Below are 144,179 nucleotides of genomic sequence, written 5' to 3' on the forward strand. Positions count from 1 at the left end.
CTGCCCCCAGTTTCATGTCCCCTCCATCTCTGTCCCCAGATTCATGACCCCTCATCTCTGCCCCCAGATTCATGTCCCCTCCATCTCTGTCCCCAGATTCATGTCCCCTCCATCTCTGTCCCCAGATTCATGTCCCCACATCTCTGCCCCCAGATTCATGTCCTCTCCATCTCTGCCCCCAGATTCATGTCTCCACATCTCTGCCCCCAGATTCATGTCCTCTCCATCTCTGCCCCAGATTCATGTCTCCACATCTCTGCCCCCAGATTCATGTCCCCTCCATCTCTGCCCCCAGATTCATGTCTCCACATGTCTGCCCCCAGATTCATGTCCTCTCCATCTCTGCCCCCAGATTCATGTCTCCACATCTCTGCCCCCAGATTCATGTCCTCTCCATCTCTGCCCCAGATTCATGTCTCCACATCTCTGCCTCCAGATTCATGTCTCCACATCTCTGCCCCCAGATTCATGTCCTCTCCATCTCTGCCCCCAGATTCATGTCCTCTCCATCTCTGCCCCCAGATTCATGTCCTCTCCATCTCTGCCCCCAGATTCATGTCTCCACATCTCTGCCCCCAGATTCATGTCTTCTCCATCTCTGCCCCCAGATTCATGACTCCACATCTCTGCCCCTAGATTCATGTCCCCACATCTCTGCCCCCAGATTCATGTCCTCTCCATCTCTGCCCCCAGATTCATGTCTCCACATCTCTGCTCCCAGATTCATGTCCTCTCCATCTCTGCCCCCAGATTCATGTCTCCACATCTCTGCCCCCAGATTCATGTCCCCCCATCTCTGCCCCCAGATTCATGTCTCCACATCTCTGCCCCCAGATTTGTGTCTCCACATCTCTGCTCCCAGATTCATGTCCTCTCCATCTCTGCCCCCAGATTCATGTCTCCACATCTCTGCCCCCAGATTCATGTCCTCTCCATCTCTGCCCCCAGATTCATGTCTCCACATCTCTGCCCCCAGATTTGTGTCTCCACATCTCTGCCCCCAGATTCATGTCTCCACATCTCTGCCCCCAGATTCATGTCCTTCCATCTCTGACCACAGATTCATGTCCCCACATCTCTGCCCCCAGATTCATGTCCCCACATCTCTGCCCCCAGATTCATGTCCTCTCCATCTCTGCCCCCAGATTCATGTCCTCTCCATCTCTGCCCCCAGATTCATGTCCCCACATCTCTGCCCCCAGTGTCATGCCGTCCTCTCCTTCATCTGCCCCCAGTTTCACTTTCCACCTCCACATTACACTTACCTTCTCCTAGTTCCCGTGCCGCTCTCTGCGCGTCTCTCTCTCTCTCGCTGACACAGTTGTAGACGCGATGTGACGTCATCACATCGCATCTACAAGCCAGTAGGCGGCGTTCAGCGGCGAAGCAAGGAGCTGACCTGTGTCAGCTCCTTGCTTCAGCCACGTATGTGTTCAACTCAGATCTGCGTCCTCTGGAAATCGGGACATACCTCCCTCCAACCGGGACCGCGGGACGTGTCACCGGAATCATGAATGTCCCGCGGAAATCGGGACGGTTGGGAGGTATGCTAATTCTGACCACTGGTCAATGACTACAGGAGGAGGCGGTAGTATTATGGACCCTAAACTCCAGTCACATTACCGCCATCTAAATGAGGTGCAAAGAGATGACCTCAATAGCACATTATATGGATGTAAAGACCCAAATAGTGACCAGAGGGTAACAAAGATGTCTAGTGATGTCATCAGGCGCACTCCGAGTCACCGTGCTCAGGTGTGAAAGTCATTTAATTGAAAACATGCAGAAAGTTTCCAGGATGTAGCGAGGTCCAAGATGTCATGTATGCGGTGAGTGCGGCCATATACGGTATATTATATAGATTATACTCAGCTATGGCCTATAGGTCAGTGATGGTGAAGCTTTTAGAAGCTGAGTGCCCAAACTGCAACGCAAAACCCACTAAATTATTACCAAGTGCCAACATGGCAATTTAACCTCAATACTCTGTGGATCCACAATTGTGGACAGTTACGGACCCGAAAAATACAGTCGTGTGAACAGGGCTTTCCAAAGCTCTCAATAATTCAAACAACCTTGTATTGAAAAGTAAAGGTTTCTGCATTTGGTACTTATATACAATTATCTGTTATATAGTGACCGTGCAATGTTATTACAGCCCGTACTAATATCACCTCTGCTATAGAACAGATACTGTGTGATGTAAATAGTGAAGGAACCTCACACAGTACAGTGCGCTCCACAGTGGCCCTCCACACGGTATTATACACTTTACAGTGGCTTCACACACAGTATTATATGCCACACACACAGTATTATATGCTCCACAGCAGCCACACACAGTATTATATGCTCCACAGCGGCCCCACACACAGTATTATATGCTCCATAGCAGCCCCACACACAGTATTATTTGCTCCACAGTGGCCCCACACACAGTATTATATGCTCCACAGTGGCTCCACACACAGTATTATATGCTCCACAGCGGCCCCACACACAGTATTATATGCTCCACAGCGGTTCCACACACAGTATTATATGCTCCACAGCGGTTCCACACACAGTATTATATGCTCCACAGCGGCCCCACACACAGTATTATATGCTCCACAGCAGCCCCACACACAGTATTATTTGCTCCACACACAGTATTATATGCTCCACAGCGGCCCCACACGCAGTATTATATGCTCCACAGCAGCCCCACACACAGTATTATATGCTCCACAGCGACCCCCACACACAGTATTATATGCTCCACAGCGGCCCCACACAGTATTATATGCTCCACAGCAGCCCCACACACAATATTATATGCTCCACAGTAGGCCTCCCAAACAATATAATTTGATACTTAAGAGCAGCTAAGTGACCTCATTCTTCTGAATGTAGGCACTGATGACTTACGTCATCACGCCTACATCGGGGAAGAGGTCACACTCTGCAGTCAGTGTAGGCCGTGGATCCGTGGCCTATACTGACAGTTTTCACCTGTATGTGCATTTGCACATACAATTGAAAGAAGTGATCACTCACTAACGGGGAATCCTGTTCCGGATTCCTCATTAGTGAGAAATCAGGGCGACGCGTGCCATGGGTTCACCAACATGGGCCTATATCTAAGTTGCAGTTAGGACTACACACCAGCTACATCAAAAACTGTATCATAGTAGCATACGGCCCAACCGTCCCGATTTCCGTGGAACACTCACGCTTTCCTACCCCTGTCCCGCGCAGCTCCCTACATGTCCCGCTATGTCCCTTTAATGATTTATTGATCAATCATTCCTCCGATCACCGCCTGCTCTTATAACAGATAAGAGGCTGCAGTGAGCGGAGGAACGCTTTACTATGATTCAAGGACCATGTGTGACATCACACGGTCACGTGACTAAGTGGGTATGTCAGTGTCCCGTGCAGTGAAGAGAGAAGAGATCCGTGTAAGGTACTGAGAAGGGAGGGGGAAGGGGGGATGTGAAATGCAGAATGGAGAGAGAGTGTGTCTGTCTGTCTGTGTGTCTTTATGTGTCTGTCTGTCTCTATGTTTTTGTCATTATACTGGGGACAGAGATGGAGGGGGGACATGAAACTGTGGGCAGATGAAAAGGGATATGAAACTGAGATAAAAATGGAGGGGGGGGGATGAAACCGGGGGCAGAGATGGAGGAGGGGACATGAAATGGAGAAGATAAAGGGGGCACTTAAACTGGGGGACAACTGGAGAGGGCATTAAACTGTGAGAGGAGCTGGAGGGGGACCTGTCTGCCTCTAGTTGCCCCCAGTTTAATGTCACCCTCCAGCTACCCCGATGGTTTAATGTCTGCTTCTAGTTGCCCACCGTTTAATGTCCCACTTCATCTGCCATTTATTTATTTACCCTTCCAACTACCCCCATTGCTAATGTCCCCCTCCAGCTGATCCAGTTTCATGTTTAAACTGGGGCACCAGGAGAGGGACTTAATACTGTGGGGCAGTTGGAAGGGAACATTATAATGTTGGGACATATAATGTACAGGTGAATGTAGGAGGATTATACTGTGTCGGGGGACACAGTATAAGAGAAAAATGAAAAATGAAAGAGAATGGGCGGAGTCAACATAAAAGTGGACGGGGCTAAATTTGCTTTTGTCCCTCTTTCTGTTGTTCAAAAGCTGGGAGGTATGTAGTAGTTATATTTTTGTACATAGGGGCAGTATTATAGTAGTTATATTCTTGTACATAAGAGGTAGTATTATAGTAGTTATATTCCTGTACATAGGAGCAGTATTATAGTAGTTATATTCTTGTACATAGGAGTAGTATTATAGTAGTTATATTCCTGTACATAGGAGTAGTATTATAGTAGTTATATTCCTGTACATAGGAGTAGTATTATAGTAGTTATATTCATGTACATAGGAGCAGTATTATAGTAGTTATATTCTTGTACATAGGAGTAGTATTATAGTAGTTATATTCATGTACATAGGAGCAGTATTATAGTAGTTATATTCCTGTACATAGGAGTAGTATTATAGTAGTTATATTCTTGTACATAGGAGGTAGTATTATAGTAGTTATATTCCTGTACATAGGAGTAGTATTATAGTAGTTATATTCCTGTACATAGGAGCAGTATTATAGTAGTTATATTCTTGTACATAGGAGCAGTATTATAGTAGTTATATTCCTGTACATAGGAGTAGTATTATAGTAGTTATATTCTTGTACATAGGAGGTAGTATTATAGTAGTTATATTCTTGTACATAGGAGTAGTATTATGGTAGTTATATTCTTGTACATAGGAGGTAGTATTATAGTAGTTATATTCTTGTACATAGGAGTAGTATTATAGTAGTTATATTCCTGTACATAGGAGTAGTATTATGGTAGTTATATTCTTGTACATAGGAGTAGTATTATAGTAGTTATATTCCTGTACATAGGAGTAGTATTATAGTAGTTATATTCCTGTACATAGGAGCAGTATTATAGTAGTTATATTCCTGTACATAGGAGTAGTATTATAGTAGTTATATTCTTGTACATAGGAGTAGTATTATAGTAGTTATATTCTTGTACATAGGAGGTAGTATTATAGTAGTTATATTCTTGTACATAGGGCAGTATTATAGTAGTTATATTCTTGTACATAGGAGTAGTATTATAGTAGTTATATTCTTGTACATAGGAGTAGTATTATAGTAGTTATATTCTTGTACATAGGAGCAGTATTATAGTAGTTATATTCTTGTACATAGGGCAGTATTATAGTAGTTATATTCTTGTACATAGGAGCAGTATTATAGTAGTTATATTCTTGTACATAGGGGTAGTATTATAGTAGTTATATTCTTGTACATAGGAGGTAGTATTATAGTAGTTATATTCTTGTACATAGGGGTAGTATTATAGTAGTTATATTCTTGTACATAGGAGTAGTATTATAGTAGTTATATTCTTGTACATAGGAGGTAGTATTATAGTAATTATGCTTTTCTCTTCAGTTAGATAGATAGTATATATTGATATCTTGAGGAAACTGATTTCTCCCTGTTCATACTGTACTGTTCTGGTCCTAGTAGATTTTGGCACTGCTCTATAGGTATATAAACCTCACCTTTGCAGTTCTGTGTCCTCAGTGATATCTTTAGTGCACTTATAAGTTTTTGTAGACTTTGTGTTATATTCCGGGCAGATGTATGATCAGTGAATAGATGGCGGTAATAAGGATGATACAATGGAGCAGATGTCACATGATACCGCCACACTGTTCTCCCTCCAACTAGTTTCACTACACATCTGACACCTGGAATGAACATTGTTAACCCTTAAACTTCAAGGTGTATTGTGTAAGATTAATGATCATCTAGATATTGTGGCCGCAGCTTTTCTCCACTATCTTTTAGGTTGCTGATATTTACCTACGGCCTTCAATGATAATGTTAAAAAGCACCAGGGGCAATATTATTAACCCACTAGACACCAGGGATATTATTATTAGTCCACTAGGCACCAGGGACATCATTATTAGTCCACTAGATATTAGGGATATTATTAGTGAATATGATTAGTACAACTTTAGACACCTTGTATATTGTTATAATTAACACTGGATTTATAATGAAAATGATATTGCAGGTATATAGATGTATACACAGTATATAGAATATACTAGTATGCTATGATATTAGCATTGGTTTTACTGCCTACTGTGCAGTGTAATATGTCATACCATATGTGTAGCACAGACTCAAATGTTGGATAGAGCTTCTTGGAGTATGAATATAATGTTAGTACTACAGTAACCACTGACACAGATATAGAATAGTCAGAGAAATGGGGCAGGGATAATGTAACTGTGAATTATGATGCAGATGCATTTGCCATTCTGGTGCTGTGGACATCTGGGTGATTTTCCCCTTGGATAGTTGTTCATGTGTTTCCAGCACTCTGTGGTTTCCAATATTACTATGTGGCTCCGGGCCCTGCAGCCTCCACTCCTCTGCAGCTTTGTATTGTCACATAGTGACCTCAGAAACAAGGGATTACAATAACGTTCTGAGCGGCGTCCCCAGGGATCGGGTCATGCGAACAAACGGCACATTCACATTTTCTGTTTTCATGACTTTCTACATCTTGAGGACATTTTCCAGCCTGTAGAGAAATAATAAGAGAAGATGCTGGAAAGCGAGTAATGCCGCCAGATGTCTGAGCAGTAAGGGTTATCATCACCCAGCTCTCCACACACCCTGCATGGCATATACATCCCATTAGACTGTCTGCTCCTGTGATGAAGCTACTCCAATCCTAATCTTGAGTGTTGTAGTAATGGTAGCTGTGATATCTATAGATATAGAATGTATAATGTGCCTTATCTATAGTCTATATTTATTTTGCATTATCCTGGTGCGTTTATTGGGTCGCTGCACCCTCTGTATTCCCCTTACTCTCGGCACCCTATGTGTCCCTGAGTCTCTCTGCGCCCTGTGTGTCCCCGGTGCTCTCTGCACCCTCTGTATTCCCCTGCAGTCTCTGCACCCTCTTTATTCCCCTGCAGTCTCTGCAACCTCTGTGTCCCCCATAGTTTCTGCACCCTCTGTATTCCCCTGCAGTCTCTGCACCCTCTTTATTCCCCTGCAGTCTCTGCAACCTCTGTGTCCCACGTAATTTCGGCACACTCTGTGTCCTCTGTACCCTCTGTGTCCCACGCTCTCTCTGCACCCTCTGTATTCCCCTGCAATCTCTGCATCTTCTGTATTTCCCTGTAATCTCTGCATCCTCTGTATTCCTCTGCAGTCTCTGCACCCTCTCAGTACCCCGTAGTTTCTGCACCCTCTGTGTCCACTGTACCCTCTGTGTCCCTCGTTCTCTCTGCACCCTCTGGGTCCCCCGTAGTTTCTGCACCGTCTGTGTCTCATGCACCCTCTGTGTCCCTCGTTCTCTCTGCACCCTCTGTATTCCCCTGCAATCTCTGCATCCTCTGTATTCCCCTGCACCCTCTGTGTCCTCTCATCCCTCTGTATCCCCCTGCACTCTCTGCACCCTCCTCTGTATTCCCCTGCACCCTCTGTGTCCTCTGCTTTCTTTTTTCCCGTGCACTTTTTGCTCCCTTTGTATTTCCTTGCACTCTCTGCACCCTCCCCCACACTCTCTTCACCCTCTGTGTCCCCTGTGCTCTCTCTGCTCCCTCTGTGTCCCCTGTGCTCTCTCTGCTTCCTCTGTGTCCCCTGTGCTCTCTCTGCTTCCTCTGTGTCCCCTGTGCTCTCTCTGCTTCCTCTGTGTCCCCTGTGCTCTCTCTGCTTCCTCTGTGTCCCCTGTGCTCTCTCTGCTTCCTCTGTGTCCCCTGTGCTCTCTCTGCTCCCTCTGTGCCCCCCACGCTCTCAGCACACCCTGTATCCTCTGTGTCCCCTGTGCTCTCTCTGCTTCCTCTGTGTCCCCTGTGCTCTTTCTGCTCCCTCTGTGTCCCCTGTGCTCTCTCTGCTCCCTCTGTGTCCCCTGTGCTCTCTCTGCTTCCTCTGTGTCCCCTGTGCTCTCTCTGCTTCCTCTGTGTCCCCTGTGCTCTCTCTGCTTCCTCTGTGTCCCCTGTGCTCTCTCTGCTTCCTCTGTGTCCCCTGTGCTCTCTCTGCTTCCTCTGTGTCCCCTGTGCTCTCTCTGCTTCCTCTGTGTCCCCTGTGCTCTCTCTGCTTCCTCTGTGTCCCCTGTGCTCTCTCTGCTCCCTCTGTGTCCCCTGTGCTCTCTCTGCTCCCTCTGTGTCCCCTGTGCTCTCTCTGCTCCCTCTGTGCCCCCCGCGCTCTCAGCACACCCTGTATCCTCTGTGTCCCCTGTGCTCTCTCTGCTTCCTCTGTGTCCCCTGTGCTCTCTCTGCTCCCTCTGTGTCCCCCACACCCTCAGCACACACTGTATCCTCTGTGCCCCCCACACCCTCTATGTCCCCCGTGCTTTTGGCACACCCTGTATCCTCTGTGTCCCCCGCACTCTCTGTTTTTTCTGCACTCATCGTATCCTCTACACACAATATGACTGTCTTCTGCTTAGCTCCACCTTGGGGACTCAGGGTTAGGTAAGTACAAGTGTTATTATTTCCTGAGGACAGTCTTACCTCTAGGGGGCAGAGTGGTGAATATTTGCATTATGGGGCATTGAATGAGATAGTTATTACTGCTTTGGTGCTGAAAGAGGGCAAAGTTGACAGTTTTACTTTGTGGTGAGCACAAATGGGGTCCTTATTACTCTATTGGGTTATTGTTCCTGTGTAGGGGGTACAAAGGGGGCATTATTACTTTGTAGAGCATACAGAATATATACGTATTACTATGGGGGGCAGAATTATTGTGGGCAGGACAGTTATTGTTTATGGGCACACGCAAGATCACTATTACTGTATAAGGGCACCATCTCTGTGTGTGATACAATAGGCGGCACTATTAGTTTGGAGGGGGGGCACTGTTTGTCACTATTACCTTCAGCAATCCCATTGTATCTCGGTTATTGGAGCCATTGTGCAACATGGCAGGTGCAGTAATTGGGCAAATGGGGCAGCAACAGGCACAGAATTTGTGGGAAGGAGCAGGAAGGAGAGGTTCAGTAGGTTGGAAAAAGGTGGGTAGAGAGCTGGAAAGGCAACGAGCCATGGTCCCCTGGGTAGTGGTTATATTACCACAGTATGGTGGTATTATTTATTCACTATGGGTGTGTCGGTATCATCTAGGCCTAGTATATTGGTAATATCAGTCTTTGAGTATGATTGAATTATTCAATCACTATATAGCAATAGAGGTCAGGATGTGACGGTATTATTTAGGACTTGTCATTGTATAGTGTATTCTGTTCCATAATAGTGTAGAGGTAATATTTAACCAGTTTATATGGTAGTAACATTTGGTTCCGGTGTATAGTGGTAATTTTGTTTTACGCAGAGGACATATATGTCTTGGGGCTTGTGCTCCTGATCCTTTAAGACCCTAGCAAATACTTTCTTTAAAAAACAATCACATGAAGGTTCTGCAGAAAGAAAACAGCAGCACCATTATTGATATGTTCACTCTATGGTGGTTTTATTTATATAGATTGTATAGCACCATTATTTATATGTTCACTCTATGGTGGTTTTATTTGTATACATTTTATGGCACCATTATTTGTATGTACCCTACATAGTGAGATTATTAATGTACATTATACAGCACCATTATTTATATGTTGAGTATGTGGAGGGATTATCTTGTGTCACCCCCTCAACTTCATAGATTGTAAGCTCTTGTGAGCAGGGCCCTCAGTCCCATTGTGTGAAGTGACTATCTCTTTGTAATGTATCTTTTTTGTCTGTACTCGAACCTTACAAATTGTACAGCGCTGCGGAATATGTTGGCGCTATATAAATAATGTTATGTTGTACATTATATAGCACCATTGTTAATATGTTAATTTATTGGTGGGATTAGTGGCATACATTATATAGCACCATTGTATTTATATGTTCTCTATAGGGTGGTATTATTTGAGAACTCTGAACAGAGCCATTATTTATATGTTCAGTATGTGGTGGGATTATTTATATACATTATATAGCACCATTATGTATATGTTCACTATATTGTGGTATTATTTGTATACATTACATAGCACCATTATTTATATGTTCACTATATGGTGGTATTACTTGAGTAATCTGTATAGTGCCATTATTTATATGTACAGATTTGTATATATTATATAGCACCATTATTTATATGTTCACTATATTGTGGTATTATTTGTATACATTACATAGCATCATTATTTAAATGTTCACTATATGGTGGTATTACTTGAGTACTCTGTATAGTGCCATTATTTATATGTTCACTATATGGTGGTATCAAATCAAATCTTGAGTACTCTGTATAGCACCATTATTTATATGTACGGATTTGTATACATTATATAGCACCATTATTTAAATGTTCACTATATGGTGGTATTATTTGTATACATTACATAGCACCATTATTTATATGTTCACTATATGGTGGTATTACTTGAGTACTCTGTATAGTGCCATTATTTATATGTTCACTATATGGTGGTATTACTTGAGTACTCTGTATAGCACCATTATTTATATGTACGGATTTGTATACATTACATAGCACCATTATTTATATGTTCACTATATGGTGGTATTACTTGAGTACTCTGTATAGCACCATTATTTATATGTACAGATTTGTATACATTATATAGCACCACTGTTTGTACGTTCACTATATGGTGGTATTATTTGAGTACTCTGTATAGGGCCATTATTTATACGCTGGTATTATTTGTGTACATGGGTGCGTTATTATGTATATTACGCCTATGAGTCCTTGTGCGATGTATACACAGTTGTATACAGGAAGACATTTTGGTTTTGTCACTTTTGCAGCAGGACCCAGTGCGAGGCCTCAGCACGTGTAACCATGAATAAGGTGCCCAGCAGTGAATCGCTCCTGATCTCCCTCCTGACATTGTGCAGCTTTTACTCCCCTGTCCCCTGAGCTTTACAGGAAGAAGGAAAGAAACAGCCGCTCATCTCTCTGCAGGATCCCAGGCCCGGCCTGCTATCACTTTCCCTTTAAATAAAGGGCCGGCCTCCTGAAATTGACACAGTTTCCCTTTGCCAACCAATCGTGGCCTGCGCTGAGCTCTGTGTTTGTTGCAAGTTTCACATTGCTAGAAGGCAGAGTCACAGACAGAGAGGCAGTGTGTGAGTGTGCATGAGTGTGAATGTTTGTGTGAGTGTGATCCAGAAGCATGACTGGGAGCCAGGGCTATGGAGAGCTGGACACCACTGCCAGGGAAGCCTAGACCAGAAAGGGGGCCCGGCTCCTCCAGACCTTCCTCCCACAGCTTACCAAAAGAAAATCCAAAAACTTCAGCTCCAAAAACTTTTTTTTCTCTTTAGAAAAGTAAAAAAAATTTGAATATTTTTTTTTTTTTTTGCATCTAAATCTTATGTGCCTAAAACAAAAACAAAAAAATAAGTTTTTGCAAAATTCTTATTTTTTTTTCGTTAGCAGATTTGGAGAGTGTGTGTGACCGAGCGAACGTGAGCGTGTTCAATGAGCCTTTAACCCCTTCCTCACCCTTCGGATTTGTACAATGCTGAAGGTTTTAACCAAGAAGCTGAGGAACCAGAGTTTGAGCGAGATCCAGCCCTATCAACTCAAGGTACAGAAACTTTTTTTTGTTTGCTGTTTTTGCTTCTTGCAGCGTCTCGGACGGATGGGCTTGGGTTTTACCAGTTCTGGGGCTATTATTAGCTGTTTGTTTGGATCAGGGGACATTGCATTAGAATGTAGGTAAGGGCTGGGAGACGGCCTCAGGGGCCTGTATAGAGGTCTCAGGCCTTCCTAGAGCTCTCCAGCCTCCTCAAAGCTGCAGGCTGCTCTATAGAGCCCCAGTATACAATGCAGTGCTGGCCTATTGTGCAGGGGGAGCTGTATACATGCCAGGGGGGCTGGTAAGGCCTGTTTAGGCTCCTTCAAGGCTTTCATGCTTCTTTCAGTCCTCGACACACTGTAACGCTCTGCAGCTGCTGCACAGGACAGATCCAGTCACATTGTAACCACAGTCATACCTGTTCTGCTGGTCTAAGGTGTCCTGAGTATCAGGACGGCTCCTTCTGTTACTTTGTGCTAGGCGGTGTAGACAATGTAGCAGGTCCCTGGTAAGATCAGACTGAACCAGAAGAGTGGACAGGATGGAAAATTATATTAAACAGAATAGGAAGTTTTAAAGCTAAATCTGGTATTCAACACCAGGGGGCGCTGGATTCATAGGAAGTATAGAAGTTGGGGGGGGGGGGGGTCGTCTTTTGTTATTGGAAATGGGATCATGGTAAGGAAAAGTTATCAGTGAAATGGAAAGGAAATCAAAGAGCTGAATGTGTCGGACCGCCAGACGTGCCGGACTGCCAGATATGCCGGATGGAGATGGTGTAGATGTGATATGTAAGAGTAGAAGACCGCCAGAGTAGTCTCTGTGTCCGAGTTATATGGCAACATAATAAGGAATATCTATATAGTATATGGTCTATAGGATGTGTGGTATTTATACTTACTGTATATGGTACTGTATATACATACGGAGTGTGTAAGCACAGTATATATTCTCTTAGTGCGTGCATGAGTATGCATAGAATATATACATGTGGTGCATGTGTACACACGGTAGGTAGATATATATATATTGCAGTATGTACACCTAGTGTATGCATGGTATAGCTACACTTGGTACAGTATATGGCACATATATGGCACATGCACCTAGTGCATGAGTATACATGATATATATATATATATATATATATATATATATATATATATAAAATATACATACACTTAGTACAATAAGTGCGGTATATACATGTCTGCAGGTCACAATATCTCCAGATTATAGCTACACCCATGTAATTCCACCCCCATCTATGTGTATACGCCCCACCCATCGCCTGTGTCTATATTGGCTATACCTGCCCGCTCCTGTACGCAGTAACTAATCCTCCTTGAGGTATATGAGCGACAATCTGATACATTTTACTGCGCTGACACATTGTAGCAAACCTTCAGGACAGAGACTTGTGCTACTGCATGTAGATTAGAAAAGACTGAAGTGAAGCAAACCCTCCGCTGTGCAGTGTTATGTCTGTGTAGTTGTGGCTACTGGGCCCCAGTATAATACCAGGGCCCCGCTTGCCATGTTGCATCTTGTATCTTGTGACCTGACTGGGTTGGTGCCATAAATGATTCACATGCACTGGGGAGTTATTTTTAGGTTACACATTAAACTTCCTGTCTGTAAATAAGGCCTCAGAAGTTCCTTAGTAGCCCTCAAAGTGTTCCTACCCTGCTGACGTGCTTGGTGTTTTATGGAGGGTGTGTGGCCCTTTAAATGACTTTCCTTCCTCTTGTAAGTCTCTTATATAATGATAGCGGCTGCAGGAGGCTTTTGTGTCGCTGCCCCTTTAAAGCTGCCTGGACACAGCGGTGACCTCTGCTCCAAGGATTTCCTGAACATATGGCCACTGTTTGCTTATACAAAACTACCCTGAATGCTGCTGTGTAATAAATAATACCGCCAGCTATGAAGTGGACATATAGACCCGTATGGGGAGGGGTGAACATCATAGACCAACCGTGAACATGTCCAGACACCAAACCAGAACTTAATGTAATCCTCAGACAAGACCCTCTGAACTCATTCAGACCCCAGACCAGACCCTTAACCTATTCAGAGCCAAGACTCCTAAACTAACACAGACCCCTAAACTAACGCAGACCCCTAAACTTGACTCCTAAACTAATACAGACCCCAAACCAGACCCCTAAACTAATACAGACCCCAAACCAGACCCCTAAACTAATACAGACCCCAGACCAGACTCCTAAACTAATACAGACCCCAAACCAGACCCCTAAACTAATGCAGACCCCTAAACTAATGCAGACTCCAAACCAGACCCCTAAACTAATGCAGACCCCAAACCAGATCCCTAAATTAATACAGACCTCCAAACCACCTAAACTAATACAGACCCCAGACTGGACCTCTTAAACTATTGCAGACCCCAGACCCTCAAACTAATACAGAACGCAAACCAGACCCCTAAATTAATACAGACCCCCAGACCTCCTGAGCTAATACAGACCCCAAACTGGACCGCCTAAACTAATAGAGATCACAAACCTGATCTCTTAAACTAATACAGACCCCAAATCAGACCCCTAAGTTAATATAGTCTCCAGACCAGACCTCCTAAACTAATAGACCCCAGACCAGACCCTCTGAACTAATACAGACCCCAGACCAGATGTGAAAATGAATTTTGGCCACAGATCAAACACATAACGCCTCACTTTCTAGCTGCAGCTTCCAGGTGGTTGTCACTGGCAGGGCCTTGTGTACCAGTAGTCGCTGACCGGCCACCTCCATCTTATCTGTGCTAGCAAGCCTGTGGGGTCCAGACAGCTGGTGCCCCTAGGTCAAATTCACACCATGGTCCACCACCTATGGGGCCCAGCATATACTGTTTCCCTAAAGTGGAATTGTACAGGCCTCTTCTCTTCAGGTAGGGTGTAAAGTTACAAGAGACCGGACTAAGGACCTGTTCACACTGGTAACCAGTAACTGTGGCTTGTGTAGACTATTGCTGACTCACAAGTTAAGGGGCTGAGGGTGGGGTTGGCTTCTTTGAGATAAAAATGCTAGTAGCATATATTACATCATTAGTGCTTGACATTTAGGCCTTGTCCCTGCAGCCCTAAGATAACACTTCCTGTCCTGTGCTCTGCTGGCATGTTACATCACACCTCACACCCCTCAGGGTCTGTATGTGACTTTTTTTTTTTGAAGAACTGCCATGTTACATGATCCCCTTTTAGTGCACAATAATAGAAGCAGTTCTATCATTGTGTGCTAACTAGACTCCCTAATGACCAGTGGGTGGTGTCAAGCAGGAAAGGGGGACATTGCTCTGTGCACCAATCAGAGGCAGACAATGTCAGAGCTCTGAGTCACGCCCCTGACACCACCCACTGATCATGAGGGAATCTAATTAACACATCAGACACCAAAACTAAAAGCACTGATAGCTCAGGAATGGTGGGGGCTAGAAAAAAGAAATCCAACTGTGCCAGAATCTGTGGAGAAGAGACTAATAGAGGATGAAAAGAGGTGGAGGTTGTGAAATGTCTTTCATCCTAGTCTTAGTCCAAATCCCCCACACACTGAACACCCCTGTATGAGCTTGTATTGGAGGTAAGCATTACCGCAGATGGTTATTTAGTTCTATATATTATCATCTTGAAAGTACAGAACAGGAAGTGTTGTCTTAGGGATAGTGGTGAAGAGGAACTGCAGGCACTGGGCCTTAAATGTGCAGCTCTGCTCTGCTGAAATGAATAGTCCTTAGCTCTTTAGATGGAAATGGTACTGAGCTGCAATACCACATACAACCTGTGGACAGGCGTGGCACTGTTTTTTGAAGAAAGCAGCCATTGCTAAACCAGTAAAAGTCCTTTAATTAAAGATAACGACACCAGACCCCAGCATTTTACCCCAGCCCTGCAGATAGATAGGTTACTGTCACCAGAACCAGCATATCACCCCAGTCCTGCAGATAGATAGGTTAGTGTCACCAGAACCAGCATATCACCTCAGCACTGCAGATAGATAGGTTAGTGTCACCAGAACCAGCATATCACCTCAGCACTGCAGATAGATAGGTTAGTGTCACCAGACCCAGCATATCACCCCAGCCCTGCAGATAGATAGGTTAGTGTCACCAGAACCAGCATATCACCTCAGCCCTGCAGATAGATAGGTTAGTGTCACCAGAACCAGCACATCTATCTGCAGGGCTGGTGAGATCTGGTGACGCTCCCTGCAGAGCAGGTCATGTGATTTTCATGTAGTCAATCTAGAAGAGCAAGAATGGGATGAGATCTGAAAGGAAATGAATGACATCTGAACGCTACAAAGGTGCTGCCCCCTAGCTGTAGGAAATCAATTGAATTCTGTTTCCAGCTTTTGATGTGAGTGGAGGAGAAAACCGCAACAGTTGTCATATATGGAGGTGTACTTCTCCTTTAAGAATATTAATTGATCTTTTGATCCTTTGTCATTGGTGTTAAAGTCATGACGAGTCTTATTTTCGGACTTGGCTAGTGAATGACCCCCACAGACGTCTCCTGGCCTGGCGGTATATATATGCTGAGCTATTATTGGCTGTGACAGGTGACTTTACGTAAGTCGGCACAATGTATACCAGGAGGCAGCGAGAGATAAATACGGTTTATCCAAGGTCGTGGGATTAGAGCTGAAACTAGATCGCGGCTGCCAGGTGATGTCCGCGAGGAGATGAGGGGCCCCGGATTTACATCATGAATATCCGCAGGTAGTAGCATACATGTTAATTTGTACCAGGAACTACCGAAGGTGATTGTAAAGCTAACCTCAGTCAAAAGAGTCATGTCTAACGCCTGCGCCCCTATGACAAAACTTCCTGTCCTTTGCTCTGGCAGTCTCATAGGGACTTTACGTCCTCCACCGCCTATGAGACTGGTCTTCAGATACCATTGGGTCGGGCAGTGCCCTCTGACCCGTCTTCGCTCACAGATCCCTTGGCCACAACCCCTTGGCAGCACTATGACATCATCACGCCAAGTCCAAGAACAATGCCTACAATGCAACGAATTTGTCCAAATAACTGGCACCTTTTACTATATCCCTATGACAACACTAAAGGGACAAAGTATGGGAACGGTCTAAAGGAGGCGCAAATGCTGAAGTTACTTCTAAGAAATTGCACATGGTATTGGGGAGGGGTCCTTTGGCATATGGTGCGCTTCGTTACATCTCTGACAGGAAGTGTTATCATCTGGAATGAGGACCTATAACCTGGATAAGACCTCCCATTAAATACTGCACAAGTTTCCGAGCTCATGAGCAGAATTCCATAACTGCAGTGAAGACTGACACACAGTCACTCAGAGCATTGTCTAGACTGGAGACAAATGTAATATGGTTGCAGGTAAGACTGGACTGGCCCTTTAAGGAGCTGCCATATGATCCTAGCAAATGACCTTTGCGTCACTGCGACCTAACACCTTAGCTCTGCCAATGATAATCTACCCACAGGGAAACCAGCAACATTTGAATGTAGCTTTGGATGTGAGTAGAGCACAAGGCATGTGATGTCACTCCAATTCCTATTGCAATATTGTGTAATATTAAGTCATAATATGAAGCCTTGGATATTTGTGTCACGTTCCCCGCCAAGTCTGGCGCATGAGGTGTTAAAGGGACAGTCATGAACTTCTCTGTAATTTCCCATGATCCTCCTGACCTCAGGATGTGACCCGATTCATTCTGATGGGCTGTTTATGGAGTGCAGTCTCTCAGGAAATAAGGGATTGGGGGGTGCGGGATGGCGGTTTATAAGCGTTGTCTGCACTATTATCAGATCTGTCACAAAAAGCCCTGTGTGCGCCGCAACGGATAAAGACGAACCTGAGAACGATTGGGTCGGAGACACCAGAGAGCGGACATGGAAGGGTTAACCACGAGCCACCCCCTCCACAACAAATCCCATCTACATTGTCCTAGTGCCTCCATTGTCTGCTCTGTTAAAGGGGTTTTCAGGCTTAGGATTTCATGGCTGACATCTAACAATAGCGCCATACCTGTCAGCAGGTTGTGTCAGGGATTGCAACTCAGCCCAATTCACTTCAAAGCAGCCAAGCTACAGCAATACTAGACACAGCCTGTGGACAGATGGGGTGCTGTTGTGCAGTTATAGTTGCTTTCTTCCACACTAAGACTGTGCCCTTGCGGCCTCTGCTCATTTTGGTACCCTCTGCCTGCTTTTTGTATACCCTGGGCTTTCTACTTGCTTCAGAGTCCCCTGTAATCCTTCTACTCACTTTAGGCTTCCTTTTGGACCTTCTGCTGATTATTAGGTCCCTCTAGGCCTTTTGGGAGCCCCCTGGGCCTTCTACTCACTTCAAAGTTTCCCCTGGACCTTCTGGCCGCAGTAGGGTGTCCTCTTGGCCTTCTGCTCATTTTTAGAATACTTTTGGGGCCTTTTACCTGTTTCAGAGTTGTCAGGTTCTTCTGACAGTTTTGGGGTGCCCTCTAGGCCTCCCACTCTCTCCACCTTGCCCACCAGGGTTACTCATTGCCCTCCGGGACTCTGTGCGGCCTGCGCTGAATATACCATTCAGTTGCCAATCCAGACCCGACCAGAATACTGGAGGAAAAGTGAGGAGTTCCAGGTACAGTGTGACCGAGTATTTAACTAGACAAAAGTACAATAAACTTTATGTGTTTATATCTGCAAAACTAAAAAGACTGAAAATGTCATCACAAAACATCACGACGGAGATTTTATGATTATATTATGTAATACTGTCATATCTCTCTGATCACATCTAGGGCCTGTAAGAAATGTAATATTATGGGGACTTACCTGATAGAAGACAACGCCACATAAAAATATCTACAAGGATATAACTGCTATAATACTGCTCCTATGTACAAGAATATAACTATTATAATACTACTCCTATGTACAAGAATATAACTACTATAATACTGCTTCTATGTACAAGAATATAACTGCTATAATACTGCTCCTATGTACAAGATTATAACTACTATAATACTGCTCCTATGTACAAGAATATAGCTACTATAATACTACTCCTATGTACAAGAATATAACTACTATAATACTGCTCCTATGTACAAAAATATAACTACTATAATACTACCTCCTATGTACAAGAATATAACTACTATAATACTGCTCCTATGTACAAAAATATAACTACTATAATACTACCTCCTATGTACAAGAATATAACTACTATAATACTACTCCTATGTACAAGAATATAACTACTATAATACTACTCCTATGTACAAGAATATAACTACTATAATACTACCATATCACTACTATAATACTGCCCCCTAGTTACCAGTACGCTGCATTTCCATACATCTTTTGCTCTCCTATAATACTGCCTTAGTTCTGCTCATTTTACGTTTCCGTCAGAGGAAACCTTTGATGCTGTGCTCTACCCACAACCCTCTTCCTGCGCTGTGTGCCAGTACTAATCCCTTACGCCCGCTCTTCTCCTACAACGTGGAGCTGAACTTTCCATCCCTCTTGCAGATCTAATTATTCAGTTTTTAGGCCAGAGCCTTCTCACCGCAGTAGACACTTTGTTAGTCTGCGGACATCCGTGTAAGACGACTCACAGGATTTGGTCTGATATTCCGTCCGGCCCTTGTCATGTTAGCAGACATTTGACCCTAGGTGAATGGGAGACCTTCTGTATGAGCGTTATTTAAGGATTTACCCCCGTTGCTGTGTACACAGGAGGGGCAGTTTGGGTAGTGTCGTCAATGAACCATTAATGACCGGTTACATGGAGTATATTTCCAGAGTTTCTCTCCAGTCTTGGCCGCGAGCTGCGTGTCGTGACTGGCGGACACTTCAGTGCCACTTGGCATCCTTGGATGTGTTGTATTCCAGCTGCTGGAGGAAACGCTTATAGTATCATCACGTTTCAGAGCGCTCTCTATAGCACCTCATTAAAAAAAAACAAAAAAACATCATCATCTATGGTAAAATGGAATATGGAGTCTCATGGTGTCCATACATCTTCAGTAGGTTCCTTAAAGAAAGTTATTCCTCTTTGACCCCACCGTGCACATCTGGTCATTTTGGAGAGGGTTTTCTGCTGTCACCTGGTGACTTATCACTTGGGTGTTGAAATTCCAATCCCTTCTTTCCCCAACATCATTCTTCAGAGGAGATGGGCGGCCATCATTCCCATAGTTGTCCACCCTGTCGACATTAATAGGGTCACCACCGGAATGTGTCTTTTGGCCATATCATGACATGAAGATACTGGTTGGAGGGGAAAGATGGTCAATAAGTTTCGAAGACCTTGGATTTCCTGAATTAATGTTCTTGGTGGAGTCCATGGATGGTCTCGATTCTTATTCTATAAGGGTGGCCGTACACATTAGATAGACATGGGGTGATGGTCGGTGGTTTATCTCCTCTCGGAACCAAAGGCTTGGCGAGATAAAATTTGTCACATCTGACTAAATATCAGTTGTCGCAAAGATTTGGAGACCTCCATATACCACCACCATTGTTGGTTTGGACAACTTTGCCGTCATGTGTATGGTGTAAATTATTAGTTTTGGCTGAAGGTGGTCATAGCTCTTGAAAGTCCATTGGTTCCCATACTTTTTGGTAGAGTCCCTGAAAGTTCTTGGTGCTGCTTCTACAAAGGTGGCCACACACATTTCGTAGACACAAGTTGGTGGTTGGCTTCTTATGTCCCCTGAGAAATAAAGGGTTGGGTTTTCAAAATCATCACAGATAACCCTTAATTTCCTTCAATGTCTCATAGTGGCGACTCGTTGGGTGGTCATATTCCCATTGTCATCTGCTGTCTGGAATGAGGGGAGCATTGATGATCTTTGCATTTATGGGACCGTATGAAATGTGTATGTCAACTGACTTGTGGTTGCATCTTTGGGTAAGACATTATTGTCCATACCTCCGCCCTTGTTTTTGTTAGCTGCAGTGCCATCTCCAGTTCTATATTCTGGCACATTCTTAATCCACCATGATCAGTGTTGTCAAGCCCATGCCCTGAGACCAGACCCTCACTGAAGCCAGATATCGTGAAGGCCTAGTCAGATCCCTCAAGGAATTTGTAACTCATTTAGCTTAAATACTCAGCTGATCCTTTAAGTGGACCTTTTACCACCTCCACCATTTTGCATCGTCTAATAGGCGACACCTCACTGATTCTGGCACAGTTGGAATTTTTCCTCTAGCCCCCACCGTTCCTGAGAAACCATTGCTGTTTATTCCAGCTTGCAATATACTATTTGTGCCCTCTGTCGGGTGGGCGTGTCCCAGACTCTGCTGCAGCCTAGTACCGCCCACTACAGTAAAGCCTAATTAGTATATTGGGTGCTCCAGCTAACTGCACTGATTGTTCAGGAACCGTAAGGGCTAGAGAAAAAATTTAAACTGTGCTGGAATCACTGAAGCGGCGCCTATTGAACAGATTGATTTGGCAAAGGGAGTGAAAGGTCCCTTTTAATGAGGAGCGCAGAGTCTGATACATTGAGATAATTGGTGTATTTGAGGGAATCTAAAAATCCTGCTGTCTGTTTTACCACACGCTCATGGATACTTCCAAGGATCCTCAAATAAAGTGTATCTGGAAAAGCTGGGTGACAGATACTAGGGCTAAAGATTTCATGGGATGCCACCCAACTTTCCCGCACTTCTGGAAAAGCAATCTATGTTGTCACTTCTTCCATATTACTATATAAATGGCCAGATTGTAGTCTCTAGAGCCTGGGAAAGCTGGGTACTCCTCCCTCTTCTCCAATCCTTCCTAAATCTGCATCCAGGAGGCCCCGGTCACAGTCTTCCTCTCTCTGACAGCCAAGACTGACAGTTCTACTACTGACACACATAAATAATTACTATGGGGCGACTCCAGATTTCGGTTCTTTGTGAACCCCCTTTCCATTGATCCTACCTCCCCGGCTGCCAGGGCCGTCCAGCAGGTCCAGGTGCTTCATCGTATGTGCCAATAATCTGGATTTACACGGGAAATTTCTCAGCCAAGTGCTGTCCATGTGAATAGAGAGCATTGTTCACTGTGGGCTGCCGCCTGGTCTTAAAGGGGCCATGAAGCTGAGCTTATAACACTACAGCAGCTTTATATAGGAGCGGGTGATAACCGGCATCATGGAGACCACACCTGATGTGGCTGATAACAGAGAGTAGTACACTGCATCCAACTACAGAGCAAACTCCCATAAGGTAATATGAAATAGTGGAAACTGTCAGCAAGTTGTGTGACAAAATAGAATAATAAAGATACAATACAAAGAGATGTTACTTTATTTGTCTGGGACTTCAGTATGCAGGTTATATGACGGTATTACACAGACAAGATGAGGACATGGATGTATGCTGTTAATGTTTATCAGTCCTTTATATGGTGGAATTGTATATACAAGGTCAGGACATAGGTGTATTCTGGTGATATTTATCAGCCCTTTATATGACGGTATTATATGAGTGACTTCAGGACATAGCTGTATGTTGGTGATGTTTATCAGCCCTTTCTATGACTTCAGGACATAGATGTATGTTGGTGTTGTTTATTAGCCCTTTATATGATGGTATCACATGAGTGACTTCAGGACATGGATGTATGCTGATGATGTTTATCAGCCCTTCATATGACGGTATTATACGAATGACTTCAGGACATAGATGTATGTTGGCGTTATTTATCAGCCCTTTATATGACCTTATTATACGAGTGGCCTCAGGACATAGATGCTTGCCGGTATATGACGGTATTATACAAGTAACTTTAGTACATGGATGTATGTTGGTGTTGTTTATCAGTACTTTATATGACGGTATTATACGAGTGTGTTCAGGACATGGATTTATGCTGGTATATGACGGTATTACATCAGTGACTTCAGGACATGGATGTATGTTGGTGTTGTTTATCAGCCCTTCATATGACGGTATTACGTGAGTGACTTCAGGACATAGATGTATGCCGGTGTTATTTCTTAGTCCTTGTGTGAACCTGGTACTACAAGTTTTGCAGCTCGGTTCACAGTTTTGTCAGCTGATCTACTGTAATGAGAAAACACGTATTCACTGTAAACCGCGTTACATATTAACACTACTCGTCATATAGAAACTGATAAGTGTAACCCAAGGTGAAGGCAGCGGAATCCACCCTGTATATACTGTATGATAGTCAGTAGATGCAGAGCGCCACCTAAAGGAAAAGCTGATTACTAAAGAAAAACAAATTAAGGCTTAAGACCCCCATTAACGAATCGCTGGAAAAGATCATGATGGAATTGCGAATTGCGTTTTTTTTCAGTAGCATTTTTCACAGAAAGCTTGCAGTGTTTTCCTCTGCAGATTTTTTTCCTCGTTTACACCTATATGGAAACAGCCAGCATTTCCATAGGTACAATTGACTTGCTGCGATTTGCAAAACCGTTTTTGAAATTGCAACTTTTCCGCTGCAGATTTTTTTTTCTGCAATGTGTGGAGGGGATTAGCCAGAATCCCATCCACTCTGCAGGTTTTCACAACATGGAGCCTGACCTTATTGACTGTTTCCATTGAGCTGTCATTCTGTTCGTTGCTCATCTGGCAATGGTTACTTGGTTTCCTGTACGATCATCACCCCCAATATTCAGATTCGGGAACTTTATAGAATTTTTACACCTAAATGTTTTTTATTCCATTAGGTAAATCTGATTAATAACATATTCTTAACTGGAGAATGACTAACAATATACTGTATTTTACAACATGATGGATCTCAAAAAAATGCTCTTTGATCATCATGTTACACTGAGTTACATCCTGTATTATACTCCAGAGCTGCACTCACTATTCTGCTGGTGCTGTCACTGTGTACATACATTACATTACTTATCCTGTACTGATCTTGTTACATCCTGTATTATACTGCAGAGCTGCGCTCACTATTCTGCTGGTACAGTCACTGTGTACATACATTACATTACTTATCCTGTACTGATCCTGAGTTACATCCTGTATTATACTCCAGAGCTGTACTCACTATTCTGCTGGTGCAGTCACTGTGTACATACATTACATTACTTATCCTGTACTGATCCTCAGTTACATCCTGTATTATACTACAGAGCTGCGCTCACTATTCTGCTGGTATAGTCACTGTGTACATACATTACATTACTTATCCTGTACTGATCCTGAGTTACATCCTGTATTATACTCCAGAGCTGCACTCACTATTCTGCTGGTATAGTCACTGTGTACATACATTACATTACTTATCCTGTATTATACTCCAGAGCTGCACTCACTATTCTGCTGGTGCAGTCACTGTGTACATTACATTACTGATCCTGTACTGATCCTGAGTTACATCCTGTGTTATACTCCAGAGCTGCAATCACTATTCTGCTGGTACAATCACTGTGTACATACATTACATTACTTACGCTGGGTTCACACCTGCGTCTGGGGTCTCCGTACAATGGTTTCCGTCTTCTGCATGGCAGAAGACGGAAACCATAGATCGGGTCCGGCCGTGCGCGGCGGTGAGCGTTTTAGGCTCTCCGCCGCGAAACCGGATTTTTTTATCCGGACACAAGAGTACTGCATGTCCGACTCTGTGTCCGGATTATAAAACCCGGTTTCGCGGCGGAGAGCGCAAAACGCTCACTGCCGCGCACGGCCGGACAGCTTTCTCACCCATTCAAATGAATGGGTGAGAAAGTCTCCTGCAGGCTTCCGTCTCCTGCATCTGTTTTATGCAGGAAACGGAAACCTGCAATAAGGACCGACGACGCAGATGTGAACGAGCCCTTATCCTGTACTGATCCCGAGATATATCCTGTATTATACTCCAGAGCTGTGCTCACTATTCTGCTGGTACAGTCACTGTGTACATACATTACTTATCCTGTACTGATCCTGAGTTACCTCCTGTATTATATTCCAGGGAGCTGCGCTCACTATTCTGCTAGTGGGATGTACTGGGTGCACATCTCTCATCTCTATATAATATAATATAATATAATATAGGGTAACATGATGTGTTGTATATGCGGGAGCCTCGGCATGTGTATTATCTGCTGTAATACTGTGGCCCCGGAAATTCCATCCCCCTGAAACATAATCTGATAGAGAAAAGAGGAACCGTCCCTCTGATAATCATTCTTGTCACTCTACAGATGTGGACGTGCAGATTATGAGACTCTTGAAGATTCCTAACGTGAAGCACATGTTTGTGGTTAAACCGAATCACTTCATGGGTTTGCAGATTTTTGCTTTTTGATGATTTACATATTGACCACAAAACTTGTCACATTTCTGATGTATGCAGCGAGTAATGGAAACACCCAATGTACGCAATGACAAAGTATCCTGCCATAGCCAACTGGCAACGTGACCAGTGCAAGAACTTTCCTCAATAACTAGGCAGCCAGGAATGCAAAAAGATGAATCCAGTGGTAGCGGAAGACTGTCAGAGGAAATATCAGCTGATCACTCATAGGCTGTCTACTATAAAACTGGATATAACTGCTATAATACTGCCCCCTATATACAAGAATATAACTACTATAATACTGCCCCCTATATACAAGAATATAACTACTATAATACTACTCCTATGTACAAGAATATAACTACTATAATACTGCTCCTATATACAAGAATATAACTACTATAATACTACTCCTATGTACAAGAATATAACTACTATAATACTGCTCCTATGTACAAGAATATAACTACTATAATACTGCTCCTATGTACAGGAATATAACTACTATAATACTGCTCCTATGTACAGGAATATAACTACTATAATACTACCTCCTATGTACAAGAATATAACTACTATAATACTACTCCTATGTACAAGAATATAACTACTATAATACTGCTCCTATGTACAAGAATATAACTACTATAATACTGCTCCTATGTACAAGAATATAACTACTATAATACTACTCCTATGTATGAGAATATTACTACTATAATACTGCTCCTATGTACAAGAGGCTAGTTTCACTATGAGTAAGGGACGCCTCAATAGTCCCGAAACGCGTCAGTTTTCTAGCGGTTTTTAACTCACCATGTCCAGTGTCTACCTTGTCTACACTATGTTTTTTTGTGTTTAAATGTATACTTCAGCCTATGGTGGCAAACAGAAATTTTAAAAGGATGAAATAAAAAGAAAAGTTTTTACAAGCTGTGAGTCGCGGACCCTTATATCGAACCTTCGGTTTGACAAGATTATACTTCCAAGAATATAACTACTATAATACTGCTCCTATGTACAAGAATATAACTACTATAATACTGCTCCTATGTACAAGAATATAACTACTATAATACTACTCCTATGTACAAGAATATAACTACTATAATACTACTCCTATGTACAAGAATATAACTACTATAATACTGCTCCTATGTACAAGAATATAACTACTATAATACTACTCCTATGTACAAGAATATAACTACTATAATACTACTCCTATGTACAAGAATATAACTACTATAATACTACTCCTATGTACAAGAATATAACTACTATAATACTGCTCCTATGTACAAGAATATAACTACTATAATACTGCTCCTATGTACAGGAATATAACTACTATAATACTGCCTATAGTCGGTGACTTTTTGACTATAGTATATTTTCCTTGTCTCTCTCCTCTTTGTCCCTGTGTGTATTGTGCCATACTTCTCTTGTGCTATTTCTGTGACATTATTCTGGATTTTCAGCTTTCTGCACAGATCTGGGTCTTGCTCATGTAATTCCCGTGACACATGTAGTGATCACATGGCGTGTTCTGTGACTTTCTGGCCTCCGTGTATGGTCTTGCTCGGAGTGCATGGATCTGCTGTGTATATTATATACACATTCTCTTCTGTCCTGGTGGTTTGTTACAATGTATCAGTGCGGAGTGCAGGCTGCTCAGCTTCTCATCTGCACTGGATACAATTGTAACGGCCCTTCAGCTGTGAGACATTTTAGGCAGCAGGTTTTAATTTCCTTGTAAACTAGACATCCCCTTTAACCCTGTGGCTCCTGTGTCTGTGCTAATTTGGTGTTGCTGTGCTATGTGATCCTCCCCATTCTCCTTCCTGTACATGATATGATGGGGGTAGTAGTCTCTGTCCCGTTCCGGATCCTTTGCTGTGTGCGCTGATCGCTGGCCTCGTTCCAGGTACACAGCTGATCCCGGCGCTGTCAGGCCTCAGCTTTTCCACTTCTTGTAGAACTACAACTCTCAGCATGTCTTTACCTCGAGGAAGGAGCAGCGCAGTCACTTGTCACCCTCCTGTGGCTGACATACCGGTACAAGGTGCGGCCACCGGGTACCTGGCAAGGCCTTGCTGCGACATTTCCTCCATTGTTTTTCGGTCATGTTGAATTTTGGCGACAGAAAATCCAGATCTGTAATAAAACTGCATCTTTAGGAGCGGTTCTGGAAAGTCGGAGGGTTTCTTGGCCGGGGCTGAGGCTGCTCTGAATTTCTTATGAAGCCGTTTTCCTGTTTATAAGCTCCTGGGATGAGGCGAAAGGGTCAGCGGGCGCGTCCGCCAAAATGTTAACTCCAGACCGGTCAGACTGGTCCAGAGCTGGGGGTAGGGGTATGTATGTGAGGAGGGGGCAGCATAGACACACCTAACATAGTGGTCAGGGAACTGGGGCCTACCTTGATTTCATGTTTCAGGGCGCTAAAACTTTTGCCAATCCCTGAAAGTCCTCCGAATCTTTATAACCTGTTATTGGCTCCTCTAAGGGGTTAAAAGGGTTAATACCTGAGATTTAGGGGATGCTGAAAATGGAGGCGGATGTTCCAGGTTTGTAAATCTCTGACAAGATCCCTTCATGTGGTGCGGTCCGTGTTTCTGGGGGTTCTGCACAGTTGGCACTTTGGGGATGTATTCACACACCGCAGATTTGATGTGACCGTCCACTTCTGGGGCCACCATTTACACCGTCGTGCAATGTGCGCTACACGTGTGGTGACTGATCTCCGGACCATCGGTTTTATTCAGGTCACTGTCTCTAATAACCAATATGGCTGCCAAGTGTTAGCACCCAGCTTTCCCCAACTATTGAATGGCAGGCCTACAGTAATACCTACTTAAACCCCCACTTGTTCAGGACTCCAGGCAAGCTGGTGGAAATTAGGGTATAAGTAGTTGTCACTCAGCTTTCCCAGACTCCTGAATGGCAGTTCTACAGTCTTCGAGTAGAGGGCTGTGTATCACTGAATATCTTGATAAATCTGTTTAGGAAAGCTGAGTGTAAACCTTGGTAGTAACTGCCACTGGAGGTCATTAATAGTTGTCACTCAGCTTTCTCATGGACCTGAATGGCAGATCTGCTGTAATATTGACTTGTCTGCCTTCTTGTCAGTACATAACATCATAGATTTGTTCAGGACTCAAGGAAAGCTGGATGAAAACCCATCTGGAAGCCATAATTGAGGTATAAGCAGATTTCACTCAGCTTTCCCAGACCCCCGAATGGCCGATCTGCAGTAGCACTATTGTAGAGGGGTTTGTATCACTGAATATCTTGATAGGTCTGTTGAAAGTTGAGTGAAAATCCTGATGGTCACCCAGCTTTTCTAGACTCCTGAATGGAATATCTGACATGAGGTGAGATTACTGAATGACTTGATAGATTTGTTGAGGAGTGATGGAAAGCTGGGTGAAATCCACACAGAGAACTATAATGAGGGCTAAAGTATTTTCCACTCTTCTTTCTTCGACTCCTGCATGGAAATTCTGCATTAGTTCTGCACAGAGTCGTTTGTATCAACAATGAAGTTGTCAGTTCTGATCAGGACTTTAGGAAAGCTGATTGAAAACCCAAACTGGAGCTGTAAGTGGGGTCATGATTTTAACTCTGCTTTCCCAGATTCCTGAATGGCAGAGCTGCATCCATCGCATGTATGACTAAATAGCATGATCAATTTGATTCTAGAAAAGCTGAGTGAAAACCCACGTGGGGTTTATAATGGTAACATAGTGGTTGTCACTCAGCTTTCCCAGCCACACGTCCCTATATAATGACTGTATAGCATTGGTGCCTGTGATGATAAATAATGCCGCCATGTACTGTCACATCTTCTGCTGCTGCTGGATCCGGTTGCCTCTGGTTCTGTTTTGGAGGGGCGCGCCATCCCCCCCATCTAGGAGACCACAGATCTTGTGTTCAGCTGTTCCGAGTTTTGGAAGGAGTGGCGGGGCGCGCGTCCAGAATCCAGCTTTATGGCGCTTTTTATGGGTCAGAAAACTTTCCAGGAACCTTCAGCGCAATAAGTAATCTATTAATCTGGTTCAGTAATTAGGAAATCTGTCAGCAGCGACAAAACAGAGCAGAGCACGGCCGAAACCCCCGGCACGCGAGACCCTCTGTGTTGGCAATCACTATCCTTAAAGGGGCGCTCCAGCTTTCACTAACATTACCTCTATAATCCTCAAACATTAAATCCAACATCTATGTGATACATCTTCCTGCGGTGGTGAAAAATCTCTTGACGTTGATTGGAAACCATCAGTAAGCAGGCTGGCTGCTGTTAATGGACCTTGTACTTTAATATCTATCTTGCTTTTACACAATGTACATTTTTGGTGTCCACATTGCATGTTACAGTTAAAATGACTGAGATCCGTTAAATGCCTGCATGCTGACAGTTTCCAGACTTTCCACCTTTGACTTAAATTGGCTTCCTAGCCCTCAAACCTAATATCCAACCTCTATATAATACGGTTTCATTACAGTTTTAGCTCTGCAGTGTTGAAAAATCTAACATTGACGGGAAACAATCAGTAAGCAGGCTGGCTGCTTGTTCTTAATGTTTACCTCCTCTTTATGTGTCCACATGTAAGCATTATAGTGATTCTTTTGTGATAATATAAGACACATTGAAAGATCCGTCAACAGCCCTCTTGCTGACGGTTTCCAGGCCTCATGTAAAAATCTCTGCTTGATGTCAGTTGTTGTTTACATCCTGCGGCTGACAACCAGGCCTGTTTCTTATCACAGCTGAGGATTTGGTACAGTTGGTATATTTGGCTCTGTATAGTTATACGTCTCTCCCTTCTCTTGCAGATTTCGTACCCACCAAGCGATGAGGACGACAGCGACGATTCTGAAGGAGAAAATCAGGAACTTGCACAGATTGACAAAGGTTAGAGGCTGAAGATGACCTGTGATGTCAAAATATTCAGAGGGCCTGTGTGGAGCTGAGCTGCAGTACCGGGCACAGCCACTATACATAGTGTGGTGCTGTGCCTGGTATTCAGTGGAGAGGTCACAGCTCTCATCTAAACGTTCCGGCCTCTCCAAACAACATGGTGATCATGGGGATGCCGGATGCCAGACCCCCACCAATCTGGTACTGAGTAGAGATGAGCGAGTACTGTTCGGATCAGCCGATCCGAACAGCACGCTCCATAGAAATGAATGGATGCACCTGGTACTTCTGCTTTGACGGCGGCCGGCCGCTTAACCCCCCACGTGCCGGCTACGTCCATTCATTTCTATGCGAGCGTGCTGTTCGGATCGGCTGATCTGAACAGTACTCGCTCATCTCTAGTACTGAGGACCTGTCTTAAGGATAGATCATCATTATCACCTCTTTAAGGTGCCCCCCAACTTATCTGTATGAGGACCTTAGCCTGTACCCTCTCCATAGCTTCTACATATAAGTGCATGTTATTTCTGCAGAGGCATGACATCCATTGAAATGAATAGGCGGGGCACTGGACGCATGTACTCTCTGCCCAGGCTTACAGGGGGCGCTTGTGAGCAGGGAATCCCCTCTAAAATGCCCACATGCCCTAGTAGATCACATGGACATAGTAGATGTGTGACTCCAAAAATATGGCTGCTTTCTTCTAGAAAGAGAGACAGTGTTATCCATGGGCTGTGTCTGGGGTGCAGAAGAATGAGGCTGTAATACCAGACACAGCCTGTGGACAGAGGTGGCGCTGTTTGAAGAAAATGGCTGATTCCATTCTTTGACACCCAGATGTCCTACTAGGGTATACAGACATGAGTTGTCAGGCTGAGACGACCCCTTTATTGAGAATTTCTCTGGTTGAGAGTGATGCATTGAGCGAGAACAGACTAAAGCTGTTTGGGTCGGGGATGGTTGCAGTAAGGGACTTGTCCAATCTTGTGTCTTGTACGTTCCCTACAGAGAGAAGACGAAATTGTATCCTGACCCCGTTGGCCACCAACCAGTTGCAGAACCAAGGCAACCAGTGCTGTAAAGTGAGATCCATCTTCCACCCCGGCCTGGACCGGCACAGCTCGGAAGAGGAGCTCGAAAGGATCAGTAGGGAATTTGCCGCGGAAAAACGCAAGTGGTCTCAGGTCAGCCGATTGAGCTGCCATAGCGACAACACGTCGTCCAGTGACGAGGAGGTCAAACACTTGTGCGCCATGTCGTTCAGGCCTGTTGAGCAGGCCGACGGATTGCGTGGAAGTTCCAGTCCCGTCCTGTTTAGTGCCTCCCCTCCAAAGAGACTACAGCCCCTAAATCGGAACCCAAACTCCCGGCCTCTTATTTTCACCAGTATGGGGTCCACTTTTGACCAAGGAATGCCATGTAAAAGACACAGACAAGGTTACGGAGAGAAACACAGCAGACCCAGCCTTGATCTGGAAAAGATGCAACAGGTAAGTCCGATGGAAGGAGTGAGGATGAACGGGGTCGTCGTCAACCTAGAGGTAGTCATGTTCCTATTGCCGTACAGTTGGCCATGCATTAGTGGATGAGGACCTTCTGACCACCATAAATGTGAAGGGGTGGGAAAGCTTTTGCAACATGGGCATAATCCCATTGAACCCCCAACCTTGTCCTACTATGGTAAAACCTCAAAGTTACCATACTAAAGTACAATCTCAAACCGATCCTTCTACGCTAAAACATTGAACTTGTCCTTCTAAAGTAGAACCTCAAACTTGTCTTCTAAGTCAAAACATCAAACTTGTCCTCCAAAAATAAAACCATAAATGTCCTTCTGAGGTAAAACCTCAAAGATGTCCCTCTGAGGTAAAACTTCAAACCTGTCCATCTAAGAAGAAATACCAAACTTGTCCTTCTGAGGTCAAACCTCAAACTTGGCCTTCAAACCTAAAACCTTAAACTTCTGATGTAGGACTTCAATCTTGTCCTCCTAAGGCAAACCTTAATAGATGTTCTTCTGAGGTAAAACATCAGACTTGTCCTTCTAAGGTGAAACTTCAAAGTTATTATAAATGCCGTTGGAATATCTCACCTAGGGCGTGATCCAATGGATGAAACCTATGTCCTAATGTATCATGAACACCACTTTTGGTTACCAGTTCTCCATATCTCACCATACTTTCCTAGGTGATTGGCCTGTGTACCTTCTCCTCCTTGACCTATGGGATGTTTCGGACAAGTTCTGTTCTCTTGCTGGGATCTGGTATTGCGGGTGGTGATATTTTATTTCCTGTCTTGTGAGGAGAAGTCTTATCAGGTTTTGGACAACATTGTGTCTTCATACCCTGTCTCGGTAGAGGTGCGGTGTCCATGAGTTACAACAGTTGTCAGGACTTCCCTTGGGGACAGATCACGCGAAGGCCACACAATAAATCAGAGAGGTTTCCTGTAGTACTCGAACATTGTTAGCATCTTGCCAACTCTCCGAGCATAGATTCTCCACCGCCTGGAGTAAACGTTCTCAGTAGTCCTCTCTATGAAAGCCGGCCATACCAATGGTGGTGATGAGGAATGACGAGCGTCAGGGATTTCTTTGTGATTATTCAGATTCTGTTACCCTTTTTTTTTTTTTTTTACACGCAAGAAACAAAATTTACAAATTCCACAAACTTGACCTTGACAAGACTCTGAGGAGACATGTGGGTCTATCAGGTGTGGAATGTCATTTCCTGCAGTTTTGTCTTAGTCTGCGGTATTCATTACAACTGCTTTACATGCTTTGGCTGTGTGTCAAATCACTGATACAAAGGCAGATTTAAAGGGCAGCTCCACCTACTGATAAAAGTAGATAGAGATTCTATATGTATGTATATGTGTGCATTCCTTACCACTGTCAAGGACACTGTTAAGGTTGGGGTGCGGTTGTGTCACTGTTGAGATTGTGGTGATGTTGAGGTTGTGGCGATGTTGAAGTTAGGGACTGTTGAGGTTGTGGCACTGTTCAGATTGGAGTGTGGTTGTGGCGCTGTTGAGGTTGGGCACTATTAAGGCTGTGGCGCTGTTGAGGTTGGTGTGCGGTTGTGGCACTGTTGAGGTTTAGGCGCTGTTGAGGTTGTGGCACTGTTCAGATTGGAGTGCGGTTGTGGTGCTGTTGAGGTTGGGCACTATTGAGGCTGTGGCGCTGTTGAGGCTGGTGTGCGGTTCTGGCACTGTTGAGGCTGTGGCGCTGTTGAGGTTGGTGTGCGGTTGAGGCTGTGGCGCTGTTGAGGTTGGTGTACAGTTCTGGTGCTGTTGAGGCTGTGGTGCTGTTGAGGTTGGTGTGCGGTTATGGCACTGTTGAGGATGTGGCGCTGTTGAGGTTGGTGTGCGGTTATGGCACTGTTGAGGCTGTGGCGCTGTTGAGGTTGGTGTGCGGTTCTGGCGCTGTTGAGGATGTGGCGCTGTTGAAGTTGGGGTGCAGTTGTGGCGCTATTGAGGTCAGGTGCTGTTGAGGTTGTGGCACTGTTGCGGTTTGGCACTAGTCCTGCTTTTAGGATAATTCCACTACTTCGGAAAAGGAAGAGGTTGTCCACAAATGTTGATCCAGAGCTTGGGAGGTATAACGGTGGGTGGCAAAAAGTCATGGTTAGGAAAGTGCTTGTTTTTTTTTTGGGTCTCTGGGACCGTTTTTAAGGGTTTTTTTGTTTGATTTTGGTTTGGGTGGTTGACCTGGACACAGATGATGTTGTTGATCTTATACCCCTGTAGATTGTCCTAGGAGCCCATACATCCAACTCAGCTCGTGGCGGTATCTGGTGTAATCTTGTAGTTGCCTCAGCATGCAGCAATGTAAGCATATTGCACTCTGCACACCATACTGACTGCAGATAAGCGGTGATCTCCTGTGACATCCCCTCCCTTGTAGGATACTGGCCCCGGTCTGCAGCTCTCGGCTGGGTTACTCCAGGCTATAGGTTAAATAACATTTGTCCCAGTTTCCATCGCAGCCACTTTTTTTAAATTATATTATTAGAAAGTAAAGTTAATAGGATGAAGCCGCGTCAGTCACGTCCTGCAGGGATGACAAGCCCAGACTGCACAGTACAGCGCATTGGTAAATCCTGCCTTATATGCGCTAAGGGTTTTATAGTCTTACCCTGATATGGTTAATAACAGGTGGTAATGGACTGCATACAAGCACGGAGCGCACGTACAGCAGGCGGACTACGGGAATAGTGTCCCTTTAAATTCAAGGCCATGCAGGGAGACCCTATGAGCGGCTAATGAGATTGCCTGACTCCTGGATCCTGCATGCAATGTCCTGTTTATACGTTCCAGGATAATTACTTTCTGCCCCAAAGCCTGTGACTAAAAGCTGACAAAACAAAAGGATTGCAGTAAGAATTGTACATTAACCTATATTTTGTAATATTTAATAAATGGTCTATGAAAAGAGGACGTGTCGTAACGGAGAGGGAGTATTATGTAATCCGCTTTCTATGATGTAACACTATAAAGACAGTCAGAGATTCATAGATATAGCATGACTCTGTAACTACAATACTGCCCCCAATGTATGAGAATAAAACTACTATAATACTGCTCCTATGTACAACACTACAGTATAACTACTATAATACTACTCCTATGTACAAGAATATAACTACTATAATACTGCCCCTATGTACAAGAATATAACTATTATAATACTCCTATGTACAGGAATATAACTACTATAATACTACTCCTATGTACAAGAATATACCTACTATAATACTGCCCCTATGTACAGGAATATAACTATTATAATACTACTCCTATGTACAAGAATATAACTACTATAATACTGCTCCTATATACAAGCTCCTATATACAAGAATATAACTACTATAATACTGCTCCCTATGTACAAGGATATACCGTAATTCTATCAGTAACTTCTTTCTTATACTTATACTAGCCTTTGCCTGCGACTTCGTCTGCGGAACCCTGACCCCCTGCGGGACCCACCTGGTGCGGTGCGCAGGCTTGTTCTTTTGCCTTGTGTCCGCAGCGGGCCCTTCCTACACCTGTGGATCCATGGACCCTCGGGGCCCACCCTGCGGGCCGCTGGAACTGTTTACCTCCTCTCCCTCCTGGCGCCTGGCATCCCCTTTTCTCCCTACCCGCTTCCCCATGTGGTCACTCCTTCCTCCTACCTCGTGCCCCCTTCCCCCCTAACCCCATGCCCCCTTCTCCCGTGTTACCTACTCCGTGCCCCCCCACCCTGCGGGCCGCTGGAACTGTGTACCTTCTCTCCCTCCTGGCGCCCGCCACCCCCCTTTGTCCCTACCCGCTTCCCCATGTGGTCACTCCTTCCTCCTACCCTATGCCCCCTTCCCCTGTCTTACCTATCCTGTGCCCCCTTTTCCCCCCACCAGACCCTGCTGACCATGTGTCTCCTTTCACCCTACCAACCTGTGCCCCTGCCTCACCACACCCTGGGCTTCCTGTGTACCGATGTTCCGACTTGTAGTGTCCATAGACGACAGACGCTGCGGGACAGCTGGCCGAACTGGCGTTCCAGAGCGCGGCGCAGGCGACCCCCTGTCCGGCCGCGGCAGATTACTGCGGTCCCGTGGTGAGGCCACACAGGTGGGGCAGTGTATGGACTTGTCGCTGCCCCAGAGTAGAGGTCCTTGTGCAGGACTTTTCGGACCTCTCAGAGACGCCATGTTGGTGTGGACGGCGGCCGGACGATAACATAGAGAAGCGTCACCCAATCAGGTGAGCTGCTGAAGGGGCTGGGATGACGTCATCCCAGGTCCTACAGCGTGCCAGGTCCTGCAGCGAATTGAACCGTGAGAAGCACCGGGCACGGGAGTGAATTGCGGTGGTGTACGGGAATTCCATGTAGCGTATCGTTCAATCCGGGACCCAAGGTATGTATGTGCACATTTTCAGACAAATCCGTTCAGTCGTGTAGGTGTGATTGAGGAACAAACATCCGAACACACAAACATCCGAACACACATACTTTCACCTTTATCATATTATTAGGATACACGCTCTTGAGCTGCAGGTCTCGTGTCAGTATTATCACATTTCGTTTAGTAATGGCTGGAAATGTTAATTATTCTGATTGTTTTTGTTCATCACAATATGTCGGCCTCCGACTTGTTTTGAAAACATAATAATGAGGAGGATGATGGTGGTTCTGATCCTATTGTTCTGCATGAGGAAGAGGTGTGTAGTGAAACAGAGGAAATGGTTGAAAACAGCAATTTTAAGAACATTTTATAGATTATAGAGGGAGGGTTGTGTCATTTAAAGGCACAGGAGTCCATTTATACTCATCTCATTTCTACTAGAAGACTCATGTATACTACGCGTCAGTTCTACAACGGTCATTGGTATCACAGCATGATTACCCAAAATATCAATTAGTGCATTAATAATACCGCCATACAATTCTTTGATTATACCACCTTTCAGTACAGAAAATGCTGCAAAACAATGTTCAAATAACGTCACATTGTCCTGAATAATAATAAAGTGCTGTAATGTAACCTTTCAGTACTCTAATATTATCATCATACAGTGCCCTAACAATATCAACTTCCAGTGGTCTTATTATACCGCCATGCAATGCTCTGATAATACCACCTTGCCAGACTCAGAAAATGCTCTGTTCAAATAACACAATATAATTTAAAGTCATACAACCATACATTGCTGAAATAATACCCCAATACAGTGCTCTAATAGTAACACCATACAATAGTGTAATAATACCGCTATATAATGCTCTGACAATACCACCATTCAGTAGCCAGAAAAGGCTACCATACAGTTAACTATTAATACCATAGTACCATCATATAGTGCTTTAATAATGTAATTTAGTTCTAAAATAATACCGCCATACAGTGCTCAAAAAATTGTCTTGAGGAGGATGCGGGATATTTTTATCCTTTCTTGCCTCCCCCAGTCTGTGTAAGAACCAGGACTACTTGTCTGATACTCTTGTGTCTTAAAAGCTACTGTAGGACTACAAGTCCCAGCCAGTCATGACCTGTGTCCTCTGCTGCACTTCAGTATCAGGGGTCTGATTTATCGGTCAAGACTGGAGCTGAACATGTGTTAATATTTAATTACAGCTGCAGCGGCTGAAACAACACATGTACTTGTTTTCAGAGTCCATTAGACGCCTCTGAAATTACAGCTGCTGTCGAAGCCGAGAGCAGGAGCCTCACCGTGTACTATAGTTACCTGATGGCGGTGATGATGAGGATGGTGGTGATCCCAGGAGGGTGACTGTGTGATAGCAGAATACCGCCTAATAGACTGCACTATTATTAGAGACATCTGCTAGGTTCATATGTATAGCACAGTATAAATGTGACATGTACTACAGAGCAGGTTTAAGCTATATGGTAGTTTTATTCTTGTACATAGGGGTAAGTATTACAGTAGTTATATTCATGTACATAGGAGTAGTATTATCATGTACATAGGGGTCAGTATTATAGTAGTTATATTCTAGTACATAGGAGCAGTATTATAGTAGTTATATTCTTGTACATAGGAGCAGTATTATAGTAGTTATATTCTTGTACATAGGAGCAGTATTATAGTAGTTATATTCTAGTACATAGGGGAAGTATTATAGTAGTTATATTCTTGTACATAGGAGCAGAATTATAGTAGTTATATTCTTGTACATATGAGGTAGTATTATAGTAGTTATATTCTTGTACATAGAAGTAGTATTATAGTAGTTATATTCTTGTACATAGGAGCAGTATTATAGTAGTTATATTCTTGTACATAGGAGCAGTATTATAGTAGTTATATTCTTGTACACAGGAGCAGTATTATAGTAGTTATATTCTTGTACACAGGAGCAGTATTATAGTAGTTATATTCTTGTACATAGGAGCAGTATTATAGTAGTTATATTCTTGTACATAGGAGTAGTATTATAGTAGTTATATTCTTGTACATAGAAGTAGTATTATAGTAGTTATATTCTTGTACATAGGAGTAGTATTATAGTAGTTATATTCTTGTACATAGGAGCAGTATTATAGTAGTTATATTCTTGTACACAGGAGCAGTATTATAGTAGTTATATTCTTGTACCTAGGAGTAGTATTATAGTAGTTACATTCTTGTACATAGGAGGTAGTATTATAGTAGTTATATTCATGTACAGTACATAGGGGTAAGTATTACAGTAGTTATATTCATGTACATAGGAGTAGTATTATCATGTACATAGGGGTCAGTATTATAGTAGTTATATTCTTGTACATAGGAGCAGTATTATAGTAGTTATATTCTTGTACATAGGAGCAGTATTATAGTAGTTATATTCTAGTACATAGGAGCAGTATTATAGTAGTTATATTCTTGTACATAGGAGCAGTATTATAGTAGCTATATTCATGTACATAGGGGTCAGTATTATAGTAGTTATATTCTAGTACATAGGAGCAGTGTTATAGTAGTTATATTCTAGTACATAGGGGAAGTATTATAGTAGTTATATTCTTGTACATAGGAGCAGAATTATAGTAGTTATATTCTGGTACATAGGAGCAGTATTATAGTAGTTATATTCTTGTACATAGGAGTAGTATTATAGTAGTTATATTCTTGTACATAGGAGCAGTATTATAGTAGTTATATTCTTGTACATAGGAGCAGTATTATAGTAGTTATATTCTTGTACATAGGAGTAGTATTATAGTAGTTATAATCTTGTACATAGGAGTAGTATTATAGTAGTAATATTCCAGTACATAGGTGCAGTATTATAACCGTTATATTCTTTGGCATAGGGTATGGTTATACTTTTTTGAAGTCTGTGTTTAGTAGTTGTGGCCTCCCTTCCCCCACTCCTGAGATTTGTCTCTGTGTACTGTAAGGTTCTTTGCGGTACTTCTTCCTCACATGATGTTCTCTCTTAGACACCTCTGTACGGTACATTTCCCTCGGCAGTGTGTAGTATGTAGCACGGTCTGCAGACTGTAAATGTTGCTTCATTACACAGATTGCACGGATGTGTGCGCTATTGTTGTGAATGTCTGGTAAACCACACATTGGTGTAGCGCTTCCTCTTCTCCTGCGGGGAGCGCACACATCAGGTGAGTTATTGCCTGAATGAACTTGACAACTGTTCTACAAACAGAAATGAAGAAGTGGTGAAATATTAAATGAGGTGCTAGCATGTGGAGAGGCTGGAAACTCTAGGAAGAGGGGCAGGGCCGGGGGGGATCTGCTACGATTACTCCCAGCTCATTGGGTCTATGTCACAATTGTGTGTTGGTTGTGTCTATGGTTTTCTGTAGACATTAATGGTGACCAAATACTGATAAATTCAATGACTGCAATCAAGTTGGCAAGATTATTTTAGCATAAATGCCAAATAGAAAGACTATAGCTCACCGCATATGTTGTGATACCCTCTGTATTTCCAGGGTGCATGGCCAAATGGCTCCGGACTGGTAGAGCTCCTTTGATTCAAATCGTATACGAAGAAAGTCGGTCCACACTCCTGCTTTTCCTTCTAAAATTCCATCTTTAATGTATAGCTTTAAAATCGATTCATATGCCTCGATTTTAAAGCTATACATTAAAGATGGAATTTTAAAAGGAAAAGCAGAGTGCAGACCGACTTTTTTTGTATAAGATTATTTTAGCCTCTGAGCACTCTATGGATTGAGAGATGGCCAGCATATCACCCCAGCCCTGCAGATAGATAGGTTACTGTCACCAGACCCAGCATATCACCCCAGCCCTGCAGATAGATAGGTTACTGTCACCAGAACCAGCATATCACCCCAGCCCTGCAGATAGATAGGTTACTGTCACCAGAACCAGCATATCACCCCAGTCCTGCAGATAGATAGGTTACTGTCACCAGAACCAGCATATCACCCCAGCCCTGCAGATAGATAGGTTACTGTCACCAGACCCAGCATATCACCCCAGTCCTGCAGATAGATAGGTTACTGTCACCAGAACCAGCATATCACCCCAGCCCTGCAGATAGGTTAGTGTCACCAGACCCAGCATATCACCCCAGCCCTGCAGATAGATAGGTTACTGTCACCAGAACCAGCATATCACCCCAGCCCTGCAGATAGATAGGTTAGTGTCATCAGACCCAGCATATCACCCCAGCCCTGCAGATAGATAGGTTAGTGTCATCAGACCCAGCATATCACCCCAGCCCTGCAGATAGATAGGTTAGTGTCACCAGACCCAGCATATCACCCCAGCCCTGCAGATAGATAGGTTAGTGTCACCAGACCCAGCATATCACCCCAGCCCTGCAGATAGATAGGTTACTGTCACCAGAACCAGCATATCACCCCAGCCCTGCAGATAGATAGGTTACTGTCACCAGACCCAGCATATCACCCCAGCCCTGCAGATAGATAGGTTACTGTCACCAGAACCAGCATATCACCCCAGCCCTGCAGATAGATAGGTTACTGTCACCAGAACCAGCATATCACCCCAGCCCTGCAGATAGATAGGTTACTGTCACCAGAACCAGCATATCACCCCAGCCCTGCAGATAGATAGGTTACTGTCACCAGAACCAGCATATCACCCCAGCCCTGCAGAGAGATAGGTTACTGTCACCAGACCCAGCATATCACCCCAGCCCTGCAGAGAGATAGGTTACTGTCACCAGACCCAGCATATCACCCCAGCCCTGCAGATAGATAGGTTACTGTCACCAGACCCAGCATATCACCCCAGCCCTGCAGATAGATAAGTTAGTGTCACCAGAACCAGCATATCACCCCAGCCCTGCAGAGATAGGTTACTGTCACCAGACCCAGCATATCACCCCAGCCCTGCAGATAGATAAGTTAGTGTCACCAGACCCAGCATATCACCCCAGTCCTGCAGATAGATAGGTTACTGTCACCAGAACCAGCATATCACCCCAGCCCTGCAGATAGATAGGTTACTGTCACCAGACCCAGCATATCACCCCAGTCCTGCAGATAGATAGGTTACTGTCACCAGAACCAGCATATCACCCCAGCCCTGCAGATAGGTTAGTGTCACCAGACCCAGCATATCACCCCAGCCCTGCAGATAGATAGGTTAGTGTCACCAGACCCAGCATATCACCCCAGCCCTGCAGATAGATAGGTTACTGTCACCAGACCCAGCATATCACCCCAGTCCTGCAGATAGATAGGTTACTGTCACCAGAACCAGCATATCACCCCAGCCCTGCAGATAGGTTAGTGTCACCAGACCCAGCATATCACCCCAGCCCTGCAGATAGATAGGTTACTGTCACCAGAACCAGAATATCACCCCAGCCCTGCAGATAGATAGGTTACTGTCACCAGAACCAGCATATCACCCCAGCCCTGCAGATAGATAGGTTAGTGTCATCAGACCCAGCATATCACCCCAGCCCTGCAGATAGATAGGTTAGTGTCACCAGACCCAGCATATCACCCCAGCCCTGCAGATAGATAGGTTACTGTCACCAGAACCAGCATATCACCCCAGCCCTGCAGATAGATAGGTTACTGTCACCAGAACCAGCATATCACCCCAGCCCTGCAGATAGATAGGTTAGTGTCATCAGACCCAGCATATCACCCCAGCCCTGCAGATAGATAGGTTAGTGTCACCAGACCCAGCATATCACCCCAGCCCTGCAGATAGATAGGTTACTGTCACCAGAACCAGCATATCACCCCAGCCCTGCAGATAGATAGGTTAGTGTCACCAGAACCAGCATATCACCCCAGCCCTGCAGATAGATAGGTTAGTGTCATCAGACCCAGCATATCACCCCAGTCCTGCAGATAGATAGGTTAGTGTCACCAGAACCAGCATATCACCCCAGTCCTGCAGATAGATAGGTTACTGTCACCAGACCCAGCATATCACCCCAGTCCTGCAGATAGATAGGTTACTGTCACCAGAACCAGCATATCACCCCAGCCCTGCAGATAGGTTAGTGTCACCAGACCCAGCATATCACCCCAGCCCTGCAGATAGATAGGTTAGTGTCACCAGAACCAGCATATCACCCCAGCCCTGCAGATAGATAGGTTACTGTCACCAGAACCAGCATGTCACCCCAGCCCTGCAGATAGATAGGTTAGTGTCATCAGACCCAGCATGTCACCCCAGCCCTGCAGATAGATAGGTTAGTGTCACCAGAACCAGCATATCACCCCAGTCCTGCAGATAGATAGGTTAGTGTCATCAGACCCAGCATATCACCCCAGCCCTGCAGATAGATAGGTTAGTGTCACCAGAACCAGCATATCACCCCAGCCCTGCAGATAGATAGGTTACTGTCACCAGAACCAGTATATCACCCCAGCCCTGCAGATAGATAGGTTAGTGTCACCAGAACCAGCATATCACCCCAGTCCTGCAGATAGATAGGTTAGTGTCACCAGAACCAGCATATCACCCCAGTCCTGCAGATAGATAGGTTAGTGTCATCAGACCCAGCATATCACCCCAGCCCTGCAGATAGATAGGTTAGTGTCACCAGAACCAGCATATCACCCCAGCCCTGCAGATAGATAGGTTACTGTCACCAGAACCAGTATATCACCCCAGCCCTGCAGATAGATAGGTTAGTGTCACCAGAACCAGCATATCACCCCAGTCCTGCAGATAGATAGGTTAGTGTCACCAGAACCAGCATATCACCTGAGACTGGTGTCTATGGAGTAAAACCTTTCTTCACCCCCAGTGGCGACAAGCAATACTGCATGGAGATTCTAGGCCTGCTGAGCTTCCATGGTAGTTGGGGGTCAGCCATCGGTGTCTATTTTTGATGTTTCGTTGACAAGGGCTGTGTCTATCTCAGTCAGTGAGGCCAAAGGAAGCAGCTGGTACATGGAGGAGCACGGCTTGGGATGGAGTAGCTGGACATGGTCCGGGAGAAACAGGTGCTTCTTTTGGATCAGGTCTATGAGAAACCCTGAGCGATTACGTTGCGATGGATAATCTGGTGAAAAGCTTATTGTCTGTTTCTTGATGTGTTGGCTTGAGAAGTGATGAACAGCTTGAGTCTTGTTTGAACTATCAGTAGGAGGTGATGGTCAGGACTAGACGTTGCCCCCATCGCGGTCCCTTCATCATATCATTGTTATAATTCTCCTGTCCAAAAAGACTTGGGCCCTGAGACTGAGATGTCGGAAATACTCTGCAAACCGGGTTTATTAACCATCTATTTCCAGTTCTCTGAAAGGGCTCGAGTCGGTGAGTTAGGAAACCTGGCACCTGTAATAGTGGAAGGGCTCTTAAAGGGGGTTTCCAACCCCAATATAATTTTCAAACTATGGATGGGCCATCGCTATCTGATCTTTCAGTATTTGACACTCAGACCCCTCACTGATCAGATATGCCTCTTGTGGTTTCTTCCTCGCTGGAAGAAACCACTGTGGACAGGCCGGAAGGAGTGCTGCTCTGTCCACTGTATAGCCGTGGCGCTGGGTTATTGCAGATTTCTGCTTATTACAATAACAAAAGCAGAGCTACGTCTGGTGCCTGGAGGCAGCTACATCAGCTGGTCAGCGCAGGGTCAGAATGCCAGACCCCAACCAGTCAAATACTTCCACAAACTGCGCCACACTAATCCATGAACCGTGTCTGGAACTTTGTTCCATCGAAGTGAATGGGCAGGTACAGAACTGCAATACCATGTGTAACCTGTGGGATGGTGTGGTGCTGTTTTTTGGAAGAAAGAGGCATGTATGACTATTGCTGCATATTGGGATTGTAGATTACATTTTTATAGATAAATAAGCTAGGTATGGGGGCGCTGTTGCATTGGAGTATATGGCATGTCTGTGCAGCTGCCAGTGGTAAGAAGCGGTACTACAGCTGATCATGGCACAAATGACTGTATATAACAACTGTATACAGCACTAAAATATGACAGACCAGGGATTATTGATCCAGACTATACAATAAATCATATGTCATCACTTTTATGTAAGGCATTACTTCCCCTTTAAGCTCCATAGATGGACAGTGTATGTAGAGTGTTCAGTAGCAAAATGTTCTGGGACAGACTAGAAGCCGACCCTCTCCTGCTCTGTAGGGATCTGGGATTACTCTTTCTCTGGACAAGTTCCAGAAATCTGCAGGATGTGTGAGAACAAGTGCGCCAGCATATGGCGGCATCACAACAGTCTAGGAGACACATGGCGGCTGTCACGTTGGTTTTAAAGGGCTACACAATAGTGGGGCGCATCATATATAACGTGTAGGAGGAAACACGGGGACAACATACAGGGGTGGACTTGTCATTTTGGGTGCTCCAAACAAAATTGTGTCTGGGAAGGGGGGTCCCTCAAATTAAAATGTCACGCCATGCTCCCTCTATACCGACACCGCTCCCCATTTACAGCTCAAAAAAATCCCTTTTTACTGGTGCCCACTGAATATTACCCCAATTACTGGCCCTTATGCTGTTTTTTGATCCCGCCCCATGGTAATTTACCCCTTTACTGGTCTGCTGGCGACCTCACAGTATATTGTCTCCTACACATAATGTTGCCCCCTCTTTTTGGCCTTCATATATATTGCATCCTATTTTGGGCCTCACACAGTATATCGCCACCCCTCACAGCATGACTTATGTCGCCATCGATCGTTCCTCGCCATGTTATCTCCGCTTCAGCCTCCAGGAGGCGCTGCATGTTACGTCCCAACACAATGTCACATGAAGGTGCCACGCTGCGGTCCTAAAAACAAAATGGCTGCTCCAAAAAGTGACATTATACTTTTCTTAATTCTGTCACTTTTATGGGGGTTTAGGACTAGACTATCCTTTAGGATAGGTCATCAGTATGTATTCGGTAGGGGTCAGCCAGGATCTGGCCCATCGGCTGTTGGAAGAGGCCGCAGTGCTTCATCCATCACATGGTACAGAAGCAGCTCAGTCTCATTCAAGTGAATAAGGCGGAGCTGCAATACAAAGCATAACCATTATACAATGTGTGGCGCTGTGCTGGGTATTCAGTGACAAGACCAGCTATTGTGTAAGGGTCCCATGTGTCAGACCCCACCAATCACATACAGATGACGCATCCTCAGCCCCTCTCCTGTACTGGGTGTAGTAGTTCACTAGTTGTATTCTGTCATTCCTGATCTTGTTTTTGTCATGGTGTTCTCTTCTTTGGGGCCGGTACAGCGTGTGCCGCGCTCCTAATACACCTCTGTATAAACAGGAAGCCTCTGCACATGCTCGGCCTAGCGTGGCGGGGCCGTGTTCTATGTCAGGGCCTGGTCTGTGATGTGACAGACATTTCCCAGCTGCCTCAGAGGATGAGCTCTAGGTGTCCGCTATAAGTGATCTAACCAGCAGGAGGTGACACAGCCAACAAGAATGGGAAAAATACATGAAAGAAATGAACATATTGCTCACGTTTCACGTAACATCCGCCATATTGCGAGTGTACGTATTATCCGTACCAATTACTGTAAGAACTAGGTGCAGACAACATGGCCGCCAGAGGGGCCCTAAAGTGGTTGTATTAAAAGGTGCCGGAAAAGCTGGGTAGCAGCCACAGTTTGGTCCAAAACATGTACTGGGTGACTGCAGTGTGGATGGCGGTGGTATTCACTGTCCATAATACCTGCCACCTTAACCCCTTACTATGCCACCAGTGATGCTTGCATTAACCTTTTGCTATACTAGGCCACCAAGGAAGCTTCTATTAACCCTTTATTACTATCCGAGGGCACCAAGGTAGCTTCTGTTAACCCTTTACTATCCTAGGCCACCCGTGACGCTTACATTAACCCCTTATTATCCTAGGACACCAAGGAAGCTTCTATTAACCCCTTACTGTACTAGGTAACCAGGAATGTTTGCATTAACCCTTTACTATCATGGGTAACCAGGGACGCTTACAGGAAACACTCACTACCCTAGGCCACCAGGGAGGCTCACATTAACCCCTTTCTATCCTTACCCATATGCATTCCACTGATTACTATATGGATGGCGGTAGTATTCACTGTCCAATAATAATTTCCACCCGACAAGCTTACATGAACCCCATAGTACCCTAGATAATTTTTTTATGTATTACAGTATATTCAGAACTTCTGTCTTCGTATTCTTTACACCCCTGTGCTCATCATCGCCCCCTACTGAAGATTGTATCACGTTCTTGTATTTCCATAAGACTAACCAGGTTTTCTTTATTTCAGAAAATGCTGCTTAAGAAGACTTGTGGATCCAAGACGAGAGTCATAAAGATCCGAGTAAGTCATCTATTTATTTCTATGGTGTATGGTCCGCCCTACATCTCCCACAATGCCGCACAGCACGTGTAATCTGAACACACTACATAAGCAGAGCTCAATAGTGAATAGGAAATCAGAATCTTTCATAATGCAGCTTTGGCTGTGACTGGAGTATACTGGAACTACATAAGCAAAGTTTTCGCTACATACGGATATTGAAAAGTGGTGCTGACCTAATAGTGGCGCCCCCTGCAGGGTAACCTTACCAATACGCCCATTAATATAACACTGTGCACAGGACCTGAGGCAAGGGCCATGGGGGCCGCCAAAATAAAGCCCTTCTCCACTTGTGAGCAGATTCCTAGAGATAAATTGAGCATTTTGTTCCTGTAAATTCCTCACCTTGTACAAAGAGCCGGCGCAGGAACAACCAAAATATATCTGAGGAGACACTGAACATGTCCAAGCCAAGATGGCCAGAAAATAGTCAGACCCTGTCCTCTGAAGGTGGTGGGAACCCGAGGACAAGGGGGTTCCTACAGAGGTTCATGTGATGAGGATAAGACATGGCTAAGGGGTGCTAGTGGGCCATGAGCCCTGGGGACCAGGGGGAGACCAACTCTTAACTTTGCTTTTTTACATAAAGGGGAGCCAATAGAGTTCCTTTTGACACACCCATAGGTAGTGGGGATGAAGCCAACCTGAGCCATACAAGGGGACGTAAGTAAAGATGGGCTGGGGGTCCATGAGTCCTGGGGACCAGGGGAGGCAAACTCTGCCTTTGACTTTTTTTGGAAAATGGGTAACAGGCGCAGGTACACTCGACCTAGTCTTGAATAATGGGGTTGAGGCCAACCTGAGCCATAGCAAGGGACGTAACTAAAGTTGGGTGTTGGGGCATGAGCCCTGGTTGTCAGGGGGACACCAGTTTTGTCTTTTGCTTTGTTGCTACCCTGAGTTTTGGAGCTGAGGCACAACTAAAGGGGGGCTGATGATGAGCCAGTGGAAGTCAACTCTTCAATTGTTTTGTTTTGGGGTTTTTTTGCAGCAAGAGCAGCCTGCACTATTGACCTACTTATAGATATCAGTACCGAAAAGATGGGCCAATTATTAGTCAGGGACATAGCTAAAGGTGGGCTGCTGGGGCATAAGCCCTGGGGGTCCGGAGGATCACGCGCACATTGCCAGGGTGTTTAAAAACAGACTGAATCTTATTCCCCGGGTGAAGTAGAATCCAGGGGCGCCTCCGGTTGTGCGTTTCGTCCTCCCCCATCATACCATCCGCTTGGTTTTTTGGCCATGTGATCTACAGAGTCTCTCTGACCTTCAGGTCTCTTTCACACTATAAGAGCCGGGTAGCTGCGTCGTTTGTTGTTGTGAATGGCCCGGGATCTCCGGGGACGTCAGAGTCTGCAGCCGTGTTTGGCGAGCTCGTGTTCTGTCACAGCTGGTGCAGGATTAACCGTATTATTCCCAGTTTATTGATCTGGGCCGGTCACAGAATCTCAAGGGCAATTTGTAAATGAAGCGATCTTTATCCTGTGATGACACAAGCTCACCTGAGCCACAAGCCGCACGCTCTATTCACAGAGTCTTCTAAGCCGCTCTTGGCTGCCGGCCAGGATCCAGGCTCAGAGGCTCCGTAAGGGGAAGGGTCATAGTATGGCGGTCCCAAGGGTCACACCGGCCCTGCACAGCTTCCTCTGGGAGACCCGGCTTCTGGCACTAAAATGAGACGCAGCCCTAAGAGAGTCCTGCAGGGAGGCGGCCTGTATGGACGCCATTGTTACATTTTATGACATGCCTCTCAGCAGCACAGAGTATTTCATGAGAGGAGTGTGCCGTTAATATAGAGGTGGTCACAGGGTGAGCGTTACATAGTGGGAGGAGCAGGGTCCCCAGCAGTACAGAGTATTTCAGGAGAGGAGTGTGCTGGTCCTATAGAGGAGGTCACAGGGTGAGTGTGACCTAGTGGGAGGAGCAGGGTCCCCAGCAGTACAGAGTATTTCAGGAGAGGAGTGTGCTGGTCCTATAGAGGAGGTCACAGAGTGCCAGTTACATAGTGGCTGGTGCGGGGTCTCAGTTGCACCTCCATATAGTCATTTTTATACCCCACTTCCACCTTGTCTGCCCCCATTAGGCAGTGTTTTGTGGTGTTTTCCGTCCTCCTGGGTTTGCTGTAATAACCTGTATGTTAAATTGTCATCTGCACGTTATTTATCCGGATATCTCCTCCCGCCATCTGGTGTCTCATACATGTTCCTGACAGGCTGCACATACTTCATGCTGGGCCCCTAGTTTGGTGAGATTACCTCTGCCCACCGCCCTATAACACCGTCCCGGGGTAGAATAATGGCTTTTTGTTCTGGGATCCAGGAGGTATTTTGAGGTCTCTGATTTCCTAGATGTGAAACCGCCGGCGCGCCATACCAGACACTTTTCTTATAGTGTTCGAGCCTCATCCTGAAAATCCCAAAACTTTAAGAATCTGATCTACATCTCGACACCCTGAGCTGTGCAGATTCTATCCAGTCACTTATACCTGAGATCCCTAATCCAGAAATCTTAAAGGGGAACTCCACCTATAACTAAACCTTCATTTCTGGGTACACTTATCTGTCATTTGCCACCTCCTAAACTTTTAGCAGTTTTGGCCTTGAGATTTTAGAGAAAACTGTGGGAGAAAAGTTAATTTCAGAGAAAACTCTTCATGAGTTGTCACTGCAAGCCCCACCCACTTTCTAGCCTTAAAGGGACAGGATCAACAACTTACCAGCTTGAACAACAAATTATTCAGGCATCAGGTCTCCACACATGCCCCATTCCGCTCCTTTATAGAGATTTGTGTAATACTTGAAACTAGAAGTACAGCTATTTTTGAGTTTGCCTTACTGACATACCTTTAGGTAACCATCTATGTATGTGCGACCCAATCAGGTGATATAAGGTTATCCAACGTTAAATTTCTATGCTAGTGAGGCAGGAGGCACGTAATACCTCATCGGCATCTCCTGAGATGAACATTGAGATCTCCTGCTATGTTTACTGGCACCACTAGGGGGAGCTCACTTTATATGTACAGCTCCCGCTGACCTCAATCAGATCTGTATAAATCGCCAGGAGGGAGCTCCACCTAGTGGCAGCTGCAGGGAGCAAAAATGTAACAATTCATTCTTGCTAGGGGCACACTGTTGCGAGTCTGATGCGGTAGAGGTGTGGCCTGTTTGTGGGTGGCTCTTACATAGAGAAACCGCACCGCGCACCACATCTCACATCTCCTTTAACACTATTGCTTCTTTCTGTGTCAATGAGAATTTTTTTTTGCAGCCGGTGTAACCCACCCGCCGCCCCCGCATTATGTTATTTGGCTCTTATGGAAATGTTTTTGCATCTGAAGAGGAAGAAAATGTTTCTTTCATTTCATCTTTTTGTACTTTGGCCTAAAGTATTCAAGTCATGAATATGTATTCTGGGGCAGCTGCAGGCTGGAATGAGCCGGGGTTTAACGTCTCGCTGCATTGTCCGCAGATCATTGTGCCATCACCGGGCTCTGCAGCTGCCAACGCCGCCGCGCTGTGTACTAAACATCTCGCACCCATTAGTTTCACATCTTACTGAAATTCGGCCTCCTGACTCTGCGGGGGGTCACACATGCTACACTCACTGTTAACCATTTACGTACCAAGTCCCATCATTTTTAATAAATGCAGGCTTGACCATAAAATCGAGCATTGCCTTATAATGGAGTCCATATTAAAGCCCGGAAGCCCCAACACAATGGCTTAGACACCCCACTGACCATGGAGTAGTCCGAAATTAAAGAAGCCCTTTATTTTGTGTTAAGCCATGTGCCAGGCCGGAGAGAGCAGTTATTGAGCGATAAAATAGACTTCAGAGCTGCAATCATAATTCTGCATGATGCTTTTGGAAACAGTCAGCAGGACTGCTGACAGACACGCCCCTAACAGTTTCGCTGAGCTCCTGGGATGGAGTAGTTGGTTCTTTCTGGATCAGGGTACACTTTCCAGAATGCGAATAACCCGACACTGTGCAGACACTGACCAAGCAGGGTATAAGAAAAAATTGTTATAGGGCCAGAGGGGCAACACGGTGGCTCAGTGGTTAGCACTGCAGCCTTGCAGTGCTGGAGTCCTGGGTTCGACTCTCACCAGGAACATAATCTGCAAGGAGTTTGTATGTTCTCCCCGTGTTTGCGTGGATTTCCTCCCATTCTACAAAGACATACTGATAGAAAAAAAAAATGTACATTGTGATCCCTATATGGGGCTCACCATAAAAAAAAAAAAAAAAAAAAAAAAAAAAACGTTAGAAGAACAGGACCCTCTTTTTTTTCTGGTCGGAGTCCTCCACTTTGGAAGACGACTTTATGGTCCTTTCAGAGCTCCAAAAATAAACGAATAATTTTTGCTCCCCCAGTGACAACAGACGGTGAGAATTTTTGTGGGGTCTCAGCTATTGGGTCTTTGAATCTCTTGCTCCCCAATGCTGAGTTTCTACCAGGGCTGACCCTTACCATTTATGAAACTGGTGTCCTCTTATGTGGCAGAGGAGTTTTTGGGCCCCTCAGACGTTAGGCCCCATATGTATCTGGTCCCTTTGTGGCTACACCTCTGCCTGGAGACCTACAAAAATAGACAACACCTTTGATGTCTGGGTCCTTGGGCGAGTTTTATGTGTTTACCTACCACCCCCTTCCCTTATAACCATCGTAGAACCTTCCGCACTTTGGTTATCTGGACATTTCCATTCCACTTCCACCGTCTCTTGATGTCAAGTTTTTTTTCCCAGTGTTGTATTTTTTGCTATTTATACCCTGACAAAGGATACTCCAGCATCATGGCCGGGGCCGGGGCTGGAGATGTGGCCTGATACAGCAGAGCTTGTGTAATGTTAAGTAAGAACACGGCGGCTCTGCTATTCTTATCTGGAAATAGAAGGAACTGTTGCCAACTCTTTGCAAGGGTTTCCTGCTTCTTATCTCCTGTCTCTCCACTCAGTCAAGAGAAATGTGCTCTCTCCCTCCCTAGGACAACAGAGGCTTTGCGTCTCCAGCCAGGAACTTGTTTTGACATATTACATTTTTGTTTTAATACCCACGGCATTCTGGAGATTATTTATAATTACTGCAAACAATGGAGAGATCCCTGAAGAGCAGGAGGATCTGGACCCCAGGAAAGCCTATGACTACAGGAGGTAAAGTCAACTGGAGCCGATCCCTAAAGAGCTGGGGGATCTGGACCCCAGGGAAGTCCATGACTACAGGAGGTAAAGTCAACTGGAGATGATTCCTAAAGAGCAGGAGAATCTGGACCCCAGGAAAGTCCATGATCACAGGAGGTAACGTCAACTGGATACGATCCCTAAAGAGCACGGGGATCTGGACCCCAGGAAAGTCTATGACTACAGGAGGTAAAGTCAACTGGAGATGATTCCTAAAGAGCAGGAGAATCTGGACCCCAGGAAAGTCCATGATCACAGGAGGTAACGTCAACTGGATACGATCCCTAAAGATCAAGGAGATCTGGACCCTAGGAAAGTCCATGACTACAGGAGGTGACGTCAACTGGAGACGATCCCTAAAGAACAGGACGATCCGGACCCCAGGAAAGTTCATAATAATCACCAGGTTGAAGTCAGCTGGAAATGATCCCTGAAAAGCCGAAGGATATGTATATCAGGGGAGTCCATGATCACAAGAGGTAAGGTCAACTGGTCATTGTTCCTGAAGAGCAGCAGGATTTGGATCACAGGAGAGTCCATGATCACAGGAGATGTAGCTAACTGGTGACAATACCTGATGACCTAGATGATCTGGAGCCCAGGGGGTGAAGTCAACTGGAGGTGATCACTGAAGAACAGGAGGATCTGGACTCCAGGAAAATCTGTCATCACCAGGGTGTTTTTGTTTTTAACCCTATTCTGAGCCATATAAAATAAATGTCCCCCTCCCTCCCAATACCTCAAAAAAGACTAAACCCATTTGTTTGTTGGGAAAAAGTTTTTAGCTTTCTGATAAGAGACCACCATAATCTCAAAAGACGTCTGTCATGTTTTGTCTGATAGTTGAGCAAAAGATGTTGGTCACTGTTATTGGAAGGGCATCTGCTTGGTCCTGGTGGTCTCTGTAGAGAAGATACCTGCCATCTGTTCATTGGAAGGCGTGAGGTTCTTGCTGGTTTGAACAAACCTCCAACCTCTCAAAGTTGACAAGTACTGTATATAGGACCATCATAGGATGTTGAAAATTTAGATGCCCCTTGCTGGCCATTCTGAATGATATGGATGTCCACCTAGTATGACGACTGAGCCTGAGGGTTTACAGTCTTTGGCCACATTTGCTTTAGGGGCCACCTAAGAAGGTCCTCTGTCCTGGGGCTTTAGGTTCACCTCTGTAACCCTGTTTACTACACGATGTGACTTTTCTGTGCGGTGGATATAATACTTGCTCTCACATCCATGTCTTCGTTCCCAGCTAATGACATCAGGTCAACAAAATTTAGATATAACCACGCCAAAACGTGTCGGAAGAATGAAGAGGGAGGGTTCACTGACAGTCCAATATTTTTGTTTTGCACGCTCTACAATGGGCTATTGTGTGCCTAATGGTTTGTGCAATTCTCTGTGGCTGGGTAAACAGGCTCTGATCTCAGGCAAACACTCCGGGAAAGGTGGATCTGTCTTGGCTCGGTTCCTCTAAGAGATAAGTGTACCCTGAGGAATTTTGGCTTTCTACACTTGGGGTCATCTAGTGTATTAAGAGCTAATGAAGATGTTCTGGTAAAAAGAAGTCATAAATCCTATTGAGTCGGTTCCTTCCGGCGTCTTGAAGGGCATTTCTACCCAATATCAAAAAAATATGAAAAGACTAGGTGACAGCCAATATGGCCGCCATATAAATAGCAGGAGAATGGCCTCAATTGGAGCCACAAGGAGGACCACATTGGTTATGGTGGAATTGTCTGGACATCTAATAGAACCTGTTTAGTTGCTTCATATTCCAGTTACAACTACTGGCAATTTTTCATCCCTGGATTTGGAGGACCAAATATGGACAAATACGTGTCAGGGTTGTCCACCAGCATGGAAAAGTCACAACCACTGGCAATAATATATCTATATATCCCCCACTGCTTGTTCAGCTGCATGTAGCAGGGATTATCCAATAGCCTAATGGGCCGCACGCCCCAGACGTCCCCGCGTAGCCTGTGACTACACGACCTCTCCAGGCACAGCGATGTTCATGGACTGGTAGAAGTTCAGTAACCGCTGGTGACTCTTGTAGGATTACATAATGTGGTTGGAAGTTAGCTGATGTAAACGCCGTTCCTGAGCAGCGCTGCTGAAGCTCTGGGTCCTCTCAATGGGTTACCACCGCCCCATGGGGCCTACTTGTTTACAATTGTACGAGTAGAATTTGATATTAGTTTCCTGCCTGGAGACTGTATGTAGGAAAGCAGAGGAGGGAGCAAGATCACAAGTCGGCTTGTTTTTATATCAAGTGAAAGTCATAAGCTAAAGGAAGTGAAGTCTTGGGCTACCATGTGGGGTAGAACACAAGGCCCCAAATAGGTGGAAGCCCTTGTTATTGGTGACAGCCGGCTCTCTCGAAGCAACAAGAAATCTCCACACGCAACGAGATTGAGCTTTGTGTGTCCCCACCTGTGGCAATCCAAGATCAGAGTGCACAATGCCAGTAGGCAGCTACACTTGGATAAAGCCGTCACCACCACCAGACTCCACAGCAGTGCAGATGTGGTCTCCGCGGGAATGAATGGCACTTGACCACCCGGTGGTCTCGCCTTTGTACATACCATAGAAGGCCTCCTGTCTGAACGTGCGGTAGATGAGGGATCAGGATCAGGGGGTAGTTTTAAATTTTTGGGACCTGCATTTCAGAAAATGGAACAATAAGTAGTGGTATGTTATTGCAACAGAGCGTTCAAGTCTGCGGTGACAGAATAAGAGAAGCCGTTACCAATATACACCCAGGTGTGCACATACTTCTGTATATAAAGTGTAGCATCAAAAACAGCATTTAAGGGGAACGTCACCAGACCCCAGCATATCACCCCAGCCCTGCAGATAGATAGGTTACTGTCACCAGACCCAGCATATCACCCCAGCCCTGCAGATAGATAGGTTAGTGTCACCAGACCCAGCATATCACCCCAGCCCTGCAGATAGATAGGTTAGTGTCACCAGAACCAAAATATCTATCTGCAGGGCTGGGGTGATATGCTGGGTCTGGTGACAGTAACCTATCTATCTGCAGGTCTGGGGTGATATGCTGGTACTGGTGACCCTAACCTATCTATCTGCAGGCTGGGGTGATATGCTGGTTCTGGTGACACTAACCTATCTATCTGCAGGGCTGGGGTGATATGCTGGGTCTGGTGACAGTAACCTATCTATCTGCAGGGCTGGGGTAATATGCTGGTTCTGGTGACACTAACCTATCTATCTGCAGGGCTGGGGTGATATGCTGGGTCTGGTGACACTAGCCTATCTATCTGCAGGGCTGGGGTGATATGCTGGGTCTGGTGACAGTAACCTATCTATCTGCAGGACTGGGGTGATATGCTGGGTCTGGTGACAGTAACCTATCTATCTGCAGGTCTGGGGTGATATGCTGGTACTGGTGACCCTAACCTATCTATCTGCAGGTCTGGGGTGATATGCTGGTACTGGTGACCCTAACCTATCTATCTGCAGGCTGGGGTGATATGCTGGGTCTGGTGACAGTAACCTATCTATCTGCAGGACTGGGGTGATATGCTGGGTCTGGTGACAGTAACCTATCTATCTGCAGGACTGGGGTGATATGCTGGGTCTGGTGACAGTAACCTATCTATCTGCAGGACTGGGGTGATATGCTGGGTCTGGTGACAGTAACCTATCTATCTGCAGGACTGGGGTGATATGCTGGGTCTGGTGACAGTAACCTATCTATCTGCAGGACTGGGGTGATATGCTGGGTCTGGTGACACTAACCTATCTGCAGGGCTGGGGTGATGTGCTGGGTCTGGTGACAGTAACCTATCTATCTGCAGGGCTGGGGTGATATGCTGGTTCTGGTGACAGTAACCTATCTATCTGCAGGGCTGGGGTGATGTGCTGGGTCTGGTGACAGTAACCTATCTATCTGCAGGGCTGGGGTGATATGCTGGGTCTGGTGATAGTAACCTATCTATCTGCAGGGCTGGGGTGATATGCTGGGTCTGGTGACAGTAACCTATCTATCTGCAGGGCTGGGGTGATATACTGGGTCTGGTGACACTAACCTATCTATCTGCAGGGCTGGGGTGATATGCTGGGTCTGGTGACAGTAACCTATCTATCTGCAGGGCTGGGGTGATATGCTGGGTCTGGTGACAGTAACCTCTATATCTGTAGGGCTGGGGTTATACGCTGGTTCTGGTTCAACCCATTGTTGAGTAACTTTGCATTGCTCATCTTGTACTGATTCTGAGTTATTTGGTTTATACTCCTGTTACATCCAAAGCTGCATTCACAGTTTAGGTTTCCACAGGTTTTTGGGGTCTCTGCACCAGGGGGGCAATGTAATGTATAAATCGGTCACTGTCCATGCGTCTACCGTAGAGGCTGCACCTTGCACAATGCAATGCTGCAGAATCGGGATCATTATAGACACTCGGATGTGCAGGGTGTGAAAACTTATGCAATGCTGAATGCTACATAATCCAGGAAGATGGAATAAACCCGAGATGACGTTAGAGGACTCGCTCCATACAGGGCGACACATGACTTCTCTATTGCAGTTTACGGCCTTGGCCCAGTCCTGAAGGATCGGGGTCACTTTAAGGAGTTATTAATGGAAGCAAACAAGCAATGGCAGGGCTGAGCAAACACCTTAGTTCTCATAATGCAGTTTCTCAATATTTGCTGTGCTGGAAGGGAGGAAGAAACCTCGGCAGACATGCCAGGCTCCAGCTCAGCAGATCACAAGGAAGCGACATACAGGACTCTAGGAAAGCTGGGTGTAAGCCAAGCGAGAGCTCTGCAAGACTTACAAATAATCAGTAATCCAGAATAGAATACCGCACAATATATCTGCCACGCTCCTGAGGACCTGCAGGGAATGGTCAGGTGTCCTAAAGGTCCTCTGTACGCTAACAGCATATTATCCAGTTGTAGTAACACAAGTGGCCACTAGGCAAATACGTAAAGAATTCACCAGCCTATTGGGGAGCCGTTTATGATGTTATGTATGTGGATGTCCAGTAGGTGCCCCCGCTTTAGGGAATGGCAGCTCTGGTTGTATCACACTGCCCCCTATGGACTGGGGATGAGTCCCCCATAACCTGCCCCTATTACAGGTTAGCTTCCCTGCTGTTAACACTGTAATCACCACCAGAGCTGCACCCAGAACTTGGCAAAGCCATCAACGTAACCGTAATTTCTACATCTCCGTCTAATGTTGAGTCATTTTGCAAATACTGTTCTCACTTCTCCTACACTGATCATCCATTATACTCTAGTCACAGCCAAAGCTGCAATCAGAATTTCAGCTGGCATTTGGAAATCATGAACATTTACCCCATGTATAGCCAAAATCCCATAATACACTGCACACACTTACTTACAGGTAGGGGTGTAAGCTGTCCCCCCACTCCCCTCTTGCTATATAGGTAAGTTTTTCTGGTCCGCGTTGCCGCTGCCCCTTATCCCTTTGTTATATCTTGGCAATGTCTATCAGAATGCTCCAAAGTAGGTCTTGTTGTTCAGACCGTGAACCAGCAGGGGCAGCAGAGAGATTTTGAAATTCAGCGGCACTATGAATGCAGCTCTGGATGTGACTAGAGTAGAAAACTAAGCGCAACTCCAAATTAGTATTTGCACAGTGCCGGCTCATTCTAAGAAGATGATATCTAGGTGCGGTGAAGTCCATTTCAGAAGATCGTTCATTGAGAACCGGCCCAGTTTTTGGGGAGAATTATGTGGGTCAACAATAGGGGCTGGCTCTAGAAGAAAGCGACCGGGGCAGGGGGGTTAAGTGTTCCCCAGCTGGCCAGGACATCCAAGTCATTGATCTACATCCAAGTCATAGATCTGCTGTTGAGCGTGTCCTGCGCCGTCCGCACAGGCCTCGCCGTAACCAGGCTGCGAGGGGAGATCCTGCGAGCAAATTGCCTGCCATTTATCCCTGCTTTTGTTTTTGAAGTCGAGGCCATAGACGGACTTGGCAGCGCAACAATAGGAGCTCCGTTCTCTAGGAGACTGCCAGTGCCAGAAGCGTCTGTCTTTGAAGTTCAAGCTCAAACCTGTAATTTAAGGCAGAACGGCATCCTGGGTAATGACCTCGGCCCGCGCGTCGCTCCCCGGCCTTTATCTACGATTTTAATTGCGGTGATAAAACTGGGCCGAACGACGCACGCAATGGACATTCTTCTCCGACTCACCTGGCAAAGGAAAAGTCGTGCCAGATCCGTCAAGAACGAAGACCCTGCACTAGAATAACCTGCACCGGGTACTTACTGTATCACCTGGGGGTGCCGAGCTTGTAAATACAGCCAGGGGGTAAGGGTCAGGGGTATACATATTGTAGAGGCAGACCACGTATATGCTTAGAGAGTGCCCAAGTGGGTAATAGGGGGTGCAGAGGTTGCAAATCCCAGGTCATAAGGTGGAAAGGTATACATACTATAGATATAGATCATGTGACCACTATGGAGCTCTTGGGGTGGGAAGTGGGGCTCAAGAGGTTGCAAATGCATCAGTCCAGAGGGGCATGGGTATATATACCATAGAGGTTGATCATCATGGCGTCTGGAGCCCCATGTGGGTTGGTCGTTGTCCTGGAGAAGCTCAATCCATCTGCACAGTAAACCTCTACTCTCTAAGGATCTGCAGAGAATGGTCATGTGACCCAAAGGTCCTATACACAATAAAATCATATTATCAAATTGTAGTAACACAATTGGCCACTAGGCAACTCTATATAATAAACTGTATACAGCTCAGACTCTATGAAATGGCATACAATCTAAAGATTTCACCAACACAATGGGGCTTTTTGTTGCCCGTGTTCAGTAGATGCCTCTGCTAGAGGGTATGCCAGGGGTACAAATGGGCAGTGCAGAAGTGTAGTGTTAGATCCTGACCCTGGGTGCCCTATCTATACTGGGGACCCCTCACCCTAGCCTTATGGATTTACATTGAGTGGTTTGCAGCTTCAGACTCTCCAGACTGTAGGGACTACAAGTCCCAGCCCGGGCACCACCTGTCCGGGTGTACTGAAGAGCCACAGACGGCCGTCCACTGCTGTACAAACTCATTGCAGAAAAAATCTGGGTAAACCAAAAGGATATGCAAAAAAAGTGACCAAGATTTTAAATGCAGCTTTGGAAGTGACTGGAGTAAAAATGCATAATGCAATTCAAGAGCATTAAAGGATAACCGGTGTATTAGGAAATACCAGTGTAAAGTTGCAGGAGCCGTAGCCTTCTCCCAGTATGGCCGTCCTGGCGTAGACCTTGAGGGATTTTTGCAATCCATTTCTCTGCCAGAGCCGTAAACCGTAGCTCAGCGACGCCGCTTTATCCTGAACATTTCTGCTATTGAAGAGTATCCAGGACTGGGCCGCGCTCACTACAAGCCTTTATAGTCCTCACTGGTTTGGCCGCAGATGCCGAGTGTTTTGTGCTCTGTTACTTGGCAACTTTGTGCCAGGTCTTCTGGGGTGGTATTCTGTCCTCATTGGCATCGCACGGGGGTCGCCTCTGCTTTAGTCTATGCCAGCTCAGGTCTTGGCTCACGACCAACTGGACGATACCTGGCTGAACCAAAAACCTGATGTGAAACTGATTTCAAGTCAAGGTACAGCAATCTGACGGAGGGCAAAGGACCCCCTGCCTCATAAAGCGGTCACCACTGCTACAGATTGGAGGGTCCCAAATATGAAGGTTGTATTAAGTGCCAAACATCTAGATGGTGATTTAACTCCTGCTATCCTGGTGGAGAGATGCTGCCTAAGATATGATACTAGGGGTGGAGTGCATGTAGCTGCCACCAATGTATAGTGGGACGGCACAACAGCAGGCGTAGGGCTGGCTTTTGGTCTTAGTGGGCCCTTGTGTGACAATAGGTTTGATTTGAGGGCCACATTCTTGCATCAGGCCTGGTGCATAGTTGGGGCTTGGATCACCACCAAGAAATCATGGGTATGTGGCATAGATCAATTGACAGACTATGGTTGGATAGACAGTCCACCAAACCCTTGGGGATCACTTGGCAGGTTACGGTTGGTTTACCTATCCCTTGGGCATGTGTTGGGGACCACTTTGTCTAGGAAACCATTAACCTGCAAAGTGGTCCCTGGCACATGCCCAAGGGTTGCGTAAACTAGAAAACCATTAACCTGCAGAATACCCAACCCTGCAAATATTTGACATTGTCCCCTGCCCTAACTATGTACCACGTCATTCCTGATGTAAAACATAGCCCTTAAAATTTGGGCATCGGACCTAATGGACTTTCCAGTCTTCTGCCACCTAATCTTATGGTCCATGTTGCTTGGCCAAGGCAGAGGTAAAGTTCCTCAAAGAACCAGGTGTAGCCGCTCAGCTAGGTACCCATCGCCCATGCACCAGTCCTGGAAATCGATACGTGGGCAACATATACTTTTTGGCACCAGGTTCTCCCCAGACGTCTTCTGTGGTAGGTGTGCCAGTAATTGCTTTTTCGGAGAGGTCGGGCACAAGTACGCCAAGGAATGAGATGACTACAAGTTCCTTCCTCACATCTCATCCAAGTAAAAGTTTAATAGGACCTTTGTCTATGGCCCATAAATCACGGCGCTTACATGGGCCACATGTGGAGGTCTCGTCCAGGACTCGGGGCCCCGGAGGTATTTCCTTCCTTATACAATAAATCCGAGCTTCCTATTACAATGGGAGGACCACAATGAGCCTCATTTTATAGTTTATCTCCAAAACATCCAAGAACACATTGAAAACCTTTCACCGTGCGGAGTGAATGAACGCGCTTGGCTCGGCCGCCGCACTATTGGACGAGCTCATCGAATACCAGAGCCAAGTGTTTATTTATAGGGTGTTCAGATTTTTCTAGGAAATTTCAGTAAATTATATTAATGTCTTGGGTTAGTAAAAAACAGGAGATGATCTGCAGATAAGGTCACGGATTGCAACTGAATATATCATCCTTAGGCTCGGTGGAACAGCGCCCCCTAGTGGCAAAATGTGCAGAAAAACTTGCTTATTAATGGTGTTGTATGTGCTATGAAAATGCAATGTAGACAAAACTGTATGTCATATAGCAAAGCGAGCAAAGAAATGCCCTTAAAGGGGAAGTCTTAAGCTAAGGAGACTTGTCAGTTCACCTGGTTTCACCAGATGTCGCCCTGTTTATAGCCACCAACCTGTATACCTGCTCACGTCCAGCGCCCGGCGCCACAGCACTGGGTCCGGATGCCATAGAACAACAACACTTATGAAGATATGGAGATTCAGGGGGTTCAGTTGCACCAGGGCCTCGAAGCCTAAAGGGTCCCAAAGCTCATTCTTGCACATACGAGGACACCAGTATTATAAATGGTACCTAGTAGATGGTGGGTAAGGGTCCCGGGTGCTTTTAGTTACACCCCTGGATGTCGCTTAGATTCCAGCTAAAGGGTTTTGGGTGTTCTTCAGCGTCTCTAGAGTTGGTGGAGACCTCATCTCCAGCTCATCATCTTTGGCCAATTTTTGGCACGCAAACTCATCCAGTCTTGTTTCTTCTTTATTTTCAGAGTATCAACGGCAGCCGACAACCTCCACATTTCGTCTACGACCCGGCAATATTTGCGTTCCGTTCCCTTAGCACCGTAAAGCCTATCAGCCCAATAGTTGCTGTCGAAGAACCGTCATGTGCCTATTAACAAGAAGACTCTGGAAGATGATAATTATCTCAGGACACTCACCCGTAGACCAGCCGTCTGCAGCACAACCCCTTACTAAACAAAGCAATATATATATATATATATTTTTCATATTCGATATTCTGCTCAGTGCTCCTAGTCATGTACCAGCACCATCATTGCATCAGCAAGGACTTCAGGAGGAAGGAGAACGTGTTGGATGTCTACGGCTAAGTGGTGGCATTGGGTAGAAGAAGCTTTATATCTTCAGTAGAGTAGGACCCATGTTAGTCGTGTAGTTCTTGGGCTACCGTATTAGAAGGATGAAGACGTCGGTGACTGAGGACCATGGGAGAGAAGCGAAATCGAGTTCCCGTCCATCGTCTTGGCAGTATCGATGCTTGAATGTGTGCCAGTCTGGCGTATGAAAGATGACGAAGATGATGACGTGTTTTGTTCCAAAGGACTGTGCTTTATGGTTGTTCTTGTTGACCGGACATCTCTGTAGGCCAGGACCTAAGGCGGCTGACAAGAGCGCCGTCAGGCCCGTTACCCCTCCGCTTGTGGCCTCATTATATAACGAAGAGACTATGTGTCTTCTCTAGCCTTTACGATAATTCAGTATAGTCTTCGACAATAAGGACTGTGGCCAAATTGTAACCCAAAGTAACATCCTTCGAGAATCGGCAACGCCGGCGAGAAAACTCAACCTAGGCCTAAGCTACACAGGCAATTTTTAGTAACTAGGAAGTGCTACCAAAATTTCCATCGTCCCATTGTCTATGATGGAGACCATTGGCTCGTTGTCGCACATTGTAAATCGTTTGTTGTTTTATATGATTGGTTTTTTTGTTGCAGTTTTCCAATATGGCTGCAACACCTGAATGTAACTTTTTTCAAAAATTTGCTAAAAATTTTCTGGTAGCTTGGGCGCACCTCCACCACCAAAGGGAATTGTCAGGATATTGCATTAGTGCCAGACATGAGATGAGTCCTCCATCTGTACCCGGGTGTGCAGCTATATACCGCCCCGAGTATCATTACATCAGCGAGTCTGGATTATGGCCGCTTATTCAGCAGATTTATATATATCCAGTCTCCAGATCTCTCGTGAGTAATTTCCTCTTCATGTAGCAATGAGGATCTTTACAAAGACTTGTACTAAGCTTTGGTTATATTATGTCTTATCCTCCAGTCACACCCGAAGCAGCATTAAGACTTTTTTTTTTTAGAATGCACTGAACTGTAGTAAATTGCATTGTGGGAGATGGAGTATTTTCTGCGTGAAGCTATGGTGTCTGCTGAGTGCACAATCCGTTCCCCATAATGCATCACACAGAAGTCTGTGCACACAATGAACTAGAAAGGTGATTATGATCACAATTCTGGAAGCAGCTCTGGTGGTGAATGGATCATACAGTATCCTACGTAATCATTACCAGATGTGTAAAGAAAAATTTTTGCAACATGACCAAAGCTCCTTTTAATTTTGCCTCGCCCTTAGTCACGGCCAGATCACTTTGTCTCTGCTCGGCCTTGAAGCCATCTTATCTGTTGTGAGATGCGGCCAGCTATTGTAAGTCACCCATTTGTTCAGGATAGTGGTAGAGACCCAAAGTCCTAGACCTTAAAGGGAGTGTGTCACCGGATTCAGCACATCAACTCACCCCAAAGATAAATAGGGTAGGGTCACCTGAATCAAACGCAGTTTTCCCCTTGTGAATCGCGGCCTCTGTTGCTGAGATATTGTCATTTTTGTAAGAACCAGGGCGCCGCCATTGCTCTATAAGGTCATTTGCATATTTACAGAAGCAGCGATATCTCTGCAACGGGGGCAGCGATTTACGAGGGGAACACAGCGTTTTTTTCAGGTGACCCTAACCTATCAATATGTGGGCCTAGGGTGATCTGATTTCTGGTGACACATTCCCTTTAAATCTGCATTGACTGTCCTATGAGAAAGTATTTGCTGTGACAAAAATTTCACATTGTTTCAGCATGTGCAGTATGTAAAGGGGTGACATGAAAACAAGTCTGTGCCGAGTGCAGAGCCAGTCTGTGGTATTGCAGATCTAACACTGACCCCTAGTGGTGGTGTGCAAAAGTGGCTTACGACCACAGAGAACAGATGGTGAAATTGTCCAGTCTTGTATCCAGGAGACTAAATTACTCTTTGACTGGTCAGTGGTCTGGATATATCCTCTATAGTAAATGGTTGACTCCCCCTTTCTCAGTGGTATCTTCCAACGTTGCTGAATAGGCCATTGGCAACCCATGGAGTAACACGCTTTGGTGCGGTTGTATAATGACGCTCTTGCGTCGGTCGGCTCCTGTGACTAGTCGGTGGTGACTTGTGACACACACACACACTTTCATAGTTGCAAAATTATTTTTGTACACGTATTTTTGTAAGACAGGTGTGTCGATGTTTCTACTTGTAAGAGCTTTTCTAGTGTAACAACGGCTACTAAACCCCTAGGTAAACCACTTCTTCTATCCGAAAGGCTTCAATAAAATGCAAAGACAACCCGTCCTGACCTCCGCTGCCTCTGTTTTTGTTACTGCCATGTCTGTGTTGTCTATAGCAGCCAATCACAGCGCAGCTTCCATTTTCTAAGAGCTCTGTAAGACATGAAAGCTGCGATGTGATTGGTTGCTATGGACTGATGCTTATGAGTGCACAGGGAAACAAGCCGGTGTAAGAGGAAGAAGCAGTCTCCTGTAGAGAATAGAGAGAACTGATACAAGTCCATGTAAGATGGAGAGGCAGTCTCCTATATAGAATAGAGAACTGAAACAAGCCAATGAAAGACAGAGAGGTGGTCTCCTGTATACAATAGAGATACATGATACAAGTCAATGTAAGATGGAGAGGCAGTCTCTTATATAGAATAGAGAACTGAAACAAGCCAATGAAAGACAGAGAGGTGGTCCCCTGTATACAATAGAGATACATGATACAAGTCAATGTAAGATGGAGAAGCAGTCTCCTATATAGAATAGAGAACTGAAACAAGCCAATGAAAGACAGAAAGGTGGTCTCCTGTATACAATAGAGAGACGTGATACAAGCCAATATAAGACGGAGAGGCAGTCTCCTGTATAGGTAGAGAAGTGAAACAAGCCAATGTAAGACGGAGGGGCGGTCTCTTCTATAGAGTAGAGCAGTGATTTTCAACCAGTGTGCCGTGACACATGGTCGGGTGTGCCGCGGGGAAAGTTCCCCAATTACACTTGCCTTTCTCCTCGTTCCCTTCGTTCTTCTCGCCGCTCTCTCTCTCTCCGTAGTCTGGCTACGTCATCACATCGCGTCTCTAACTGTTAGCAAGACTGCGGAGAGAGAGAGAGAGCAGCGAGGGAACGAGGAGAAAGGTAAGTCTAATGTGTACACTGTCTGCACAGATGGAGGGGACATGAATCTGGGGACAGACATGGAGAGGACATGAATCTGGGGACAGAGATGGAGGGGGGACATGAATCTGGGGGCAGACATGGAGAGGACATGAATCTGGGGACAGACATGGAGAGGACATGAATCTGGGGACAGAGATGGAGGGGGGACATGAATCTGGGGACACAGATAGAGGGGACATGAATCTGGGGGCAGACATGGAGGGGACATGAATCTGGGGGCAGACATGGAGGGGACATGAATCTGGGGACACAGATAGAGGAGACATGAATCTGGGGGCAGACATGGAGAGGACATGAATCTGGGGACACAGATAGAGGAGACATGAATCTGGGGGCAGACATGGAGAGGACATGAATCTGGGGACAGATAATGAATGATAATGAAATTTTGTGTTCATCGAAACAGGCCCAGGTTTCACACTGAGTATAAATACATTTAGAATCTATATTATTAACTATATGTATAATATGTACTGTTTTAGTGTCATTTTGTGCCATTTTGGTTGGTGGTGTGCCCCGGGATTTTTAAGTGTAAAAAGTGTGCCGCGGCTCAAAAAAGGTTGAAAATCACTGGAGTAGAGAGAACTGAAACAAGCGAATGTAAGATGTAAGAGCAGTCTCCTGCATAGAGTAGAGCGAAATGAAACAAGTCAAAGTAAGGCGGAGAGGCAGTCTCCTGTATAAACGAGAGAAATGAAATAGGTCTGTGTAAGAAGGAGAAGCAGTCTCATGTATAGAATAGAGAGAACTGAAACAAACCTGTGTAAAATGGAGAAGCGGTCTCCTGTATAGTACAGATAACGGAAACAGGTCTGTGTAAGATGTAGAGGCAGTCTCCTGTATAGAAGAGAGAACTTCCTGTGACCAGCTCTGAACATGTGGTCACCCAGACAGGAAGTCATGTGGTTGCTAAGCAACTTGAATGAACATAATAGGCAGAATAAACTAAGAAGTGACAGGAAGATACGAATAAGTGTAAAGATGGCTGACAGTGATTAATATACAGAGTTTCTACAGTGGAAAAGACATCTCAATTTAAAGGTGATGTTTATGGCTGGAAACATGGCTGCTTTCTTCCTGAAACAGTGCCACCCCTGTCTGAAGGTTGTGTGTGGTATTGCAGCTCAGGTCCAGTCACTCCTATAGAGTCCAGTTGCAGTATGACACGTAACCCATGGACAGGGATGGCGCTGTCTGTAGAATAGAGCAGCCATGTTTCTTTAACCCTGTGCAAGTCCTTTAGTGACCAGAATCCAAATATTTTGACTGCTTAGGGGTATTGATTGGTAGAATAGAAGGGGTTAAAGGTGCCACAACCGCCCTTGGGTTGTGTTTGGTAAGCAGAGCTGTGCTGCAATATCACACATAACCTGTGGAGTGGGTGGCACTCTAATCCTGTCCAACTCCTTTAAAAGTACCTTTAAGTGATATAAGAAGCCCCTTGCTGTTATTGAATGGCAACATTTAAAGGGATTTTTCTGTGACTTATACATTGATGACCTATGTGATTTGTGCAGGGTCCTACACCTTGCACCCCTGATCAGCTGGTTGAAGAAGCTGCAGCATTTAGGTGAGGACTGTGGTCTCTTCACCCAATACCAAGCACAGCGCCCTACATTGTATAGTGGTTGTACTTGGTATTGCAGCTCGGCCCAATTTCTTTGAATGGGACTGAATTGCTGCTGTCCAAAGTGACCAATGAATGCGACGTCATCATTAAGGGTCCCAGGCGCCAGATCCCCTGCTGAACACGTATTGATGACGTACCCTAAGGACAGGCCACCAGTGTAGAAGTCCTGGAGACCCCTTTAATGGTTTACATCCAAGTCCTCCTGCTCTAGTTCTGCTCACACCGCTGAGGGTTTGTTACAGTGCAACAGCATGAGGGGTAACTGTATAGTACTGGTCTCTATATGGGCCCCCTCAGACTGCAGGGCCGGGGCCCCTCTATAGTTGTACCTGTCATGCAGTGATAATGTGCCGGTGACCAGGGCTGAGGAGTTGGGGTCGGCGGTTTGGCCTCTGGTCACCCCAGCAAGCAGAGATCCTACAGATGGCGGCCATGAGGTTGGATACCGCCGCTGCCTGACCCTCCTGCGTGACTCTCGTTGTCAGCCAGCAGTTCACACTAGGTGACAGGCGGCGGCTCCTGGGTGCAGGGCCCTATTAAATATTCAGTGTGGCTTTTATACAGCCTGTCAAGCAGAAAATCGTGACGCACCCGCGCCCCGGCTGGTTCTCATTTCAAGTCCACATTGTCCTATTCAGTTCTGAGAACTCTGCCGCTCCAAAACCTCCCTCGAAACGCTCATTGTGTGTGCGGGGGCTCCGGCAGCTGTGTGAGCGGGGGCGCACGGTGGGGTTTGGCCCTCAATAAACCATCAGAGCGGCTGACTGACAGATGTGCGGATCCTGCCTGGGTGTGAACGGAGACATTGAGCCTCAGGCCCTGGGGAGTGGGGGGGGGGGGGACTTGTCTCTGCATACAAAACAGGGCATGCTGGGCCTTATAGTGCCCCAATGGCTGATCAGCAAGGCCGAGGCCTACCAGTAATACTGCTCCATGTGTCCTGAGACACCGAAGAAGGCTCAACATCTGAAACGTGCCGTATAGGTGGCGGCGGCTCCTGACCGCTATACTAGGTCTGAGGTAAATTATAAGGGGACACGTAATTATTTATAGGGGTCATGTGACCATATTTCTGTGAAAACCGGGTCATATCAGAGGAATAAGTACCCTGCACTAGATGGCGCTATCTCAGGAGTGCTTCATGTTATTCTGTAGTGTGGTATAGATCTCCTGTATAGAGTGATGTCATCGTATGCAGTGATGTCATCGTATGCAATGTACCATCTGTTTGTTGGAGCACTGATGGTATAACATGGGTGTGTGTGTATATATAGATATATATTTACTGCTCCTGGTTATTGAGAAGCCCCACCCCTTAGAGGTGTAGCCCCGCCCCTTCTATCCTTTGCTGCTTGGTGTCCTGTTCTCAGGCTTCATGGATCTGAAGAATGTAGAACAAGTCTGTGCGGTACGGAGGAGCAGTCTCCTGTACAGCAGTCACATCGATTCTACCGTCCACTAATCACCATTGTCGGCCATATTGGTTTTTACAGGGCTAGTTTCACTAAGTTCTGTGGTCCTGGGGAAGATACTAGGCCCGATGTAGTTACAGCTTCTATACTGACGCTTATCAGAGACCTCAAAGACCCCAGACTTACTGCCCCTACTACAGAACCCAGACCATACTGCCCCTACTACAGACCCCAGACCATACTGCCCCTACTACAAACCCCAGACCATACTGCCCCTACTACAGACCCCAGACCTACTGCCCCTACTACAGACCCCAGACCATACTGCCCCTACTAAAGGCCCCAGACCTACTGCCTCTACTACAGACCCCAGACCATACTGCCCCTACTACAGACCCCAGACCTACTGCCCCTACTACAGACCCCAGACCATACTGCCCCTACTAAAGACCCCAGACCATACTGCCCCTACTAAAGGCCCCAGACCTACTGCCTCTACTACAGACCCCAGACCTACTGCCCCTACTACAGACCGCAGACCATACTGCCCCTACTACAAACCCCAGACCTACTGCCCCTACTACAAACCCCAGACCTACTGCCCCTACTACAGACCCCGGACCATACTGCCCCTACTACAGACCCCGGACCATACTGCCCCTACTACAGACCCCGGACCATACTGCCCCTACTACAGACCCCAGACCTACTGCCCCTACTACAGACCCCGGACCATACTGCCCCTACTACAGACCCCAGACCTACTGCCCCTACTACAGACCCCGGACCATACTGCCCCTACTAAAGGCCCCAGACCTACTGCCTCTACTACAGACCCCAGACCTACTGCCTCTACTACAGACCATACTGCCCCTACTACAGACCCCAAACCTACTGCCCCTACTACAGACCCCGGACCTACTGCCCCTACTACAGACCCCAGACCATCCTGTCTCTACTACAGGCCCCGGACCATACTGCCCCTACTACAGACCCCGGACCATACTGCCCCTACTAAAGGCCCCAGACCTACTGCCTCTACTACAGACCCCAGACCATACTGCCCCTACTACAGACCCCAGACCATACTGCCCCTACTAAAGGCCCCAGACCTACTGCCTCTACTACAGACCCCAGACCTACTGCCCCTACTACAGACCCCAAACCTACTGCCCCTACTACAGACCCCGGACCTACTGCCTCTACTACAGACCCCAGACCATCCTGTCTCTACTAAAGACCCCAGACCATACTGCCCCTACTACAGACCCCAGACCTACTGCCCCTACTACAGACCCCAGACCATACTGCCACTACTACAGACCCCAGACCATACTGCCCCTACTAAAGGCCCCAGACCTACTGCCTCTACTACAGACCGCAGACCATACTGCCCCTACTACAAACCCCAGACCTACTGCCCCTACTACAGACCGCAGACCATACTGCCCCTACTACAAACCCCAGACCTACTGCCCCTACTACAAACCCCAGACCTACTGCCCCTACTACAGACCCCAGACCATACTGCCTCTACTACAGACCCCGGACCTACTGCGTCTACTACAGACCCCAGACCATACTGCCTCTACTACAGACCCCAGACCTACTGCCCCTACTACAGACCCCAGACCATACTGCCCCTACTACAGACCCCGGACCTACTGCGTCTACTACAGACCCCAGACCATACTGCCTCTACTACAGACCCCGGACCTACTGCGTCTACTACAGACCCCAGACCATACTGCCTCTACTACAGACCCCAGACCTACTGCCCCTACTACAGACCCCAGACCATACTGCCCCTACTACAGACCCCGGACCTACTGCGTCTACTACAGACCCCAGACCATACTGCCTCTACTACAGACCCCGGACCTACTGCGTCTACTACAGACCCCAGACCATCCTGCCCCTACTACAGACCCCGGGCCTTACTGCCCCTACTACAGACCCCAGACCTACTGCCCCTACTACAGCGGGGTTGTCTCACCTTCCTAATAGTGAATGCAGTTGCACATCTTTAATCCCTTCCCAGGCCATTACATCAGTCAGTCAGTGAGAGTGTAATATTTTATTATCGCCCCCGGGGTCACCCCCAATTCTAACCCCGTGTCACACAAGGCACCTTTAACACGCCATGCCCTGTAGCTTCGCCTCGCTTGACTTCTCTCCTCGCCGCAGCCAGCTGGCCCCGAAACACTAACAAATTTATAGTATGTTACATAATCTACATTTCTGGCTCTGTCTGCGCCCCCTCCAGCAGACTCCGCGTATCCCTGGTAGAGGCTTCATGTACAAATCCAGGCAGTTCTAGTAATGAAGCGGAAGCCTCCAGAGCAGCGCTCATTAACCCTTGTATGGGCTTTACATGACCCCTCTGGAACGAGCACTTAGTATCACAGCCCTACAAAGACTGACAGTCATTTCCCCTATTCCTGCTCATGTCGCCTAACAACCACTCATCTCTCTGTCCGGGTGACCACCATCTCACCACATGCACTTACACAACATGGCCACAAGATGTGCTGTGCAGGAGATTCCTCTCTATTCTACACAGGCCACGCCCACACAGGAAGTAGAAGAAGAGGTGACAAAAGTGTTGCAAATTTGGCACACATGTCCGGACGCTAACGTGGACCTTGACATACTGTGCAGCGTCCCCTGGATAGGTGAGTAACATATTGGCTGGAATAAAGCCATAAAGTAACCCACTGCTGCGAGTCCTCGTGATCTCATTGCATATGGCCAATACCCAGTTGCAGGGGGTTAATCTCCAGATGATCTGTTCCATCCAACAATGATCTCATTGTTATACTTGGGGGGAAGCTCCTGCTGCAGCCAGTGAGGAGGAGGAGCAAGTTGAGGGGGGTGGGCTTGCTGAAGATTTCTTTATTATGAGATAAAAGGATTTTTTTGCACAATTTATACGCTAGAATTTTTTTTTTTTTTTTTTGCAGCAACAGATTTGTTGATCTCTCATCTGCTTTACTGCTGCAGAATTTTGGTGTGCAATCTGCAAGGGAAATTTGCAGCATTTTTGGAACATGTGAACATGCCCTTACTCTGCTCTCTGCTGGCAGTGGCCGGTATAGCTAGAAATGTATTATTGCCAGTGCTGGTTTTACTGCACTGGGGGGACAAGTGGGGGAGGGGCACTACACCTGAGAGGATTTAGGGCCACTGGGACCCCCCGCTGATCCTCATACATACGATGGTGGTTGTAGTCTTGCAGCAGCTGGGGGGTTAATCTGTAGTATACACTGTGCTGTATACCCTACACATGACTACCGCTCCTATACCTGCAGGGTCTCACAGCGCCACCTGCTGGATTTATTCTCCTTGTCAGCAAAACTGAGCAAGTTATGGATCCCCAGCAGACAAGAACTACAACTCCCATCATTCCCTGAGAGCTGCAGATTTATTGATTATTCTGCATTTTTCGGGTTCGAGGTTTTGCAGTTTTTTGTAATTTAGACATAAAGTGGCTTAAAGGGGAAAAAGCAAAATCTGTGGGCCGGACACTTAAAGGGAATGTCAGGTATGTGAAATCTGCGACTTCCTTCTGATCAGTTTTTATTTCCTGATTGTAGATTTTTCTATCCGCTGTTCTGTATGTGATTTTGCGGCCGTCACCTTAATGTCCTGGTGGTCCCGGCTCCTTCTAGATCACAGACTGCACGCTAGGGGATCGGAGGAAGGGAAGTCAGGAGGTATCGGGACATTGAGGGGTATTTATAGGGGAGGGGGGGCTTAGGGAGGAATAAGGGGGGGGGCTTTTGGTTATTGGGGGATATTAACATAAGAGGCCTACATTCACTAGGATGGGGGGCATCAATAAAAGGGAGCATGGCCACCCTGAAAATGACAGTGGCCCAGGGCCCCGGCGGTTAAGAATTGGTATGTCCCCCCCATTCCTCCTTCCCCTGGTACTTGTCCCTGGGTCTGATTTGCCCCCGGTCTCTAAACTCCGGTCATCACAATCACTACAGTATGAGCCAGTTGTGTTTTGGGGCAGCCATGGCGGTGACAATCACTACCACATGCCCTATCCCCCGCTCTCCTTACTGTACGCGATGTACATGGGGCCTGTGCGCCCCATTATAAAGCCCCCCTATTTATAGACCCGTCTGCAGCTGCCAAAGACTTTGTTTTATTACAGTCCCGATTCTCAGCCATCCCGGCCTATGGGAAGAGAACCATATGGAGGCGCTGCAGCACTTCCTGGAGGTCAGAACCAGCCAGAGTATGGAGGTGAGGTAACAGGCCGTGTATTTATAGGGGTGCGCGCAGAGGAGGAGCAGGGGAGTGCTCTGTGGAGGAGGGGGGAGTGCTCTGCGGTGGAGGAGGAAGGGTGTGCTCTGCGGAGGAGGAGGAGGAAGGGAATGCTCTGCGGAGGAAGAGGAGGAGGGATGTGCTCTGTGGAGGAGGGGGGAGTGCTCTGCGGTGGAGGAGGAAGGGTGTGCTCTGCGGAGGAGGAGGAGGAGGGATGTGCTCTGTGGAGGAGGGGAACACTCTGTGGAGGAGTAGGGGTGCGCACTACGGCGGAAGAGGACGTATACGCTGCAGAGTAGGGGATCGCTCTGCAGAGGGGGGAACATGCTGCAGAGGAGGAGCAGGGGAGTGCTCTGTGGAGGTGGATGAAGAGGAGGGATGCGCTCTGTGAAGGAGGAGGAGGGGTGCGCTCTGCAGAGGAGGAGGAGGGGTGCGCTCTGCGGAGGAGGAGGGGGAAGTGCTCTGCGGAGGAAGAGGAGGAGGGGAGCGCTCTGTGGAGGAGGAGTAGGGGTGCGCTCTGCGGAGGAGGAGGAGGGGTGCGCTCTGCGGAGGAGGAGGAGGGGTGCGCTCTGCGGAGGAGGAGGAGGGGTGCGCTCTGCGGAGGAGGAGGAGGGGTGCGCTCTGCGGAGGAGGAGGAGGGGTGCGCTCTGCGGAGGAGGATGAGGGGTGCGCTCTGCGGAGGAGGAGGGGTGCGCTCTGCAGAGGAGGAGAAGGGGTGCGTTCTGCAGAGGAGGAGGAGGGGGGAGCGCTCTGCAGAGGAGGAGGAGGGGTGCGCTCTGCGGAGGAAGAGGAGGAGGGGAGCGCTCTGTGGAGGAGGAGGAGGGGTGCGCTCTGCGGAGGAGGAGGAGGGGTGCGCTCTGCGGAGGAGGAGGAGGGGTGCGCTCTGCAGAGGAGGAGGAGGGGTGCGCTCTGCAGAGGAGGAGGAGAAAGGAGCGCTCTGCAGAGGAGGAGGAGGGGGGAGTGCTCTGCGGAGGAGGAGTAGGGGAGCGCTCTGCAAAGGAGGAAGGGAGTGCTCTGCGGAGAAGGAGGGGTGCGCACTATGGCGGAAGAGGAGGTATATGCTGCGGAGTAGGGGTTCGCTCTGCAGAGGGGGGAACATGCTGCAGAGGAGGAGCGGGTGCACTCTGTGGCCTCCATTCATTTTATTGAGTAGCGGCCACTGAGTAGGAGTAGGGGGGGGGGAGCTCCCATAGAGGTGAAAACATCACAGAATGTGCTAGGACCTCACGATAAGTGACTGCACACTCGGCCATATACAGGGGAGACTCCGGGATACATTCAGTTATCCTGTATACAGCGAGTCCTGATCTCAGCTGAGACAATTGTATCCAGTCTAGACAATGCTCTGTGAGCTCAACAAGTCAAACTGATACATTGTAGCAGACATTCTGTATGTGTGACATTTCTACTGCTGTGTTGAGCTCACAGAGCATTGTCTAGACAAGATTTAATTGTAACAAACCCTCAGCTGAGCGCAGGACGAGCTGGAGACAGGATTGTTCTCATTCACTGACAGCAAGCAGAGATCTGATAGCTCAGTGGTAGAATTCTGCGATTCTGCTGCAGCTTTATGTGTGAACCTTCACAATAAAGTGACTTTTACCATCTTGATATTAAGTGACAGACAAGGTATAAAGAAGATATTTTGTGTCCCCCTCCCCCACCCGAGCTCTTCATGGAACGTTTGGAAGCAGATGAAGTTCTCGAAGTTTCCAGGGTTCAGTCTCCCTGTCTGAATATAAACCAAAGCTGATCTGATCTAGCTGTGTCCTACTGCGGTCACAGGCCACCAATACCACCCAGCTTTCCCAGAACCCTGAACAACAAAATTGGCCAAACACGTGGAGACCTTTCTACTGAATGACATCTAAATCTGCTATGAAGATTCTGCTGGTTCCCTTCCTTGCTGCTGCATCTCCCTCCTGCCCCCTGTTGGTGTAAGGCTTGTAGTGCAATCTTGGAGTGCGACAGTCTAAACCTATCACAACGCAGTATGGGATGTCAGCTATGTAGGACTGTGTACAGAGGCAGCTTTGGATGTGACTGGAGTGTAAGGCATGATGTAACGGAGTACAAGATATGTATTCACTTGAACAATGAACTCCTGTCCATTTGGGTCGGTTGCAGGTGAGTGTGAGTTCATCGTCCTCCGCAGCCCCCGCCTGACATCTGTGCGGTTGTCTCCTGCTCCCCGGTCGCACACGTTGTATCTGGTCATAACATGGAACATCTCAGAAGGAAAAGTTCAGGAACGGAAATAAACTGCACGGAAATAGAAGTGACATCACTTTATACCACCGCCACTGCTGCTGCTGGTGTTATATCTGCAGGAAGAACCTTCTCACACTATATGTGGGACCACACAGGGGCGCCCACAGAGGAGACGATGCCCCGCAAAATGGTGCCAGACACAGATAACATTGTAGATCATACCACCATAACACCACCAGATGTAGACCCTACCACCATAACACCGCCAGATGTAGACCCTACTGCCATAACACTGCCAGTTGTAGACAGTAACGCCATAACACTGCCAGTTGTAAAGACAGTACTGCCATAAGACTGTCAGTTGTAGACAGTACCGCCATAATGCTGCCAGATGTAGAGACAGTACTGCCATAACACTGCCAGTTGTAGACAGCACCGCCATAACACTGCCAGCTGTAAACAGTACCGCCATAACACTATTAGCTAGTGACCATGTGATGTATAACAAATGGCGGAGCTTTACTGTACACTACACAACAATGTTGGAACAGTTTTGTACATAATTTTGTAAATAAGCTCCAGGGCCCAACAATATCCATTTATATGGACTAGTTCTCGCTATATCTTCAGCACTGGCTCCAGCAATGTAACAGATCACACATGTACCATAGGAGACGGGACTATATAATCTATACGGTATATAATCTATACGGTATATACATCTCCAGCACATGTCCCTGATGATTCCTCTTTTACACGTTCTGCGGTAGTTTTTCGCACATCAGTCCATATATTAATGTCATTCCCAGCAGGAGTGTAATATTATAAGAAGAATAACATGACCTTAGTGAGACCCCCGACCCCGCGGCTTGTGACGTCCATGAGGCTGTGATTCAATACTAATGGGTTTAGAGGGACTATGGCGGTGACTCACAGCAGGGATCAGCGAGACCTCTGCACATTGTCTGACGGTTATTCAGCAGTCGTCGCCCCCCAGACTATGACGTCAATAGGGGATGATGTACCGAAGTGTGCCATAATCTGAAGGTGAGAAGTCGGAATACCTCAAGTCACATAATAGAAATCACAGGATAAACCCGCCATAGCCCAAAGACGTGTAAACAGTGGCGTAACTAGGAATGGCGGGGCCCCGTGGCGAACTTTTGACATGGGGCCCCCCCCCCCTCATCCCAACTGACGCCGAAGACCTTGACCGACCCCCTCCTCCGCACTCTATTATGTCCCTTACTGGCCCCTGCACACAGTATTAACCCCAATAGTGGCCCCTGCACACAGTATTAACCCCAATAGTGGCTCCTGCACACAGTATTAACCCCAATAGTGGCCCCTGCACACAGTATTAACCCCAATAGTGGCCCCTGCACACAGTATTAGCCCCAATAGTGGCCCCTGCACACAGTATTAACCCCAATAGTGGCCCCTGCACACAGTATTAACCCCAATAGTGGCCCCTGCACACAGTATTAACCCCAATAGTGGCCCCTGCACAAAGTATTAACCCCAATAGTGGCCCCTGCACACAGTATTAACCCCAATAGTGGCCCCTGCACACAGTATTAACCCCAATAGTGGCCCCTGCACACAGTATTAACCCCAATAGTGGCCCCTGCACACAGTATTAACCCCAATAGTGGCCCCTGCACAGAGTATAATGTCCCACTGTGGACACCCATAAACAATTATTATACTCTGGGGTCTTTTCAGACCCCAGAGTATAATAATTGGAGACCCGGGGAATAAAAACATTAAAAAAAAACCCCACTGTTGCTTCTTACCTGTTCCCCGGCTCCTGTGCTGTGCTGTCCTCCTGTGCTGACCACCGCTCGCGTCCTTCGTTAATGACGTCGGACGTCACATGACCCGGGAAGCATGCCGGGTTCATGTGACGTCAGACAACAGTAGGACGGAGGCCTGGCAGGATCGCGGAGAGGTAAGTAACAGTTTTTTATGTTCCCTTACCTCTCCGGTCCGCCGATCATTATACTCGGGGGTCTGCAAAGACCCCCGAGTATAATGATAGCCCCTGTGGGGCCCGCGGTGTCACTTGCCGATCCCGGCCCAGCCAGGATCAGCAAGTGAATAGGGCCCGTAACAGCCTATTTTTAAAAAAAACCGCAGCGGTAGCGGCTGTCACCGGGCCCCCTAATGGCCCGGGCCCTGTGGCAGCTGCTACTGCTGCTACCACGGTAGTTACGCCACTGCATGTAAAGTCAGAAAACAACTCACTTCTATGGGGGAACGTAGTGGGCATGCTCAGTAACGTGTTCAGCGAGAGGGAGGAGCTACAGCTATTACCAGCAGTGTGATCAAGTGTTATCTGGGTACTAATGATATAGGTGTACGGTATGGAGGTATTATGTGGGTACTGATGATAGAGGTGAACGGTATGGTGGTATTATGTAGGTACTGATGATAGAGGTGTACGGTGTGGAGGTATTATGTAGGTACAGCTGATACAGGTGTACGTTATGGTGGTATTATGTGAATACTTATGATATAGGTGTACGGTATGGCGGTATTATGTGAGTAATGATGATATAGGTGTACGGTATGGCGGTATTATGTGGGTACCGATGATACAGGTGTACATCATGGTGGTATTATGTGGATACTGATGATATAGGTGTACGGTATGATGGTATTATGTGAGTAATGATGATATAGGTGTACGGTATGGCGGTATTATGTAGGTACTGATGATACAGGTGTATGTCATGGTGGTATTATGTGAGTAATGATGATATAGGTGTACGGTATGGCGGTATTATGTGGGTAATGATGATATAGGTGTACGGTATGGCAGTATTATGTGTGTACTGATGATAGAGGCGCTCGGTATGGGGGTATTATGTGGGTACTGATGATATACGTGTACTTTATGTCAGTATTATGTGTGTACTGATGATACAGTATTATGTGGACTCAAATTTTATGACCATTTAAGTAGATTTCTATGATCTACATTATGACATTATAATGATACAATAGACATCACTGGGCTGGATGTAACAACCAAAACAAGTCTTGATGCAGCTTTGGATGTGAATGTAGAAGACAAACAAAAATGAAAGTGTCCCAAGATTTAAATGGAGGACTTTTTCAAAAGTTTGTGAGGTCTCAGAACGGAAGGGATAAGGTGGGGTCTTCATGTCTTGGGATGTTGGAATAAAGAATCAACAACTGGAGCCGCCATTATGGCGGTACAGGCCGCAGTCCATACACATATATGTACTGAGACCGTATATAATCCATGAATCCGTCTTTGACCTGGTCAGACACAGAACGTTTTTACAACAGAAAGAGCTGAGTCCGGGCCATGACCAAAATCGGTCGGAGCCCACAATCTGCACGCACAAGGATGGCCGCTCACTTTGTGATCTGAGGGTTCGCTCCACTTTGAACCTGACTTCATCCTGCAGATGTTTCATGGATATTTCCATCCTCCCCTCTGGGGGGTTCTTGCTTTCTCCTTACACATGTACAGAATCTACTTCAGATGGAGGCGATTAGATCCGGATCCTTCTCCCTGCTGGTGGTCTCTAAGAGCTCTGATATTTCCATAATCCTTTCCTCTTCTATTGTATCATCATAATGTCATAACCAATAAGCGCTGAGGAGCCGAGAAAGACAGTGATAAGATGGGGTAAGACCTCTCTGAGCCAAGGAGGAGAGAAGGAAAGATAAGATAAGATAATCCTTTAATAGTCCCACATTGGGGAAATTTCAGCATGTTACAGCAGCCTAGTAATACAGATACAGGATAATACACAGTAATATATTACAGACGTAGACACACATAAGCTGAGAAGAGAAGATATACTAGGAGGCCATAGCAGCTAAGGAACAGAAAGAGGAAGACCTCATGGTCATCGTCATAATCATAAATTCTCTGCGCAGAGTGATCTTGGTCTGATGTAGATTATACAGCCTGGTCGCGGTTGGAAGGAAGGACTTGTGATAGCTCCTTCTCACACTTGGGGTGAAGCAAACGGTCACTTACAGTGCTGCCAAGTCCCATCAGGGTCCCATACATGGGGTGGGATTTGTTCTCCCGCATGGAGGTCACCACAGACAGTCTCCTTCTGTCACCCACCACCTGTACTGGGTCCAGGGGGCTCCCCAGGACAGAGCTGGCCCTCCTGATCAGCCTGTCAAGTCTATTTCTGTCCCTGGTTGATATACTGCTCCCCCAGCAGGCTACACCGAAAAAGATGGCTGAGGCAACCACAGAGTTGAAGAATGCCCTAAGAAGTGTCCCCTGGACTCCGAAGGCCCTCAGCCTCCTGAGCAGGTAGAGTCTGCTGTGGCCCTTTCTGTGCAGCGCCTCCAGGTGATCAGCCCAGTCTAGTTTATTAGTGAGGAGCACAGCCAGGTACTTATAGGTCCTGACTATCTCAATGCATGTCCCCTGGATCTCCACTGGGGTCGGAGCACCTCTCCGTTTACTAAAGTCCACCACCATCTCCTTGGTCTTCCCAGCATTAATCCTGACAGAAAGACAGAGCTGGACCGAGGATACTGCAGGATAGATAGATAGATAGATAGATAGATAGATAGATAGATAGACAGTGATGTCACAGTACAGGGATAATACACACAGTGATGTCACAGTACAGGGATAATACACACAGTGATGTCACAGTACAGGGATAATACACACAGTGATGTCACAGTACAGAGATAATACACACAGCGATGTCACAGTACAGGGATAATACACACAGTGATGTCACAGTACAGAGATAATACACACAGTGATGTCACAGTACAGGGATAATACACACAGTGATGTCACAGTACAGAGATAATACACACAGTGATGTCACAGTACAGAGATAATACACACAGTGATGTATACTTGGGTATATAGGGGCACTACAATGGCTGAGGCACTTATGGGGGTCACTACATCTGAGCACATTGTGATTTCCCTCCAGTAAATTTTGACCCAACTCAATAAAGCTCAATATACTGCTCAGAATCTATCACTAGTGTATGTGACCTCCATTCCTGAGTATTGCCCCCACTGCTGGGGAATATTTGCCCCGGTGAGGTCTCCTTTGACTAGACGGGCCTGGCTCTCCCTGCACGCAGACAGTGAGTTGTGGGACAGTCATAGATGGCAGGTCCTGATCTATATACTGAGGCCCGATGAACTCTGACCCTGTGGCAATCCTCCACGTCTGGGCAGCTGGATATCCTCTCCTCCATAGGCCATTGATGCATTGGGGCCTGAATCTTTCCCCCAGTGCTGGTTTGCTTCTGCAGACTGATTTATACATTGACCCACTTCCCTGTAACACTTAAGATCTTTGTCTCTGTATAAAGGCCTGAGCAGTGTCTATAGCCAAGAGCTGGAGTCATCTGCATAATAAATGTCTCCATGAAACAGACGGGATCATAAGAAATCAACTTACAAGTGCGAATAAAATATCCTCTTGTCTGACTTTACAGTCCAGATAATGGTGAATATGCCAGGGAGATGAAAGGGGGCGGGAGGGCGGCGGTTATTGGCGACAGATTTGATGCATGAGCTCTTTGTCATATATTAGGGTCACCCTGAGATCTACACGATAATTGGCAAGAACTGCAGCCTGAACTAAGAGGCCTGTGTCCTAGAGAACTGAACTAGCCAGGGGTGACCAGAAGAGCCAGAGACTTAGATGAATATGGTAATGAGGATGGCAGAGACTATGCAAGTATCACTGGTAGGACATATCCACTGTAATACTGCCCCCTATATACAAGAATATAGCCACTATAATACTGCCCCCTATATACAAGAATATAACCGCTATAATACTGCCCCTATGTACAAGAATATAACTACTATAATACTGCTCCAATGTACAAGAATATAACTACTATAATACTGCTCCTATGTACAAGAATATAACTACTATAATACTACTCCTATGTACAAGAATATAACTACTATAATACTGCTCGTATGTATAAGAATATAACTACTATAATACTGCTCCTATGTACAAGAATATAACTACTATAATACTGCTCCTATGTACAAGAATATAACTACTATAATACTGCTCGTATGTATAAGAATATAACTACTATAATACTGCTCCTATGTACAAGAATATAACTACTATAATACTGCTCGTATGTATAAGAATATAACTACTATAATACTGCTCCTATGTACAAGAATATAACTACTATAATACTACCTCCTATGTACAAGAATATAACTACTATAATACTGCTCCTATGTACAAGAATATAACTACTATAATACTACCTCCTATGTACAAGAATATAACCACTATAATACTACTCCTATGTACAAGAATATAACTACTATAATACTACCTCCTATGTACAAGAATGTAACTACTATAATACTGCTCCTATGTACAAGAATATAACTACTATAATACTACCTCCTATGTACAAGAATATAACCACTATAATACTGCTCCTATGTACAAGAATATAACTACTATAATACTACTCCTATGTACAAGAATATAACTACTATAATACTACCTCCTATGTACAAGAATATAACTACTATAATACTGCTCCTATGTACAAGAATATAACTACTATAATACTGCTCCTATGTACAAGAATATAACTACTATAATACTACCTCCTATGTACAAGAATATAACCACTATAATACTGCTCCTATGTACAAGAATATAACTACTATAATACTACTCCTATGTACAAGAATATAACTACTATAATACTACCTCCTATGTACAAGAATATAACTACTATAATACTGCTCCTATGTACAAGAATATAACTACTATAATACTACTCCTATGTACAAGAATATAACTACTATAATACTACCTCCTATGTACAAGAATATAACTACTATAATACTGCTCCTATGTACAAGAATATAACTACTATAATACTGCTCCTATGTACAAGAATATAACTACTATAATACTACTCCTATGTACAAGAATATAACTACTATAATACTACCTCCTATGTACAAGAATATAACCACTATAATACTGCTCCTATGTACAAGAATATAACTACTATAATACTACTCCTATGTACAAGAATATAACTACTATAATACTACCTCCTATGTACAAGAATATAACCACTATAATACTGCTCCTATGTACAAGAATATAACTACTATAATACTACTCCTATGTACAAGAATATAACTACTATAATACTACCTCCTATGTACAAGAATATAACTACTATAATACTACTCCTATGTACAAGAATATAACTACTATAATACTACTCCTATGTACAAGAATATAACTACTATAATACTACTCCTATGTACAAGAATATAACTACTATAATACTACTCCTATGTACAAGAATATAACTACTATAATACTGCCCTATGTACAAGAATATAACTACTATAATACTTCTAGGATTTGGAGGAATCTTTATGGATTTCAGGTTACAGATGGAGAATATTTCCTTACCCATCTCCCTGTGTCTTGTAGTCATGGATAGGACATGTTGTATATCTGGCTCAGCAGCGCCCCCTGTGATAAGTATGTATATGTTTACTCTACATATAGTTGATGATAGAACATTCTAGAAGTTTTTTGCTTTCCGCTTATGATAGTGAATTTTAGGTAATTTATTAACCAAAGGAAAGTGAAAAAATGTCTCTGGCTACTACGAGAGCAGAAGCGATGAAAACTCCAAACACCCACAAGGAATCAGATTCCAGAGAGTTCTGGCCAAGGAACGAGATGTAATTTGTAGCTGCAGAAGTTTAATAAAGTGACATATGAATCAGTTCACATGCAGCATCATGTTATACAATATATTCATTAATGCCGAACCTTTAGCTTTGTACTCTAGTCACATCCAGAGCTGCATTCACAATCTGTTAACTCTCTGTAAGACTCAGAAAAGCCCAGGGTAAATGTGCTCTATAATAGTCATGCCAGGGGCCACTATACACCTGGAGCCGCCATCACACTCCAGGAGGCAAATGTAACACCCAAAAAGTTGCTAGACATTTTCAAGAAAACTTGTTGATCTTCAGTAGTTGATACCTTTTTAATGGCTAACTCATAATGATGACAGATTACAACGTTTCGGAACGCTTGGCTCCGTTCTCAAAGTAAATTTAAAAACATTTTTGAAGGATGCATGTATATATACAGAGTACACGGTACAACAACGAACATTTTCCTTAGACATTTTCAGATACTGTTAGACTTCTTGAGGATATTGTCCACTAGGTGGCAGAGTTCCAATGCAATCTGCATATGACTCTGTATTAAGTGATGCCGAATGACACTGACCAGAAACATGGCCGCACCCAAGTGACTGACAAAATGAGGAAATTCAGAAGCTCCTGTGACTGAGGGCCCGAGCTTTGGATTTGCCGCTTGCTACAACCCTGCAGGGCCTTTCCAGCCTGTTCCTATCAGTGACCACTCTCACTCCCATCCTCCATGGGCCGGCTGCTGGGGGATGATTTGCCCCAGTTTTTCGGATATAAATCCTCCCCAGACGCCCGTGTGTTTCCCACTCACCTATCTGGCCAGGAAATGAAAGTCTTCAAGTCATGAGCTAAACGTAAAAACATACAACAGCATTAAAATCCCATCACTGTTACCACAATGACACTTCACAGATTTCCATTCCAGGAAAAAAAAAGTAGTCAAAGATGAACTGGGGATTAAGCGGAGCTGTGGTATGTATTATATATCCGGCGTATAATGGCGGGAGAGATTATAACGCTTCATTATAGCAACACTCAAGATCCTGGACTCAAGCAGAAGGGCTGCGGCAAGAAGACAAATCCCTGATATACTAAACTATGGAAAGCTTCAATATTTGCCCAAATAACAGCCCCCAAATAATACTGTAATATGCTGAGACAGCAACAAAATAATAGTGCCAAATAGTGCACATATAATAGTACCCCACAGTCCCAAAATAATACTGTAATATGCTGAGACAGCACCAAAATAATACTGTAATATGCTGAGACAGCACCAAAATAATAGTGCCAAATACTGCACATATAATAGTGCCCTACAGTCCCAAAATATTACTGTAATATGCTGAGAACACCAAAATAATACTGTAATATGCTGAGAGCACCAAAATAATACTGTAATATGCTGAGACAGCACCAAAATAATAGTGCACATATAATAGTGCCCCATAGTCCCAAAATATTACTGTAATATGCTGAGACAGCACTAAAATAATAGTGCCAAATAATGCACATATAATAGTGCCCCACAGTCACAAAATAATACTGTAATATGCTGAGACAGCCCCAAAATAATACTGTAATATGCTGAGACAGCACCAAAATAATACTGTAATATGCTGAGAGCACCAAAATAATACTGTAATATGCTGAGAGCACCAAAATAATACTGTAATATGCTGAGACAGCCCCAAAATAATACTGTAATATGCTGAGACAGCACCAAAATAATACTGTAATATGCTGAGACAGCACCAAAATAATAGTGCCAAATAGTGCACATATAATAGTGCCCTACAGTCCCAAAATATTACTGTAATATGCTGAGAACACCAAAATAATACTGTAATATGCTGAGACAGCACCAAAATAATAGTGCCAAATAGTGCACATATAATAGTGCCCCACAGTCCCAAAATATTACTGTAATATGCTAACACCAAAATAATACTGTAATATGCTGAGACAGCACCAACATAATAGTGCCAAATAGTGCACATATAATAGTGCCCCACAGTCCCAAAATATTACTGTAATATGCTGAGAGCACCAAAATAATACTGCAATATGCTGAGACAGCCCCAAAATAATACTGTAATATGCTGAGAGCACCAAAATAATACTGTAATATGCTGAGACAGCCTCAAAATAATACTGTAATATGCTGAGACAGCCTAAAAATAATACTGTAATATGCTGAGACAGCCCCAAAATAATACTGTAATATGCTGAGACAGCCTCAAAATAATACTGTAATATGCTGAGACAGCCCCAAAATAATACTGTAATATGCTGAGACAGCCTCAAAATAATACTGTAATATGCTGAGAGCACCAAAATAATACTGTAATATGCTGAGACAGCACCAAAATAATAGTGCCAAATAGTGCACATATAATAGTGCCCTACAGTCCCAAAATATTACTGTAATATGCTGAGAACACCAAAATAATACTGTAATATGCTGAGACAGCACCAAAATAATAGTGCCAAATAGTGCACATATAATAGTGCCCCACAGTCCCAAAATATTACTGTAATATGCTAACACCAAAATAATACTGTAATATGCTGAGACAGCACCAACATAATAGTGCCAAATAGTGCACATATAATAGTGCCCCACAGTCCCAAAATATTACTGTAATATGCTGAGAGCACCAAAATAATACTGCAATATGCTGAGACAGCCCCAAAATAATACTGTAATATGCTGAGAGCACCAAAATAATACTGTAATATGCTGAGACAGCCTCAAAATAATACTGTAATATGCTGAGACAGCCTAAAAATAATACTGTAATATGCTGAGACAGCCCCAAAATAATACTGTAATATGCTGAGACAGCCTCAAAATAATACTGTAATATGCTGAGACAGCCCCAAAATAATACTGTAATATGCTGAGACAGCCTCAAAATAATACTGTAATATGCTGAGAGCACCAAAATAATACTGTAATATGCTGAGACAGCCTCAAAATAATACTGTAATATGCTGAGACAGCCCCAAAATAATACTGTAATATGCTGAGACAGCCCCAAAATAATACTGTAATATGCTGAGACAGCCTCAAAATAATACTGTAATATGCTGAGAGCACCAAAATAATACTGTAATATGCTGAGACAGCCTCAAAATAATACTGTAATATGCTGAGACAGCCCCAAAATAATACTGTAATATGCTGAGACAGCCTCAAAATAATACTGTAATATGCTGAGACAGCCTAAAAATAATACTGTAATATGCTGAGACAGCCTCAAAATAATACTGTAATATGCTGAGACAGCCTCAAAATAATACTGTAATATGCTGAGACAGCCTAAAAATAATACTGTAATATGCTGAGACAGCCCCAAAATAATACTGTAATATGCTGAGACAGCACCAAAATAATAGTGCCAAATAGTGTACATATAATAGTGCCCCACAATCCCAAAATAATACTGTAATATGCTGAGACAGCACCAAAATAATAGTGCCAAATAGTGCACATATAATAGTGCCCCACAGTCCCAAAATAATACTGTAATATGCTGAGTAAAAGTGCCAAAAAGTGCACATTTTATAGTGCCACTTAGTTCCCAAATACTGTAATATTGTAATAGGAATAGTGCTATACAGTGCCCAAATAATACTGTAATAGCCTGAGAGAGCGCACCAAAATAATAATGCCAAACAGTACTAAATAGTGCCAAACAGCTTTAAATAACAGTAACATATAGTACCGCCATGAACTAACCCATGGAAGTAACGGTGCCCCAATAATACTGCTATATACTGGTCACATACTTGTGTCATGTAGTCACCTAGTAAGGCTGCTTTCACACGGAGTAACGCTCCGCTCATTCTGACATGTAAACACATTCAGAGTGAGCGCGGTAAAACAGAATCGCATTGACTTCAATGGGTTCTGTCTTATGCGCGCTACTAATTGAAGTCAATGGCAGGCTTTTTTTACCTATTGCTTTCAATGTGATACGCGCGTATGCTCATATATGCCACCCACACAGTATGATACTCCCCCGACGGCCCCTACACACAGTATAATCCACCCTAATGAACCCTACACACCGTACAATGCTCCCCGATGGGGTTTATTATATTCAAGCCCTGCCCCCTTTGTTGACAACTCTGCAGGCCTTAAAGGGAATGTTTCACTGGAAAATGACCAATTTTGAAAAGATCATACAAACAATTGTCAGTCACTATCTGTGTTAAAAAAAAAAAAAAAATTACATCCAGTAATTTTCCCTCTGACCACCAGGCCTAATAATAGACTGACATCTGCCAACTCGGTAGGGGTCTTCATTGCAGAAGTGACCTCATTTACTTCACAGACTATATTACGATAGAAGATAACACCTCTATAGATAACACCCCTGACCCATTATTACATCACTACTGACAATAGATGATGTCACAGCTTACCTCCTCCCCCTCCTCATGTCTAGCAGACTCTCCCATAGACCTCAATGAGGCGACTCCAGGCTATTGCTGCCTATGGCCATGACTGTGCTGTAAAGCAGATCACTAAATGCTGTTACCAGAGCAGGGGAGAAGCTCAGACAAGATGGCCGCCCCATAGTCATGTACAGGAAATAGAATAATAAAAATCTATAAATCAGGAAATAAAAACAGATCAGAAAAACTACACCTGCAGAAACTGGGATATCCCTTTAAGTTTGTTTGCAGGACTTTGCCTTTAAGATGAGGGATTGGTGACACACGTCTGAGCTGTGGGTGTATGAGTGATTAGTAATGGTTACAGTACACAATGGCGCCGGCTGGAGCCGCACCGCGCCCGCCTATGACTTTTGATGTGAAAATATCTATTGTGTGCAGTAAATATCACTCCAAATATTAACCCTTTAAGCTTCCAGCCTGTCAAAATGTCCATAACCCCCAGCACGATGCCCCGCACACCCCACCCAGAGAGGGCGACCTCCAGGCCCTGCAGCATTGACCAGATTTTGTGACTCCGTCTCTTACAAACAGATTATCCAGGAAGAGCGGCCTCTACAAGACATCACATCAGGGGGCCACAGGAGACATCTGCTGTCTAAACTGAGGATCTGGACTGCCCTCTACTGGAGAGAGGAAGACTGCAAGATGTAGTGACAGATCCTTAAAGGACTTCTCCATTCTCAGTTATTAACATGGCAATGGCTTTGACTTCGAAGCATTAGTTTTAGTTTCAGTCCCATCATTGTCAAATTAACCAAATATAATGAGAACTCATCAGCTTTCTACTCTTACGCTTATGTGTCAGTCTTCACTGTCACCTGGGCATTCTATTCATGAACCTGAAAGATGCAATGGTATTTTAACTCCATACAAAACATGGAGCACTCCTGTATTATACACATGGCACACAGTGACTGCACCAGCAGAATAGTGAGTGCAGCTCTGGAGTATAATACAGGATAAGTAATGTAATGTATGTACACAGTGACTGTACCAGCAGATTAGTGAGCGCAGCTCTGGAGTATAATACAGGATAAGTAACGTTGTGTGTGTAGACAGTGACTTATGACAGGTCTGGGGTCTCCTGCGTTCGTTCATCCTGTCAGGCAGAGCAGACACGTCAGACATTCAGTAAGGCATTATACAGGAGTCCAATATCAAACAGAATAATCTCACATTTTTAATCTTAGAAACAGTTCTACAAACTAATCCGGTATTTACAGCTTCCATATTGTACAAGGTGATAATAATAATAATATAAAACGGGAAAAAACCAACAAAGAAAATCACAAAAATAAAAAAAATCATACTAAGAAGAGAGTGCCCAGAGGAGCTGTAGAGGGTCATACGGTCTACTCTACCAAATCTCTACTATAAAAAAATCTGGATTCGCACAAGTCTTGTGGGTCCAGAGAAAACAATATGGGGAGGGGGAGGGGTGCAGGCGGCTCAGTACAAGGTGGTCTGTCCGGGGTCTCTGGTGCCATAGTTCATAAGAGGGCGATGGATCCCGACAGTCCTGTAGAGTTTGGATTGATTTATCCAGTGACCATGCAACACAACACAGCAACATCCAGGGAGAACTGCAGCTACACCTCCTGGTGCCAGGCCGGCTCTAAACATGTGAGCGCCCCCCGCAGGTACTGGAGAAAAGTAACTCAAGTGTTATAGTCCATATCGTCTGTCCTGGATCATGAAGCAGCAGCTCGTGTCAGTAACCATATTTTTCATTTAAATGTGTCCTCCCGTCTCCTGTTTGCCCTGAATGACAAAAGTAGAAAAAGACAAAATTAAAAAAAATAAAAAATCAACATGAAATACTAAAAATCTATTACATTACTTATCCTGTATTATACTCCAGAGCTGCGCTCACTATTCTGCTGGTGCAGTCACTGTGTACATATATTACATTACTTATCCTGTACTGATCCTGAGTTATATCCTATATCAGGGGTAGGGAACCTTTGGCTCTCCAGCTGCTGTGAAACTACAACTCCCAGCATGCTCCATTCACTTCCATAGGAGTTCCCAGAACAGCAGAGCCAGTATGCATGCTGGGAGTTGTAGTTTTGCAACCGCTGGAGAGCCGTACGTTCCCTACCCCTGTCCTATATTATACTCCAGAGCTGCGCTCACTATTCTGCCGGTGCAGTCACTGTGTACATACATTACATTACTTATCCTGTACTGATCCTGAGTTACATCCTGTATTATACTCCAGAGCTGCGCTCACTATTCTGCTGGTGTAGTCACTGTGTACATACATTACATTACTTATCCTGTACTGATCCTGAGTTACATCCTGTATTATACTCCAGAGCTGCGCTCACTATTCTGCTGGTGCAGTCACTGTGTACATACATTACATTACTTATCCTGTACTGATCCTGAGTTACATCCTGTATTATACTCCAGAGCTGTGCTCACTATTCTGCTGGTGCAGTCACTGTGTACATACATTACATTACTTATCCTGTACTGATCCTGAGTTATATCCTGTATTATACTCCAGAGCTGCACTCACTATTCTGACGTTCCCAGTGGCGAGTATACAGACATTTAAGAGCAGGCAGGCAGGTGACACTACATTACCTGTAGGTGGCGTCCACACACAATAGTCGGGGTCGTCTTCAGGGTAGGTGGATGATAGCGCTCCCTGTGGTGGCTGTGTATACATAGAAGTATAGACATTGTAGGTTTATTATTCTCTATACCATACAGACTGTGAATATTTCTAGAATACGGGGACACTCACCCGACTGGGGCCGAGCATTTTCTTCTTTTTCACTGGGGCAGATTTAGGAGCCTCCTCCTCGTCCTCCTTCTTGGTGACTATAATGGAGAATTATCAAGGATTGTTAATCACCCCCAGACCCTGTGCACACTCACGGTTGTTCCCTTCCCCCCCTTACACACAGTTGTCCCCCCACTCCCATATAGTTTCCACTGGGCAGGACAGGAGTCTAAGTCATGAGAGATAACCTTCCCCCTCACCTGGAGGACTGTGACCATTGGGGGCCCCACGGCTAGCACTGGGGGCCTCGGTTTTTCTCTTTGGTTCTTCACTTGAGCTCTTCTTCACTTCCACATCAGTAACTACAACAAACACAAGATGGTGCGACGTTACATATGGCGCCTGCTGATGGCTACGGCTATAGGTGGGGTCCGTTGGGGCGCTCGGTCATCGCACACACAAGTCTCATTTAGTGAGAAAAAGTTCACTATTGATTTGCACCGGAAGAGACGATTCCTGCACCCCCCCCCCCTTGCCTTAAAGGGACACGACCTCAAATCTTTAAAAAAAATTATTTAAACCAGATGTAAATTAATCACTTTTTTTCTAATTTTTTTGATTGTAGATTTTTAATTTTATTTCCATGATTATGGGGGTGGCCATCTTGGCTGAGCTTCTCCTCCGCTCCTTTAACAGCATTTAGTGACCTGCTTTACAGCACAATCGTGGCCATAGGCAGTAACAGTCTGGAGCTGCCTCATTGTGGTCTATGGGAGAGTTTTCTAGACATGCGAGGGGACGAGATAAGCTGTGACATCTATTGTCAGTAGTGATGGGTCAGGGGTGTTATCTATAGAGGTGTTATCTTCTATAGTAACCCTTTCTGTGAAGTAAATTAAGTGACTGCTACAAAGAAAACCCCTACAGAACTGATGTCAGTCAATTATTAGGCTTAGTGGCCAGAGGGAAAATTGCAGATAACATAACAGTGTACCCTGTGACGCCTTATAACACCATTTTCTAGATTTCTGCTTGCTGTCAGTGAAAGGGAACGCTCTTACTCACATCTCAAGGCTGAAAACCTGCCCTGACCCAATACTTCTCACAGCTGAGGGTTTGTTACAATTGTATCCAGCCTCGACAATCCTCTGTGAGCTGAATAGACGGATCCTTTGTACTCCGCACCAGAATATGTGTGTGCTGCTGCTGATGTGTTTAGCTCAGAGGAATGACTGGACTGGATGAGACTGTAACAAACCTGCTGTAAAGTATTATGGCGGTACAAGTCGTTCCAGCATCTGGTTGTACCTTCTGTACCCAGAGTTACCCTCCTGGGGTAGGTATCCACATGTGGAGCGCTTTTATTACCCTGGGTGGGGCCGATTCCGGGTTCGGGGCTCCTGCTCTGCTCCATGGACTCGCTCGGTCCGGCTTTACTCTCTGTGCGGCTGGCACTGGCGGTTTCCTGCTCCATGCCGTCGTCCTCTTCCTCCTCCTCTTCGGGCTCATCACCTTTCATGGTGAACAGGCTTGAGGGGAGATCTGTCCGTTTCGGGGGCAGCCTCTGAAACAAGGGGAGGGGGCAGAACATCAAAATCTATTCTAGACTGAAGCTACTGTGTAGGGCAGGCTGGGAGTTGTAGTTCACCATTCCAGCATATCCCAGTATCCGGGGGTGTGATGGACATTAGGACGACACTGGGGGCTCAGATGCATCAGGTGAGACAACCAAGATGGCTGCCATTATGGTAAATGGAGGGTTCTGTGTCCAAGGGTCTCTTACCCCGACCGTGCCGGTTTTCAGCTTGAATTTGCTCCCTCCTTTCATCGCCCCGAACATGGGTAAGGTCAACTTCTTAGCTTTCGGGTCTTGAGCGGCGCTGAAAGACAAAATGTCAGGATTTACAGAGGTCAGTGACCGATCCGCTCATGGTGATGAGGACAGGGGCAGTAAAGCAGCACAAAGTATTTCAGGAGAGGAGTATGGGGACTTATGGGGGGGGGGCAGTGACTGGTCCACTTATGTAATATTAGTGATTAGTGAGGACATGGCTGTGTGCAATAGGGCAGGAGCAGCAGCACAGAGTATTTCAGGAGAGGAGTATGCTAGCCTTGTCAGGGGGCAGAGACCAGTCCACTCCTGAAAGATTAGTGTGAGACACGTCCAGTACAGCAGCACAAAGTATTTCAGGAATGTACTGAATTGCAGGAGGTGACAGAATTACAGTGTCTCCAGCAGCACAGAGTATTTCAGTAGAAAATCATGCTGGGATGTGCCATAACATACTAATGTGAACAGGAGAGCCCATCAGCTAAAACCAGCCATGTTGTCTCCTACCTAAGAAATACAGCAGCCTGGGTGCAGATGTAGCAGAGCTGAGCGTGTTGTTTGGAGCTGAGGTAGATAATACAGCAGGATATCAGCGCTAACACTGCATAACGTCACAGGAAGTGGCCCCAAATGACAGACTCGGCTCTGCTACTCAACAGACCTCGGAAGTGACCTGGACAATGCGGAGACATTTTTATACTTTATGCTGGAGGTGCTTATAATGGCCACGGCGCCTGGACGGACAACACTGCCACCTACTGGATGATGTGTGCGCTCACACTCTAGGGGACACGGACACCAAAATTAGTCTGCACCCCAGGAATATGATCCTGAGCGCTACTACATCTTCTCAGGCCAGAGGCGTGATGTCCCACTCAAGTGAATATGGCTGAGCTGCGAAACCAAGACTGGCCACTATACAGTCTATAGCGCTGTGCTTGTAAGCAGTGCAGAGGCCGCAGTCATCAGTGTCATCATCCCCTTTAATGGCCGTCACTTACTCAGTCCTGAGCTCGGGCAGTCTGGTCGGCTGGACAATCTTGATCAGGCTCTTCAGTCTCTGCTGCTCCTTCTTCAGTTCCAGGGACTGAATGTGCAGCTTCTTGCGGGTCACACTGTCCAAGGAGGCGCCAGACTTGATTTCTGTCATGAAGGCGTCCAGGGAGTCTTGGGCAGATGACTGGGCCTCATCTGGGGGAGAAGAGGCAGAAGAGCCCACATATAATAAGACCCCGGGTCAGAACTAGTGCTGAGCCTGATATAGAGGAGTCTGGACAGGGTGCTCTGCCATAAAGGGGCCAGAAATGTCTTAAAAGTAGAGGACCCCTTTAATGTAACCGCCCTGTCAGACAATTTGCCTTTAAACTGCTGTACACAGAGTGGTGGGAGCCCCCATTTGGGTGAGCGCCTCCTCTATTAGTATATGGGGTGACTCCATTCCACTTACCTTGACGATTTGTTCTCAGCTTGGCCGCTATCTCCACTATTTCTTTTTCGACGATGTCCAGTTTTGCGATCTGACGAGAGAAAACACAGTCACATGCAGGAACGGCGCAGGTTCACACACTACAGCAAATCAATGACCACCCATCAGGTGACAAACATGAAGGACGTTCTAGATTCAGGGGTGGTCGACCTTTAGCACTTCAGCTGGGGGGGGGGGGAATACAACTCCCAGCATGCATACTTGCCTTGCTCTTCACATTCATCGGTCACATTTTAGAACAGAAGCTCAGTCTACAGGTAGTCCTCGACTTAAGACGTTGATCCGTTCTTGCGCGGCGTCGTAAACCGAATTTCGACGTAAGTCGGAAACCTACCATACTGACTCCGCATAGGAACGGATCACAGTGATTTAGTGTGCAGCGGCTCATAACAGCAAGCTGCCAGCTCTCTTCCGATGAGCAAGGACGAGCCTGCTGTAGAACCAGCATTGATTTGACACAGACTAGTCCTTGCTACTTGGGAGTGCTGGCAATTTTCTGTTACAAGGGAGCTCTCATCTCTAGTTGTAACCACGAAACGAAACGTCGTAACCCGAGACCGTCGTAACCCGAGGACTACCTGTATTTGAAGTGAATGGGGTTGAGCTGCAATACTAAGTACAACCACTATACGATATATGGCGCTGTGCCTGATATTCAGTGAAGAGGCCGCAGGGGTCACCTAAAAGCTGCAGCTCCTTTGACCAGCTGATTGACAGGGGGCCAAGTGTGTCAGACCCCCCCCCCCACACACACACACCATGAACCTATACTAAGGAAAGACCATCTGTATACAAGTCCTGGGAAATCCCTTTAAGGTCACATCCAGAGCTGCAGTCATAATTCTGCTGGACGTCACACATTAGTTATGACCATTGGCGGCCGCAGCTGACGACCCTCGGGTGTCACATACAGAGGTGATTGTACCACGGCAGAGCAGACACTGATCCAGCAGGTGGTACAGTAACAGCAGCTGCAGCTTTGTGTGTGACTGGAGTAACTCAATAACTCACTAGGGACTCGTAGGTCTCTGGTTTCTCCTCAATCTTCCCGGCTTTCTTCATACGGTTCAGCCTCTTTTTTTCCACTATCCCCGTGCGGTCGAGGAAAGTGTCGTCGTCGCTGTCGTAGAAATCCTCGTCCTCCCACTGCTTGGCTTTCCTTTTACGTGACACTAGAATCACAGAGAAACCTGCAGGTTAGATACGTCTGACACCGGGCAAGACGGATTCATCATGGGGAAAACTGAGGAGGACGTCAACTATAAGATACATGAAGGGGTTAACCGGGGTGGAATTGTCTCCACTAGAGATGAGCGAGTACTGTTCAGATCAGCCGATCCAAACAGCACGCTCCATAGAAATGAATGGAAGCACCTGGTACTTCCGCATTGATGGCGGCCAGCCGCTTAACCCCCCGCGTGCCGGCTACGTCCATTCATTTCTATGCGAGCATGCAGTTCGGATCAGCTGATCCGAACAGTACTCGCTCATCTCTAGTCTCCACGTCTTGTGCCACGTAAGGCTCTCTAGTACTCTCTGCTATCAGCCAGCTGGGTTATGCTGGTCTACAGGGAAATTCACTCCAAATAATCCCCAAATATTCTGTAATGAACCTCGCCAGGAAACATGTCATGTGCTCCGCAGTATATGGCGCTCCAGAGCGGCTGCGACTCGATGCACCATTTTGCCCCCGCTCCAGTGCAGCCATATAGAAGGCCTCTAATATACTCAGTAACGTGGCAGTCATTAAAGGGTTAAAATGACACAAACTCAGCAGCTGTGTGAGAACTGACCGGCCTCCTGACGCAGTAACCCTCTCATGTCCAGCATACGGCAGGCCTCCATACAGCACAGCCTCATGGCGTCCCGCTTCTTTCCTGAATGGACCACCTCCGCCATCAGCTGCTTCTCCGCAGAATCGTCCACCGGCAGCCTGCGCGCAACAAGAAAGCGACTGTGAAGAGCGACATCGAGCGTGCGGCCCACTAGGAAGCTCTGATCAAACCTGTACATGCAGGGAATGCTGGGAGATTTCTGCAGAATTGTGAGTACAGCTCTGGAGTACAAGAAATACAAAGTATATACAGGACTCTATAGAGGTGGGTGACAAGGAGTCATGTGACCCTACCAATAGTGAAGCCAACCCCATGGTTCTTGTGTAACCGCACTGTGTACCATGACACGTGTACAGACTCTGGTACGGCGTTTTTGTTTTTTTTATTGGGGGACAATGTGAAGTTTTTATTGATACCATTTTGGGAAATCTCTGATGTGTTCAGCACTTTTTTATTTGGGGGGGGGGGGGACAGGCGAATCAGAAAAAAATAAATAATAATTTTCCTATTTTGATTTTTGATAAATGATTTTAATATTTTAATAATTTTTATATTTTTTTATCCATTTCCAGACTAGAGAAGGGAGTCAATTTTTTTTATATTTTTTTCTATTTTTAAAAACTTTCCAATTTTTATAACTTTTTTAAAATTATTTTTTATTTCCCATAGGAGGCCTGTGCAGAGAATCTAGATCGCTTGCACCGTAGCCTGTGATATTACTGTATTCTCTAGGTAACTATAGAAGAGGGCCATAGCTAGGCCTCGTTAGTCATTACTATGGCAGGTATCGTCTGAACCGATCCTAGAATTGCCCCTGCTGATCAGCCGTTCCGTCACCACCCAGATCCCGGGGTCACATCTGACCATGGTAAGGTGAGTGGTACAGACACATCTCTGATCACAGGCACTGCTGTGCTAAAAAGCAGAACCCCTGGGGTGATGACATCTGCTCAGCTCCTGAGTGGGTGCCATATTTAAACCCCTGACCTACCTCCGCTTTAATCGTACGGGACATGCTGCCTTGACATCCTGGTTTTGGCATGTTCAGCAGTCCTTAATCCACGAGGCATCAGATTGCTGGGGTCCCTAGTGGTCAAGAGAATGGGGGCTTCTCCTCCATTCACTTCTATGGGCCTGACAGATCTCACTGCACTCACCTATCTGTTCCTATAGAAGTGGCTGTAGCCCTTCCCCCACTATCTGCTATTATATCACTTATATTAAAGGGATTCTACCTTTAAAACTTTTTTTGTGTGGATAAGACGTCGGAATAGCCTTTAGGAAGACTATTCGTCTCTTACCTTTAGACGTGGTCTCCGCTGCGCCATTCCTTAGAAATACCGGTTTTTACCGTTATGCAAATGAGGTCTCCCACAGCGATGGGGGCGGGCCCAGCGCTCAAACAGCGATGAGGGTGTCATCACCGCTGCCAGAGAAGTGTCTCCAAGTGCCGCCTCCTGCTTCGTCCGCCGCGTCATCTTCAATGTCCTCTTCCGGCGCAGGCTTGTAACTTCTAACAGAGCAGACTGCGCAGGCGCACAGGTCACGGGAAAATGGCCGCTTGCACAGTACTGTTAGCGGACATTTTCCCGTGGCCTATGCGCCTGCGCAGTCTGGTCTGCTCTGCTAGAAGTTATGATCCTGTGCCGGAAGACATTGAAGATGATGCGGCAGACGATGAAGGAGGCGGCGCTTGGAGACACTTCTCTGGCAGCGGTGGGGACGCCCTCATCGATGTTTGAGTGCTGGGCCCGCGCCCATCGCTGCGGGAGAACTCATTTACATACCGGTAAAAAACAGTATTTCTGAGGAACGGCGCGGCGGAGACCACGTCTAAAGGTAAGAGATGACGTCTTATCCACACAAAAAAAAGTTTTAATGGTAGAATCCCTTTAAGTCACTTACTTTACTCTGCACAGCCACGAACCGATCCCTCGCTCTTCATACTCGAAGTCCAGCTCTTCCCCTGCAAGATACAAGGTTTGCTCAATATTCAGTGGACAGAAACGTCACATGAGCAAGTTCTATTTGTTAGTGACCCAAAAATAAAATGTAGGATGGATCGGGCGCGGTCATAACCCCAAGACTGGGTAATAAGCCCTGGAGTCTTACCTTCTCGATCGAAAAAACCCTGCAGCGCCTTCTTTGGATTCCCGGAGTATGACGCCTCTCGCTCCGCCTGATATTCCATAGCAATGGGGTTCACATCGTTCTCCTCCTCCACAGCGTCCTCTCCTGGAGAATGAGGGTAGAGGTCAGCAAAATATAATAGCAGTAATGATGGCGACAGTAATAGTAGTAATCAGCTCACTGTTCTACGCAGTTTCCATAGGTAGGTGCATGACCCAGAGGGGAGACTCATCTATCAGACATGTGGCTATGCCATAAATGTTTTCATGGAAAACCCCTTTAAGGGGGCGGCCATCTTGCCTGAGCTTCTTCGCTCTTTTAACAGCATTTACTGATCTGCTTTACAGCATAGTCATAGCCATAGACAGCAACAGTCTGAAGCCTCTATGGGAAAGTTTACTAGTAATGGGGAGAGGGAAACGATAAGGTGAGACGTCATCTATTGTCAGGCGTGATGTAATGATGGCTCAGTGGTGTTATCTAGTGAGGTGTTATCTTCTGTTGTAAGTCTTGTTTGTGATGTAAATTAAGTTTTGCAAATAAAACCCTTACACAATTATAAAGTATCAGGCTATTATTAGGCTTAGTGGGCAGTATGAAAACTGCAGGATACAGCTATATAGATATAGCTGCTTAGATCTTAGAAAATATGTTTCTCATAGACCTTGGCCATTTTTGGTGACACAATACCTTTAGCTCACAGATAATTGTGAAGACTAGATACAACTGTAACAGACCCTCAGCTGTGAGATGTGTTAGCGCTGCAGATATTTCTGTATTTAAACATCTTTCATTCCCTGACAGCAAGCAGAGGTTGGAAATGGTGATGACCTGAAAGGAAGTCTATTATAGGGGGTTCTTTTTGGATCAGAACCATCCACATATCCACCCCCCCATCTCTCCACCTCCTGGCACCTCCCCCATGTACCTGTACTATAGGGCTGACTTTACTACTAGAATGATATAGCCTGGCAGCCCTCTCCACCTCCTGGCTGCCATAGCCTCAACCTCTGGGAGCCGGCGATAACAGCGATCATGGCAGTGCCCACGCGCTGCCGGAGGAACGGCATACTACCTGTTGGTGGCCGCAACAATCGGCGACAATAACCCTTCCAGCGCCTCAGTGACAGCTGGCCGAGGTGCAGGAAGGGTTAATGTCGCCGATCGTTGCGGCCACCGACAGGTATTATGCATTGCATTAAACCGGTCCTTCTATTGCGGGCTATTATGAAATGCATTACAATACATAAGCATTGTAATGCGTTGCTTATCAGACACCCTGGGGTTCAAGACCCCAAAACACAGTGTAGGAAATGCACAAACAAATTTAACAAAAAATAAAATAAAAACAGCAACCAAGAATAAACACAAAAACATTCACCACCCCTATCCCTAGAACACATACAAAAGTTATTCAATACATATTAGGTATCCCTGTCTCTCAACGCCGCCAACTTCCGTCTTTCACCCCCCCCCCCCACCCAAAGTAAGCTCCGGCCCCGCCAGAGGTGGAGGGGCACGTGCAGAGCCTTTGGGGAGAAGAATTAGGGGGGACAGTGGGGTGCACAGGGCTTTGGAGCAGGGAGGACACGGAGGAGGGTTTTCGGGGGCCGCGCAAGATGACTTTCGGTGGCCCGCACGTACTACCCGTGGGGGAGGAGTTCATGGTGTGCCGTGCGAGAGGGGTCGGAGCAAAAGAGGGATTTCTAAGTCAGCGGGGGGGGTCCGCAGGCGCCGCAACATTGTCCCCAACCGCGACCCACCGACGAAGTCGCGGGTAAGTGCTAGTGTTTTAATATTTTTCACTTTGTGCACCTTGCTGGGGGGTGAACTGTTTGACCTCATGGCCCCCACCATTGCTATGAAGGAGTGCAGCTCTTGCGGCTGTTTCTGACACTGCCATTCATATCTATGATGAGGTACGGTGCCCGCTCAGCCCCCTTGGTCATACCACTCTCTACCACCTGGGATCTGTGCCCATTAGCAGATCTTTCAGAGGTCCGATTCCTGGTGGGATCTGCTGTGTGATATGTCATGTCCTCGGCCAGCTGAAATCTGAATGTAAAAGGGTAGAATAAGCCCTGGCTCACCCATCCCCCACATGCAGCCAGAATCTTCTGATCCTCCTCGCTCTTTCCGCTCTTTTTCTTCTCCCTCCTCCTCGGCGCTGTCTTCATCAGAATCATCTCCCAGCATCCTCTTCTGCAGGCTCTCTTTCTGCCGCCGCGCTTCCTTGATTTGCGTTACGGTCAGTTCGGATTCGGCTTCCTGATCTTCATCTGGACCCTGAAAAACCAGATCTTACTGTCAGACTTGTACCACACGGGGTTAAATAGTCTCCATATGGGAGTCTATGCTGTGCCCTCTCCTCTGGGTGACAACCAAATGCAGACCCCACAGTGCATTACTCCAAGACACTGACTTTAAAGGGGTTTTCTGGCCTAAAATACATTTTTTATACTGATATCCACAAGTGCGGTCATAAGTATATAACACCCAGACCCTACACAGATCAGCTGTTCTGTAAGCCTGTGGGTGCTAGTGGACAGGGAGCATGTGCAGCAGTGTCCCTATACGAGTAGTAGGTGCCCCGTCCTCTGTATAGAAGGGATATGGGTACTATGTCTGCTTTACATGTGACTGAGCAGCAATACCAAGAGCAGCCACTATACAGTGGACGGCGCTCTGCTTGGTCTTCCATGAAGGACTCCCCTAAATGCTGCAGTCTCAGGAGGCCGAGGTGTCAGACCCCACTGATCTTATATTGCTGACCTATCTTGAGGACAGATCATTATTTAATAAAGAATGGAAACCCCCTTTAACCCTTTTAATGTCTCCCCCCTCATTTATGAGATAACTACAGATAGACCCTGTCCTGACAGTTTGTTACAAAGGGCGGCGTAGATATGACACACTGTAACAAACACAGTTCTAAAAAGTTTTGAGCCCCCCCATCATTGACAGCAATATAAATATGAATAACCTGCAGGATGAACAGTCTGGTGCTCCCTCCGAATTTCAGCACGTGCCCCACTCGGTAGCGGCAGTAGGTCTTGGGCTGGACCCTCTGCTTATTGATGAAGGTCCCATGGGTGCTACCCAGGTCGTACACATAGAAGCCCGGCTCCTGATCTGGCTCTGCCCCAGCCACGGACCGGTACTGCAGGACCGCATGGTACCGTGAAACAGAAGGGTGCTCAAGCGACACGTGGCAAGTAGGGAGTCTGCCAAAGATAGTCCAGCTGGCGCCCTGCAAGCTCTTGGTAGACAGGATGCTGCCGCCCTTCAGCACCTCCAAGCTGTAAAGGGCCTGGGGCAGCCCCGACCAGGAAGGCTCCCGATAGGGAATGGCAGGGCTGGCTCGGTAGGCATCAGAGGGAAGCCTGGCGCTGTGATCCGGGGCCGCTTCCCCACTGCTGCTGATGGGGGGAGAAGGTTGGGCTGGGGAGGGGGCGGAGCTGCTGGGTTTGTTATGTTGGTCCAGGGTCTTTTCATTCCAGCCGGACCTGAAAGGAGCGACGGGCTTCTTAAAGGAGCTCTCCAGGGTGCTGCCCTCGGCCCCACCTCCCCCCTTACTAGGTTCTGTGGTGGGGGCCTCGGCCCCTGCATTATAGGATTTCGCTGATGTAGCAGCATGGGGCCCCTCATTGCAGGTCCTGGCAAGATGGGGCCCCTCAGGGCCACCGGACCCGGCAAGCCGTTGGTCTTCTGAACTGTCCCTGGCATCATTGGGGGCCGCACTGGTCTCATCCCTGAAATCCTCATGTTCCTCACTGCGGCAGGAGATGGCGCCAGGATCCCGGGGCCCCTCACTGGAGCCTGGATTGGTCCCCTTAAAGCTGCCGGACCTGGCACCCCTGGTGGTCTCATCACTCCGGGTCCCGGGCCCCTCACTGGGGACTGGATTGGTCCCCTTAAAGCTGCCGGACCTGGCACCCCTGGTGGTCTCATCACTCCGGGTCCCGGGCCCCTCATCGCTCTGGGCCCCGGGATCCCCACTGGCCTGACGGCTACAGGTCCTGGAATCCCCAAGGCCCTGGGCGCTCCGGGTCCCGGAATCCTTGGGCCCCTCAGAGCTGCCGGTCCGGGACCCCTCAGTATACCGAGCCCCGGGGGTCTCATCATTCCAGGCCTGGGGATCCCTGGCCCCGGTACTCTCATGGGTGGAGGCCCCGGGATCACTGGGCCCCTGACAGTCCTTAGGTCTCTGGGTCCCGCCATTGCCATAACAGGTGGTCTCATTCCTGCCAGTGGGCTCCGCATTCCCGGTCTCCAGGGCCCCGGGATCACCGGGCCATTCCCCAGCATCGGGGGACAGCTGAACGGCCTCCATGTATCCAGCGCCACTTTCACAGGCTCCGGGATCAGCACACAGCGCGGCCGGGTCACACGAGCAGCTGGAGGTGCGCACACCGGAAATTCAGCAGTCTCGTCCGGTCACGTGACGGCGCCGACAATTGACCTCATTTCCGGCGCGCAGTTGCCTAGCAGCAGCTCTGTACTGATTGCTTTGATGGTAATAAAAAAACATGGACACAGCAACAAACCAGGACAAGGAGAAGAAGACAAAGAAAAAATATTCCAAAAATGTCATCGTTTTTCACTCTTTCTCCTTTATGTTGGGTCCCATGAGAAGATGGATCCTTAGTACAGGCCATCAGTACTTGATTGGTGAGGTCTGACCCCCAGGACCCCCACTGATCAGCTGACTGAAGAGGCCGCAGCACCTCACTTATCCAAAAATTTATTATCGTTTATCCTAGAAAATTTGGCAAAATCGATGCGTGAGATCAGATATGAGCGGCGTATATGTAAGTCCAGGCGTACAGAAATCTCCGCCATGTCTGGTGTCCGTGCTCAGTATTACAGCTCAGCCTAATATCCTTGAATGAGACTGAGCTCTTGCTGTACCATGTGACCAGTGAAGGTGACATCCCTACTACCAGTCTCACAGTACAGAGCAATAGGCGCCCTTCTATCAGTGAAGAGCTGTGGTACCCATACCTCCCAACTTTAGAAGAGCCGAAAGAGGGACAAAATTTAGCCCCTCCCACTTTTGTGTTGACTCCGCCCATTCTCATTAATTTTTCATGTGCCCGCACACAGTATAATCCTCCTACAGTCACCCGTAAATTATATGTCCCCCCTACATCTCTGTCCCCAGATTCATGTCCCCCCTCCATCTCTGCCCCCAGATTCATGTCCCCCCTCCATCTCTGCCCCCAGATTCATGTCCCTCCATCTCTGTCCCCAGATTCATGTCCCTCCATCTCTGTCCCCAGATTCATGTCCCCTCCATCTTTGTCCCCAGATTCATGTCCCCACTTCTCTGCCCCCAGTGTCATGCCGTCTTCTCTCCTTCATCAGCCCCCAGTTTCACGTTCCACCTCAGTGTACACATTACACTTACCTTCTCCTCGCTCCCCCGCCGCTCTCTCCGCGCCTCTCTCTCCCACGCAACAGTTGTAGACTCGATGTGACGTCATCACATCGCGTCTACACAGCCAGTAGGCGGCGTGCGGCGGCGAAGCGTATGTGTTCAACTCAGATCTGCATCCTCCAGCCGGGACCGCGGGACACATCACCGGAATCGTGAATGTCCAGCGGAAATCGGGACGGTTGGGAGGTATGAGTATCGGCACCGATAACTCTTCACCGGGGGCACAGAAAGGGAAAGCTGATAGTTCGCTGAATTCAGTGCACTGTCGGCTTTCTAGCGGTGTAGTAAACCGCATGTGGCCCAAATGGTGCAAGGTCCTCTTTATCATGAGTCGGGCACTGTCATAGCACTGCATTACTTATAATATGAGTGCACAAGGCCCATTGATCAAATTTGGTGACACTTGCATAGCAAATGTTCTGTAATGGTTGGAGAGTATCAAATTCAATTGTACATTCCTATTGAAATTAGAATTCGGATCTTATTCCTAATACACATAAGTCTTAAGTTGTTTATCATCTTTGAAGCATTTATTCAAATGCTATAAGGAGGACCCGTCTTCGCATGGGAATATTTCATTTTTTGTTTGTGTAATGGCCCAATAAGAATAGTTTGGTTGCTATGGAAACCTGTTGTAAGGCTGTGTGTATGTGAAGACTGAAGAAGCTGCGAGTTTCCATTGGTCCATAAGCATCATGTGAATCTCAGTTTGGATATCAGTGTAAAACCTATGATTGGTTGTTATGGAAACCTGGAGTAAAGCTGTGTGCATGTGGAGACTAAGTACCTGCGAGCATCTATTGGCTGAAAAGAGACATGTGACAGTGTGTATAGCAGTTGGAATATAAGTGAAAGACTTGCAGACTTGTACTGGCTAGTGCAGGTCATTTTTTGGGAATACTGTAGCTCAGGAACGGTACATCCTAGGAAGCTGAGACACTCTCTAAAACCTTCCTGGACACCTGATATACCTGTGTACCAAATTTGGTGAAGATCGGTCCAGTCATTTGGTCGCACATAAAGAACAGATGGACTGACAAAAACAAATTTTTATATATATAATAACAGATGTACAGATTGCTTTGACAATTTTTGGGAAACATTTCAATGACATTATTGGGTAGGATGGTATCCTAGTATGTTACTACTTAGTGTTTAACCCTTTAGCAACCCATGACGTATCTGTATGTCATGGTGTCACTAAGGAAGTATGGAGAGGGCTCAGCTACCCAGTGATGCTCCTGTCTGATCATGCTTGTCAGGCGTTTATGAAGGAGTTGGAGTCAGTGGTTTGGCCTTCTGACTCCACAGCCCTGCCTGACTAATACAGCTTGATATAATCTCTGACCCCGGCCAGTAATGGAAGTGTAAAAAATTAAAAAACTGCCAAAAACAAGTTCTAAAATTCATCGCTATGGTATTTGTACCCTGAAAAGGAGCTTCGGCTAGTCCTGAAATAACGAGCAGTCAGATATATATGTACGTAAAAACATTTATATGGTATTGTAATGTCCCGGTACTGCTAGTCCAATTCCCTCTAATGCAGACCGAGATAGCATGGACATTTTCATATAAGGTAAATATTTTCCTCCCCCTTCATTCCTTCTATATATTTCTATTCTTCCAGAGCCAGCACACAGGGGGTCTATTAATGCGCCATCTTGTGGATGTTTTTGTGAACTGCACCTGCCTATACTTTGCCATTGTAATTTGAGTTGTAACTGTAAAGGGAGTGTCCATTATGATTAGCTGACCTCCTGGACCAATGAGGCTCCCTTGACTGGCCTGCAGGGAGAGTTGAGTGACCACCCTCTCTAGAGGGGGTTGGGGACGTTTTTGGCTGATGTCTTTTGTGTGGGGCTACAAGTGTAGACACAGCTGTGAGACAGAGCACATGGAGCATGGATAATGGCTTCCGACTTATCAGGGTGCACCAAGCAGAGATGTCTTCTTCCCTATCTTCAAGGCCCTTCTCAGAGAGTGTTTTCCTCTGAAGCTCTAATCTTACAAGTGCTGAAGTTGATGGACCTGGTTATCCATACATCTGGGACCCCCCACGTATATCTCTATCCAAGTAAGTCTTTGGGACAAATCTATATTTAAAGAAGCCCATAGCTAGTCTGGCAGAAATTGAGAATCTCCCGCTGCTAAGAAAAATTGTATTTGTTCTTCTACATACGTGTACCCAGTTTGTTGAGGACTAACCCCCTGGATACAGGCCATCTTTACAAGTATATACAAGTTAACTGCCAAGCAACCACTATCCAAAGCATTCTGCCCCATCCTCTGCTAATTGGACACTACCTGCAAAGATCGCTGTATTGTATGTGAAGAAGTCCTCCATATGTACATGTGTATTACTTTGTCCTGCTAGTAAAAAGAAAAGCAACGATTACCCCCGAAGCCTGGTTGTCTGTTGTCATTGTCAGATATCACGCAGGGGAGGGTAGTCGGGGACATCAAAAAGGGAAATTTTGTGCACATTCGGGACCCAGGGACTCCCTGCAAGCCGGCCACATCTGATATATTACCGTGATACTAGCCCTGGCCCTCCTGAGTGTTGCAAACCCCTTTTTGTGGCGTCACGAACAGGATTGTGCCTCTGTGCCTGCCTAAAGACTGTATGTTGCTTCTGGAGAACTACTGCTCCAAGACTAACCGATACTCTCTGCAAAGTGGGGGTTAAAGCATTGTCTCTCTGTGCCTGCCTAAAGACTGTGTTGTTGTATGCCATGCTGTGTGACTGCATATTCCACCATTTTGGATTGACTAGCTTCTTGAGCAATTCAGCAGGAGTAAATTCCCCCCACCAAACTTCCCCCAGGTGCCAAAACTGGGTGTTGCCATCTTTACTAAAGCACTGAATCCAAATCCATCTAAGCTGTAACAGGACTCCAGATCCCCTGCCCCCAATTCTTTTTGCAAAGACTCCTTATCTCTTCAAGGATCAAAGTGATCATCCTGCCTGCAGCTTCTGCCAGAACCTCCACTGCCATTGTCTGCTGTTACCTGCCATTCCTGGGATACAGATAAGTGCATTTTATAAAGTGACTTTGTATTTGCTGAGATTTGCATTTCATAAAAGGGACAGAAGCCTTATTATTTTCCTTAAAGAGACAGTATCCTAATCTTTGCAAAAATGTCTACATCGTCTCAGGATGACCTGCTTGAAGCAGATAACCATACAACATCATCCTCCAGTTCTCCTGCACCTCAGGAGACAGCTACCATCTCTGCTTCAACTCCTGTTATAGCGACAGGCTTGCCTTTCTTTATAGGACCCTCCAGTCTTCCAAGTTACAGAGGGGATCCTCATACCCTTGCTGAGTTTCAGGAAAAGATATTGCGTACTCTTGAACTTGTATCACTTTCTCTCAAGCAGCAGGTACAGCTTCTCTTAGGACAACTTGAAGGTCCAGCTGCTGAGGAAGTTCGTTCCTGGCCACCAACAGAAAAGACCACCGTTGACCAGATCCTCACTCGTCTGAGAAAAGAATTCGAAGTCCAATCACCAACTGAGGTTCGTCTTAAATTCTATGACAGACGTCAGAGACCAGGTGAGACCCTCAGAGACTATGCACTTGCCCTCCAGTCAGCATATAGGGCTCTGCGCCAAGTTGACAACATTGATCCTACTGCTGCAGAAAGCACTATTACAGACAGGTTCATAGAAGGTGTGGACTCACGACTAATACAGAGTCAACTCCGCATGCTAGCAGCCCAAAATCCAGACATGTCTTTTCTAGATTTTAAGACTTTGGCCTTACGAATAGTGGGGACTGATTCACCTTGTGCTAATTATTACTCTGCCACATATTCCCCAGACCTGGCTGGTGGAATCTCCGCTGCATCTCAATTACCTCCTATTGTGCCCATGCAGGCCACTCAGACTGTACAGGCTCCTACTCCTGCCACTATACCCTCTACCACCGATGTTCTTGCTCAGGTAGTGGAATCTCTTTGCCAAGCCCTAAAGGAATTAAAAGGCCAGTCTGCATCATGTGAGCCCTCTTTATCTAGAACGTTGCCTGCAGAGCCTCACTCTAGCCGCCCAAGTCCTGATAGGCCTCCTCCTGACCGGTCTTCACCACGTGAACGTCCTTATTGTACTTACTGTGAGCGTGTTGGGCATTACAAATACCAGTGCTTTAAGTTAAACGGGACACCACCGAGGCCAAGGGCCGCCCCTCGGGAGGTGAATCCAAAGGCCCAGGGGGACAATCGCCATGGACATCCAGATTCGTCTCCAAGTGCCCGTACATAACTGTTTGGATTGAGGGTGTACCATTAGAAGCTTTAGTGGACACTGGGTCACAAGTAACAACGATTGGGCAACAAGCCTTTGAGAAATATTGGGACTCTGACATACTAAATTCTGGGGGTAAAGCGAAGTTACGTTTGATTGCAAGTAATGGTCAACCTATATCCCAACTAGGTTACTGGGAACCTACCATTCGTATTGGTGATCGTGAATTACCACGACAAGGTGTAATTGTTACAGAGTCTCAGGGAATGGCTACACCAGTGGTATTAGGCATGAATGTTATGCGTCATGTATTCACTGAATTGCTAGATGCTTTGCATGCTTCTCTCCCTACTGCTACTCTTTCTTACAGGCAAGCTGTACAACGTACCATCAAAGTGCTCTGTGCCCAGCAGAAGTTTGCTAACCGTAATGGTGAAATCTGTCGTGTCCGTATCCAGGATGCCCGACCCGTTACTCTGACTCCCAACAGTGAGACTCTCATCTGGTGCCGAGTTCGTCCAGGCATTAACAACGAAGATTACGAAGCTCTTCTTGATCCTATTCAGATTGAAGGACAGCCGCTGGTGAAAGCCGCCAGAAGCATCGTCACCGTCTCCAACGGTAAAGTACCAGTACGGCTAGTCAACCTAAGTGATGCACCTATTGAATTGCACAAGTTTAAGTCCGTTGCTCAGCTGTATCAGCTCGATTCAGAAGACATCCTAGATGATGAAGCACTTGCTTATCAAAAGTCAATTCATGTCCCTGCCGGAGGTACTCACAAACCTACTACCTTCTGGTGGAATGAACTCAACATTGGGGATGCGAATACCCCTAGGGAACACATCAAGGGTGTCATCAAAGTTGCGAAACGGCACAGCCAAGCTTTCAGCAAGCATCCACTTGATTTTGGGAAAACCTCTTTGATCCAGCATAAAATCAACACAGGTGATCATCCTCCTATCAAGGAAAGATACCGTCCAATCCCTCCTGCTAACTACCAGCAAGTAAAGAAGCTGATAAAGGAGATGAAAGACACCAAAGTCATCAAAGAAAGTCAAAGTCCTTGGGCAGCACCTATCGTTTTGGTAAGAAAGAAGGATGGTAACATCAGATTCTGTGTTGACTACAGAAGATTGAACGACATCACACATAAAGATGCCTATCCTCTTCCACGGATTGAAGAATCCCTCACTGCTCTTGGTTCAGCTGCATACTTCTCCACTCTCGACCTAACCAGTGGCTACTGGCAGGTCCCCATGGCTCCTGAGGACAGAGAAAAGACAGCTTTTACCACCCCGATGGGACTTTATGAGTTTAATAGCATGCCTTTTGGGTTGTGCAACGCCCCAGCAACATTCCAGCGACTCATGGAGAGATGTCTTGGCCACCTCAATTTCCAGAGTGTTTTGCTGTATCTTGACGATGTTGTTGTGTATTCTCGCACTTATGAAGACCATCTGAACAACCTAGCAGAAGTGTTCCAGGTTCTTATTGAACACGGCCTGAAGATAAAACCTTCAAAATGCCACCTACTAAAACCAAAGGTCAATTACTTAGGCCATGTAGTCAGTGCTGAAGGTATCCAGCCTGACCCTGACAAGATCTCTGCTGTCAAAGACTGGGAAACTCCAAGGACAGTAAAGGAAGTCAGAAGTTTTCTAGGATTCGCGGGCTACTACCGACGCTTTATACCTCACTTTGCACAGGTAGCGGAACCACTGACAGAATTGCTACGTGGCTGTCCTAAAGAAAACTCAAACAGAAGACTCCTAATTGATTGGTCTGAAAGACAAGAAACTGCATTCCAGACTTTGAAAGCCTTATTGACTTCTCCTCCAATTCTGGCTTATCCTGACTACAGCCATCCTTTCCGTCTCTATACAGATGCCAGCTATCAAGGCCTAGGAGCTGTACTGTCACAAGTCCAGGACAACAAAGAGAGAGTCATCGCTTATGCCAGCCGAAGCTTGAGAGGGGCTGAGAAGAACGATCACAATTACAGTTCGTTCAAGTTAGAGCTGCTTGGTGTTGTGTGGGCCGTCACAGAGAAATTCAAAGACTACCTTGCAGCTACACCATTTACCGTTTACACAGACAACAATCCTCTAGCTCACCTAAACACAGCACGGCTAGGTGCTCTCGAACAGAGATGGGCTTCCAGATTGGCGAACTATTGTTTTGACCTCAAATACCGCAGTGGTAAGACCAACGTAAACGCTGATGCTTTATCCCGTTTGCCTATAGGAGAAGAACCTCCTGAAGAAGACATGTGGGAAGATGTTGAGATGCCTCCCTTCTATCAGAAGTTTGCTACGCAGAACGTCATTGCTGCTACACAGCCTGAAGGAGGTCCTCAAGAGAAATCTGACCCACTTCAAGAACTATCTAGATGGCAAACCCTCCAGAAAGAATCTCGTGTCATAGGTGAAATCTATGATTACCTAATCACTGGAAGAATACCTGTCAGACTCAGAAGACAGTATACAGATACTGAGCTCAAACGCCTATGGCGGCAGCGCAAAAGACTTTTCATCCAGAAAGGCTTGATTCTGCGCAACACCTTAAATCCTGTTTCAGGTGAGAGGTTGCACCAAATTCTCATTCCTAGGCGGGATGCCAAGATCGTTCTTGATGCCTACCATGATCAATCTGGACACTTTGGAGTGCAGAAAACGGAAGCCACGATACGCCAACGCTTCTATTGGATTGGAATGCGTGCTGACATTGAGAGTTGGTGTAGTGAATGTCCAGCCTGCAACCTTACAAAGACTGGTAAGAAGGATGCTAGAGCACCACTACATCCCATCCATACTCAGAGACCAAACGAACTAGTTGCTCTTGACCATGTGAAGTTAGCCCCGACTCGTTCAGGCTACTCATATGCCCTTACCATGGTGGACCACTACTCCAAGTGGGTTGTCGTTGTGCCAGTTAAAGACCTCACCGCACGTACCACAGCCATCACATTCTACCGCGAATATGTGAGACACTACGGGTGTCCTGAAGCAGTCCTAACTGACCTGCATTCGAGTCACAGCTTTTCCAAGAACTATGCCAGTTCCATGAATGCAAAAAGCTGAGAACAACTGCCTACCATCCCCAAGGGAATGGACTTTGTGAGAAGGTTAACCAGATCTTCATCAACATGCTGAGAACAGCATCTGTCACCAAACAAGCAGAATGGCCTCAACTACTTGATGAATTAGTGGAGATCTACAATAACACTACCCACTGTTCTACAGGCTATTCACCATACTTCTTAATGTTTGGAAGACAAGGTCAACTTCCAAAAGACCGTGCTTTAGGAATTCAGATACCAGATGTGATCAACCCTCTGCCAAAGACTGATTGGGTTCTAGAACATCAGCGCCGAATGCAAGAAGCGCAAGAGATAGTCGACTGTCGCATGAAGGAAGCTCACAGACGACAAGAAGAGAACTACAACCAAAGAGCTAATGCTACACCTTTACACATTGGTGACAAAGTATGGTTAAAGAAGTACCACAGAACTGGAAAACTTGATTCTCTTTGGGAAGCGGAGCCCTACACCATTACAGCCATTCCCTATCCAGAGTCCGATGTTTATGAAGTAAAGAAACCAGGCATGGCTCCACAAACAGTGCATCGGAACCGTATCAAATTGTGCACCAGAGAGGACTCACTGAGGATGTCAGCACCACCACAAGCTACAACTGTCTACCAACCAGTTCCTGTGATGGCAACTCCTCCAAGACAGCCTTCTGTAGATGAATCGATCTTTAGATCTCAATTTCTTATCCCCGGCTGTTACCAGTTTGTCCCTGTTCCAGTTCCTATCCCGACTCATGTTCCGGTTCCAATTGTTGCCCCGGAACCAACACAAGATGAAATTCCGGACTCCAGTGTTGCTGCTCCTGAACCAACACAAGATGGAATTCCAGACTCCAGTGTTGCTGCTCCTGAATCAACACAAGATGAAATTCCGGACTCCAGTGTTGCTGCTCCAATTGCTGCTCCTGAACCAGCACAAGATGGAGTTCCAATTTCCAGTGTTCCTACGCAAGTAGAAGACCAAGTGCTGAGGCGATCAGAGCGAAGTACCAAGGGAACTCCCCCAGCTCGCTATAGAGACTGAGCAACCATATCCTTTCATGTATATATATACTTTGCCTCTTTCATATACCTATGTTCTTATTAATTAGTTAGTTAGCAACCGTTTAAGCCTCCGTACCTGGGTAATCCCAAGCATTTTGTTATGTTCTTGTTTTGCATTACATATTTCTCTACAGCCTATGGACTACTGAGGACTGTATTTGTGCCACATAGTGCCTACCCTGAGCCTTTCCATGGACAATGCCCTATTGCTGAAAGAGACTCTACCCACCTATTGGCATTATGTTTCTACTGTTTATTATGTTTTGGTTTTGCATATAATCACGGGGTATCGTTCTTGTACATAAGTCATGTCACATTGTGGTTTGCCATTATTCTGTTTATTGTTTCTCAGGTATCCAGCCCTACTACCTGTGCGCATCCCATCTCTCTAGGTTCCTCCGCGCTAGTTAGTCGCCGAGGACGGCTCTTTTCTTAGTGGGGGTGTATGTAATGTCCCGGTACTGCTAGTCCAATTCCCTCTAATGCAGACCGAGATAGCATGGACATTTTCATATAAGGTAAATATTTTCCTCCCCCTTCATTCCTTCTATATATTTCTATTCTTCCAGAGCCAGCACACAGGGGGTCTATTAATGCGCCATCTTGTGGATGTTTTTGTGAACTGCACCTGCCTATACTTTGCCATTGTAATTTGAGTTGTAACTGTAAAGGGAGTGTCCATTATGATTAGCTGACCTCCAGGACCAATGAGGCTCCCTTGACTGGCCTGGAGGGAGAGTTGAGTGACCACCCTCTCTAGAGGGGGTTGGGGACGTTTTTGGCTGATGTCTTTTGTGTGGGGCTACAAGTGTAGACACAGCTGTGAGACAGAGCACATGGAGCATGGATAATGGCTTCCGACTTATCAGGGTGCACCAAGCAGAGATGTCTTCTTCCCTATCTTCAAGGCCCTTCTCAGAGAGTGTTTTCCTCTGAAGCTCTAATCTTACAAGTGCTGAAGTTGATGGACCTGGTTATCCATACATCTGGGACCCCCCACGTATATCTCTATCCAAGTAAGTCTTTGGGACAAATCTATATTTAAAGAAGCCCATAGCTAGTCTGGCAGAAATTGAGAATCTCCCGCTGCTAAGAAAAATTGTATTTGTTCTTCTACATACGTGTACCCAGTTTGTTGAGGACTAACCCCCTGGATACAGGCCATCTTTACAAGTATATACAAGTTAACTGCCAAGCAACCACTATCCAAAGCATTCTGCCCCATCCTCTGCTAATTGGACACTACCTGCAAAGATCGCTGTATTGTATGTGAAGAAGTCCTCCATATGTACATGTGTATTACTTTGTCCTGCTAGTAAAAAGAAAAGCAACGATTACCCCCGAAGCCTGGTTGTCTGTTGTCATTGTCAGATATCACGCAGGGGAGGGTAGTCGGGGACATCAAAAAGGGAAATTTTGTGCACATTCGGGACCCAGGGACTCCCTGCAAGCCGGCCACATCTGATATATTACCGTGATACTAGCCCTGGCCCTCCTGAGTGTTGCAGTATCAGAACATGGAGAGGAGAAGGTACGAAAACAAAGTGACCCTGAAGCCCAAAATATGTTGTTATATACTGGTGACTACAGGACCTCTGATGATGTCACGGTCATGTGATCAGTCACAGTGTGGAGGAGTAAAGCAGTGGAGATTATAGCCTGCAGAACCTTCTACGCCATCAGAAGAGGTACCACCTCAAACCACCGGTGAGGGTCTGTCTAAAGCTCTTCGATGCAGTCATCACCCCGATCCTTCTCTACGGCAGCGAAATCTGGAGTCCAGTCACCTGCCCAGATCAGCCAAAATGGGACTCTAGCACAACAGAGACTTTCCACTTGGAGTTCTGCAAATACCTGCTCCATGTCCATTGCAGCACCTCCAACATGGCCTGCAGGGCAGAGCTAGGCAGACTCCCCCTATGGCTCACCATACAGAAGAGGGCGCTAGCTTTCCAGGCGCACATCCAAAGCAGCAACCCCAACTCCTACCACCACCAAGCATGGCTAAGCCACATAACTCGAAACAAACCCGACACCCCCCAACCAAACAACAGCCAACCACCAAACCAAAAAGACCAACAGATAATGACCAAGGCCCAAATAAAGGCGACCACTGAGGCAGAGAGCGGTACATCAAAGAATGGAGAAACAAAATAACTCCAAGAAACTCACCGTGTACCAATCTCTGCAAAGGGACTACACCATGGCCACCTACCTGGAGAGAATACGCCACCCCAAGCACAGACAGACCCTGAGCCGGTACAGACTGAGCGCCCACAACCTGGAGATGGAGACGGGGCGACACAGGCAGACGTACAAGCCACGGGAGACCAGACTGTGCCAGCACTGTGACCAGGGGGCCCTAGAAGATGAGACCCACTTCCTGCTACACTGCACCAAATACTCAGCTGTGAGGGCTGTCTACTACAAAAGACTCTCTGCCCACATCCCAGACTTCATATCTGCAGACGAGAAGAGGAAACTACATCCTACTGGGAGAAGAAGAGGCCACTGTGGATGAGACCCCAAAGACTATTAAACCCACCACCCAAAGACCTTTAAGCCCACCCATACCCACATGTCCCAAACAAGAAGACGAGACCCCAAGGACACATGATCCCCCAGTCCACACATCCCACACCCACCCACTTCTCCCACCCCCAACCATTCTTTGCTTTGGCAACACCAAATGTTCTTCTTCGGTCATGCTAATAAAGCACCTTTGTACCTTTTATCTTGTATCTAGTTTAGCACTTCCTGTCATATGACTGTGTGATGTCACTGAAGCTCCTGTAGTCACCAATATCTCTCCGCTGTGTGACTGATCACATGACTGTGACATCATCAGAGCTTCTGTAGCCCCCAGGACAGGGGTCAGCACCTTTGGCACTCCAGCTGCTGTGAAACTACAACTTCCATCATGCTCTACTTACACCCATGAGAGTTCCAAGTACAGGAGAGCAAGTATGCATGCTGGGAGTTGTAGTTTTACAACAACTGGAGTGCAGGCGGTTGCCTACCCCTACCCTAGGAGGTTCCATGTGCAGGTCAGGGTATCTGTGACGTGTAGTCCGTGTCATCTCGGTGCTTTAGCTTCTTGGTTTATTACACAGTAGTTATTATAGACAGCCCTAGACTGTATAAGGAAAGGGCGTTGGACTCATTGGCTGATTTCTTATTTCTATTTTCAAAATATTGGTGACGTTTTTTTGTATTAGTCCATAAAAAGGGGGCACGTAGGCGGGTCACTCACCTTCTACCAGGACGCGTGGTGAGAGGAACACCCGCCCACCCTGCCCTTCTGGTTTGTTTGGTGGACTGGTTTTTCTTTTGTTGTTTCGTCTTCTTTTTCTTTCAGGTTAGTTGTCACAGCTGGCGGGGGTGTCCATGCCCAATTTTGAAGTATGGTAACCTACATGCTCGCTGGATCGCAGCGGAGCATTCAGGGCGAATTAAGAAGACAGGAAGAAGAAGAGCCGGAGGCGGGCATGGACGGTTTATCTTTTTTTTTTCGTTATGAGGTTTTTATTTACCTTTTGTTATCAGGTATAAATAAAGCTGTGGCCTACCCCACTTATACCACACTTAAGTTTTCTGATGGTTTTTATTGTTAGAGAGAATAGTCACCAAAGGGGGTGTTATACAAATAGATGGGTCCAATGAGTCTATAGGTGATATACAGTAGTGTGGCCAGCAGAGGGCAGCACCCTCCTTGGAGACTCTTCTCTACCAGTGATGTTTCTGGTCATATGTGGCTGTTTACGTGAAAAGGGCCCAGATCGTCGATACTAATTATAGAGAAAATAGTCCAAAACATATTTGGGTAAAAAAATCACAATTTTGTTTTATGCAAAAATTTTATTTAAAAATATGTCAATTGTGCTTTCAATAAAAAAATTTTTGCTGTTTCGGACAATGTTACACCATAACCGTTACAATGATACCAAGAACTCCATATCGACAGTGTGGGCCCTTTTCACATAAACAGCCACATATAGTTTGAGGGTTCGGAGGTGCGTCCTGCGGACCTATTTGTGGCCCTCGAGGATACGTCACATGACTAATGGTTATTTTATTATTTTATCACATTTTCTACGCTAAGCCTATTTGTTCAAAATCCCAAATAATCCCTTTAGGGGTCTCCTCACAGGTTACATCTAAAACCATGGATGAAATATCACAGTTTATACAAGGAATATAATATCCCTAGGAAAAGTCTATGGCGAGCAGGTAAATGGAGCAGGGTAAGACATAGAACACAGAGTCCGACCCTTACAAGTCTAAGGGTAAGTTCACAATGGGCCTAGTCCGGAGGAGGGAGTGTCTTCAGGCTGAATCGCGAGGCGACTCGGCCTGAAGGATGAACACCTTGCTCCCGGAAAAAAAACTCCTGAGCAGCCCCCATTGATTTCAATGGGAGCCGTCTTTTTGGTCAGGATTTTGAGGCATTTATGGCCTCAAAATCCTGACCAAAAACTACGTGTGAACTTACCCTAATACTGGTGGCCTCTCTTAAATATCGGCCATCTGTTGGTTGGATAACCCCTTAACAAGCTGTAAACTTGTGAGTTTGACCTCTTATGTATACAAGAAACACTACTGTGTGAATCAGAAAAGCAGAGAGGAGGCCGGTGCTCCAGGGGGAAGCACATGACTGTTGGGACTTCCAACCCATTTAACTTAAAACCTGTGATGACCCCACCTTATTAGGAGTTAAAGATCACACCACAACTGTTTTATGGTTGATGCTGAGGATGGCCACAGCATTTATTAAACCAGATTATCATATATACTCGAATATAAATTGAATTTTTCAGCACAGCTTTTGTGCTGAAAAAGCCCCCCTCGGCTTATACTCAAGTCAGCAAAAAAAAAAAAAAAAAAAATATTTTTTTTTTTTAGGAAGGGGGGTCTATGACCAGTCACAATATCAATGTATAGAATCTCCCATAAAATAGTGCAAAAAAAGATAAAAAAAATAAATAAATAAAAGTTCTAAATCCCTCCTTTCCCTAGAATACATATAAAAGTAGAAAATGACTGTGAAACACAAACACATTAGGTCTCCCTGTGTCTGACAGTGCCCGGTCTACTGAATATAGGGGATCTGCAGTGCTCCTGTTCCGTCGGGAAGGGGTTAATAGGAGCACTGCAGATACCCTATATACAGCCAGACTGAATTCCAAGTGGGGGAAGAAAAAACAGTCCTCAAGCTCAGGGAAGGGGCAGACAGACAACCAAAACACCCCCTCCCCTGTCCCAGCACCAAGCAACTACTGCACCCAAAAACTCCGACCATTTATAGTTTTGAAATTTTCCAGTAGCTGCTGCATTTCCCCCCCTCGGCTTATACTCGAGTCAATAAGTTTTCCCAGTTTTTTGTGGTAAAATTAGGGGCCTCGGCTTATATTCGGGTCGGCTTATACTCGAGTATATACGGTACATAACCGTAAATATAAACAGGAAAATAGGCAATTTCCATGCCCCGCCTCTTCCTTCTTGACCTTTGCCCTGTAATGATGCCCTGCTGTCCAACAGCGGGCAGTTGAGGCCCGAAACTTCCTCCCAAGGGGCATGGACCTTCCGCCTGCTGTGACACTGAAAAACAAAGACAAAACCCAAGGGTGGGTGGGAGTTCCTCTCACCATGCTTCAGTACTGGCAGAGGTGGAGCCCCACAAACGTGTCCCCAGTTTTATTCAAATAGCTCCACCTCCATACATGTGACCAAACACGTCATCACTTTTGAATGTAAAATTCCTTTAACCCTTAAGATGCCGGTCCAACAGTCCCTGTCCCTTTCCCTATATGGTTTAGGGACTTCCATCTCGGCTTCTCAGCAAACTCTACAAATAAAACCCCATGAGGTGTGCCATCCCACTTCACAGTGTACTCTATACAGTGGGTCCCTACACTACTGGTTGTGGCGCTACACAGCGACCTCCACCACTTCATGACAGCACCCACAGGAGGGGTGAAGCAGTAGCCCAGCAACATTCTAGGGCTTTATTCTAAATCATTGGGATGGCTTCTAAGGTGGCCATAAATGGCAGATGGTAGAAAGGAGGCAGAGGAGGGGGGTTATAAATAATGTTAAAAAATAAATAAAAATGTATTCTGAAAATATTTAAAAACCTAATATTTCAGTTCATTCCCAAATAAAAGTAAACAATAAAACCCCATAAACACAGTTGGCGTCACTAATGCTACACTACGCTACAAGCATATAAAAATATTTCCCCTTATGTCAAGAAAAAGAAAAATGGCTGAACGCCGTATTTTTTGCGATATCACCTCCACAAAAAATGGAATAAAAAGCGATTAAAATATCAAAGCATTCCTCAAAATGGTATACCTAAAAAAAAAGGTACCACTACCCCACAAAGAAAAGACGCCTTACATGGCCTCGTATACAGAAAAAAAAAAAGTTATAGGGGTCAGAATATTTTTGTATTTTTTGCAAAGGTGTTAAACTATAACAATGGGCAACTAAGGCAGTTTTGCTTTGCAACGATTGTAATAAATCTGCGCCGTTATGTACAGTTGGGACGCCCCGGGCCAATAGACCATATAGACCACTATGGTTGTGTGATGGAGGTAGCTGAGTCCATTGCACGCAGGAGACGGTATAACCAGAATTACCACACTGGTGGCAGCATTTCAGTTGCTGTGGCACCTAGCAACTATCGCCAAGTGTATGAACTGCCGCCATCACACTCACCCCACTTTGTGAAAATGCGTTTTTTTTTGTTGCGTTTTTTTTTTTTTTTCCCGCCAAAATTAGGAGTGGATTTAAAGAGATTGTCCAGGAGTGTGAATTAAAAAAAAAAAAAAAATCATATTCATTATACTTGCCCTTTAATCTGCTGCCCAGTCACAAACAATTGACATGATAACTAACCTAAAGGGCGGCTCCGAAACTTGAGCCTATTATTGAGAAAATGGTAATAATGTTGCACATATGGGGGTCCCCCTGTTTGTTTCTACCCTCAAGAAATCAGAAGGTCTTTACCAGTAGCATGGAACTTCTTTTCCTGTTATTTTATAACTCTTTGTTGTAGGTTTTTATCGTCTCCTTTCTGTGTCCTATCTATTTTTTGCTATTTTTTTTATAAGCACTGAACCCTTTGCTACAAAAGTGTTTACTGTAATGTTGCTCCTGTACGATCATGGATACTGTGCCCATAGTGCGCTTTGCCAGTTGACCACTGGAGGGCAGTGAGGGTGTGTTGGGGAACCTATTGGCCCTGATTTCAGTGGGTGGTGGCAACATGTATCCGGGGTACATGGACTGTGTTGGGGTATGAATTATGCTCAACCTGCAGCCTGAATAGAAGATGAGCGCAAGATTGAGTGATTGGAGTAAATTAACCCCTTCTATTCACACCCACGTTACATGCTGTGTTGGTTTGTAAGTGACTCTCCCCGTACTAGTTCACTGGGTCCGTTCATATAGCAGAAAGTGAAGAGGAGTTTGAGGCTAAGGCCTCATGGGCCGTAAACACAGTGATAAAGCGCTGTGGGAAGAACCGCTGCGTGATCGCATTGCGGTTCTTTCCGCAGCGCTTTGAAGAGAAAGTTCACGGAGTTTTCTTCCGCAGACTTTCTCTTCCCATTCTATCTACAGGAAAGACGCCGGCGTTTCCGTAGATATAATTGACATGCTGCGATTTTCAAAGCCGCAACAGCTTTGCAAATCGTAGCGTGTCCGCACTGCGTTTTTTTTTCCGCAAAGTGGGCATGGGATTCGCATGAATCTCATCCCGTTTGCTTGCACTGTAAAACGCCACGATTTTTCCCGCAGTGTCTCCATTGTGGGTAAATCTCGGCATTTACGTCCCATGGGGCCCCGGCCTGAGGCAGACTTTCACATCAGGGTCCATTCACACGGAGGAAAATGGTGAGGAATTTGGTGTGGCATTTCAGCGCTGAAAAGAAAAGCCTCACATTGACTTCAATGGGTTCCTTTTTTTTTTGCCATGTAAAATTTGCCTGATTGATTGATTGATTGATTTTTTTATTACAGCAGTAAGAATCAGTATGCCTAGACTCTCCCAGCCTGTCGACCTGAGCACTGATGTCCAGAGGTGGAAGGACCCAGGAGCAAATAGCAGTAAGTAAGGGCCGAGGATCAATTTATTTCGGTGTTAGGGGTCTGATTTATTAAGGTGATTGCTGAATTCATTTTTAATATTCTCAATATGTGGCCTAATGTGTGTATATATTATGTTTTTTGTTGTGCTTTTTTTTTTTTTTTTAAATCTTAGGTGTAAATGGTGACTTAGACTCCTACCCTATTCCCCCTATTCCATTGTATTGTATTATACTGTACAATGGTACTATATTACACTATACTATAATATTGTACTATATTATACTACTGTACTAATACTACACTATACTATCTTACTATACTACTATACCACTATAATAACCTACTTATTATACTATATTACTATACTACTGTGTGGTATAAATATGGACCTGGGACTGACCCATACAATGGGCATATAAATATGTGCTGTGAATGGACCCTATGGGGTGCAGTCCACCCATGGTAGATATAAATGTATAATATACACTCTCCTCCTACCATACTGCATTAGCTTCCATGTGTGATATCTGTTATATATGTTTCTTATGGTATTTGCTAACTTTTCTGAAGTTTTGTTGTCTGTTTTTGGACACTGTACTTTATGGTCTTGGTGTTCTGCCTACAAGGATTGTAATCTGTGGTCTGTGCAGATGACAAACTCAAACTCTGTAATGTCTTCTACGGTCCTTCTTTGCCGTTGTACATGTGACTTCTCTACTACAATGGTACATAATTATGTTTCCTTCCATGTGCTTATCATTATGTTTCATTGCTTGTTACAGTCTCACTAAATCTTCTTTAGTTAATAAAAACCAAGTCTTTTGTTTGGGAAAAATAACATTTATGTCTTTGTCCAGGTGTAGAAGATAACAAGACCATACAAGATGACTCAGTAACCCCTGATGTACCCTTAGATCTATCCACTCGTAACGCTGGTGACAAGAAACCATCATCTGATCCATCACCTATTGGCAAACCCAGAACTGAAGAGAGATGAACGGCCATTTTCATGTAAAGAATGTGGAAAATGCTTTAGCACGAAGTCAAAACTTATAATCCATGAAAGAGTTCACACAGGAAAGAAGCCATATTCATGTTCAGAATGTGAAAAGTGCTTTCGTCAGAAAATACATCTCATGCATCATCAGAGAACTCACACAGGAGAGAAGCTATATTCATGTTCAGAATGTGATAAACATTGTAGCCATTAATCAAGTCTTGTGAGACACCAAATTATTCACACGTGTACAAAGCCATTTCCGTGTTCAGAATTTGGGAAATGTTTTAAAGGGATTCTACCATTAAAAAACTTTTTTTTCTAGATAACACGTCGGAATAGCCTTTAGAAAGGCTATTCATCTCTTACCTTTGGAAGTGCTCTCCGCCGCGCCGTTCGTTCAAAATACCGGTTTGTACCAGTATGCACATTAGTTCTCTCGCAGCGATGGGGGCGTCCCCCAGCGCAGGAGATGCGATGGGGGCGTCCCCATTGCTGTTCGAAAACCGACTCCAGCGCCACCTCTGTCTTCTTCTGCATCCTCCCCTTCCTTCTTCGGCTGGACGTCGGACGCCTGCGCAGTACGCTCTGTTCGGCGAATTTGCGGTGTCGGCACTATGGCCACGGGCATGCGCAGTACGTTCGGCAAAGCTCGCCGAACAGAGCGTACTGCGCAGGCATCCAACGTCCATTGGGATATCATACCATTTTCTAATCTACTTATATTATACTAATATTTGAAATATTTTTTATATCAGTGCTAACCTCTTTCTGTACAGTAGAATGGTATAACCCATGGCATAGTACACTCACTGTCCTTCATGGTCATGATACAGCATCTCCACCAGGCTATGTATCTGTATAATATATGGCAGGGACACACTAATATCCCCACTATTTATGCAACATTTTTGGAATTTGTGAATGAGTGCCAGGTATTTGCACGGAGCTGTATTATGGATCCCAAGAATGAATTTTAATGGTAGGCCCCCCAATCTGACAATCCATCCATGTATTTACGATGTGACCCCCAACATTTGGTAAGCACCTGGGTTACATATAGGACACGTCTAGGGAATAACTAAAAAGCATTAAAGAGATCCTATCATTAGAATCCCTTTTTTTTTCCTAACTAACACGTATGAATAGCCTTGAGAAAGGCTATTCTTCTCCTACCTTTAGATGTCTTCTCCGCGCCGCCGTTCGGTAGATATCCCATTTTCCGTCTTTATGCAAATAAGTTTTCTCGCAGCACTGGGGGTGGGCCCCAGCGCTCAAACAGCACTGGGAGTGTCCCCAATGCTGCGAGAGAACTTCCCAGCACCGCCTCCATCTTTTTCAGGAACCGGCCTCTACGCGTCGTCTTCTGGCCTGGCTTCTACGCATGCGCAATCAGCTCTGCCAGCGGGCCTTGGGCAGAGCCGACTGCACAAGAGCTCGACTAAGTGGCCACAAAAAAAATGGCTGCACGCAGGTGCAGTCAGGTCTGTCCGCTGGCAGAGCCAGTTGCGCATGCGTAGAAGATTGAAAGCCAGGCCAGAAGATGACGTGTAGAGGCCGATTCCTGAAGAAGATGGAGGTGGCACTGGAGAGTTCTCTCGCAGCACTGGGGACGCCCCCAGTGCTGTTTGAGCCTGGAGCCTGCTGTCAGTGCTGCGAGAGAACTCATTTGCATAAAGACGGAAAACGGAATATCTACCGAACGGAAGACATCTAAAGGTAGGAGAAGAATAGAAAAAAAATCAAAAGTGCTGTCACCTCTGATAACAAATTTGAACAAAAAGTGACCAAAGCAATAGACATTCTCCAAAATAGTAAGAAGTTACACCTGCCCCCCCCCCCCCCCAAAAAAAAAAAAAAAAAAAGACACCCTATGCATTCCAATACACAGGAATATAAAAAAAAAGTTATGGGTGTAAGCATATGGAGACTTTAAAAAAAAAAAAATAAGTAAAACAAATTTTTTGCAAAGTTTTCGATATTTGTTAAGCGTCTAAATTGTTAATAAACTGTATCCATTTGGTGTCCCCAGAAATGTACTGAATCATAGAATACAGGTGACAAGTCATTTTTGGCCGCAGAGTGAACGCCGTAAAAAAAAAAAAAAACCATGAAGTTTTTCTCCAATTTCACCCCATTCTGAATTTTTTTCCAGCTTCCCCGTACTTTGTACAGAATAATAAATGATAACCTTTATGAAGAAAAATTTGTCCCACAAACATTAAGCCCTCATATGGCTCTGTGAACGGAAAAATAAAAAAGTGATGGGGTTTGGAAGGTTGGGAGTCAAAAACAAAAATTGAGAAATGTCAACAGTGGCAAGGGGTTAATGAAGAGACAGGGCAGTGTAATGAAGGGCGCCCACCTGTGTCTTGATGGTGGACACGGAAACTGTGAGAGCTGTTCGTGCTTGACGGGGAATCACATGATTTAAGCCGTATGTGTGTGCCCTCATGTAACCACTGCCCCCCACACCTCCTACTAGTGAGTCAGAAACGGCAATAACATAACCAATAACCCTTCCCCCGCCATGTTGTGGTGCACGGATATACCAGGACTGCGCTCTTACTCTACTCACAAATGAATTGTGAAAACGAACATGGGTCTAACCCTTCCCTGGTCGTCCACACCACCTTACACAGCCAGAGACCCCCATTAATGAAAAACACTGCATGGAAGCATTATACGTGGTACGACCCATAGCAGACAGAACCCTGTGTGTGAAATGCCGCCATCAAACCTAACAATTCATAACTAGAAACACGCAATCCCTTCCCCTCCCCCTTCCCAAGATTTGTTTCAGGTTCAGGAGGCTCGGGGGCACCTGATTCTTTTCGGATCGGACAAGTTTGGATAGAAGTGTAAGTAAAATTATTGTACTTTGAGATCTCTTCAGGAGTATAATAGGTGCAGGCCCAGGGGGAAGGAGTAAAAAATAAAAAAACATTTAGGGCTAGTTCACACGGGCACAGAGGGGGCGGATTATGGTGTGGAATCCACGTCATAATCCGCCCCCTTACAAAGGTGGTCTATGGAGGCCGCTAGTGTTCTTTTTTGCGCTAGTGGCAACATGCCACGAGCTGCCCTTTCTTCAGGTGGATTCCGTGGCTGAACCAGCCGTGGCGTTCGCCTCGTGGCAGCACCCTCCGGACTAAACCCATTCATTTGGGCCTAATCCAAAGTGGAAAGCCGCGATGGAATATGCACACACTGATTTGTGTGTGAACTAAGCCTTATACTCCCCTCCCCTCTGTTGGGCCTCCTCTTGGCGTCCAGTGCTGTCTTTTGATGTCCTCAGTGATGTCATACACCAGGAGTCAAGGCTGAGACCTGTTATTGGGCCTGAGCAATGACATGGGCACACCAGGCAAAAAAAAGTGAACAATTCGGGTTAAACCCGGCTCACGTCTAAGCGGTGCGCCCATCTTATCCATAACCAAATGACGCAAAACAGACGACAATTCATTTTCTTTCTTTGCTTTTCTCATCAGTGAATAATAAGACTAGTCTGGTGGGGTCTCACCTGCCCCAAATTATTTCCCTCCCGCCCCGCTGGGCTATCTTCTGAGAGGCCCCGCCCTTCTCATGACATCATACCTGCCAGAGACAAGTCTATTTTAGACAGGAGCCAGGCAGGATCGTTCTAATGCTTGGTGACACGTGTGGACAGGGGGCGAGGAAGGTGAGAGGCTTTGTAAGATGGCTCTGTATGATGGAGGGAGGTGACAACGTTTGCACATCTGACTGTACATTGGATGTGGTTACAGGGAAGGGATGGGACGTTTTGTACATGGCGCAGTATGTTGGAGGGGTAGCAAGATTTTGAATGCAGGTGGAGCAAGGTGGAGGGTTTTATTATAGGAGTCTATGTTGTAGAGCGGAGGTGTAATTTGAAGCTCTTGGGCCCCAACGCAAAATCTAGGCTGGGACCCCCACTCGCCATATGTTATCTGTAATCCTAGTATCCTCTCTGGCTCCAGGGTCCGGTAGTGATCCAGGATCTGCACCCCCTATAGAGGGCTGGGGGGCGAGGAGGGATATTCTGTGGGTTTGTATATTTATTGGTGGGCATGTAAGAAAGTGGAAGCAAAGATTGTCCATCAGACTGTAGGTTTGGACGTGTCTTATTGGTCTCCATTTCCATGTATCTGTCTATAGACTCGAGTCTATGAGGGCTCCAATAGATGGCGGAGCAACCGATGTAACATGGCCGGGATAAGAGTCGACCATTCCATCTGTTTTTCACTGCCATGTGTGAATGTGGCCTTACATGGGACTGTGTGTTGGAGGGACGTGAAGTTTTTGCATGTAAAGTGTATTGTTGGGATGTGAAGGGGAGATTGTGGTTCTTTTACATGGGGCTATGTTGTAGGGAGACTTGTGAGGTTTCACCCATTGCAGTAGATATTGTACCTTAAAGTTGTCTCCTTGAGACGTCTGTCCATCAGCTCTCTTCTCTTTATGCTTGTATGTGTAAGTCTTCCATTAACATTTAGTATAGCCCCCCCCCCATATCATGCACCAAAATAAGTGATTTCCTTGCTTATAACATCAGTATTTCATATCATTCATTTATATATCATACCTAAGATTATTGTATGCTAAATATTAACACGATATCTGATAATACTTATATTGCCATCCAATACAATTGCACAACAGTACACTATGTATGTATATACAACGTCTGACAAATCGTAACATCATTTAATAGGTGAAGGCCCGAGGAAGGTGAAAAATAAATTGACTCTTTCCCTCACCTCTTTTGGGCTGGCTCGTGCCATATGCTGCCCTTTCACCACTTCCTCAGTGATGTCATGCACCCAAAGATTGGGGCCTTAGCAGTGCCATGGGCATATGCCAAGTGTCATGAGGAGACCCCAGAGTATAATATGGCGGCCATCTTAATTCCCCCCAAACTAATCTCTCCTTATCTGATTTTAGTAAAATATTGTACAATTTGGAATATTCAGGTGGAGTCGACTTTGCCCATCTCTACATAGAACGAACACGGTGGACCCTGAATAAGGTAAATGCTAATCTTATTTTTCTCCTACATGCCCTGGATCCTTTTGTATTAACGTTGCTCTTGTATGATCTATGGATCCAGCGCTCATACTGTGTTTTGCCGTTTGACCACTGGAGAGCCACAAATGCATGTTGGGGTCCCTATTGGCCCTGATTTCCATGGGTGGTGGCAGCGTGTATCTGGGGTGCGTAGACTGTTGGGATGTGATTTCTGCTCAATTTGCAGTCTGAGTAGAAAGTGACAGCAAGATTGAGTGGAATAATTTAACCCTTTGCAGTGGGAAGCAACTTCTGGATGGAATTTGGAGCAGCAAAACTCTCAAAGTTCCTGTGTTAACGTAATCATCCGAATTCCCTTTCTGCTTCAATACTTAATTTTTCTTCTCCAGCTCATTTACTGCCAGTCTTTTGTCTATGCAAAATTTGATCCATGTTTTTTTTTTTGGGTTTTTCCCCCTCAGGCCAAACATCACCAAGAATCAGTATGCATCGTCCCGCCCAGCCTGAGGACCAGTGCAGTGCCGCCCAGAAGAGTGAGGACCCAGGAGCAAATGATGGTAAGTAAATACTGAGGGCTCGATTCATTGTGGTGTCAGGGGTCTGACTTTTTAGGACCTGGTCTGAGGGTATGTTCACATAATCAATTGCATCAGTATAAGGTTTGTTTTTTTTTGTTTTTTTTTTCCCCTTAGTTATTACAACTGATGCCAAAACTGATGCAAAAATACATCAGTGGTCATTAGTTGGTTTTTCGGTTTTTTTTTTGTTTGTTTTCTTTTATACTCCAAAACTTTAAGCTGTCATCAGTTTTTACCATGACTGTCCACGAGGCCAATAGACTCGGGGTGCTCATCTAGTTTTAATATAGGTCTGACTGGGGTCCACCATAATGTAAAGGTCCAAGCATTTACAGTATTTTTTGGACAAAGACAAGAAAAATGTATTAGGTGGGTGACTAATGTGGCATTTTACTGTGAGTGGGGGCATCAAGGAGCACTATACTGTGGGGAGCACTAATGTCCCATTATAATGTCCCACTATTGTGCCTCCCCATATACGTCATAGTGCCTCACCATTTATAACTTACATTCATAGTAGCTGGGAGGAACATTCACCACCTGCCCACTGACCTCATCCCTTACACTAAATGGCAGCAGGGATTGCTAATCATCCCTACTGCCTGTATAAGAGCTCACGTGTAAAGGATGTTTACCGGTCCCTGCTGGTGCTAGTGCAAGGGATCGGGGCTGGAGGAGAGACAGTGGGCAGGAGATGAAGGTTTCTCCCACCCAAAGTCAAAATGAAATTGTTGGGAGGCAGGGGTCCGGACAGCTGACAGCCCACTGCTCTGGTACAACATGGTACTAGATGAGTCGGGTTGAAGTCACAGCACCCACAGAAGGATTTTGAGCCCATAGAGCAAATCCTTCTCTGGTGCAGTAGTGAAGCCAAAGACTGCAGAGAACGCCGGGTGCTGCCGCATCCATCTTCAAACAGCACCTGGCGCTGCAGAAATTTTAAAAAGGCTGGATGGAAAAATGCTGCAGGTAGTTATTCCCCCTCCATTTGACCAAGTCGCAAATCCGACGACCTACGCCAGGACTGATCCCATAGAAATCTATAGGAACATGGCTAACTGATAGCTGAGCCGTACATATGTGAATGCGCCCTATGCAGTCCATTTATGGCTGATAATGTATAATATACGCTCTCCTCTTACCATACTACATTAGCTTCCATGTGTGATATCTTCTACATCCTTTTTATGGTATTTGCTGATTTTTCTCAAATTTTGTTGCGTTCTCAACGCTGTACAGTATGGTCTTGGTGTTCTGCCTACAATGGATTACAATCTGGGACCTGTGCATATGAAGGAATAAAACCAGTTTTCTAAGGTCTGTCTTTGCCATTATACAAGTACATGTGATTTAGCTACTACAATCGTAAATTATGTTTTCTTCCATGTCTGTATCACTGTATTTTTATTGCCTGCTATTGTCTCACTAAATCTTTTGTGGTAAATTTAGAAAGTGTTTTGTCTGGAAAATCACTTTTTCTTTTTTTTTTTTTTCCTCCAGGTGATATAATGAACTCCTCTGGACATCTCCTCGTATCTCCCGATCACAAATCAGAAGAGAACAATACCACACAAGACGACTCAATGACCCCTAATGTACCAGCAATCCTTCACAGTGGGGATCCATCCACTGATGCTGCTGATCATGAGGAACCTTCAAGTCAATCACAGATTAGCAAACCCATAGTCCTTCACAGTGGAGATCCATCCACTAGTGTACCTGTAGACATTCAGAGTGGAGATCCATCCACTAGTGTACCCGTAGACCTTCACAGCGGAGAACCATCCACTAGCGGACCCTTAGTCCTTCATAGCAGAGATCCATCCACTAGTGTACCTGTAGACCTTCAGAGCGGAGGTCCATCCACTACTGTAGCTGTAGACCTTCAGAGTGGAGATCCATCCACTACTGTGCCTGTAGACCTTCAGAGCGGAGATCCATCCACTAATGTACCTGTAGACCTTCACAGCGGAGGTCCATCCACTAGTGTACCTGTAGACCTTCAGAGCGGAGGTCCATCCACTACTGTAGCTGTAGACCTTCAGAGTGGAGATCCATCCACTACTGTGCCTGTAGACCTTCAGAGCGGAGATCCATCCACTATTGTACCCGTAGACCTTCAAAGCGGAGATCCATCCACTAGAGTACCTGTAGACCTTCAGAGCGGAGATCCATCCACTAGTGTACCTGTAGACCTTCAGAGCGTAGATTCATCTACTAGTGTACCTGTAGACCTTCAGAGCAGAGATCCATCCACTAGTGTACCTGTAGACCTTCAGAGCGGAGATCCATCCACTATGGTACCTGTAGACCTTCAGAGTGGAGATCCATCCATTAGTGTAACTGTAGACCTTCAGAGCGGAGATCCATCCACTAGTGTACCTGTAGACCTTCAGAGCGGAGATCCATCCACTAGTGTACCTGTAGACCTTCAGAGCGGAGATCCATCCATTCGTGTAACTGTAGACATTCAGAATGGAGATCCATCCACTAGTGTACCTGGAGAACCATCCACTAGCGTACCCGTAGTTCTTCATAGGGGAGGTCCATCCACTAGTGTAGTTGTAGTCCTTAACAGCGGAGGTCCATCTACTAGTGTACCTATAGTCATTCACAGCGGAGAAATATCCACTAGTGTACTCGTAATCCTTCACAGAAGACATCCATCCACTAGTGTATCTGTAGTCCTTCGCAACAGAGGTCCATCCACTAGTGTACCTGTAGACCTTCACAGCGGAGGTCCATCCACTAATGAGCCTGTAGACCTTCACAGAGGAGGTCCATCCACTAATGAGCCTGTAGACTTTCACAGCGGAGGTCCATCCACTACTGTACCTGTAGACCTTCAGAGCGGAGATCAATCCACTACTGTGCCTGTAGACCTTCAGAGCGGAGATCCATCCCCTATTGTACCCGTAGACCTTCAGAGCAGAGATTCATCCACTAGTGTACTCGTAGACCTTCACAGCTGTGATCCATCCACTAGTATACCTGTAGACCTTCAGAGAGGAGATCCATCCACTGATGCTGCTAGTCACACGGAACCTTTATCAAGTCAATCACAGATTAGCAAACCTGTAGTCCTTCAGAGCGGAGGTCCATCCACTAGTGTACCCATAGACCTTCACAGTGGAGATCCATCCACTAGTGTACCTGTAGACCTTTGCAGAAGAGATCCATCCACTGATGCAGTTGGTCACACGGAACCTTTATCAAGTCAATCGCAGAGTAGCAAACCCATAGACCTTCAGAGCAGAGATCCATCCACTAGTGTACCCGTAGACCTTCAGAGTGGAGATCCATCCACTAGTGTACCCGTAGACCTTCAGAGTGGAGATCCATCCACTAGTGTACCCGTAGACCTTCAGAGTGGAGATCCATCCACTAGTGTACCCGTAGACCTTCAGAGTGGAGATCCATCCACTAGTGTACCTGTAGACCTTCAGAGTGGAGATCCATCCACTAGTGTACCTGTAGACCTTCAGAGTGGAGATCCATCCACTAGTGTACCTGTAGACCTTCAGAGTGGAGATCCATCCACTAGTGTACCTGTAGACCTTCAGAGTGGAGATCCATCCACTAGTGTACCTGTAGACCTTCAGAGTGGAGATCCATCCACTAGGGTACCCGTAGACTTTCAGAGAGGAGATCCATCCACTAGTGTACCTGTAGACCTTCATAGCAGAGATCCATCCACTAGTGCACTCGTAGTCCTTCACAGCGGAGGTCCATCCACTAGTGTACTCGTAGTCCTTCACAGTGAAAATCCATCCACTGATGCTGTAGATCACGAGAAACCTTCAACGAGTCAGATTAGCAATTTGAGAACTCAGAGGGCTGACCGGCCATTTTTATGTTCAGAATGTGAAAAATGCTTTAGCAGGAAATCAAGACTTACAGCCCATCTAAGAATTCACACAAGCGAACCATACTCATGTTCTAAATGTGGGATGCGTTTCAGTCAGAGATCACATCTTGTGGATCATCGGAAAACTCACGTAGTGGAGAGGCGATATCCGTGTCCTCAATGTGGGAAGCTTTTCAGTCAGAAATCAAATATTAGGTATCATCTAAGAACTCACTCAGGAGAGAAGCCATATTCATGTCCTGTATGTGGGAGGGGTTTTAGTTTGAAAAGAAATTTATTAACTCATAGAAGAATTCACACAGGAGAGAGGCCATATTCATGTTCAGATTGTGGGAAACGTTTTATTCAGCATTCCACTCTTGCGAATCATCGAAGAACTCACACAGGAGAGAGGCCTTTTTCATGTCCAGTCTGTGGGAAATTATTTCGCCAGAATGCATCCCTTTCCCGGCATAAGAAAACTCACAGAGGGGAGAACACTCAGACTCGGCTCTCTGAGATTTCCAAGAAGTCGTTTGAGATTCAAGTTGTCTCACCCGAGCTCTCAACCTCTGGTGCTGTTCACCCAGTCTGTGATCAGGCACCCAGCAGAGACACAGCGTAACTATTAATTATTTTTTTATTGGTCTTATGTATGTATTGATGATGATCATTTTGCAGTAGAACAAAAAATTTTCTAAAAATGGGGAAAAAAGTTCCAACATATTAAACATTATTGTATAGCATTATAAACTTTCCAGGAGATGGAATTGTCCCTTACATGGAATTCAGTAGGATGAATTTCCAGCACTAGAATCGGTGTGTCTTCTGTCTTTTTGGAAAATAATAGAGATGAGTGAGTAGTACTCGATCGAGTAGGTATTCGATCGAATACTACGGTATTTGAAATACTCGTACTCGATTGAGTACCTCTCGCTGTTCGAATGGAAAAGTTCGATGCAGAACCAGCATTGATTGGCCGAATGCTATACAGTCGGCCAATCAACGCTGGTTCTTCTCCTACCTTTAGAAGTCTTCTCCGTGCAGCTTCCCCGCGGCGTCTTCCGGCTCTGAATTCACTCTGCCAGGCATCGGGCCTGGGCAGAGCCGACTGCACATGCCCGCTTCTAGTGCGGACATGCGCAGTCGGCTCTGCCCAGGCTCGATGCCTGGCAGAGTGAATTCAGAGCCGGAAGATGCCGCGGGGACACTGCACGGAGAAGACTACTTGGAGGATCCAGCCCGACCCTCACTCGTGGACTTGGTAAGTATAATTTGATCGACTGTTGCCTACCCCTGAAACGAGCATTTTCTCCCCATAGACTATAATAGGGTTCGATATTCGATTCGAGTAGTCGAACATTGAGGGGCTACTCGAAACGACTATTGAACCTTGAACATTTTACTGTTCGCTCATCTCTAGTAAATAACCGAATAGTTAATATTTCCTGGATAGAGGAACACAACGGAGAAGGGGGAGGTGGGGACAACAAAGTAATAACAAGAATATAGTCTAATAGAGATATGAGAGATATGGTATCCACTGCATGATGGTGCCAGTAAGCCCCGCCATACCACCCTCAAAAAAGTGACATTATGGAGACCCCACACACCTATAGAAGAGGGTCCTCTTCTGTCCATTGTACTCTCCTGACTGATTCCATTTAATTCTATGGGTCCGGTTTTTTTAACATCTGCTTTTTGGCTAATCTATCCACTGCACAAATGTTAAAAAAATGAAAACAAAGTTAATCCATTTTTTTTAACATGGATGACAAATGGATGAACGTTACACACTGATGGAAAACGGACATTAGAAACTGACCATTGCATCAGTTTTTTAATGTCCGATTTTCTTCAATGTTTGGTCAGGCCTGAGTGTGTCCCTCTTTTCTCCCACACTCAAGGAATCAGAAGGACTGGGGTTTGTAAGTTAGTTTTTTTTTTTTAGTTATTTTTCTCCCATATTATTATTTTTTTTAATTATAGGTGGTTTGTTTTCCTTTTTGCATTTTCTTTTTGTAAGCCCTGCACCCTTTTGTATTAGTGTGTTCTATAATGTTGCTCCTGTATGATCTTCGGATCCAGGGCCCATAGTATAGTGTTGCTGTTCGACTGCTGGAGTGTGTTGGGGAACCTACTGACCCTACTTCATTTGGTGGTGGAAGTGTATCTGAAGTACATGGACTGTTGGGTGTTGTGCTCAATTTGTAGCCTGAGTAGAAGGTGACCACAAAATTGAGTGAGCGGAGTAAATTCATCATTTGCCTATACACCCAAATTACATGCGACAGTTCCCATCCCCCTCCTTCCCCCCCCCCCTTCAGCTTATGTACTGCCTGTCTTTTGCCTTCGTAAAATTTGGCTTTTTTTTTTTTTTTTTTTTTTGTAGTCAAACTGTCATAGGAAGCGGTATCCAGGCCCAGAGCAGAGGGGATCCAGGAGCAAGCACCAGTAAGTAAATACTGAGGGCTTGATTTATTCGGGTGTTAGGGGACTAATTTGTTTTTAGGGCCTCGTACAACGTCTCATTTATTTAGGTGATATTTAATTTGAGAGATCTGGATTACTCTGAATTAATTTGGGGTTTGGTGTTGTTTTCTGCATTAATGTTAGGGTCTGGTCTGAGTTCATTTAGGGGTCTCATTTGGGGTCTAAATAAATTCTGAGCTATTCTGGGTTTTCTATTTGGGGTCAGATTTAAAGGGATCCTATCATTCACAATTTTTTTTTCTCATCAACACGTTGGAATAGCCTTAAGAAAGTCTATTCTCCTACCTTTCGTTGTCTTAACCGTGCCGCTGTTCGCTTGAAAATCTGTTTTTTGCCGGTATGTAAATGAGTTCTCTCACAGCACTGGGAGTGCTGCCAGAGAACTCTCCAGCGCCGCCTCCATCTTCTTCTGGAACAAGGTCTTCTTCCGGCGGTGGCTTCTAACTTCTAGGCCTCGGGCAAGCCGACAGCGCATGCTCACAGGCCACGAGAAAACGGCCGCTTACTGTATAAGCAGCCATTTTTCTTGTGGCTGCAGGCATGTGCAATCGGCTTGACCTAGGCCCAAAGCCTAGAAGTTAGAAGCCACCGCCGGAAGAAGACGTGGTGAAGACCTCGTTCCAGAAGAAGATGGAGGCGGCACTGGAGAGTTCTCTGGCAGCATTGGGGACGCCCCCAGTAATGTTTGAGTGCTGGGGCTCACCCCCAGTGCTGCGAGAGAACTCATTTACATACTGACAAAAACCGGATTTTTAAGCGAAAGGCCGCGTGGAGAAGACAATGAAAGGTAGAAGAATAGTCTTTCTTAAGGCTATTCTGACGTGTTAGGGAGAAAAAATTGTGATTGAATGATGGGATCCCTTTAAATTTTTCATGTCTTCAGAAAATACAATGTGGTGTAATTTACATATAATATTTTAATATTGTGTTATATGTATATCTTCTAAGGGTGCATTCAGACTACGTAATGCCGGGCGTGTATGAGAGCCGTACACGCCGGCATTACGGCAGACTGCCGAACACTTCCCATTCACTTCAATGGGAGCGCTCGTAAACGCCGCTGTTACGAGCGCTCCCATTGAAGTGAATGGGAAGTGTTCGGCAGTCTGCCGTAATGCCGCCGTGTACGGCTCTCATACACGCCCGGCGTTACGTAGTCTGAATGCACCCTAAAAATCTTGGGTGTAAATTGGTGACTTGCACTAATGTGTGCTATAAAGATGGACATGGGACTGGACCATACAATGGACATATAAATAGGTATTGGGAAGAGCGCCTAAAGGGGCCCACGCACCCTAAGCAGTCCACCCATGGCTGATATAAATGTATAACCTGCTCCTACCAATACTGCCTTTGCTTCCATGTGTGATATCTATTATATATTCTTTATGGCATTTGCTGATTTTTCTAAAGTTTTCTCTTTTTTAAATGCAGTACAGTATGATCTGGATCAGTGTCAGAACTACCACCTTTAAGACTGCTATAGGAACCAGATTCATACTGTATGAGGTCACAATGGGACATTATACTGTACACTAAAGGACATTATTCTTAAAGGGGTTGTCCAGGAGTTGGATAAATTCCTCAGGGACCTGGGGCTGGAGGTGGCCTAAAGTCGCTAGCACATACTATATGTGGTCCTGTAATGGGGGGAACTTGCTACACGGGGACAAATAAAGGGGCAGTATACTGTGTCGGGGCAAGAAAAGGAGGCCTCAAATTGTTTGAGGGTTAATAAGGTGGCAATAAACAATGTGGAGGGGGGGTGGCTTTATACCGTGTGGGGCCAGAAAAGGTGAAGTTATATTAAGTGGACCCAGTAAACGGGTGTTGTATCATGTTGAGGCCAAAAGAGCGGGGCAATAGACCGTGGAGGGAAGGCCCAGTCTTTCCTAGTTACACCCCTGGTCTGGATAGATACACTTGGTGGTCTCTCTACAAGGGATTCTAATCTGGGGCCTGTAGAGATGACAAACTCAAAAATACTCATGTTTAACATTGGTTTAACAAAAAAAAATTCTTTGGGGGAAAATAAGTGTCTTTTTCCAGGTGGAGATGCACCCCTAGACCTTCGCCGCAGAGATCTATCAACCGATGCTGTAGATGACGAGCAACCTTCAACGAGTCGATCCCACGAACCGAGTTCTGGACATGCAGCGGGGGAAACATCTGATCCGGAATCTAATTCTTTGTCTGACAAAAGTTCATGGCCATTTATGTGTGGAATATGTAAAAAACGCTTTAGCAAGAGGTCAGAATTTATGATCCATCGAAAAATTCACCCACGATACTTCTGTTCTCGATGTCAGAAACATTTTCGCTATAGCTCGTCCCTTACTCGCCATTGGAGAATTCACACAGGAGAGAAGCCATATCGATGCCCAGAATGTGATAAACGTTTTCGCTATAGCTCATCCCTTGCTCGGCATCGGAGAACTCACAAATAGACAAGTCGTAGACAAGTCAACTCTCTTCGAGTTATTTTTCCAAGGAATTGCCTGATTTTAGAGTTTCCCCATCTGGTCTCCCGACCTCTGGCGCAGTTCGTCCATTCTGTGACCAGGCTCCCAGCAGAGACTCGCTGTAATTCTTAACTTTTTTTTTTTTTATTGATCTTATGTATTTATAGATTTTAAATTTTATACAGTAAAAACTGTAATAAAAAGAAAGATGGGGCAAAGTTTCAACATATCAAGTCTTATTGTATATCTTTATAAACTTCCCTGGAGAGGGAATCGTCCATTACATGGTATTCAGTAGGACGATTGTCCAGCACTAGAGTTGAATATTGTGCCTGTAGTAAAAGGGAGGGGGGCAACTAAGTAATAACATAATGGTCAGATTTGTGGTAACCACTGTATGAAAAAAAAAATGTCCCTAGGCCTCACCATCCCAACGCCAAAACAGTGACAACGTGGAGGACCTACACCCGTATATAGGAGGGTCCCCTAGTAGCTCCGCTTCTAGATTCCAGGTGGTCATAAGAAAATGCTGCCATGATGTGTCTTGCAACTGTGACTATGTAAACAGAAAAATGGAAAAAGATTATGTATTTTGGAAGGCAGCAAGTTTCAAAAAAAAAAAAAAAAAAAAAAAAAAAAGGACAAGGAAGGGTTAAGAGGAAACAATGATGGAGGGGCTTGAGCCAAAAGTAGGGACTGTCCCTCCAAAAGAGGGATACTTGGAAGGTATTACGATTGGCATAAATCTATGAGAAAACTAAATGGAACTAATGGATCTTCAGTATCTGCCTCACTGTCAGGGGTGATGGAGTGGTGGAGCATCGTTGGCAGGCGTGAGGGGAGGGGAGGCCGCTGGAGCAGCACTGTGTCCACAGGGCCTCCCCAATCCACCGCTCGCTTCCCGTGCCAGGCTGCCGAGATGGTGACGCTAAGCCAGTTCAGGACAGCTTGTCCTGGACTCTCTTAGGTAAGCAAAAATGCTGCCCCCCGGCATGACATGGAGCTATATACAGGCTCTGTATGGTATCTTGCAGTACATTTACCACAGATGTTAGACCTGTAGTCTGGATACAAGATGATACTGTAATGTCCCGGTACTGCTCGTCCCATTCCCTTTAATAGTCCTTGCAGACCGAGATGGTATGGACATTGCGCATATAAGGTAAAGAGGTATCTCCCCATTCCTTCCTATATATTTAACATATATTTCTATTTCACAAGAGCCAGCACACATGGGGGTCTATTAATGCACTATCTTGTGAATGTTTTGTGAACTGCACCTGCCTATACTTTCCTTTGTAATTGATGTCTGTGATTGCATCATCCTAATGTGCTAATGTAAAGGAGGGTCCAGTATGATCAGGTGACCTTCAGAACCAATCAAGCTCCCTTGATTGGCCTGGAGGAGGAGTTGAGTTACCGCCCTCTCTAGAGAGGGGGTTGGAAACCCTGTGGTCTTTGTGTGAAGAGATCTACACACGTGGAGTTAAGGATGTGAGCTAAGCATCAGGGCACTTCAACCAGAGATGTCTTTTCCTCTGTGCTCAAGATTCTCCTCAGAGAGTGTTTTCCTCTGAAGCTCCAAGTCTGCAAGTACTAAAGTATGTTGACCTGCTATCCATACATCTGGGAACTCCGCACGTATCTCTATGCAAGTAAGTCTTTGGGACAAATCTATATTTAAGGAGCCCATAGCTAGTCTGACAGAATTTGAGGGTATCCCGCTGTCGACACCCCTATTTCCTCTTCTACATATGTGTACCCAGTTTGTTGAGGACTAACCCCCTGGATACAGACCAGCTTTACAAGTATATACAAGTTTAACTACCCAAGCAACTACTAGTAAATCAAGCCCAAATTATTCCTGCTCCAAGCTCCATCACCTGCTTAAGTGGACACTACCTACAGGGATCACAGAATATGTATATTTGTATTACTTCGCCATGCTAGTAAAAGAGCAACGACTACCCCCGAGACCTGGTTGTCTGTTGTCGTTGTCAGGTACCACGTGGGGGCGGGTAGTCGGGGACATCAAAAAGGCTTTGTGCACATTTGGGATAAAGGGCCTCTCTACAAGCCAGCCACATCTGACATACTACCCGTGACATCAGTCCTGGCCCTCCTGAGTGTTACATGCCAGCAGGACATGGAGGTATACATATAACCGCTGCCCCCCATTTCCTAATAGTTAAGTCAGAAATATGAGATTGTCATTTCTATCTGGGTTCAGTATGTTTTTTTTTGTCAATGAGTGTCCATCCCAGCACATGCCATAAGATAACCAATAACCCTTCCCCTGCCATGTTGTGGTCACTGACTTACCAGGACTGCGCTCTTACTCTACACTCAAGTTAATATAGAACATGGGTTTAACCCTTTCCTGGTCGTCCACACCACCTTACACAGCCAGAGACTCCCATAAATGAAAAACACAGAAGTGGAGGAATTTACCTGCCGCGGCCCATCGCAGACAACTCTGAGTATAAAATGTCGCCATCTCACTATACAATCCATAACTAGAGATGGGCAAGCCCACCGAAATTCGTTTAGTTTCAGGCTTGGGTGTAAAAAGTAAAAAACTTTCAAGCTCCCCTCCCTCCCCTCTTTTGGGTCTCCTCAGTGACATCATACACCCGGGGTCAACGCTGAGGTCTGTGATTGGTCCTGAGCAGAGACATGGGTGTGCTGAGAGTCAGGACGCCCAACCAAACTAGTTAGGATATTCAGGTTGAACCCGGCTCATGTCTGAGGGGTGCGTCCATCTTATCCAGAGAGGAAATTCTCTCTTTAATATATTCACTGCAGTGAATAATAAGACTAGTCTGCAGGGTCTCACCCAAATTTATTTCCCTCTCACCCTCTATGGGATGTAGGCCCCTCCTCTTTTTCTGAGGCCCCACCCCTTCTCGTGACATCATACCTACCAGAGACAACTGTGTTTTAGGCAGGACTGTGGCCATAACAAGGCGCAGCAGTGCTCGGCTACAGGCGTGTGCAGGGGACGAGACAGGTGAGAGGTTTCTTGGGGTGAGACTGTATGTTGAAGGGGCTGAAGGGAGAGTGATCATTTTATATGGGACTGTGAATTAGAGGTTGGGGAGGTGAAGTTGGAGGATTTACAAGGTTTTTGAACATTGGATCGTAAATTAAACATCTCTTAAGGGAAGGGGATGGATTATTTTTTTTATATATCAAGGATTATATGTTTTTACAGCAGAGTTGAACTTGAAGCTCTTGGACCCCAATGTAAAATCTGTACTGGGGAAACCACTTGCCATGTGCTATCTATAATACTAGTATCTTCTTATGGGGTAGAGAAGTCTGTGGCCCCCTCCGGCTCCAGGGTCCGGTAGTGATCGCCACCTCTTCAATCCCCAATAGTTATTGTAGAGGGCTGGGGGGCGAGGAGGATATTGTTCTGTGGGTTTGTATATTTAGACTGTTTGTTAGGATGTGTCTTATTGTTCTCCAATTCCATGTATCTTTCAATGCCTCAAATCGATGAGGGATCCATGAGAATGGCAGAGCAACGGATGCACTATTTGTAATAGTGGTGTGAATGTGGTCTTACATGGGACTGTGTAGGTAGGGCGTGGGGAGAGGAGTTTTCACACATTGCAGTATATGTTGGAGGAAAGTAATGCCCGGTTCACACATACTGATGTGTTCCGTCTGTAAGGGTCCGCATGAGGACCCAGCGCTGTGCAGTTCAAGTTCATGGGCCCCATAGATTATAATGGGGTCCGTGTGCTTGCTGAACGATTCGTGCGGGCAGTGCGCGGCAAGCCCACGGACCCCATTATAATCTATGGGGCCCATGCGCTTGAACTGCACAGCAGTTGCGCTTGTGTTCCGTCCATAGGGGTCCTCATGGGGACCCTTACAGACAGAACACATCAGCGTGTGTGAACTGGCCCTAAGGCAGAATTCCCACGTTGCGGAAACACAGCTTTTTTTGCTGTGGTTTTTTGAAACAAACCCAGGAGTGGATTGAGCAGAAGGTGGAAGTATAAGAACTTACTACACATTTACCATTACTCTTGTAGCCATTCTTGGATTTGGCTTAAAAAAAATCGCATCAAAATCTGCAACAAAAAAAGCTGCGTTTCTGCAACATGGGGCTTCAGCCTAAATGTGGTTTTCATGTTTTTGTTTTTTTAAAATTTTTTTTAAAAAAAACAACCTATGGGACTCTACAAACAAGATGACATAAGAATATTTGTAGATCTTTTCAGTCTGTATATAAGCAGGGCAGAAATGGGTTAATACGACCAAAGGATTCTGGGTCTAGTGACAGACCCGTGATCTCATCTCTATTTACACCGGTCTTTCTGGGAGTGTTTTGGGCATCATGAAATTATAGTGGGTATATATGGGGTCCGTGGGTTTCCATATGTAAACGCCACAGTGAGATAAAAAATAATTCAAAAGTGCCAAACCACCGCTTTTTTCCACTGTTTCGCCTCTGATAAAAAGTGATCAAAGCAATAGACATTTCCCAAAATGGTAGAACAAGTACATCTTGCCCTGCAAAAAAAGATGCCCTATGCATCCCCATACACGGAACTATAAAAAGTTACGGGTGTCAGACTATGGCAACTTTTTGCACAGTTTTAGATTTTTATTAATGGGTTAAAATGTAAATAAAACCATATATATTTGGTATCAACAGAATCGTACCAAAACATAAAACACAGATGACATGTCATATTGGCTGCAGAGTGAATGACGTAAAAACGAAGCCTGTAAGAAAGTTGCACAAATGCACTTTTTCTCCAATTCCACCCCATTCTGAATATGTTTCTAGAACATTGTACAGAATAGTACCATAAATGGCAGCATCATGAAGAAAATTTTGTCCCGCAAAGATTAAGGCCTCATATAGCTCTGAGAAAATAAAAATAAAAAAGGTTATGGGGTTTGGAAGTAGTCAAAAAAAGTACAACTAAAAAAAAAATAAAAAAATCCTTGGGTAGGAAGGGGTTAAAGATTAGTGTGTTGTCCAACATAATCGTAATTTATTAATTTTTTTATTACATTTGTGTTTTTCACTAGCCACTGATTCTATATGTATATCAATCCTCCGACATCTTGGATCCCCACATACCCATGGTTCACCAATTCGGAGGTGATCAACCTCCCCTCGTAGCCTCCTTTACCTAGACTGTGAAATAAAAGGCATCGGGGCGCAATTTCACTTCCCCACCAATACTAGAGAGCGTTTTCTTTACCTCAGTTGCTGTAACTTTACCAACAACAGACAACAATTGTAGATTGGGACGTCTTATTCTTATCTTATAAAACATGTATATGCCAAAAGCAAACGGGGACCAAATCCTTTCAATTCACTCTATTCATATACACGCACGTATACAGAGTATCACTGAGAAGGGGGCCATGATCGCACCGAGTTACATATAAACGATACCTGAGCTGGGGAAGGCACAAATAAGAACACTGGACCCATTGGTATCAGTATGAATGTTCCCCATGTCCATGTGTTCCACGTTTTGATTTTATAGTTGAGCAGCATGTTGACGCTCACGGAAAACAGAAACAAGCTGTCCTTTCTTCAGGCGGATTCCGCGGTTGATTCAGCCCCGCCGTCGCCTTGTGGCAGCACCCTCTGGTCTAGACCCATTCATATGCGCCTACTCCGGAGGGGAAAGCCACGACTGTCCGAAGCCACGACAGTCGTGGCAGCATCATTTTGGCCCTATTGTGACGCGACTTCCTGCGTCACTCTCGAGACCAAAATCTGCCAATATGCTCCCCGTGTGACCCGGGCCTAAGGGCTATACTGGCTCCAAGTCCTAATTCTAAATAATAGAGGTGCTAATAGTCTGCCCCATAAACTATCAGCTCTACTCAGCCACCTCTAAGAGTAGTGAGAGAAATCCGCACTTCCTCACATCACGTAGACACCTGACGCGTTTCTAAAACCAGCTATTAGCTGTGCCGGTAATTGTCAGAAATTCTTAGGTTTTTTTAACCCTTTCCCAAATCTGCTGTAATAGTACATCGCTGCTGGGAAGGACTTCCCACAAACCTCCGTACTAGTACGACGGCTGCATGATGCGCACACAGAACCTGTATGCGCACCATGCCCTGCGGGTGTCAGCCGTATGTTACGGCTGACAATGCCCCCTAACACCCACGGTCGGAACCGGGTCCGATCGTGGGTGGGCGGTCAACATGACCACTGGCATCTCCGGGGTATCGCATCAAAATGGTGCTGATTGGCACCCCCCGCACCGGTTTCGGGGGGTGCCGATGTTCGTAGGGGGCAGCCCGGGGTCTGATCAGTGACCCCGGGTCTGCCCCATCACTTACCCCCTTCACGCACCTGGTTGATCCTGCCCAAAATGGAAGCTGTCAGCCTGTGCGTCCACACAGGCTGACAACTTCCTCTACACTGCAATACACGTGTAACACGTGTATTGCAGCGTATAGCTAGTAAAGCAGTGATCAGCAGATCACTGCTTCAATCCCCCATGGGGACAGAAAAAAAAAGTTAGAAAAAAGTAAAAATAAAAAAGTTTAAATAAGTTTAAAATAAATTAGAAATAAATAAAGCCCCAAAAATCCCTTTTTCCCCATATAAAATGTTTTATTATGTAAAATAAAGAAAAAAACATTACATATTTGGTATCGCCGCGTCCGTAATAACCTGAACAATAAAATTAAAACATTTAACCCGAACAGCGTAGAAAACCGCACAAAATAATGATTGTTCACCACCTTTCCCTTACAAAATGTTCAATAAAAAGTAATCAAATGGTCAGATGAAAACCAAAATGGTACCAATAAAAAGCAGAGGTCTTCCCGCAAAAAATAAGCCCTCAACCAGCTCTGTCTAGCGAAAAATAAAAATGTTATGCCTTTCAGAAGATGGCGATGCAAAAATAATAGATTTTTTCCCTAAATTGAATTTTATTCTGCACAAATAGCAACGCATTAAAAAATCATATAAATGAGGTATCGCCGTAACCGTACCGACCCGCAGAATAAAGGTAACATGTTACCTATGCTGTACGCTGCGCGGGGAAAAAAAATAAATGCTAAAAAGCAATGCCAGAATTGATGTTTCCTTTTACATCCCACCCAGAAAGAGTTAATAAAATGTAGTCAATAAGTTACAGGCACTCCAAAATGGTGGCATTGAAAAGTACATCTAATACCGCAAACACCAAGCCCTCATATGGCCACATTGCCAGAAAATAAAAATAAAAATCTAGCTTGTACAATGTGAAGACAAAAACCCTAAAAGTCGCCAAATCATTAGGACGTAAGTGGCTGCGACTAGAAGGAAATGTGTAAGCGGTGCGAGCGTTTTCAGGGGACCCCCCATATTTAGAGCTTATGAGAGATAATACACCAGCGCTGACCCCCCAGAATGCCCCTCTTCCCCGTCCGTGTCATAGGAGCTAGTGGGAACATAGAATGGGATTTGGTGTACCCAATTTACTCCGCACAGCTTACATATTCACTTCGGGGTTACTAATGCTCACTACATCACTTGATAAATTCTTTGAGGGGTGCGGTTTTCAAAACGGAGTCACTTTCTAGAGGTTTCCACTGTTTTACACCTTAAGGGCTTTGTAAATGCGACATGGTGCCTGAAACTGATCACAGCCAGATCTGCCCTCTAAAAGCTCCTTGACTGAGCGTAATACATAAACACCCCAAAAATTCCCCTCTCGGCACCTGAGTAACCTAGTATGAATAAGGCACATGACAAACTGGTATGGGTTAAATTGTGGGGGTCGGCCACAGCTTTATTAAACATAACAAATTAGCAGAACCCTGCTACCCCTTGACGACTACGTAAGACGCGTCACCGGAATGCCCCGCCACCTCCTGGGTGGGCATGTGAAAGATGTTCCGCGGGTGACGCGCCTCTCCTCTTCTCACTGATTTCGTACGGGGAAGGGTACAAGGTCCTGCCAACCTGTCAGCTGTGACACCTGAGTGAACAAGAGAATCGCATAAATACCAAGATCATACAAAACAATAAACCGAAACAGCATTAAATAACCAAGAGTAAAATGCAAACAATAAATAACAAATATAATGAAGGCACAAAAAGGGGGTGGAAGGGAGGGAGAAAAAACTCCGTCGGCGCTGGTGGGGATCCGAAAGGAAGTCCCCGCCCAGCGCCGAAGGTTAAATACCCTCCAAGGGGCTCCGCCCCCTTACCCCGCCCAACCGCAGCGTCCAAAGCAGTGAATGGAGGGGAGGAGGCGGAGCTGAGCGTCACCACGCTCAGTCAGCAGCCGGCCGGCTTAAGCAGCCGGCCAACAAACAGGCGCGCCTTCCCTACTGCGTCTCGCTGTGCGTCCATATATTAGTTTACACCCACAAGTGGGGTACTATGGTAGTCGGGAGAACTTGCATAACAAATTGTGCGATGCGTTTTCTCCTTTAACCCCTTGTGAATGTGCAAATTCTAGGGCTAAACGAAAATATTAGCAAAATAAAATCAAATTTGAAAATTTCACCTCCAATTTGTATTAATTCCTGTTAAGCACTTATAGGGTTAAAATACTAGGTATATGTTTTGGCTTATTTAAGAGGTGCAGTTTTGAAAATGGGGTGATTTATGGGGGTTTCTAATACAAGGGTCTTTCAAATCCCCCTTCATAACTGGATTAGTCCCTTAAAAAATGGGTTTTGGAAATTTCTTGAAAATTTTTGAATACTGTTGTTTCACTTGTAAACCTTCTAATGTCCGTAAAAAATAAAAGGGTGACTAAAGTTTGATGCCGACATAAAGCAGAGATCTAGGACATGAGATTTATGATATAATTTTGGCGGTCTGACTATCTGTATGCAATGCACATCATTTCATACTTTATAAAATGCATATTTTTCAAAATTTCCACCAAATTTCCTATTTTTTCATAATTAAACACAAAACATATCAACCAAAATTTACCAATAACATGAAGTACAATGTGTTACGAAAAAACAATCTCAAAATCACTTTGGTAGGTTAAAGAATTCCAAAGTTATTGCCACATAAAGTGACACGTCAGTTTTGAAAAATCGAGCTTGGTCAGGAAGTCAAAAAGTGCCATCGGCGGGAAGGGGTTAAGATATATATATATATATATATATATATATATATATATATATATATATATATATATCTTACAAACAGACCATTGTATACATTTTTTTTTTAATGTTCGATTTAGAAGAATTGTCCATGAAGTCCACAGAAAGATCGAGCAGGGCACTTATTTTTTTCAGCGTCCTGCTTCAGTCATTGGCTCCAATTAATTATACAATGGGAAGCAGATTTAGGATGGAATTTGTAGCTGATTCATAAGAAATTCGTCTCCAATTTCCTCTGTGTGAAATTACTCTTACCATTTTCCTTCGTACTGTATTTTTCTATTTCTGCCGGGTTTTTTGCCTTTGTAAAATTTGACTGTTTTGTTTTTGATGTTATTTATTTTTAGGTCAAAGGTCACAAAGAATCGGTATGCATCGACTCGCCCAGCCTGAGGACCAGTGCAGTGCCGCCCAGAGAGGAGAGGACCCAGGAGCAGACAGCAGTAAGTAAATGCTGCAGACTTTATTTGGTGTTAGGGGCCCAGTCTTTGCTAGTTACACCCCTGGTCTGGATAGAAACACTTAAGTGTTCTGTCTACAAGAGATTACAATCTGAGACCCGTGCAAATGACAAACTCAAAAACCTCTTTTCTGAGGTCCATCTTTGCCATTATAAAAGTACATGTGATTTATCTACTACAATCGTACATTATCATGTTTTTGTCCATGTCATTATATGTTTCCTTCCTTATTATCTCAATAAAACTTCATTGCTTAACCACTTCCGGACCGCCCGTAGACTATATACGTCCGGATAGTGGTTGTCTAGTTCTGACAGGACGTACCTGTACGTCCAAGCCAGAACACAGCAGCTGCACAAGATCGTGCAGCTGCTTTCACTTGGAGCCGGCTGTAACTTCAGCTGGAGCTCCCAGAGAGAAGACAGGGAGGGTTTATTCCCTTCCCTGCCTTCTCGATCGCTGTGTATACAGCGCTCAATGAGTGCTGTATACACGGCTATGGGTGCCGCCATGATGCGGCCGCCCTCTGACCTGGCAGTCACGTGATCCGCCAGGAGCAGCGTCTTGCAAGATCTGCTGGGTCCTACAGGACCCAGATCAGCTCTGTATACCGTATATACAGCGTGCAGGAGGCTGTATTCCTCCTGCAACTGGGGCTAAATGTACCAGCCTCAGTAGCAGGGGAACTCAGCCTCCCTAACAAAAAAAGAAAATGATCAGATGTCCCCAAAGGTCTCTTATGACCTTATGGGGACACCATCTGAAAAAAAAATATTAAAAAATGAATAAAAAAGTTTAAAAAAAAAATAAATTTAAAAAATAAGTAAAATAATACGCCAATAAAATGACATTAAAGGTTCTAGCTCCGCCCCGATGACACCATATAAAAGTTACCGTAATGGAGAGGAAAAACTATTTTATAAAGTTTTTCAGTTGCACTTTGTGTTATTAAATAAAAAAAGTGAAAACCAGACACAATTTCCCTCCTATTTTGTTTATATTTTCCCAGATATAAAAAAAATAAAACACATTTGAAAATAAAAACAACATAAAGATAAAGCCCTATGTGTCTCCGAAAAAAGACGCAAAAATTAGTTGAATGAGACATGCGAGAAAAATGTTACAGCCCTCTAAACTGCACA

General features: G+C 45.5%; 2 protein-coding genes across 3 annotated transcripts; one reads left to right on the forward strand and one right to left on the reverse strand.

Annotated features, from left to right (window-relative positions):
* Nucleotides 1-11,152: 11,152 nt before the first annotated feature.
* LOC142197150 (uncharacterized) lies at nt 11,153-63,503 on the forward strand. Of its 2 annotated transcripts, none has more exons than XM_075267245.1 (6): nt 11,153-11,415; nt 11,524-11,677; nt 29,761-29,839; nt 30,854-31,335; nt 46,043-46,096; nt 60,867-63,503. In XM_075267245.1, the coding sequence occupies exons 2-6, from the start codon at nt 11,609-11,611 to the stop codon at nt 60,993-60,995; spliced, it is 813 nt and encodes a 270-aa protein (XP_075123346.1). In that variant the 5' UTR covers nt 11,153-11,415; nt 11,524-11,608; the 3' UTR covers nt 60,996-63,503. The 2 variants fall into 2 exon arrangements, with proteins under 2 accessions (XP_075123346.1, XP_075123347.1); XM_075267246.1 differs by having other exon boundaries at nt 11,527-11,677.
* Nucleotides 63,504-87,296: 23,793 nt separating this feature from the next.
* SLC4A1AP (solute carrier family 4 member 1 adaptor protein) lies at nt 87,297-100,548 on the reverse strand. The gene is made up of 14 exons (XM_075267210.1): nt 99,118-100,548; nt 98,225-98,420; nt 96,117-96,239; nt 95,910-95,970; nt 93,963-94,102; nt 93,181-93,341; nt 92,131-92,200; nt 91,685-91,874; nt 90,636-90,732; nt 90,221-90,416; nt 89,113-89,214; nt 88,874-88,950; nt 88,711-88,783; nt 87,297-87,879 (listed from the first exon to the last, which is right to left on the reverse strand). Exons 1-14 carry the CDS (start codon nt 100,465-100,467, stop codon nt 87,830-87,832), a joined length of 2,886 nt encoding a protein of 961 aa, XP_075123311.1. The 5' UTR covers nt 100,468-100,548; the 3' UTR covers nt 87,297-87,829.
* Nucleotides 100,549-144,179: the final 43,631 nt, after the last annotated feature.

The sequence above is a fragment of the Leptodactylus fuscus genome, chromosome 3 (genome assembly GCF_031893055.1).
Source record: "Leptodactylus fuscus isolate aLepFus1 chromosome 3, aLepFus1.hap2, whole genome shotgun sequence".
In the NCBI taxonomy this organism is placed as follows: Eukaryota; Metazoa; Chordata; class Amphibia; order Anura; family Leptodactylidae; genus Leptodactylus; species Leptodactylus fuscus.

Excerpts from the sequence above, each read along its gene's own strand:
- LOC142197150 (XM_075267245.1), top strand. The coding sequence starts at position 11,609 with ATGCTGAAGGTTTTAACCAAGAAGCTGAGGAACCAGAGTTTGAGCGAG. Across the intron at positions 11,678-29,760 it reads TCCAGCCCTATCAACTCAAG|ATTTCGTACCCACCAAGCGA; the intron begins GTACAGAAACTT and ends CTTCTCTTGCAG. Across the intron at positions 29,840-30,853 it reads ACTTGCACAGATTGACAAAG|AGAGAAGACGAAATTGTATC; the intron begins GTTAGAGGCTGA and ends CGTTCCCTACAG.
- SLC4A1AP (XM_075267210.1), bottom strand. The coding sequence starts at position 100,467 with ATGGAGGCCGTTCAGCTGTCCCCCGATGCTGGGGAATGGCCCGGTGAT. Across the intron at positions 96,240-98,224 it reads TGGCTGCATGTGGGGGATGG|GAGAGGACGCTGTGGAGGAG; the intron begins GTGAGCCAGGGC and ends CTCATTCTCCAG. Across the intron at positions 88,951-89,112 it reads CAATGGTCACAGTCCTCCAG|TCACCAAGAAGGAGGACGAG; the intron begins GTGAGGGGGAAG and ends TCTCCATTATAG.